A 144,179-nucleotide genomic window follows, 5' to 3' on the forward strand; every position below is an offset into this window, starting at 1 on the left:
ATAGGTCTCACTTCAGCCCTGTTTTGGAATATGCCTCATGCTTCTGCTGCTAAGTAAGCCTACTTGCTTAGGAACCTGGAATGTCAGGTCCATAAATCAAGGTAAATTGAAAGTGGTCAAACAGGAGGTGGCAGGACAGAAAGTCGACATTTTAGAAATCAGCAAACTAAAGTGGACTGGAATGGGTGAATTTACCTTAGATGACTATTATGTCTGCTACTGTGGGCAAGAATCCCTTGGAAGAAATGGAGTAGCCATTATATTAAACAAAAGAGTCCAAAATGCAGTACTTGGATGTAATCTCAAAAACGACAGAATTATCTCTGTTCATTTCCAAGGCAAGCCATTCAATATCATGGTAATTCAAGTCTATGATCTGACCAGGATCACTGAAGAAGCTGAAGTTGAATGGTTCTATGAAGATCTACAAGACCTTTCAGAAATAACACACAAAAAAGATGTCCTTTTCATTATAGGGGACTGGAATGCAAAAATAGGAAGTCAAGAAACACCTGGAGTAACAGGCAAATTTGGCCTCAGAGTACAGAATGAAGCAGGGCAAAGGTTAACAGAATTTTGCCAAGAGAGCACCCCGGTCATAGCAAACACCCTCTTCCAACACAAGAGAAGACTACACGTGGACATCACTAGATAGTTAATACTGAAATCAAATTGATTATATTCATTGCAGCCAAAGATGGAGAAGCTCTATACAGACAGCAAAAAACAAGACCAGAGGCTGATTGTGGCTCAGATCATAAATTCCTTATGGCCAAACCCATACTTAAATTGAAGAAAGTAAGGAAAACTCATGGGCCATTCAGGTATGACCTAAATCAAATCCTTTATAATTATACAGTGGAAGTGAGAAATAGAATCAAGGAATTAGATTTGATAGACAGAGTGCCTGATGAACTATGGATGGAGGTTCATGACATTGTACTGGAGACAGAGATCAAGACCATCCTCAGAAAAAGAAATGCTAAAAGGCAAAATGGCTGTCTGAGGAAGCCTTACAAATAGCTGCAAAAAGAAGAGAAGCAAAAAGCAAAGGAGAAAAGGAAAAATATAAGCACCTGAATGCAGAGTTCCAAAGAATAGCAAGGAGAGATAAGAATGCCTTCCTCAGTGATCAATGCAAAGAAATAGAGGCAAACAACAGAATGGGAAAGACTAGAGATCTCTTCAAGAAAATTAGAGATACCAAGGGAACATTTCATGCAAAGACGTGCTCAATAAAGAACAGAAATGGCAGGGACCTAACAGAAGCAGAAGATATTAAGAATATGTGGCAAGAATATACAGAAGAACTATACAAAAAGTTCATCACGACCCAGATAATCACTATGGTATGATCACTCACCTGGAGCCACACATCCTGGAATGTGATGTCAAGTGGACCTTAGGAAGCACCACTATGAACAAAGGTAGTGGAGGGTGATGGAATTCCAGTTGAGCTTTTCAAATCCTAAAAGATGATGCTGTGAAAGTGCTGCACTCAATATGTCAGCAAATTTGGAAAACTCAGCAGTGGCCACAGGACTGGAAAAGGTCAGTTTTCATTCCAATCCCTAAGAACAGCAATGCTCAAACTGCCACACAATTGCACTCATCTCACATGCTAACAAAGTAATGCTCAAAATTCTCCAAGCTAGGCTTCAACAGTACATGCACTGTGAACTTCCAGATGTTCCAGCTGGTTTTAGAAAAGTTAGAGTAACCAGAGATCAAATTGCCAAAATCCATCGGATTATCAAAAAAGCAAGACAGTTACAGAATAAAATCTATTTCTGTTTTATCAACTATGCCAAGACTTTGACTCTGTGGATCATCACAAACTGTGGACAATTCTGAAAGAGATGGGAATACCAGATCACCTGACCTGCCTCTTGGGAAATCTGCATGCAGGTCAGGAAGCAAGAGTTAGAACTAGACTTGGAACAACAGACTGGTTCCAAATCGGGAAAGGAGTATATCAAGGCTGTATATTGTCACCCTGCTTATTTAACTTATATGCAGACTACATCATGAGAAATGCTAGGCTGAATGAAGCACAAGCTGGAATCAAGATTGCCAGGAGAAATATCAGTAATTTCAGATATGCAGAAAACACCACCCGTATAGCAGAAATAGACGAAGAACTGAAGAACCTCTTGATGAATGTGAAGAGGAGAGTGAAAATGTTGGCTTAAAACTCAACATTCAGAATACTATGCTCATGACATCTGGTCCCATCACTTCATGGCAAATAGTTGGGGAAACAGTGGAAGCAGCAACAGACTTTATTTTGGGGGGGCTTCAAAATCACTGCAGATGGTGACTGAAGCCATGAAATTAAAAGACACTTGCTCCTTAGCAGAAAAGTTATGACCAGCCTAGACAGCATATTAAAAAGCAGAGACATTACTTTGCCAACAAAGGTCTGTCTAGTCAAAGCTATTGTTTTCCTGGTAGTCATGTATGAATGTGAGTTGGACTATAAAAAAGCTGAGCATGGAAGAATTGATAGTTTTGAACTGTGGTGTTGGAGAAAACTCTTGAGAGTCCCTTGGGCTGCAAGGAAATCCAACCAGTCCATCCTAAAGGAAATCAGTCCTATATATTCATTGGAAAGACTGATGATGAAGCTGAAACTCCAATACTTTGGCCACCTGATATGAAGAATTGACTCATTGAAAAAGACCCTGGTGCTGGGAATGATTGAAGGCAGGAGTAGAAGGGGACAACAGAGGATGAGATGGCTGGATGGCATCACCGACTCAATGGACTTGAGTTTGAGTAAACTCTGGGAGTTGCTGATGGACAGGGAGGCCTGGCGTGCTGCAGTACATGGCGTCACAGAGTCGGACATGACTGAACGACTGAATTGAGTGAACTGAAGCCTACTTTCTTGAGTGATCATTAACTACAGGGGTCTCTGAAAATTCCCTCTTTTTGATCCCAAGTGGGAATTTTAAACTAGCTATTTGATTATCCTGCTCTGTCCTTATCACAGAGACTCCAAATTTTGGGCAATGGATACTTGAGCATTAGCAACTGTTGGCCTCATGTAATGCTTTACCTTATAATGACAAGCTATGAGTGACGTAGACAAGAAGAAGCCGAAGACATTGCTGCAATAGATTACAGGTGATTGCAAGTGCATAGCCAAGTCTAAAAGACCAGAAGGTATCCTCAGAAAACCAAGATTTAATGAAAACTAACGTAAATTTTTCACTCTACAATTGAAAAGACAACTGTTTGAAAACTGCTATTTTACCTCTGAAGAAAACCTTCTGAGAAATGGGATTCCAGTTATCTAAATATTTTGAGATTACCCTTCCCAAACAGGGACTGTAACTGATTTCATGTTTAAAATCATCATATGCCCTTATAACTAATTTGACCAATCTGACCAAAAGCAACACATAATATCTAAAGCCATTATAAAAAAAAATAAAAGTGAGATGCCAAAACTTGTTTTTTAAAACTGAATTGGACTAAAAACAGCTCAGACATTTCTAGAATGAGTGAAATGCCTATTTTTAATTAGTATTTTCATGCTTCCCACTTTATCAGGAGTCTAAAATTGCCTCTCTGCAAAATAAGATTTTAAGATTAACTGAGTCAGATAAATAATTTTAAAAACAAAAAGTGATTTCCAAAGCCTCAGGCTCTTCTCTCTTCACTTCTTGTCTCAGGATCTGCCTCCTGTGTCATTATTTCTCTCTCCCTTGGATCCTTATGGCCAAGTCCCTCTCCTGGTGCCATCATTCTCCTCTCCTTCTATATGTCTTATGCTTCTTTTATACCCTCTGCTGCTGCTGCTGCTAAGTCGCTTCAGTCGTGTCCAACTCTGTGCGACCACATAGACGGCAGCCCACCAGGCTCCCCTGTCCCTGGGATTCTCCAGGCAAGAACACTGGAGTGGGTTGCCATTTCCTTCTCCAATACATAAAAGTGAAACGGAAGTTGCTCAGTCGTGTCCGACTCTTAGCGACCCCATGGACCGCAGCCTACCAGGCTCCTCCGTCCATGGGATTTTCGAGGCAAGAGTACTGGAGTGGGGTGCCATTGCCTTCTCCACTTTTATACCCTCAATCCCCTCATACTAATTACTTCACTGAATTTAACTTTTCTCTGAAATTGTTGTCACCCTTTTTCCTCTGAACTTGTCAGAAATGGCCCTCCTCAAAATTAAGCCTTCTGAGGACCAAGAAGTTAAACCCTTAAATATTTGTCAAAGATTTCCCAAAGTAACTGAAGATCTTCACAGATTTGCTGATAAATTTAATATGGTCACTCAAATTGATCAACCTAGATTCTCTGACTTAAATCAACTAGTCCGTATGCTCGTCGGTAAAGGACGTGCCTGATACTTCTGTTGTTGTTCAGTTACCCTGTTGTGTCTGACTATTTATGACACCATGGACTGCAGCATGCCAGGCTTCCCTGTCCTTCACTATTTCATGGAGTTTAATCAAATTCATGTTCATTGAATTGGTGATGCTGAGGGAGGAAAGGAACAGTCTGAGCTGACTCCATCTTGAAAAAGAAGGAAATTCCATCTTGAACTTTCAGTGAGCTTTGGACTATGTGCCTGGTAGCCCTGGGGATAACATACCTGTGGCAGAACTGGCCTCCCAGACTGATAAACACCAGATTCCATACCAAGATTTCCCATCTCCAAAAAGAATGTAATAATCCCCTATGTAGTCAATCACCTCTTTAATCTTTGTGGCACCCGTTGGTGTAGGCTATAATGTACAACCAGCGGACCCTTCTGATTATGAATCATGGCTGTAACCTGATTGTATCTCTCTTTAACTCTTTCCAGGCTAGGTTTAAGGAATTTTGGGATGTGAGCTTGAGCAGTACACTTAAGGTTTATAAGGTTTTCACAAAAGTCATTTGGGTCCCTGGTTAAACAGGAAACTGCTTCAGACCCACCAGTGTAATAAACTGCACTCCACTGTCCACACTGTCCTTCTGAGTGAGTTTGTTTCCCAGAGCATTTGGCTATAACAATTCTATCCAGTCATCTCATTCTCTGTCATCCCCTTCTCCTCCTGCCCTAAACTGAGTGCCACTAAAACTAGGTTCCTCTGCTGAGTTCATGATTAACATCTCTATCCAAAACATTAATCCCTTCCATGTCCAAAACCTATTCTCCTCAAGACTGAGGAGTATCAAAGAAGTGAGGGAGGAATTGAAACCCTGTGTCCATGTCTCTTGAGGTAAAACTCAGACTGATGCTGAAACTGAAGTTCCAATACTTTGGCCACCTGATGTGAAAAACTGACTCATTGGAAAAGACCCTGATGCTGGGAAAGATTGAAGGCAGGAGGAGAAGGGAAGACAGAGGATGAGATGGTTGATGGCATCACTGATTCAATGTGTATGAGTTTGAGCAAGCTCTGGGAGATGGTGAAGGACAGGGAAGCCTGGCATGCTGCAGTCCATGGGGTCTCAAAGAGTTCGACATAGCTGATTGTCTGAACAACAACAACAAGCTGAATGACTGAAGCATCTGGGCCCAATTGGAAACAATGCTCAGTTATGGAAGTGTCTGGTGGTAAAAGGAAAGTCTGATGCTATAAAGAATACTGTTGCATAAGAACCTGGAATGTTAGGTCCATGAATCAATATAAATTGGACACGGTCAATCAGAAGATGAAATGAGTGAATATTAACATCTTAGAAATCATTGAACTAAAATGAACAGGAATGGAAGAATTTAATTCAGATGGCCATTATGTCCATTACTGTGGGCAAGAAGCCTTTAGAAGAAATAGAGTACCCCTCACACTTAACAAAACATTCTGAAACATAATACTTTGGTGCAATCTCAAATATGACAGAATAATCTCAGTTCATTTCCAAAGCAAACCATTCAACATCAATAACCCAAGTCTATGCCTCAACCATTGATTCTGAAAAAGCTTAAGTTGACCACTTCTATGAAGACCTACAAGATCTTCTAGAACTGACACCACAAAAAGGTGTCTTCTTTAACATAGGGGTTTTGAATACAAAAGTGGGAAGTCAAGAGACACCTGGAATAATGGGCAAGTTTGGACTTGGAGTACAAAATGAAGCAGGACAAAGACTAACAGAGTTTTGCCAAGAGAACACAGTGATCATAGCAAACATGTCTTCCTGATAACACAAGAAATGTCTCTACACATAGACATCACCAGATGGTTAATACCGAAAACAGATTGATTATATTCTTTTCAGCCAAAGATGGAGAAGCTCTATATAGTCAGTGAAAAATAAGAGCTGGAGATGACTGTGGCTCAGATCACCAGCTCCTTATTGTAAAATTCAGGCATACATTGAATAAAGTAGGGAAAACCAATAGCCATTCAGATATGACCTAAATCAAATCCTTTTTGATTATACAGTGAAGGTGATGAAGAGATTCAAAGGAATAGATCTGCTAGACAGAGTTCCTGAAGAACTGTGGAAGGAGGTTTGTAAAATTATAAAGGAGGCAGCGATCAAAACCATCCTAAAGAAAAAGAAATGAATAAAGGCAAAGTGGTTTTCTGAGGAGGCTTTACAAATAACTGAGGGAAAAAGAGAAGTGAAAGGCAAGGGAAAAAGGGAAAGATACACTTAACTGAATGCAGAGTTCCAGAGAACAGCAAGAAGAGATAAAAAGGCATTCTTAAAGGAGCAATATAAAGAAATAGAGAAAACAACAGAATGGAACAGACTAGAGATCCCTTCAAGAAAACTGGAGATATCAAGGGACTATTTCATGCAAGGATGGGCATGATAAAGGGCAGAAATGGCAAGGACTCAACAGAAGCAGAAGATATTAAGAAGAGGTGGCAAGAATACACAGAAGAACTGTACAAAATAGGAAAGTTCTTAATGACCCAGATAACCACGATAGTGTGGTCATTCACGTATAGCCAGACACCCTGAAGTGTGAAGTCAAGGGGCCCTTAGGAAATATTACTGTGAACAAATCTAGTAGAAATAATGAAATTCCATCTGAGCTATTTAATATCCTGAAAGATGATGTAGTTAAAGTGCTGCACTTCAAACATGCCAGCAAATTTGTAAAACTTAGCAGTGGCCACAGGAATGGAAAAGGTCAGTTTTCATTCCAATCCCAAAGAAGGGCAATTCCAAAGAATGTCCAAACTACCATTTAGTTGTATTCATTTTGCATTTTGCAAGTTTATGCTCAAAATCCTTCAAGCTAGGCTTCTGCTGTATGTGAGTCAAGAACTTTCAGATGTATAAGTTGGATTTAGAAAAAGCAGAGGAACCAGAAATCAAATTGGCAATATTCATTGGTTCATGGAGAAAACAAGGGAATTCCAGAAAAAAAACATCTACTTCTACATCATTGACTAGGCTAAAGAGTTTGACTGTGTGGATCATAATAAGTGGGAAAAATTCTTAAAGAGATAAGAATACCATATCATGTTACTACACAGAGGTCAAGAAGCAACATTTAGAATCCAACATAGAAAAGCTAATTGATTCAAAATTGGTATTGGAATATGGCAAGGCTTTATATAGTCACTCTGCTTATTTAACTTATATGCAGATTATATCATGTGAAATTCTGAGTTAGATAAATCACAAGGTACAATCAAGATTTCTGGGAAAAATATTATAAACCATAGACATGCAGATGATACCACCATAATGGCAGTAAGTGAAGAGGAACTAAAGTGTTTCTTGATGATGGTGAACAAGGGCAGTGAAAAAGCTGACTTGAAACTCAGCATTCAAAAAACTAAGATCATGGCATTTGGGCCCATCACTTAATGGCAAATAGTAGGGGAAATATTGAAAGCAATGACAGATTTTACATTCTTGGACTCCAAAATCACTGTGGACAGTGACTACAGCCACAAAACTAAAAAATGCTTGATCCTTAGACAAAAGACTATGGCAAACCTAGACAGTGTATTGAAGAACAGAGACATCTCTCTGTTGACAAAGGTCTGTATATTTGTTTTCCAGTAGTTGTGTATATAAGTAAGAATTGGACCACAAGAAAGGCTGAGTGGTGAAGAATTGACACATTTGAATTGTGTGTGATGGGACACTTGAGAGTCCCTTGAATGGAAAGGAGACCAAACAGTTCAATCCTAAATGAGAACAATCCTGAATGTTCTTTGGAAGGACTGTTGCTGAAGCTGAAGCTCCAATACTTTGGTCACTTAATGTGAAGAGCCCATACATTGGAAAAGATCCTGATGTTGGGAAAGATTGAAGGCAAAAGGAGAAGAGGGTGGTGGAGGATAAGATGGTTAGATAGCATCACTGACTCAATGGATATGAGTTTGAGGAAAGTCCAGGAGATAGTGAACAAAGGAGTCTGATGTGCTATACAGTCCTTGAGGTCACAAAGAGTCTAACATGATTTGTTGATTAAAAAACAACAACAAGAAAACTTTCACTTTGGCCTCTCAAGACTCTCCTGAGTCTCAGAAAACTGGTTCAAGAGCTAATGATCAGGAAATGTGAAAACAGAGAAATACAGAATACTCATTGTGTTGGGAAACTGGTAATAACTTAGATTATTGTCTAGCGCCTAACAAGACTCCAGACTCCTAGTTTGCTGAAAGATATGACGGTCTGACACACATTTTTTTTAAAATTTAAATTTACTTATTTTAATTGCAGGCTAATTACTTTACAATATTGTATTGGTTTTTCCATACATCAACATGAATCCACCACAGGTGTACACATGTTCCCCATCCTGAACCTCCCCCCCACCTCCCTCCCTGTACCACCCCTCTGCGTCGTCCCAGTCCACCAGCCCCAAGCATCCTGTATCCTGCATCGAACCTAGACTGGCGATTTGTTTCTTATATGATATACATATTTCAATGCCATTCTCCCAAATCATCCCACCCTCTTCCTCTCCCACAAAGTCCAAAAGACTGTTCTATACATCTGTGTCTCTTTTGCTGTCTCGCATACAGGGTTATCGTTACCATCTTTCTAAATTCCATATATATGCGTTAGTATACTCTGTTGGTGTTTTTCTTTCTGGCTTACTTCACTCTGTATAATAGGCTCCAGTTTCATCCACCTCATTAGAACTGATTCAAATGTATTCTTTTCACTGGCTGAGTAATACTCCATTGTGTATATGTACCACAGCGTTCTTATTCATTCATCTGCTGATGGACATCTAGGTTGATTGCATGTCCTGGCTATTATAAACGGTGCTGCAATGAACATTGGGGTACACGTGTCTCTTTCAATTCTGGTTTCCTCAGTGTGTATGCCCAGCAGTGGGATTGCTGGGTATAAGGCAGTTCTATTTCCAGTTTTTTAAGAAATCTCCACACTGTTCTCCATAGTGGCTGTGCTAGTTTGCATTCCCACCAACAGTGTAAGACATACATTCTGATTTGTGGGCTGGAATGGAAACTATGTTCTGTATTTACTTCATCTGGTAGAGAAACTCTCTCACACTCAGAACAATCACTTCCAAGGAAGACCACCCAAATTCTTAATCTTTGCTCCAGCAAATCATGGCTCCTTAAGAAATACAAAATTCTTCCTGGCTTAGTACTATTGCAAAGAGCTAGGACATTGGAAAAGTCACTGCTACAAATTTAAGCACTCAGGTTCCTTTGGCTCTCTATCCAGCCTTTCCAATATTCTATCAGTCCTTAAGATGTTGCTCTGAAGAACTACAGAAGTTCTTCCCAACATTCCCTTTATATAGTCCTAGATAAATATTTCTTCAGATTGAGGGCAAATATCTTCCAGTTCTAACCGACAATAGAGCCACATGCTCATTATTCAACCCCACTCATAAAACAACTCCTGCCCCAGAGTACTATTCAAATTGTGAGATCACTAATGAACCTCAAAAGGTTTCTGTCTCCGAAATTTTTTCTCTATTGTTTAGGATTTTTGAGATACACATTCTTTTCTCCTTACTTCCTCTACCCCTGCCCATTTACTATGTCAAACTTCTTAGATATATATCATGGAAAATTTTCTTCCTCCCAAAAGGGAAAAATAATGACAGAAATTGACAGTAGTCATCAAAGTAACCAACCAGCTGAATAAAATAACACTTTGACATCTATCATTTTTTCCATTTCTGATGCCACTAGAACTAATTCTAGAAACTTGATAATTTGTCCATATTGTATAATGTACCCCTTTCTTGGAGACAGAAATCTCCAGCTGATGTTACAACATTCACAGCAGACCTCTCATCAATATTCAAACAGACCTCTTAAAACTTCTCAGAATTAATCAATATTCTTAAGTAAAGGAACCCTTCAAGACATAAAGCCAATAATAGAAGATTACAAGGCTTAAGCTCTCATTCTCCCTTGTCTTAGGTCCCTGTAGCACTCTCAGTTTTAGTGGTGAGAAAATCTAAGGGCCAAGCAGGGAAGTATTTTCAGTGTCTCCTCTGAGCAATAAACAGCACTGCTATCCCTTGACACCTCATGTTCTGTGTTCCTAACTTTCATAATTTACTAGCATCCACTCCCAGTGGAAGCAAATTATTTACAATAATAGATTTATGTAGTGTATTCTTTAGTATTCCAGTTGATAAAGCTAGCCAGTACTTTTTGGCCTTCACATAGGAAGAGAAATAATTTACCTAGACAGCAATGCTTTAGGATTTTATTGAGATTCTTCATTTCTCACAAATCATGAAGGCTGATCAGAATGCTTTAAAGTTCCTTAGAGGGTCTACTTTGTTGCAATATATGGATGATTTGCTTCTTTGCTCTCCTTCTCAGACCTCATATAGGAAGACATTATCCACTTGCTAAAGCTTTTAGTGTTCAAAGGACATAAATTTATCAACAAAAAATTGCAATTTCCCAAGTCCAGTTTTGATATTTAGAGCATCTGCTATTAGAACAAGGGCTAAACTGAGATCCAGGTAGACTTTGTGGTGCCCTAAGTTTCCTGACAACCAAAACTAAGCAGTCATACGTTTTCTAGCACTAATTGATTATTGCCAGAAATGAATTCCAAATTTCTCTTTTATGGATGTTATCTATATTTTTATTCAGCAATAACCACCCCAATCAAATTTTATGGGAAAAAGCAAAAGAGTACTTAGTTTTCAAAGTCTTAAAGGAGAGTTTGATAAACCTTTTTACCCTTGGACATCTAAAGTATCTGATTCATAGGACCTGAGATAAGTAAAAGATATTAAAAAGAGGTGGCAAGAATACATAGGAGAACTATACAAAAAAAGGTCTTAAATACCTGGATAACCATGATGGAGGAGAAGGCAATGGCACCCCACTCCAGTACTCTTGCCTGGAAAATCCTATGGATGGAGAAGCCTGGTAGGCTGCAGTCCATGTAGTGGCTGAGAGTTGGACAGGACTGAGCAACTTCACTTTCACTTTTCAATTTCATGCATTGGAAAAGGAAATGGCAACCCACTCCAGTGTTCTTGCCTGGAGAATCCCAGGGACAGAGAAGCCCGGTGGGCTGCCGTCTATGGGGTCTCACAGAGTCGGACATGACTGAAGTTACTTAACAGCAGCATCAGCAACAGTGATGGTATGGTCACTCACCTAGAATCAGACATCCTGGAGTGTGAAGTAAAGTGGGCCTTAGGAAATATTACTAGGAACAAATTCCAGCTAGCTAAGCTGGAATTTCATATCCTAAATCCTCTTCAGTTCAGTTCAGTTCAGTCGCTTAGTCATGTCCGACTCTTTGCAACACCATGAATTGCAGCATGCCAGGTGTCCCTATCTATCACCATCTCCCAGAGTTCACTCAAACTCACATCCATCGAATTGGTGATGCCATCCAGCTATCTCATCCTGTCGTCCCATTCTCCTGCCCTCAATCTTTCCCAGCATCAAGGTCTTTTCAAATGAGTCAACTCTTCCCATGAGGTGGCCAAAGTATTGGAGTTTCATCTTCAACATCAGTCCTTCCAATGAACATCTAGGACTGATCTCCTTTAGGATGGACTGGTTGGATCTCCTTACAGTCCAAGGGACTCTCAAGAGTCTTCTCCAACATCACAGTTCAAAAGCATCAATTCTTCAGTGCTCAGCTTTCTTCACAGTCCAACTCTCGCATCCATACATGACCACTAGAAAAACCATAGCCTTGACTAGATGGACCTTTGTTGGCATAATAATGTCTCTGCTTTTCAATATGCTATCTATGTTGGTAATAACTTTTCTTCCAAGGAGTAAGCCTCTTTTAATTTCATGGCTGCAATCACCATTTGCAGTGATTTTGGAGCCCCCCAAAATAAAGTCTGACACTGTTTCCACTGTTTTCCCATCTATTTCCCATGAAGTGATGGGACCAGATGCCATGATCTTCGTTTTCTGAATGTTGAGCTTTAAGCCAACTTTTTCACTCTCCTCTTTCACTTTCATCAAGAGGCTCTTTTGTTCCTCTTCACTTTCTGCCACAAGGGTGGTGTCATCTGCATATCTGAGGTTATTCATATTTCTCCCGGCAATCTTGATTCCAGCTTGTGCTTCATCCAGCCCAGCATTTCTCATGATGTACTCTGCATATAAGTTAAATAAGCAGGGTGACAATATACAGCCTTGATGTACTCCTTTACCTATTTGGAAGCAGTCTGTTGTTTCATGTCCAGTTCTAACTGTTGCTTCCTGACCTGCATACAGGTTTCTCAAGAGGCAGGTCGGGTGGTCTGGCATTCCCATCTCCTTCAGAATTTTCTGCAGTTTATTGTGATTCACATAGTCAAAGGCTTTTGCCTAGTCAATAAAGCAGAAATAGACGTTTTTTTTGGGAACTCTCTTGCTTTTTCAATGATCCAGAGGATGTTGGCAATTTGATCTCTGGTTCCTCTGCCTTTTCTAAAACCAGCTTGAACATCTGGAAGTTTGCGGTTCATGTATTGCTGAAGCTTGGCTTGGAGAATTTTGAGGATTACTTTACTAGTGTGGTAGATTACATGTGTATATGGTGTATATATATATACCCTTTCCTGGTGGCTCAGATTGTCAAGAGTCTGCCTATAATTCAAGAAACCTGGGTTCAGTCCCTGGGTCAGGAAGTCAGGAAGATCCCCTGAAGAAGGAAATGGCAATCTGCTCCAGTATTCTTGCCTGGAAATCCCATCGATGAAGGAGTCTAGCAGGCTACAGGGTTCACAGAGAGTCGGAAATGACTGAGCAATTAACACACACACACACACACACACACACACACACAGAGGTGGCAAAAAGTCAGACACAACTGAGCAACTAATGTATGATCGTGCACACAGTCACACACACACATATATGTTGTTGTTCAGTCTCTCAGTCATGTCTGACTCCTTGTGACCCATAGACTGCAGCACGCCGCCTTTCCCTTTCCCTCACTGTCTTCCAGAATTTGCTCAAACTCATGTCCATTGAATCAGTGATGCTATCTAACCATCTCATCCTCTGCTGTCGCCTTTTCCTGCCCTCAGTCTTTCCCAGAAACAGGGTCTTTTCTAATGAGTCTGCTCTTCATTATCTTGTATCCAAAATATTGGAGCTTCAGCTTCAGCATCAGCCCTTGTAATGAATATTCAGGGTTGGTTTCCTTTAGGATTGACTGGTTTTATCTTCTTGCTATCCAAAGGACTCACAAGTGTTTTCTCATGCACCACAGTTTGAAAGCATTGATTCTTCAGTGCTCAGCCTTTATTATGATTCAACTCTCACATCAGTGTAGCTTTTAATATATGGACCTTTGTCAGTAAAGTGATGTCTCTGCTTAATATGCTGTCTATGTTTGTCATAGACTTTCTTCTAAGGAACAACTATCTTAATTTCATGGCTGCAGTCACCATCTGCAGTGATTTTGAGCTCAAGAAAATAAAATCTATCACTATTTCCTTTGTTTCCCCATCCATTTACCATGAGGTAATAGGGCCAGATGCCATGGTCTTCATTTTTTTGAATGTTGAGTTTTAAGCCAGTTTTTTCACTCTCCTCTTTCACCTTCATCAGGAGGCTCTTTAGTTCCTGTTCACTTTCTGCCAGTAGGGTGGTGTCATCTGGATATCTGAAGTTATTAATATTTCTCCCTGAAATCTTGATTCCAGCTTGTGAAATATCCAGTCCAGTTTCTTGCATGATGTGGTTTATCTATAAGTTAAATAAGCAGTAGTGAAGAAGGCTGATTGCTGAAGAATTGATGCTTTTGAACTGTGGTATTGGAGAAGACTCTTGAGAGTCCCTTGGAATGCAAGGAGATCCAACAAGCCCATTCTGAAGGAGATCAGCCCTGGGATTTCTTTGGAAGGAATGATGCTAAAGCTGAAACTCCAGTACTTTGGCCACCTCATGTGAAGAGCTGACTCATTGGAAAAGACTCTGATGCTGGGAGGGATTGGGGGCAGGAGAAGAAGGGGAGGACAGAGGATGAGATGACTGGATGGCATCATTGAATCGATGGACATGAATCTCAGTGAACTCCGGGAGTTGGTGATGGACAGGGAGGCCTGGTGTGCTGCGATTCATTGGGTCGCAAAGTGTCGGACACGACTGAGTGACTGAACTGAACTGAACTGAACTGAATGATCTTAAATTTGCAGCCCATCTCCCCTCCAGCCATGGTATAATCATTACAACTGCTTCATGTTGATGCATCACTTCCTGATTCCTTGTGATGATCTATAGGAAATGCCACTTGGTAACTGATTTCTCATAGTTCATTGATATTGTCAAACCCAAGTTCACATGCTTGATGCACAGAGAAGCCAGACAAACTGCAACATTGGAGTTTGTAACAGAGTTTTATTTAGGGCACCAAGCAAGGAGAATAGACAGCTCATGCTCAAAAGACCAGCACTGTCTAATAGTCTTTGAGAAACACTTTTTAAAGACAAATTTGGGGGGAAGAACTGCAAGGTTTATGACTTCCTTCTGATTGGTTGATGGTGAAGGTAACATGGTGATGTTTGAAGAATAACAATCAGCCTTCTGGAATCTAAATGCTTATACTGTCTAAAGTTTCTATCCTCCACCTGAATGAGGGTCTGTAGAAGAATTCAAACAGCTCTACCTGATTGATATGTATATGTTTTGTGAAGGAACTAGGACTCAGCTTTATTCCTGCACCATTTTTTCTTGACTTCTTTTCTTTTGTTTCTGCATTACCTCATTTTCCTAATTAGTAACTATTTGAATCTGCCCCTTGGAAGCCTTTTTCTACAAACAAAAAATGGGGGAGGCATTGCTGACCCTGTTGATGACGCCTGTTGTCCTGTTCTTCACACTGTTCACTGAACCCAGGCAAGGAGTGAACTAAGAGACTGGGAGAAGACTTGAGAAGCCATAGGAATTGCAGACACATTTATTTTCTCCTGGTTGACACAGCAGCTATAGCAGTATTCTCTCCTGGCTGGCACAGGAGCCATAGGAGCAGATACGCCATATTCTCTCCTCTTATGGCTGACTCAGTGGACATAGCTGTGATGCAGCAGTAATACGCATTGCTTTTTAGATGAAGCTCACATATCCGTACATGACAAAGTAGCCCATGACCAAGTGGGTACCTCATGACATACATGTGCAGTGCTACAAATGGTCTCAGCTGTTACATAGTCATTATTTACAAAACATGGCACGAGAGAGCTTGAACATGCCATCTTTTTAATTGGCTCTCTCCCCACAGGGGACTTGGAAAGGTTTTTGTAACTGTGAGTGCCCTTCAGGGTCCTGCTTGGTTTTAATGCTCCCATTCCTTTGATACCCCTCAATCTTGAGGGGAATAGGTGTGGGAAAAGAAAAGGAATAAAGTTTTGGATAGAGAAGTTAATCATAAAGTCAGCAGAAGAACTTAGCTTCAGGGGAACTTGGTTTCATTGATGATTCCTATTTAAAAAGGTGACAATGGAAAATGTTTTGTTCTTGTATACTCTTGCTATTTTATTTCTTTCAAAATTTTGTTTCACTGGAGTATAGCTGATCAACAATGTTATATTAGTTTCGGGTATTCAACAAAGTGATTCAGTTATACATATGCATATGTATAATTTTTTTTCAAATTCTTTTACAATTTAGGTTGTTACAGAATTTTGAGCAGAGTCTCTCAAAAGTGCTATACAGTAGGTTCTTGTTAGTTAACTATTTTAAATACACCAGTATGTACCTGTCAATCCCCAAATCCAAATTTATCCCTCTTCTTGGTAACCATAAGTTTGTTCTCTAGTTTGTGAGTCTGTTTCTGTTTTGCAAATAATTACATTTATATTCCACATATAAATAAGTAAGTGTTAGTTGCTCAAAAATGCCAGATTCTTTGAGACCCCATGGACTGCAGCCCAACAGGCTCCTCCATCCATGAGATTTTCCAGGCAAGGATACTAGAGTTGGTTGCCATTTCCTTTTCCAGGGGATCTTCCCAACCAAGGGATTAAACCCAGGTCTCCTGCACTTCAGGCAGATTCTTTACCAACTGAGCTACAAGGGAAGCCCATAAGCAATATCATTTGATAGCTGTTTTTGTTTGACTTACTCCACTTACTAATATAATCTCCAGGTCCATCCATGTTGTTACAAACAACATTATTTTATTATTTTTAGTAGTTGAGTAATATTCCATTGTGTTTTATGTACCATATCTTCTTTATCCACTCATGTGTCAATTAATATTTAGGTTGTTTACATGTCTCGGCTATTGTGAACATTGCTGCAATGAATAATGGAGTATCCTTTCAAACCATGTTTTTCTCTGTATATATGCCTAGCAGTGGGACTTCAGGATCATATGGTAGCTCTATTTTTAGTTTTTTAAGGAATCTTTAAACTGTTCTCCATAATGGCTGTACCAATTCATTCCCACTAACAGTATGGGAAGTCAGTATACTCTCTCTAGCATTTTGTTTATAGATTTTTTTGATGATGACCATTCTAACTAGTGTGAAATGATATTTCATTATAGTTTCACATTTCTCTAATTATTATATTGTAACTGCTTTGGATGTTTTCATACAAAATCTTTACTTATGACTACTTTAGCCCATTAGGCTGAATTGTTTGCTCCACGTGGATTTGTAATATAGCCAAGGATCAAACTGACAATTTTAATATTGATAGAAGATATGATTTCAGAGTAGCTTGTGATTTTGGAATTGTGTGGAAGCAGTGTGGCTTCCTAATTTACAGAAGAAATAAAATTTAAAGTGATTCCATGTTCAGGAATTATTAGACCTAATATTGTTCCTCCTGCTTTAGCTATTATTAAGAATCTAGGGTAATCTAAACTTGACTCTCTGGAAATCTCCTTGCTGATATTTCTTTAAGAAATGAAATCCTTAAGAAGACTAATGAAAGACACCTCTGTTATGGTCCAAAATATTTTTTCCTCAAAATCATAATTTTGAGAAACTGGTTAAAGAAGCTCAACAATTGATCTCAGCCAAGGAAAAACAAGATTGGAAATTCAGTTATTGTACATTTGATAAAGAGAAAACTCTGATTTGAACAAAATGACAACCCGGTCTTATTGGAGATCCTAAAATTCCCAGTCCTCACCACTATACAATCATTATGGTATTTCTCTACTGACAAAATGATAATATTCATGAATCAATATTCTGGGGGTCAGGGCGTGCAGACACACTAATAAGGCCTCAAAGTGTCTACTTCACTAGTCCCACTTGTCTGAAATACAAACTAGAGAAACTTGTTTGTACTGCTCCCAGACATTTAAAACTGCCTAATGGAACGTTGGAGGCCTGGCAGTTGGATTTCAACAACTTCCTTTATCTCAAGGGTATAAATGTTTTATTCATAGTCAGTGTGTTTTCACACTGCACTGAAGCCTTCCTTCTCAGACCAACCACTGCCTTTTCTGTGCATAAAGTCCTTTTTCGGAAAAAAAAAAAAAAAAAAGATTTCTGCCTGAGGAACTCCTCTCAAACTTCAGTTTCCAGTATCTTGAAAATTTAAGTGAAAATAATCTTGATGTTTTAAATTAACACAAAAATATTTTTAATATAGCAAACAGTATTGAGCCAAAAAACATCTTTTGGGAAAGAAAGCTTGAGCCATTCTTTACCCTTTAATATTTTTGTGTAAGAAAACAAACAAAAAAGCATTGCACAAATTAGATTAAGATATGATTTTTCTGTTTGTACTTTAAATGTTCCAGGACTTTCCAAGCATGATTGCACATATGAAAACTAAGTATATATTTTATTGTACCAATTTTTAAAAACTTTTATGTATTTAACTAATTTAAAACATACTGTTAAAAAAGGAAAAGAGATGATAGGCATGAAAGTGAAAGTGAAAGTGAAGTGAAGTCGCTCAGTCGTGTTCCACTCTTTGCGACCTCATGGACTGTAGCCTATCAGGCTCCTCTGTCCATGGGATTTTCCAGGCAAGAGTGCTGGAGTGGATTGCCATTTTCTTCTCCAGGAGATCTTCCCGACCCAGGAATCAAACCCCGGTCTGCCTCATTGCAGGCAGACGCTTTACTGTCTAAGCCACGAGGGAGGAGTTATTTGCCCCCTCAACAGACAGGAATGTGTGTGTGTGTGTGTGTGTGTGTGTGTGTGTGTGTGTATCTCTGTGTATGTGTGTGTGTGTCTTAGTCCCTCAGTCGTGCCCAACTGTGTGTGACCCCATGGACTATAACCTGCCAGGATTCTCTGTCCATGGAATTCTCTAGGTAAGAATTATTGGGTTGGGGTCTCATTTCCTTCTCCAGGGGATCTTTTTAATCCAGGAATCAAACCTGGGTTTTTTGCATTGCAGGAAGATTCTTTACTGGCTGAGCCACCAGGGAAGCCAACAGAAAGCCAAGATTTAATTGTACTTTCAACTTCTAGGAAACTTCTAGTCACAGTTTTTAGTCTGTGACCTTTAAACAGACTATCTGAAATTTCCTAATTAGCACTAGTGAGGTAATTTGAAGATGCTTACTCCTTGGAAGAAAAGTTATGACCAACCTAGATAGCATATTGGAAAGCAGAGACATCACTTTACCAACAAAGGTCTGTCTAGTCAAGGCTATGGTTTTTCCAGTGGTCATGTGTAAATGTGAGAGTTAGACTGTGAAAAAAGCTGAGTGCTGAAGAATCAATGCTTTTGAACTGTGGTGTTGGAGAAGACTCTTGAGAGTCCCTTGGACTGCAAGGAAATCCAACCAGTCAATTCTGAAGGAGATCAGCCCTGGGATTTCTTTGGAGGGAACGATGCTGAAGCTGAAACTCCAGTACTTTGGCAACCTCACGTGAAGAGTTGACTCATTGGAAAAGACTCTGATGCTGGGAGGGATTGCCAGCAGGAGGAGAAGAGGACAACAGAGGATGAGATGGCTGGATGGCATCACTGACTCGATGGACACGAGTCTGAGTGAACTCTGGGAGTTGGTGATGGACAGGGAGGCCTGGCGTGCTGCGATTCATGGGGTCGCAAACAGTCGGACACGACCTAGGACTGAACTGAACTGAACTGAACTGCAGTAATTTGCATAATGCTACCCATGGCATTCCCTTCCCCCAAAAGAAAATGACCTGGCCTTTGAAAGATTCTATACTTTTTGCTAATAATTCCTTGTCCCACAATTCTGTCCATGAAAACCTTACATCTTGTACTAATTTTTTTGAATATCTAGCTGCTTATTAGATGAGTTGTTTCCCAATTCATGAATTGCTTAATATATTGAATTACATATGCAAAATGTACTACTGCTGAAATTTATTTTTTAATATATTAAAAAGTTCTGAAAAAAACTTGTAAAATACATTTGCATGAAGGTCAGTATATTTGCATATTTAAACAAAGAATGGACAAGAAACCCTGAAAGCAAAAGAATTGGAGAAGGTGTCTAGCTTTAACATAAATTATACTCTAAAGTTTAAAAAATTAGTATTGTCACATGTTCAGAACAAACAATGGCAGAGAGCAGAATATCTGGAAAGATATCTAATCACATATGCTGCTGCTGCTGCTGCTACATCGCTTCAGTCGTGTCCGACTCTGTGCGACCCCAGAGACGGCAGCCCACCAGGCTCCCCCGTCCCTGGGATTCTCCAGGCAAGAATACTGGAGTGGGTTTTCTCCAATGCATGAAAGTGAAAAGTGAAAGTGAAGTCGCTCAGTTGTGTCCGACTGTTTTCGACCCATGGACTGCAGCCTACCAGGCTCCTCTGTCCTGGGATTTTCGAGGCAAGAGTACTGGAGTGGGTTGCTATTGCCTTCTCCGAATTACATATGCAGATTTACTAAATTATAAAGATGCTATCTCAAGTTAGTAATGGAAAGAAACTTCTCACTAAACAAGCACATAATAAAATGATAAAAATTGTATCTGGTCAGTATATACTATATTACTATAAATTTCAAATTGATTAAACATTTAAATGTAACTAATATATAAGTATTTGTTATAAGAAACATGGAAGAATTCCTCTATAAACTAGAGTAAGGAAATTTTTCCTAACTCTAGGTAGCAAAAATCCAGGTGGCAAAAAAGTAAAATCATAGATAAATAAACTATAAAAATTAAAAAGAAAGTTTGGCATGGCATTATTATTATATCTATATAGTTATAGTTAACTGTAATTTTTAAAATATTATATATATCATATAATCAGAAATAACTGAGAAATTTATTTAAATTTCTATTATATTAGAGGTTTTATATTCCTTATATACAAAGAATATAAAAAAACAATGAATTTTTAAAAGAGATGTTAGAAATATGGACAGAAAAAATCGCATAAAATGAAATGCAAATAGCTATTAACCACATAATGAAATGATCACCCTTGCACATAATAAGAGAAATGTAAAGTAAAATTACAGGAGAATAACATTTTTCATCTATTAAATGGGCAAAAATTCAAAAATTTGACAATATACTTTATTGGCAAGGCTATGGGGAAATAGGCACTCTCATAATTGCTGGCAGAAATGCAAACTGGTACAACCTCTAGAAGGGGAATTTGGCAATACCCACTAAAATTACATATGCAATTACACTTTGATTAGTGATTTTACTTCTAAGAGCCCATTCCAATGACACTGGTTAAAAAATGAAATAGTTGTACCATTTTTAAAGTCAAAGACTGGAAGTAACCCAAACATCTATCAATAAAAGGCAGATTGAATAAGATATAACACAAGAAGTAAATGAATGTTACTCAACTATCAAAAGAATCAGGTATTTAGCCATATATTTTGATGGAATGATCTCTAAGATTTTATATTAAAAAAGTAAAGAAAAATCTTATGATATGCTATTATTTTTCTAAGAATAGGGAAATCTTTGTTTATATAATTCATTATACTTGTTTAAGTGGAAGTATAATTTATATAATTGTTAAAATGTTTACCTCTGGAGAGGGGGAGAAAGGAGAGTGGAACAGACAGAAAAAGAAGATAGGTAGTTTATGTAATTGTAATTACAAAACAAAATTATGCTGTGGAAAAAAAAAATGCCTAAATGTCAAAAGTCAAAGTAAAGGGAACAAAGTATGTCTCTTTTTAGAGAAAGGAGCAAAGAAGAACTATTTCAAGTCACTTTTAAAATAGCATTTTGTTTCCTTAATTTCTTTTTCTACTTTCTCATTATTCGTGTATAGGAATGCAAGGGATTTCTGTGTGTTGATTTTATATCCTGCAACTTTACTATATTCATTGATTAGCTCTAGTAATTTTCTGGTGGAGTCTTTAGGGTTTTCCATGTAGAGGATCATGTCATCTGCAAACAGTGAGAGTTTTACTTCTTCTTTTCCATTCACCATTGCAACGAAAAGAATAAAATACTTAGGAATATATCTACCTAAAGAAACTAAGGACCTATATATAGAAAACTATAAAACACTGATGAAAGAAATCAAAGAGGACACTAATAGATGGAGAAATATACCATGTTCATGGATCGGAAGAATCAATATAGTGAAAATGAGTATACTACCCAAAGCAATTTACAAATTCAATGCAATCCCTATCAAGCTACCAGCCACATTTTTCACAGAACTAGAACAAATAATTTCAAGATTTGTATGGAAATACAAAAAACCTCGAATAGCCAAAGCAATCTTGAGAAAGAAGAATGGAACTGGAGGAATCAACTTGCCTGACTTCAGGCTCTACTACAAAGCCACAGTCATCAAGACAGTATGGTACTGGCACAAAGGACAGACATATAGATCAATGGAACAAAATAGAAAGCCCAGAGATAAATCCACACACATATGGACACCTTATCTTTGACAAAGGAGGCAAGAATATACAATGGAGTAAAGACAATCTCTTTAACAAGTGGTGCTGGGAAAACTGGTCAACCACTTGTAAAAGAATGAAACTAGATCACTTTCTAACACCGTATACAAAAATAAACTCAAAATGGATTAAAGATCTAAATGTAAGATCAGAAACTATAAAACTCCTAGAGGAGAACATAGGCAAAACACTCTCAGACATAAATCACAGCAGGATCCTCTATGATCCACCTCCCAGAATTCTGGAAATAAAAGCAAAAATAAACAAATGGGATCTAATTAAAATTAAAAGCTTCTGTACAACAAAGGAAAATATAAGCAAGGTGAAAAGACAGCCTTCTGAATGGGAGAAAATAATAGCAAATGAAACAACTGACAAACAACTAATCTCAAAAATATACAAGCAACTTCTGCAGCTCAATTCCAGAAAAATAAATGACCCAATCAAAAAATGGGCCAAAGAACTAAATAGACATTTCTCCAAAGAAGACATACGGATGGCTAACAAACACATGAAAAGATGCTCAACATCACTCATTATTAGAGAAATGCAAATCAAAACCACGATGAGGTACCACTTCACACCAGTCAGAATGGCTGCGATCCAAAAATCTGCAAGCAATAAATGCTGGAGAGGGTGTGGAGAAAAGGGAACCCTCCTACACTGTTGGTGGGAATGCAAACTAGTACAGCCACTATGGAGAACAGTGTGGAGATTCCTTAAAAAATTGCAAATAGAACTACCTTATGACCCAGCAATCCCACTGTCTGGGCATACACACCGGAGGAAACCAGAATTGAAAGAGACACATCTACCCCAATGTTCATCGCAGCACTGTTTATAATAGCCAGGACATGGAAACAACCTAGATATCCATCAGCAGATGAATGGATAAGAAAGCTGTGGTACATATACACAATGGAGTATTACTCAGCCATTAAAAAGAATTCATTTGAATCAGTTCTGATGAGATGGGTGAAACTGGAGCCAATTATACAGAGTGAAGTAAGCCAGAAAGAAAAACACCAATACAGTATACTAACACATATATATGGAATTTAGGAAGATGGCAATGACGACCCTGTATGCAAGACAGGAAAAAAGACACAGATGTGTATACCAGACTTTTGGACTCAGAGGGAGAAGGAGAGGGTGGAATGATTTGGGAGAATGGGAATTCTAACATGTATACTGTCATGTAAGAATTGAATCGCCAGTCAATGTCTGACGTAGGGTGCAGCTTGCTTGGGGCTGGTGCATGGGGATGACCCAGAGAGATGCTGTGGGGAGGGAGGTGGGAGGGGGGTTCATGTTTGGGAACGCATGTAAGAATTAAAGATTTTAAAATTTAAAAAAAAATAAAAATTAAAAAAAAATAGCATTTTGAATATATGTTATTGCAGGATAATCCAAGGATTAAAAAAACAAAAGAAGAACTGTGAAAAGAAAATAAAACTGTATCCTGATTTATTGCTTTTGCTGTTTAGTTGAGTTTGTTACTCAAATGTAACGTGGTATATATTTGAATTGAAAATATCAGTATGAGCTCAAGATGTATTTTATCTGTAAACAAAATTATTCACCAAAGTTGTCCATTGAAAATGTCTAGAATAAATGGTACCTCTAATGTCAAATAGCATTTCCAACTAAAAGGTGAAACTATGGCCACTTGGAGAAACTGTGAACGCCCAGTCTAGGGCAATAAATGTACAAGATAAAACTGGAAAGTGTATCACTTTTTTCGCTTGTAAATTTGGAATGATAAAAATGCCTTTTTCTTAGGGTCATGAGAATTGAGTAAAGTAGTCCCAACATCTAAAACAAATACAATAGCCTCAGGTCTAGGGTACCACTATGATAAATTTCCCACATAAGTTCACAGAAAAAGAGCTGGAAGGCTATATATGATGTATTCTAGATGTTAAAATTATATTTAATATTAATTTTTCATGTTCATGTTTCTGTAAATTTACTTTAGTGATAAAGGTAATGGTGATGTTCACATAAAAATTGAGATAGACACTTTGCATAAGAATATATCAGTTGCATGTATTTTCAATATCTTTGAAACATAGAATTAGTGTGAAAGGATATGTGCTGTAAAGTCAAAATGGACTTCAATGTCAGTTCAAACTGTTATCTTGCAGAGTGGTGTTAAGGAGGTCGTATGCCTTCTTGGGAAGTCATAAATTTTTTTGAATGAATGAAGATTATTTTTTCTTTAAGTGGTACTATTATATCAACATCATAGAAATACAGTCAACAGTAAATGAGCTAAATAGCCTAGTGAGTTCAGAGCAAATAGTAAAACTTTAACAGAAAGCAACTATTTTAAAATTATTCTTTATAACTTTAAATTCACGTTTTGAATGTGATAAATTTTGCCAAATAAAATGACATATGATTTATTAAAATACTATTTAACATTTATATGCTTATACTTTTAACATAACTTTTCAAAGCACATCTAGCTTTTTTGTGTTGTTGTTTTTTCCCCTTGAGAAAAGAAACTTATGAAGCTAGAATGAAGGCCAGATTTTCTGCTATTACCTGTATTTTTACAATCATATGGCTTATAAAGAAAGCAATAGCAATAAAAGAAATACCACAGTGGGATTTCTCTTTTTACCCTTCACAAAAATAATCACTACTTAAATGCATGTTTTTTTAAAACAACTTTTCAAGTGAACTTTCCTTTAAATATTTGGCTTTAAAAAAAAAATCTATCCTCATCAGAAGTTCTTTCTCTATAGTACCTGCCATTTCAATGTGTTATTACTCATCAAGGGCTTATTTTGACCCAGTTGTGTGAGACTGCTAGTGTTCTGGAAATTCTGTTTAATGATGGCACAATGGAAAATTGAACTGGAAAGAATTCAGGGTCTTACATTTTCCTATTGAAAACGTATTTCCTTCTCTTTTTAAGAAATTTTCTAATACCTATCAGCTAATGCTCCTGTTCTTTCATCTAACAGAGGTGCTATTTATTAATAGCATAGTGGGGAAGAAATGACTGAGTGATTTAATTTCAAAGAAAAAAGAAATACATTTACTGGTGCCAGTAGATGACTCAAAATTGAGAAGGTAAAATCACACAGACATACTCACACACACAGACATAAATTTTGATGATACATGATTGCCTTCAGCATAGTTTCACATGAAAACTACTCATGAAGCAAAGGTTATCATATTGATCCCGAAATGAATGAACTATTTAAAGTTTAGAATGTCATGTTAAGACTGTTGTTCATTTTGTAGCTCATTAAATAAGTTGCAGACAGATTTTTTGGTTTCTTTATTTCATCCAGAGTTGATAATGAATACATGAGGAGATTAAGAGTAACCCTTGGAGAAAGGGCAGATTTTATAGTTCTGGGGTCGACAGACACTATATTTCACCTTGAAACAGAGATGTGAAGTCTAATGCAGATAGAAAACAAAGGAATGCTTCTCTCTATATTCTTGTCTTGTTTCCCTCTCCACCACTCTGTTGATTAATAAGCTTATCCTTGAACCAATAACACACTGTCTTATTTACTGTGGCTTCACAGTAAGTTTTGGATTAAGGGGACATAAATACTCAAATTTGTCTTTTCTTTTAAAAATTGTTTTGAAAACATAGGTTGCTTGTACTTTCACACAAATATTAGGGTTAATTTGTAAATTTTGATAGTGATTACACTGAAACTGTAGATCAATATGGGGAGAATTGTCATCTTAATGATATTGATTCTTTCAATCAATGAACATAGAACCTCTCTTCATTCATTTAGATCTTTAATTTTTCTCAGTAATACTTTGCAGTTTTTAGTGTTTAAGTTCTGTTCTTTGTTAAATTTATTGCTATGTATTTTATATTTTCATAGTATTTTAAATGGATTTTTTTCTTAATTTTATTTTCAAATTTTGTTGCTAATATTTTGAAACACAATTGAATCCTGCAACCTTGATAAATGAGTTTATTGGATCTAGTACAGTCTTTCCTTTTTTTTTTTTTTTTTTCTTTCTCTCTCTCTCTCTTTCTTTCATTTTGATTCCTTGGGATTTTCTACATATGGAACCATGTCAGCTAAGAATATAGGCAATATTGCTTCATCCAACGCAATATGGAAGTCGTGATTTAGTTTTCCCTGATTGCACTATCTGGAACCTCCAGTAAAATGGTGAAAAGAAATGGTAAGAGTGCATGTGTGTTAAGTTGCTTCAGTCGTGTTTCTTTGTGACTGAATAGAATGTAGCCGACCAGGCTCCTCTGTCTATGTGCATTCTCTAGGCAAGAATAATGGAATGGGTTGCCATGCTCTCCTCCAGGAGACCTTCCCAAACCAGAGATCTAACCATGTCTCTTTTTAGTCTCTTGCATGGCAAGCTGGTTCTTTAACTGCTAGTGTCACCTGGAAAGCCCAACAGGTTCAATATAGAGGTCATGATTTATTTTCTCTTCATTGCATTGTCTAGAACCTCTAGTATAATGTTGAAAATAAATTAAGAGTTGACATCCTCAAATTGCATCCCCTGCTCCCAATCCCTATTAGGCAAAGAACATAATGGGCAAGGCTGTCAGCTGAGTGTCCCATTTTCTCACTTCTGTAATGTCTTTTGTATCATTTGTTTGCATGACAATGATCCATTGGTTGGGTATAAATTTTGAACGCGAAGATTATATTCAAACATGTCTAAGAGTTTAAAGATACAAATGACACTGAAATATTAAACAGTTCAGTGAAAATCTGAAATCACTGAGACAGTGAAAGAAAGAGAAGAAGAGAAGATCGGGGAGGAGAGGGGAACAGGAACGGAGAGGGAAAGAGATCCTCAAATAAACAGCTAGTTTAGAACAAAAATTTATTCTCTTGTCATATAATTTGAGGAACTTAACTTTTCTCATCTTGAAATGGAGTAAATAAAAGCAATGGTCTCATAGGCAAGGTTAGAAGATTATTAATAAGATGCTTGGCCCAAAAATGGCAGCTGGTGTTTCCCTACATGATCTTTCAATTCAGTTCAGTTGCTCAGTCGTGTCTGACTCTCTGCGACCCCATAAATCGCAGCACGCCAGGCCTCCCTGTCCATCACCAACTCCCGGAGTTCACTCAGACTCACGTCCATCGAGTCAATGATGCCATCCAGCCATCTCATCCCCTGTCGTCCCCTTTTCTTCAGCCTCCAATCTCTTCTGGCATCAGAGTCTTTTCCAAAGAGTCAACTCTTCGCATGAGGTGGCCAAAGTACTGGAGTTTCAGCTTTAGCATCATTCCTTTCAAAGAAATCCCAGGGCTGATCTCCTTCAGAATGGACTGGTTGGATCTCCGTGCAGTCCAAGGGACTCTCAAGAGTCTTCTCCAACATCACAGTTCAAAAGCAGCGATACTTCAGCGCTCAGCCTTCTTCACAGTCCAACTCTCACATCCATAGATGATCACAGAAAAAACCATAGCCTTGACTAGACGGACCTTAGTCGGCAAAGTAATGTCTCTGCTTTTGAATATGCTATCTAGGTCAGTCATAACTTTTCTTCCAAGGAGTAAGCGTCTTTTAATTTCATGGCTGCAGTCACCATCTGCAGTGATTTTGGAGCTCCCAAAAATAAAGTCTGACACTGTTTCCACTATTTCCCCATCAATTTCCCATGAAGTGATGGGAACAGATGCTATGATCTTCGTTTTCTTAATGTTGAGCTTTAGGTCAACTTTTTCACTCTCCAGTTTCACTTTCATCAAGAGGCTTTTTAGTTCCTCTTCACTTATTGCCATAAGAGTGCTGTCATCTGCATATCTGAGGTTATTGATATTTCTCCCAGAAATCTTGATTCCAGCTTGTGCTTCTTCCAGTCCAGCATTTCTCATGATGTACTCTGCATATAAGTTAAATAAGCAGGGTGACAATATACAGCCTTGAGGTACTCCTTTTCCTATTTGGAAGCAGTCTGTTGCTCCAGGTCCAATTCTAACTGCTGCTTCCTGACCTGCATACAGATTTCTTAAGAGGCACATCAGGTGGTCTGGTATTCCCATCTCTCTCAGAATTTTCCACAGTTTATTCTGATTCACACAGTCAAAGGCTTTGGCATAGTCAATAAAGCAGAAATAGATGTTTTTTCTGTAACTCTCTTGCTTTTTCCATGATCCAATGGATGTTGGCAATTTGATCTCTGGTTCCTCTGCCTTTTCCAAAACCAGCTTGAACATCAGGAAGTTCATGGTTCATGTATTGCTGAAGCCTGGCTTGGAGAATTTTGAACATTACTTTACTAGCATGTGAGATGAGTGCAATCGTGCAGTAGTTTGAGCATTGTTTAGCTATGCCTTTCTTTGGGATTGAAATGAAAACTGACCTTTTCCAGTTCTGTGGCCACTGCTGTGTTTTCCAAATTTGCTGGCATATTTAGTGCAGCATTTTCACAGCATAATCTTTCATGATTTGAAAGAGCTCAACTAGAATTCCATCACCTCCACTAGCTTTGTTCGTAGTGATGCTTTCTAAGGCCCACTTGACTTCACATTCCAGGATGTCTGCCTCTAGATTAGTGATCACACCGTCATGATTATCTGGGAAATGAAGATCTTTTTTGTACAGTTCTTCTGTGTTCTTATAACCTCTTCTTAATATCTTCTGCTCCTGTTAGGTCAATACCATTTCTGTCCTTTATCGAGCCCATCTTTGCATGAAATGTTCCCTTGGTATCTCTCATTTTCTTGAAGTGATCCCTAGTCTTTCCCATTCTGTTCTTTTCCTCTATTTCTTTGCATCGATTGCTGAAGAAGGCTTTCTTATCTCTTCTTGCTATTTTTTGAAACTCTGCATTCAGATGCTTATATCTTTCCTTTTCTCCTTGGCGTTTCACCTCTCTTCTTTTCACAGCTATTTGTAAGGCCTCCTCAGCCAGCCATTTTGCTTTTTTGAATTTCTTTTCCATGTGGATGGTCTTGATCCCTGTCTCTTGTACAATGTCACGAACCTCATTCCATAGTTCGTCAGGCACTCTATCTATGATATCTAGGCTCTTAAATCTATTTCTCACTTCCACTGTATAATCATAAGGGATTTGATTTAGGTCATACCTGAATGGTCTAGTGATTTTCCCTACTTCCTTAAATTTGAGTCTGAATTTCATAATTTGGAGTTAATGATCAGAGCCACAGTCAGCTCCCAGTCTTGTTTTTGTTGACTGTATAGAGCTTCTCCATCTTTGGCTGCAAAGAATATAATCAATCTGATTTCGGTGTTGACCATTTGGCGATGTCCATGTGTAGAGTCTTCTCTTGTGTTGTTGGAAGAGAGTGTTTGCTATGACCAGTGCATTTTCTTGGCAAAACTCTATTAGTCTTTGCCCTGCTTCATTCCACATTCCAAGGCCAAATTTGCCTGTTACTCTAGGTGTTTCTTGACTTCCTACTTTTGCATTCCAGTCCCCTATAATGAAAAGGACATCTCTTTTGGGTGTTAGTTCTAGAAGGTCTTGTAGATCATCATAAAACCGTTCAACTTCAGCTTCTTCAGTGTTACTGGTTGGGGCATAGACTTGGATAACTGTGATATTGAATGGTTTGCCTTGGAGACGAACAGAGATCATTCTGTCGTTTTTGAGATTGCATCCAAGTATTGCATTTCGGACTCTTTTGTTGACTATGATGGCTACTCCATTTCTTCTGAGGGATTTCTGCCCGCAGTAGTAGATATAATGGTCATCTGAGTTAAATTCACCCATTCCAGTCCATTTTAGTTCGCTGATTTCTAGAATGTCGACGTTCACCCTTGCCATCTCTTGTTTGACCACTTCCAATTTACCTTGATTCATGGACCTGACATTCCAGGTTCCTATGCAATATCGCTCTTTACAGCATCGGACCTTGCTTCTATCAAGCCAACATGTTATCAATTCCTTTTCAAAAGGCAATGTTAGGTTGGGAAACATTAGGAAAAAACTCCCCATTAAATTTAAATTAAGCTTTCACTAATATTTACTTCAAATTTCTACGTGTCAGAGTAATTGCCATATATCAGTATGTTAGTTTCAAGTATATAATATGATTCAATATTTTTATATATTGAAAAATTGTCATGACAATCATTCAAATTAACATCCATCTTCATACATAGTTACACATTTTTTCATGATAAACTTAAAATTTCCTCTCACAAATTTTTAAATATATAACAATATTATTAATTATAGGCAACATGCTATACAGTACAATCCCATTACTTATTAATACATATAACTACGTTTACATGTTGTAAATCTCTTCACCCATTTTGTCCAACTCCCATGCTTTGCCTATGCCAATAACAAATATCTTCTCTGTACCTTTGAGATTTTCCTCCTTTTGTTGTTTTTGTTGTTTAGATTTAGTATTCGTATTTATCTGTCTGAATTATTTTATTAGCAAAATGCTCTCACATTTCATCAATGTTGTCTCAAATGGCAACATTTTATTATGTGTGTGGGAATTGTTGTATAGATGTTTGTTCTTCTGTTTAGTTGCTAAGTTGTCTCTGACTGTCTGGGACTCTATGGATTCCTCTGTCCATGGGAATTCCCAAGCAAGAATTCAGGAGTGGATTGTCATTTCCTTCCAACCCAGGGATAAAACCTGGGTCTCCTGCATTGGCAGGCAAATTCTTTACCATTTGAGCCTTAATGGAAGTCTGAAATAAACATGGAGAAAGTGAATACATTTGTTTTCTTCAGACAAATACCTAGAAATGGAATTGCTGAATTATATAATAGTTCTATTTTCAATGTTTAAAGCAACTACCATACTGTTTTCCATGGTGGTTGCATAAGTTGACATGGTCACCAAGAGGGAACAAAAATTCCCTTTATGCCACATCTTCAACAACAATTGTTATTTTTTGCCTTTTTAATAATAGCTATTCTAAGATAATCATGATGGTATGATCACTTATCTAGACCCAGACATTCTGGAATGCAAGGTCAATTGGGCCTTAGGAAGCATCACTACAAAGATAGTAGAGATGATGGAATTACAGCTGAACTATTTCAAATCCTAAAAGAGGATGCTATGAAAGTGCTGCACTGAATATGCCAGCAAATTTGGAAAACTCAGCAGTGGCCACAGGACTGGAAAATGTCCGTTTTAATACCAATTCCAAAGAAAGGCAATGCCAAAGAAAGATCAAACTACTGCACAATAGCACTCATCTCACACTCTAGTAAAGTAATGCTCAAAATTCTCCAAGCCAGGTTTCAACAGTACATGAACCGTGAACTTCCAGATGATCAAGCTGAGTTTAGAAAAGACAGAGGAACCAGAGATCAAATTGCCAACATCTGTCGGATCATCAAAAAAGCAAGAGAGTTCCAGAAAAACACCTACTTCTGCTTTGTTGACTTCACCAAAACTTTTGACTGTGAATCACAACAAACTGTGGAAAATTCTTAAAGATATGAGAATATCAGACCACCTGACCTGCTTCCTTAGAAATCTGTATGCAAGTCAGGAAGTAAGAGTTAAAACTGGACATGGAACAACAGACTGGTTCCAAATCAGGAAAAGAGTACCTCAAGGCTGTATATTGTCACACTGCTTATTTAATCTATATAAAGAGTAAATCGTGATAAATGCTGGGCTGAATGAAGTGCAAGCTAGAATCAAGATTACAAGGAGAAATATCAATAACCTCAGATAAGCAAAGCACACCATCCTTATGGCAGAAATCAAAGAAGAACTAAAGAGCTTCTTGAAGAAAGTGAAAGAGGAGAGTGAAAAAGTTGGCCTAAAACTCAACTTTCAGGAAACTAAGATCATGGCATCTGGTCCCATCACGTCATGGCAAATAAATGGGAAAAGAGTGGAAACCGTGACAGACTTTATTTCTTGGGGCTCCAGAGTCACAGCAGATGGTGACTGAAGCCATGAAATTAAAAGACACTTGCTCCTTGGAAGAAAAGTTATGACCAACATAGACAAAATATTAAAAGGCAGAGACATTACTTTGTCAGCAGTGGTTTCTCTAGTCAAGGCTATGTTTTTTGCCAGTGGTCATATATGGATGTGAAAGTTGGACTATAAAGAAAGCTGAGAGCCAAAGTATTGATGCTTTTGAACTGTGGTGTTGGAGAAGACTCTTGAGAGTCCCTTGGACAGCAAGGAGATCCAACCTGTTCATCCTAAAGGAAATCAGTCCTAAATATTCATTTGAAGGACTGATGTTGAAGCTGAAACTATGATACTATGGCCACCTGATGTGAGGAGCTGATTCATTTGAAAACACCCTGATGTTGGGAAAGACTGAAGGCAGGTGGAGAAGGAGATAATAGAGGAAGAGATGGTTGGATGGCATCACTGACTCAATGGACATGAGTTTGAGTAAACTCCGGGAGTTGGTGATGGACAGGAGGCCTGGCATGCTGCAGTCCATGGGGTCACAAGGAGTCAGACACAACTGAATGCCTGAACTAAACTGAAGAAACAGAAGGGCTTACCTGTTGGCTCAGACAGAATCCACCAGCAATGCAGGAGATGTAAGAGACGCAAGTTAGATTTTTGGTCTGGGAAGATCCCCTGGAGTAGGGAATGGCTACAGGCTCCAGTAACATTGCCTAGAGGATTCCATGGACAGAGGAACCTGGTGGGCTACAGTCCATGGGATCACAGAGTCAAACATGACTGAGCAACCAAGAATGCATGCAAGAAACAAAAGTGCTATCTGATCTGATGAAAAAATCACAGAACAAAATAAAACTTAGTCAAAGGATTATCTCTAAAATTCACTCATCTCTAATGGATTTTAGGGGAATTTACTTCAAAATTTATGGAGAATTTTCATTTGATATCAGCTGTTCTATTTGATATAATTTGATAGGCCTTACAAGTGGTAAGGCAGTCCCAGTCAGTCTTTCATAATGTAATAGCTTTTAGCAGCGATACCTAATAATGGTGTCCCTTCTCTAAACACATGTATCTCCCATAAGTAAACGATAATCTGGATTTAAATTACGTAACCAAATAACCAAATATTGCTACCCAGGGCCCAAGCTCTTTTATTTTCAGATTTTTATTAAATTAACACTAAGCTTTTCACAAAATTAACAAATATCTCCACAGAAGATCTATACTTTTGTCATTTGAATAAAGGAATTATAGTGAGCAAAATGTATAAACATGTTTGAGGATGAGAAGGCAACAGACTATTTTCAGTATTTCATAGGGTACATATAAATCTTAATACTGGAAATATAGCAAAGATAATCGTGTAGATAGATATTCTCTCATATTGGGAATGGAACCAACGAACTAGTAGAACAGGGGGATGCAAGTATCAGAGGACCAGAGAAATCAAATTGAAATTTTAGTATAAAATGTTTATAATTTTATTTATAATAAAATCAGTTGAACTATAAACAACAACGGACAAGTAGCTAGATTGGGAACTATTACTATAATTTCCAGGCCGCCTGCTTTTTAGAAATGAAAATTTTAAAAAGTCCAATGTCTGAAGCCAAAGGACTGAATCCTAAATGTATAATTTCAGGAAATGTGTCAAATAGTGGAGGAAATCCTCGCCTAGCAGAATTCTTTCCCAAGTGCCTCTCAAATAAGCCTATTTAGATGATTACCTAACCCTTGTGCATATAAGACTGCATTGCTTTGGCATTCACACTACAGAGTAAATTTTCTGACTCCTCATTTGGTTCTATTTATGACACATGAGGCCACTTTTGGTGTTTGTCATGACAAGTTGAGTAGTTTATGAGATAAACATGATTAACTATAAAGCCCATCTTTAATTGCTCAGGTGATAAAAGATAAATTAAAGACTGGTAGAGCAGCTGGAAAATACGGGAGACATAAAAAGGAACAGATCAGAAATTTTCTTAAATTCAGAGTTATTTCATCCGTTACCATATGAAAACACTTAACACAAATAGAAACTTGGTAGCTGTTGCTTTATCCTGTCAAGAAGTTTGTGTAAATAACATGCTGGGAGGAAGTCATTAATTATTTCCCGTCTTCCCATTTTATGAATATCTGTATTAATATGCTTTAGTAAGGCATTTTTCTTCCTTTCATTATGCATATGTAGACACACACAAAAATTATGCTCTAGTAATCACAATTTGCTTTTACATCTTATTATGCACTTTCCACAATCTAAATGCTTTGAAAAATGAATGTATAAATATTTTTATCTTCAGTGTGAAGCCATTAAGGTGTTAAAATATTTGAAAGTATAGTCCTCAGAAGGGCAGTTTGAATTTTTTATTGCTTTAGAAGTCAAAATAAAGCATAGAATTTCATTGAAAATGATCAAAATATAACATAAAACAGATTTTTTAAATGTCAGTGATTTGTATCTAGCACTCTATGTTCATTTTACCTAAAAAGGTAAAATTGACTCTCATTCAAAACAAAACAAAAACCAGTTTACTTGTTGCTTGTATTTAACTTAAGCTCTGGCTCTTTTAAACACAAATTCATAGTACCAACTAAAGTTAAGGTCACTTAAGTGTATGTTATATTATAAGACATTAAATATGAAAATAGATGATTATTAGAAAGTCTTTCTGTATTATTATGTATTTTTGAATTTTCTGTTATTAAATTAGAAGTATCCATTATTTATTAGATTCTACCATCTCTTCCAATCATTTTGTCTTCTGTATATTTTTATATTGCTATTGCTTAAAATTAATTCAATAGGGGTTGTAACAGGTAAAAATTCATCATTAGAAAATATTTTAAATTAACAAAATATTTATCACACTTTTTATAAAATCAAAAAGTTTAGAAGTCACAAATAAAATTATGCCTATTGCTTAAATCATGCCTTTTCCCACCAATTTGATATTCTTTGCCTCTATATAATGCTTCCTACAAGCATCTGAATGCAGAGTTTCAAAGAATAACAAGAAGAGATAAGAAAGCATTCTTCAGTGATCAATGCAACGAAATAGAAGAAAACAACAGAATGGGAAAGACTAGGGAACTCTTCAAGAAAATTAGAGACACCAAGGGAACATTTCATGCAAAGATGGGCTCGATAAAAGACAGAAATGTCATGGAACTAACAGAGGCAGAAGATATTAAGAAAAGGTGGCAATATACACAGAAGAACTGTACAAAAAAGATCTTCATGACCAAGATAATCACGATGGTGCAATCACTCACCTAGAGCCAGACATCCTGGAATGTGAAGTCAAGTGGGCTTTAGAAAGTATCACTACAAACAAAGCTAGTGGAGATGATGGAATTCCAGTTGAGCTCTTTCAAATCCTGAAAGATGATGCTGTGAAAGTGCTGCACTCAATATGCCAGCAAATTTGGAAAACTCAGCAGTGGCCACAGAAATGGAAAAGGTCAGTTTTCATTCCAATCCCAAAGAAAAGCAATGCCAAAGAATGCTCAAACTACCACACAACTGCACTCATCTCACACGCTAATAAAGTAATGCTCAAAATTCTCCAAGCCAGGCTTCAGCAATACATGAACCGTGAACTTCCAGATGTTCAAGCTGGTTTTAGAAAAGGCAGAGGAACCAGAGATCAAATTGCCAACATTTGCTGGATCATGGAAAAGGAACAGAGTTCCAGAAAAAAACATCTATTTCTGCTTTATTGACTATGCCAAAGCCTTTGACTGTGTGGATCACAATAAACTGTGGAAAATTCTGAGAGAGATGGGAATGTCAGACCACCTGACGTGCCTCTTGAGAAGCCTATATGCACGTTAGGAAGCAACAGTTAGAACTGGACCTGGAGCAACAGACTGGTTCCAAATAGGAAAAGGAGTATGCCAAGGCTGTATATTGTCACCCTGATTATTTCTCATGCAGAGTACATCATGAGAAATCCTGGGCTGGAAGAAGCACAAGCTGGAATCAAGATTTCTGGGAGAAATATCAATAACCTGAGATATGCAGATGACACCACCCTTATGGCAGAAAGTGAAGAGGACCTTAAAAGCCTCTTGATGAAAGTGAAAGTGGAGAGTGAAAAAGTTGTCTTAAAGCTCAATGTTTGGGAACGCATGTACACCCGTGGTGGATTCATGTCAATGTATGGCAAAACCAATACAGTATTGTAAAGTAAAATAAAGTAAAAAAAAAAGAAAAGAAAAAAGAAAAAAAGAAAACGAAGATCATGGCATCTGGTTCCATCACTTCATGGCAAATAAATGGGAAAATAGTGGAAACAGTGTCAGACTTTATTTTTGGGGGTTCCAAAATCACTGCAGATGGTGACTGCAGCCATGAAATTAAAAGATGGTTACTCCTTGGCAGAAAAGTTATGACCAACCTAGATAGCATATTCAAAAGCAGAGACATTACTTTGCCAACAAAGGTGCGTCTAGTCAAGGCTATGGTTTTTCCAGTGGTCATGCATGGATGTGAGAGTTGTACTGTGAAGAAGGCTGAGCACTGAAGAATTGATGCTTTTGAACTGTGGTGTTGGAGAAGACTCTTGAGGGTCCCTTGGACTGCAAGTAGATGCAACCAGTTCATTCTGAAGGAGATCAGCCCTGGGATTTCTTTGGAGGAAATGATGCTAAAGCTTAAACTCCAGTACTTTTGGCTACCTCATGCGAAGAGTTGACTCATTGGAAAAGACTCTGATTCTGGGAGGGATTGGGGGCAGGAGGAAAAGGGGACAACAGAGGATGAGATGGCTGGATGGCATCACTGAATCGATGGATGCGAGTCTGAGTGAACTTCGGGGGTTGGTAATGGACAGGGAGACCTGGCGTGCTGTGATTCATGGTGTCGCAAAGAGTCAGACAGGACTGAGCGACTGAACTGAACTGAACTGAACTGAACTGGACTACCAGAAAGGGGAAATTTTAAGATCAGGTGGATCTGAATTTTATTCATTTTTAACATCATGGGAACTGTTTTCCTTTTTGCAAAAAAGAAGATACCTGATTTTTCATTAATAACCTGTCACATAAGGATAATAATTTCTATTTTTAGCAACATGCATGATTAAATGAATGTTCTGCATCCAGAAACACTGAGAAATTGTACTTTTAAACATATATAGAAGAGTTCAACAATATCAATGAGAAAAGAATATATGTATATCTATGTGGGAGCTAATTTTCAGGATTAGAAAGAAAGAGAGACCTCAAAGTCACAATGGGAGTCTCTTTCTGAAATCCCTGTGGACAACAGGATGCCAAATACAAGTTCTCTGAACAGGAGCCAAGATATAATTCATCAACAGACAACTGAAACCCAAATAAGGTCAGATTCTGAAGTGGTCCTACAAAGCTCTCATAAAACTAGGAACAGAATTAAAATGTTTTAATCTTATAAAATACATCTATAAAATTATACAATTAATATCATACTTAATGACAAAAGGCTGGATATTTTCCCTAAGATTGGGACCATACCTCTCATCATTGCTTGTTCAGTAACATGCTATGTTTATAGCAATGACATAAAAATATATATAATGCACAAAGTTTGTAAAGGAAGAAATAAAGCTATATTTACAATAGAATATAGAAAAAACTCTAAAGTATCTCCAAGAACATTAGAATTAATATTTGTGTTTAGGGCTTGCCTGGTGGCTCACTTGATAAAGAATTCACTTATCAATGCAGGAGATTTGGGTTCAATCCTTGGGTTGGAAAGATCTCCTGGAGGAAGAAATGGCTATCCACTCCAGTATTCTTGCCTGGAGAATCCCAATGGACAGAGAAGCCTGGCTATAATCCCTAGGGTCACAAAAGAGTTGGACGCAACTGAGCAACTAAACACAAACATTTGTGTTTAGCAAAGTTGTATAATTTATACGCAAAATCCAAGTGGTCTCTATATGACAAACAAAAATCGGAAATGGAAATTTAAACAATAGTTCCATATAAAACAGCACATAAAATATAAATGCACATTAAATCTAGCAAATCTGTACAGTAAATAAACTAAATCAGTATCCTGAAGCCTACAAAACTCTTATGAAAGAAAAGATTATTTTGATCAATGAGAAGATAAGCCATGCTCATAGGTTTAAAAGATCAATATTATTAAGATGTCAATTCTCCCAACATTTATCTACTGATGTAACAGCTCCAATCAAAATCCAAGATTTTTTATAAAAATCATTAAGCTGATTCTAAAATTAGTGTGGAAAGTTAAAGGAATGAGAATAGTCTAAATGAATCTGAAAAATAAGTACAAAGATGGAAGAATTAAAAATAAAAAGAATCCAAATTATGAAAGAAGTAAAACTGTCACTGTTTGCAGATGACATGATACTGTGCATAGAAAATCCTAAAAAGGCCACCATGAAGCAACTAGAGCTAATCAATGATTTTGGTAAAGTTGCAGTATATAAAATAATTACACTGTAATCTTTTGCAGTCCCATAATGGTAACAATGAAAGATCATAAAGAGAAATCAGGAAACAATCCCATTTACCATCACAATAAAAAGAATAAAATACCTGGGTATAAACTACCTAAGGAGACAAAAGACCTATACTCAGAAAACTGGGATACTGATAAAATAAATCAGAGATGACACAAAGAGATAGAAAGAAATATCATGTTCTTTGATTGGAGGAATTACTGTTATGAATATGACTATAGTACTCAAAGCAATCTACAGATTCAATGCAATACCTATTAAATTGCCAATGGTATATTTCACAGAATTAGAACAAAAATTGTCACAATTTGTATGGAAATGAAAGAGACCTCAAATAGCAAAAGCAATCTTGAGAAAGAAAAACAGAGCAGGAGGAATCAGGCTTCCTAACTTCCAACTATACTATAAAGCTACAGTAATCAAGACAGTATGGTGCTGGCATAAAAACAGAATTATATATCAAAGGAACAGGCTAGAAAGCCCAAGAGATAAACTCATGCTCCTATGGTCACCTAATCCATGAGAAATTATATGGAGAACCATCATACACTGTTCGTGGGAATGTAAATGTAGAGTGGTGTAGCCACTGTGGACAACAGTATGGAAGGTCCTCAATAAAAGTAAAAATGTAACTACCACATGATCTAGGAATCCCACTCCTGGGTATATAATTGGAAAAAATCATAATTCAAAAATATGCATGCACACCAATTTTCATTGCAGCACTATATATAATAGCTAGAACATGGAAGCAACCTAAGTGTCCATTGACAGTGGAGTAGATAAAGAAGATGGTGGTATATATATATATATATATATATATATATATATATATGTGTGTGTGTGTGTGTGTGTGTGTGTGTGTGTATAATGAACTATTCCTCAGCCATAAAAAGGAATGAAAGAGTGCCATTTTCAGAGACATGGATAGAACTAAAAACTCATCGAGAGTGAAGTAAGTTAGACAAAAATATTGTATTATCACTGATATGTTTATATACATATAGACAAATGATACAGGTGAACATATTTGTAAAGCAGAAAGAGAGACACAGATTTAGAGCATAAATCCATGGATATCTATGGGGAAAAGGGAAGGGTAGGAAGAATCAGAAATTGAGATTGACATGCATAAACTACTATGTATTAAATAGGTCTTCCCTGATGGTTCAGGCTTCCCTGACAGCTCAGTTGATAAAATATCCATTTGCAATGCAGGAGACCCTTGTTCAATTCGTGGGTCAGGAAGATCTGCTGGAGAAGGGATAGGCTACCCACTCCAGTACTGTTGGACTTCCTTTGTGGCTCAGCTGGTAAAGAATCCGCCTGCAATGTGGGAGACCTGAGTTCAATCCCTGGGTTGGGAAGATCCCCTGGAGAAGGGAAAGGGTACTCAGTCCAATATTCTGGCCTAGGGAATTCCATGACTGTATAGTCCATTGGGTTGTAAAGAGTAGGACATGACTGAGTGACTTTTACTTTCACTTTCTGGTGTTTCAGAGGTAAAGAATCCACCTGCCAATGCAGGAAAGGTGGATTCAATCTCTAAATCAGGAAGATCCCATGAAGAAGGAAATAGCAACCCACTCCAGTATTCTTGCCTGGGAAATCCCATGAACAGTGGAGCTTGGCAGGCTGTACTCCATGGGGTTGCAAAAGAGTCAGATAAAACTCAGCCACTAAACAGCAAAGATGTGTAAAATAACTAATGAGAACCTACTGTATAGCATAGGGCACTCTACTCAATGCTCTGTGGTGACCTGAATGGGAAAGAAATCTAAAAAAGAAGGGATATATGCATTTGTATAACTGATTCACTTTGCTGTATAGCAGAAACTAACATGATATTGTAAAGCAAATATCCTCCAATAAAACTTTTTAAAAAAGAAAAAAATTTAAAAACTTTTTAAAAAAGAAAGATTGAAGACTTACAGTATTTAAATTTAAGATTTACTCTAAATACAATAAACAAGGCACTGAATATGGCTAAAGAACAGACACAGAAATCAATAAAACAAAAATCTAGAAATATACTCACTCATAAGTAGTTAATTGATTTTTCATACAGGTACAAAGAAATCCAATGAAGAATATAATAATCTTTTTAACAAACAGTGATGGAAAAGTTGAATATGTGTATGTGCGTGTGTGTGTGTGTGTGTGTGTGTGTGTATGTGTGTTATGTCCAACTCTTCACAACCCCATGGAATATATAGCCTGCCAGCCTCTGTCCATGCAATTTTCCTAACAAGCACACGATAGGGATTTCCTACTTCAGGGGATACTCAAATGAAAAACAAAAAAATTTAATGCCTCACCTCATACAAAAACAACTCAAAATGAATCATAGATTTAAAAAAATCCTAGTGTTATAAAACTTCTATAAGAAACATATGGGAAAATGTTTGCAACCTTCAAATAAATATTTTTTGTGTATCACAGCAAAAACACAATCCATAATGAAAAAAAATGAATTTTACTTCATCCAAACTTTTAAACTGTTGCTCTTGAAAAGATAACGCAGAGAAAATAAAGCAATAAGACATGACCTAGGAGAAAATTATTTTAATATTTATATATGACAAAGATTTTGTAGTTAGAAAATATTAAGAACTATAGTCTCAATAAAAATATTTAAATTGATAAAATGAAAGAATATTTGAAAAACAGTTCAGTGTAGCAGATATTCAGGTGGAAAATGAGCACATGAGAAAATGCTCAGTATCAGTTTATTATGCAGAGGAACAAGAATTTCCAATGATTTGTTGTGAATATCATATTTTACAGCCATTTTCTAAAGCACCATCTGAATTTCTTATAAAATTAAATGTGTACCTATTACCCTATTAGTTAGGCTTGGGATTTTAGTACCTTAATTTGGGTACATATTACTGGTCAATATAGACTTAGAGGAATATATGTTTTGCAAAGAAATACAAATGTGTAGACTCTGAGGAGCATAATTCATATCAGATATAGAATTAATCAAGAAGGGTGAATAAGTGAGAATTTTCCAAAAACCTAAGGGTAGTATAATAATAAATAAAAACTAATTGGAAATATATGAAATAGTTCAAAATGCTCAAATATAGGTGAATATACATAATCCATGGCTGAATTGTTATGCTGTATTGTCAAATGGAGAAACTATAACTGCAAAACCACTAGACAGTTTTAAAAATTAAAATAATAATAAGATAAATGAAAGGAAAAAATCTAATTATGAATATGATAAAAATAAATAGAAAGGATGATAGGCTTGAGAAAATCAGGACTATGATTTTTCTATAGTTAATGTGAAAGAAATCAGATTGAAAATCTTTATAAAAACCCAAATATCTTAGACAGTAAAAAATTCACATTTATTTTTGCAGACAGCAATAGTACAAACATAAGTTAAAATAGCATCAAATTTCTTAACAAAAACTTTAAGGAGAAAATAGACGTATTTTCAAAGTTTCGAGGGAAAGAAAGTGTATCCTATACTTTTACATCTGGTTCACTACTTTTGAAGTGAAAGATTAAAATAGAATATTTCAGAAAGCAAGAGAATAAGCAGAAGACAAGGAAGAAAAGGAATCTAATGGGAAGCTATGCAGCAGTCCCTCACCTTCGTCTCATACCCAGAAACAGAACAAAAGTCCATTTGCTATCAACACAGGCAAGGAAACCTGGAAGTGAAAGTGTGCTGAGAGAAGTTGGTTGTCTAGGGAAATATTACATATATTTAAAGATGGATTAGGGAAAAATAAATATAAATATGATTATTAAGGAAACATCAGATAGATATTTAAATGAATAATTTTCAGTCTAGCAGCTGAAATGCACTCTGTAACTGGAAGCAGAAAGAAGTAAAAAAAAAAGGGAAGGAAAAAATAAAATTTGCAAAATATAAATCATGAGTTAAAAAAGCAAATATATCCCAATATAATAATAATCATAAGAGGTTAAATTTAAAAATCAAAGTAGATATACTCTCAAGCTCAACAATCACATGAGATTCAATATTTTGAAATTTAAACAAACACGTTAAATAGATATGATTCAGAAAAATAAAAATAAAGGATTAGAATCATATTATGGGCAAAAGGAAAAGATGTTAAATAAATTTGATTTCAGAGAGAAACAAAATTTAAGATAAGAAATATAGAATAAAACTATGTCTTGATAAAAATGATGAAGACAGCATTGAAATTAGCCCATGAATATGCATCTAACTGACTTGCTTCAAAATACAGGAAAATATAACTCTCAAAGATGGAAAAATAGACAAATCATTATTTGTGAATGATTTTAAATCATTAGCAGAAAAAAATAATCAAGCAAAAACAGAAAAGGAAAGATTTGGTGTGTGTGCTTGTGTCTATGGTGTATGTATAAAAATAAGGTCTAATCAGTGGAGAAACAGAAAAATAGATGATGTTAAATAGCTAGATAGAGGACAGTTAGCTCTAACATGAGATATAGAGAAAGCACTATCTTTATTAAACATATAGATCATTTGTAGAAATCAGTTATATAAGTGGCCAAAATAAAGTCTCAGAAAGGTAGTAAATATGAGAATATACTCAGAATCACAAAAAAAGTGTTTTTTTTTTATTGTATTTTAAATGTATGGAAACAGCCACATTTGTTGAGAGTATTCTAAGAGCTACAGCTTACATATAATTTTTATAACATATTATCATAAATAATAAAACATGTATATTTTGAGGCTCAAAGACTTTAATAAATCCACTTTTAGATACCAGAGTAAGGGGATGTGGTTATCCATTTTAGAAGGGGCAATGGACCTGTTGTTGTTCAGTCATGTGTGACACTGCAACTCCATGGACTGTAGCATGCCAGATTGTCCTCCACTATCTCCCAGAGTTTGCTCAAACTCATATCCATTAAGTTGGTGATGCTATCTAACCATCTCATCCTCTGCCACCCCCTTCTCCTTTTGCCTTCACTCTTTCCCAGCATCAGAATCTTTCCAGTTGAGTTGGCTCTTCACATTAGGTGGCCAAAGTATTAGAGTTTCAGCCAATCCTTCCAATGAAAATTCAGGGTTGACTTCCTTTAATTGACTAAATTTATCTCCCTGCAGTCCAAGGGACTCTTAAAGTCTTTTCCAGCACTACAGTTCAAAAAAATCAATTCTTTTTCACTTAGCCTTCTTTATGGTCCAATTCTCACATCTGCACATGGCTACCGGAAAGTCCACAGCGTTGACTATAGGGACCTTAGTTGGCAAAGTAATGTTTCTGCTTTTTAGTAAACGAAAGTTTTGTCATAGCTTTCCTTCCAAGGAGCAAGTATCTTTTAGTTTTATGGCTGCAGTAACTGTCCACGGTGATTTTGGGACTCAAGAAAATCTGTCACTGCTTCCATATTTTCCCCTTCTATTTGCCATGGAGTGATGGGACCACAGCCTTGTATAACTCAATGAAACTAAGCCATGCCCGTGGGGCAACCCAAGATGGGAGGGTCATGGTGGAGAGGTCTGACAGAATGTGGTCCACTGGAGAAGGGAATGGCAAACCACTTCACTATTCTTGCCTTGAGAAACCCATGAACAGTATGAAAAGGCAAAATGATAGGATACTGAAAGAGGAACTTCCCAGGTCAGTAGGTGCCCATTATGCTAGTGGAGATCAGTGGAGAAATAACTCTAGAAATAATGAAGGGATGGAGCCAAAGCAAAAACAATACCCAGCTGTGGATGTGACTGGTGATAGAAGCAAAGTCCTATGCTGTAAAGAGCAATACTGCATAGGAACCTGGAATGTCAGGTCCATGAATCAAGGCAAATTGGAAGTGGTCAAACAAGAGATGGCAAGAGTGAACGTAGACATTCTAGGAATCAGCGAACTAAAAGGACTGGAATGGGTGAATTAAACTCAGATGACCATTATATCTACTACTGTGGGCAGGAATCCGTCAGAAGAAATGCAGTAGCCATCATGGTCAGCAAAAGAGTCCAAAATGCAGTACTTGGATGCAATCTCAAAAACGACAGAATGATCTCTGTTCGTTTCCAAGGCAAACCATTCAATATCACGGTAATCCAATCCAAGTTGACCACTTACTTCAAGATTGCAAGGAGAGTTTCTAGCTCCAGTGAGCTATGATGAAATTGCATAAATAACAAATCTAATTATAGGAGTGACATCTTATCACCTTGGCCATCTTCCATTGGTGAGACACTAGTCATGGGTCCTGCTCACACCAAGGAAAAATAATTTAATGAAGGAACTTCCAATGCAAGAGGTACAGATTTGATCCCTATCCAGTGAGCTAAGACCCCACATGCCTTTCAGCCCCCCAAAACAAAACATAAAACAGAAGAAATATTGTAGCAAATTAAACAGTTTTTAAAAATTGTCCACACTAAAAAAAAATCTTAAAAATAACTTAATGGTTTTTCCAGTAGTCATGTATGGATATGAGAGTTGGACTGTGAAGAAAGCTGAGCACTGAACAATTGATGCTTTTGAACTGTGGTGTTGGAGAAGACTCTTGAGAGTCCCTTGGACTGCAAGGAGATCCAACCAGTCCATTCTGAAGGAGATCAGCCCTGGGATTTCTTTGGAAGGAATGATGCTAAAACTGAAACTCCAATACTTTGGCCACCTCATTTGAAGAGTTGACTCATTGGAAAAGTCTTTGATGCTGGGAGGGATTGGGGCCAGGAGGAGAAGGGATGACAGAGGATGAGATGACTGGATGGCATCACTGATTCAATGAACGTGAATCTGAGTGAACTCCGGGAGTTGGTGATGGACAGGGAGACCTGGCGTGCTGTGATTCATGGGGTCACAAAGAGTCAGACACGACTGAGCGACTGAACTGAACTGAACTGAACTGAACTGAACTGAACTGAACTGATGGGACTGGATGCCATGATCTTCATTTATTTTTGTTATCATCTTAGATTTTGAATGTTGGGTTCCAAGCCAATTTTTTCACTCTCCTCTTTCACCTTCAACAAGAAGCTCATTCATTCTGCTCACCTTCTGCCATTAGGGTGGTATCATCTGCATATGTGAAGTTACTGATATTTCTCCCAGAAATCTCGATTCCCCCTTGTGATTTATCATCCAACCTGACATTTTGCATAATGTACTCTGCATAGAACTTAAATAAGCAGGGTGACATTATACAGCCTTGTCATACCCCTTACTTGATTTTTAACCAGTCCTTTGTTCCATGTCCAGTTCTAACTGCTGCTTCTTGACCAACATATAGGTTTCTCAGGAGGCAGGTAAGGTGGTCTATATTCCCATCTCTTTAAGAATTTTCCAGTTTGTTGTAATCCACATAATTAAAGGCTTTCAAGAGGTCAATGAAGTAAAAATTGATATTTTTCTGGAATTCCCTTGCTTTCTTCATGATCCAATGAATGTTGGCAACTTGATCTCTGGTTCCTTTTCCTCTTCAAAACCCAACTTGTTCTTCTGGAAGTTTTTGGTTCATATACTGTTGAAGCCATATCCTAAGTGGACCTGGCCATCTGATAATTCCCTAGTTGCCACGTGCAAAAGTGACAGAACTCTCTCTTTTTCCAGGTCTGAACAGCAGTGGTTCACTTCTGGCTTTTGCTGATTCAGGTTGGTCCTTAAGTGGCCTGGAAGGAAGTTGTGACCCAATCTGTCGTGGGAAGGGTCTGCACTCAGCAGCCCTGTCTCTACTTTTTTTTTTTTTTTCCTGTCACATTTAAGAGTGCTCATATCTGGCTCTGAGAGCCAGGAGAATAATGGGGTGGCCAGACTAGTCTGCAGGGACTTCAGCAAACAAGCAAAACAACTCATTCCAGGTCATGACAACACATGTTCTTTCCTTGCACTATTTCATACAGTGTAAATAGAACATAGATTACAGGACACCTTTTATAACAGTTTCTATATTTTGTTCTGCATAACAATTTTTTTTCCATTGTCACATATAATTTTCTGATATTATCAGTCACTTAGCTTGGGATTATTATACCATTAAGAATAAGTTCCCTTTGTTCAAGTGAACAGAACTATATTTGTGTTATAAAATAAAATATACAAAGAGAAAGAATATGGATATGTATAGTTCAAATGGATGTGAGTTTAGTCACTGCATGTAGAACTAGCAGAAAAAATAACTTACTTATTCATTTTTGTACTCAGTGAATTTTGTTACCTATCATAAAAGCAAAGGATCTAGAATTTAAAAGATTGTTTTTACCAATCAAAATGTGCTCTTCTGTTGCACTGAACTCACCTAAATTCTGGTAACAGTGGGTTTCTTCTTACAGCTTTGCCATTGAAACTAACATTTTTATGAAAATAAGGAGTAAGAAAGTGCAATTTGATAACCAATTTTAGAGTTTCATGTAACAGTATTTAGCATTTTGGACAGGCTTGATGGCCTTGCACTATATTTGGGAAGCAGAGCCAGTTGTACTCAAAGCAGTACCACTTGACTAGAGCTTCAGAGATTGTTTCTAAGATAAATCAAAGGCAGTGAAGAACCAGAGAGAATGTGACAGAAACTAGCATAGGGCAATACCGTTAAAGTACAATTAAGGGTATTTAATACTCTGTCAATGAGGACAACTCTGCCATTACCCATTCTCAATGGAGGACAGTTAAGTTTGAAACTTTATCAACCATATATTAATAGCAGAGGTTACAGAGTATTTCTTTCAAATTCTGGCTTATTAAGAGGAGAGCAAGCTTCATTTACACAAGTTGATATTTTTGTGGTTTCAGCTGGTGCTGATATTATGAGACACACTTTAGTTGGGTTTCTTTTGTTGTTCAAAAATCAGGAGACAGTGGCTTGTTTCCCAATAGTAAAGCAGTACAAATTTTGACTTGAAATTTTTTCATGGTTTTTTTTTTTTTTTCTTCTAACAAAGCAGTAGCCAAGGACAGTTTTGTCTATAGTTCAGAAGGATATTAAACAGTCTGCACAATCCACTCCAGGATTTACCAACCATATCTGAGTTTCTTTTAATTAGCTGTAATCACAGATTCACTGTCTTTATTTCAGTGATGGAGAACAACCTTTGTTTTCCAGTTTTAACAATTTTATTCTTACAGTTTTATCTCTGCAGCTTACAATGGAGCATTTTACTCTAAATTTCCAATCTTTCTCAGAAGTATATCAAGGGAAAAACGACCTTTCTTCTAGAATATATTTCCCCTGCTTGTCCCTCTGGATTGTCTTTTTTAAATTTTAGCTCAGATTTTGCCACTTTTATGAAGTTGTCCTGATCACTTACAGGCTGACTTAGTGTATCTTTCTCCAAAAACAAAATTATACTTTGAATATAGTTCCATTTTCAGAAAGTATTATTTACTCTGTCATCAGTTACATTTTGTCTTTAAACTGTATCATGAACAAGTTATAGAGAGAAGCTTACATCTACCCTGACCCCATCAAGGTCCCAAGTGCTTAAGATAGAAATAAAAAAAAATAATTTAAAACATATTTTCGAATGAATGAACCCAAACACATTAAATCAACATTTTTTTCTTCTCACATTACCAATAATCATGTGGAACTTTCTTCAACCCACTACAGGTTCTTTATACATCTACACACAGGAAAAAATGCAATCAAAGCCCTGAACTTAACCATGTAATCTCTAGGCTCAACCTGGAAAGCACTTTCTGCTGTTACAGTTGGAGGCTGAATTATTGATTTTATCACTGTTCTGAAAATATCTTTGTAATAATTGATACTGTGATCAAGGAATCTATAGTTACATATAATGGTAACATATACAGTGTGTATTCAAAACAAATCACCTAAAAGCAAAATTAAATTAAAAAACCTAAGGGAAATATATGCACTCAATATGTGATTAAATAAAAATTATTCTTTTTCTCAAATTAAACATAATCAGATTAACCATATAAATTGAGCTAGTTTAAAAATATTTTGTTTAGATTAAAACTAAGTCACCTGCATAAAATATGACAAATATTAAAAATATTGTATATAAAATTAAAAAAATAAAAACTTTATATTTTGTCCTTGAGAAGCAGAGTAAACAGAAGTATTCTAATAGCCACTGTGAAAAGTGAAAGTGAAAGTCGCTCAGTCATGTTAGACTCTTGGTGACCCCATGGATTGTATAGTCCATGGAATTATCCAGGTCAGAATACTAGAGTGGGTAGCCTTTCCCTTCTCCAGGGGATCTTCCCAACTCAGGGATCAAACTGAGGTCTCCTGCATTGCAGGCGGATTCTTTACCACCTGACCAACAAGGGAAGCCCAAGAGTACTGGAGTGGGTAGCCTATCCCTTCTCCAGTGGATATTCCTGACCCAGGAATCAAACCAGGGTCTTCTGCATTGCAGGCAGATTCTTTGCCAACTAAGCTATCAGGGAAGCCACTGTAAAATGGCAAAAAATAAAAGTTGAATCTCAAATTCTTATTCCTAACAATTAACATAATCCAATAAGACTGAAATTTAACTCAAGCTTATGTTACTAAAAATAAAGCCTTATTTTCTATAAAAGATGTTATTAATTTCATTCACCTATATCTCAAGTGGAAGCAGGATAGGAGATTATGAGGTATGTGTATAAACTCATCTCTCAAGGATAAATCAGTGATCATTGGTTTAAATATCTTTTTTGTTCAAAGTTTTTCCCTTTTTGGTAAATATTGCATCAATATAAATCAAACTCTCAAAAAGAATTCTCCCTTCTTCCCTCTGTTCTTTCACAATATGGTGCCTGAATGTAGTGAACAAGAGTCTTCACAGTAACTATTGGCAGGAGGGAGAAATTACATATGCTGTGTTTCTCTAGGGCCTCCAACTGAGCTATTGTAGCTCACTTATATCTAGAGAGCAGCCTCTTCCCACACCTACCCGACTTGTGATATGCCTGGTGCTGCCTGACCTTTGGGGATGTGCTGGTGCCCAATGATGCTGGCAATTAACCAGATGGTTGTCAATCACTTGTCATCATCTCTTTTCACTGGGTTTTCCTCACATAGCTTCATATTCCCAACCAAAGGTCCTTAACATCCTTTCTATATTTCTGGGATCCTATGTGGGTAAAAGAGGAAAATCTCAGTGTCCTGCATACAGTGCATAAGACATGGAGTAGCAACAGCATTATCCCATGAGATCTATTTCACAAATCTCCTGCTGCCAAACATACTCTATTGCTCTGACACCGTTTGAAACAACATTAAAGTGAAACTTCTCCTAAGGATTGTATCCCACTCAAACTCTAGGGAATGCCCAGGACAATAGGCCACAGGCTCCAATATTTTCAAAGTCTCCAGATATATTTGGAGAGTTCCACTAGTTACAATTCTTCATTTCTTCTTCCTATGTCTCTGAAGCTAGCTAGAGATGTAGAACTTTGATCTTTTGCATTTTTCAGCAAATTCTTAAATGTACATCATCACTGCTATCTTCTCTTTCAACACCTATCTTCATTGTAGCAGGTCTCAATCTTTACTCTGCAAGAGAATTGCCTGGAGGGCTTCATGAATCTAGATTGCTAGACCTCTCTCCTAGGATTTCTTATTCAATAGTCCTGGGAAGGAGCATAGAATTTCCATTTATAGTAAGTTCTAGGATGATACTAATGTTCCTAGTCTAGGGGCAACACTTTGAGAAGCACTGACTTACAGAAAAATTATCATACAAGTACATGAGCACTGCTTTTTAAAAAATAACTTTACTAAGGTATAACTGATGTAAAAAAATTGCATATATGTAATGTATAGAATTTGATGAGCTTGAATATAAAATATATACATCTGTAAAACTATCACAAAACCAAGGTAACAGACATAACCATTACCTCTAAAAGTTCCCTTGTGCCCCTTCACTTTTGTTTTTGTCTTTTTTTTTTTTCTAACACGAACACTTAAGATCTACCCTCTTTTATTGGTTTATAACTTGCATATAATAGTATGTTAGTTTCAGGTGTACGTCACAGAGATTCAATATTTATGTGCATTTTAAAATAGTCACCACAATAAGTCTAATTACCATCTGTCACCACAAAAATTTATTATAACATTATTAACTGTATTCTGTATGCTGCCCATTAACACATTTTAAGCACACGATACAGTGATATTAATTTTAGATTCTATACTGTACAGCAGCTCTCTAGACTCCATTCATTTTACATAACTGAAACTTTATACTCATTGAAAATTCTGATTCCGGCCCCCCACCCCAACCTCTGGCCACCACCATTCCAATCTCTGCTTTTCTGAGTCTATTCTAGATTCCTCAGATTAGTGGAAGCATTCAGGATATAAGCACAGCTGTTGCTAACTTCAGAGAAGGCAATGGCAACCCATGATAACATAATGGTAGCTCAAGAAATGTGTAAAACTTTCTATTTTATTTTTTAAGCTAGACTTCGATTTCAAAATTATTGTTTGCAAAGAGTAAAGAAGAAATAACAAAGTTGAGAAATGATTTTATCTCCCTAGCTGGTAATTTATCTTTCCCTTGCAGCACTGAAACACATTGATTCAATAGGAGGGAAGCCAGAGGGCAAGAGGATTTTAAGGACAAAAGATATTTCAAAAAATATATCCTTCCTAGAAAATGAACAAAAAATAAGATGGAAACTAGGAAACAATACCCATATTACTGAAACGAAAAGAAAGGTCACAGTGTTATGTCATAATTTTTTTTAAAAAAGTGGTGAACAGGGAGAGAAAGAGAAAAATATAGCAATAACAAAGTCTTAGTTTCTACCTCAGCCTTCCCAGAAGCAGTACTGGGAAGCCAGTGAGATACAATCTCACAAATGCTTCATATTCAGAGAAAAAGAGATAATTAGGCAGTCAGTAGGAATGACTTGAACACTCCTGGAAAAGAAGTCATCAACAATTACTGCAAAGTTATCAGGAGGGTGGGGGCCTTCACAAACTTTGCAATTTTTTTTTTTCATTCTGTGAGGAAAAAGGGAAATAGACCAATCAATATTATTCTGATATTCCAGAGATAATTATTTCTGCCCAAAACAAGACTGATCCTAAAGAGAAACTAAGCAAGGTGTGCACTATTGTGGAACTGGGCAGCCTGCAGGGAAGAGGGACATAGGAGTCCACTAGGAACAGTGTGGTCCACATTATCAGATTCTCCTTGTCTTTTTCCTTTACAGGCTGCTGCCAGAGAAGAGTGAAAAGTGTAACAGGAGTTGAAAACCAGAGGAAAATAGTGTGCTAATTTTGTATTGATGTATAATAAAATGATCTCACAGAGAAGGCAATGGCACCCCACTCCAGTACTCTTGCCTAGAAAATCCCATGGACGGAGGAGCCTGGTGGGCTGCAGTCCATGGGGTTGCTGGGAGTCAGACACGACTGAGCGATTTCACTTTCACTCTTCACTTTCATGCATTGGAGAAGGAAATGACAACCCACTCCAATGTTCTTGCCTGGAGAATCCCAGGGATGGGGGAGCCTGGTGGGCTGCCGTCTATGGGGTCACACAGAGTCAGACACGACTGAAGCGACATAGGAGCACAGCAGAAGTAGCAGAATGGTCTCAAACCTGCAGTTTAAAAAAAAAATTGGAAATATTATCTCAAAGGTTCAGTAAATCAGGAGTTTAACATGGCTTTCCTGGGTCTTTTAATCAGGATTGTTCTCATGGTCCACAAGGCAGATATTGGCTGGATCATATTCTTATCTTGAGGCTCAGGTGAGGAAAAACCTACTTCTAAGTTCTTTCATTTTGTGGGAAGAATAGATCTCTTTGTTGCTATATGACCATGATCTCTAGTTTTTTCCTGGTTGTAGTTTACCTTCAGGCTGCCCAAATTTCCTTGTGTCAAGTTAAAAAAAAATTCACAAAGTTGTGAGTCAACTTTCATTTGGGGCAAAATGAGAACTACAGTCCAATAGATAGCATCTCAGATAGCTCTGAGAAACTGCTCTAATAAGGCAAGGGGAAAGGTCAGTATTTATTGTTTAGTCACTAAGTCATGCCTGACTCTTTGTGACTTCCCTGGACTATAATCTACCAGGCTCCTCTCTCCATGAGATTTCCCAGGCAAGATGAAGTCAGTATACATGTAATTCTAGTTAAGGGAGAGTACATATAATCAAGAACATATATTTTTTACAGAAGGTTTCTGCTAGTCACAAGGAGCAGTCATCACCATGAAGGATTATAGTGCTTTTCTAGATCTGAGGAGATACAAAAATTGGGCTCGTAAAATCAGCTCCAGAAAATATTTAACTCTCTGAAGACCTGTTCTGCTAGTTTTTCCCAGAACACAAACTTCCTTATTTCTGCTCTTCACCCTGAAGTCCTTTCAGGGAGTGTTGCAATTCAGCAGCTGCAGTAGCACATGATTTAATCTTTGTAGATGTAGATGGCAAGTGTCAATTTGTAGCTGACACTTATGACATGGACTATCCCAAATGGCCACTTACTTCAAGATTGCAAGGAGAGTTTCTAGCTCCAGTGAGCTATGATAAAATTGTATAAATAACAAATCTAATTATAGGAGTGACATCTTATCACCTTGGCCATCTTCCATTGGTGAGAGACTAGTCATGGGTCCTGCTCATACCAAGGAAAAATAATTTAATGAAGGGACTTCCAATGTAAGAGGTACAGTTTGATCCCTATCCAGTGAGCTAAGAACCCACATGCCTTTCAGCCACCCCCCCCCCACCAAAACAAAACATAAAACAGAAGAAATACTGTAGCAAATTCAATAGTTTTTTAAAATGGTCCACATTAAAAAAAAAATCTTAAAACTAACTTAATGAAGATTTGAACACCAGAAGGTAGAAATCTTTGGGAGTCACCTTAGCATATGCCCATGGCAATTAATCATTAAAAATGATTCCAGGACCCTATACTGAGTCAATAATATTGAGCTTAAGCATAACATCTCCCATTCCTTAAAAAATAAGATATTCTACATTTTCATCCCTAGCAAAAGACATTTAAAGAAATCACAAAAATCACACAGATCAATCATGACTGACCAAAGATCTAGTTGATCTTTCCCTTAAGTGCCCACTCCCTTTTCATACCCTGTAAATGTGGATATATATATATATATATATATATATATATATACTTTAAACTGGAGCTCCTAGAACAATAGAAAACATGTTCTTAGCAATGTGGAAAGGGAATAAGATTCAGACACACTATATTGAAGCCAAAGGAAGGTCTAGAAAACTCAAGGATCCATCCTACAAGAAAATACTTAAGAAACAAAATAAATAATTTTCTCAGTGAGGGTCTTGTCTTATGGAAGATTTTGCAAGGAACGTTTTTACAGAAGGAACCTCCCTGATGGCTCAGTGGTAAAGAATCTGCTTGTGATATATGAGAAATTGATTCGATCTCTGGGTTGGAAAGATCCCCTGGAGAAAGGAACAACAACCCACTCCAGTATTCTTGCCTGGAGAAGTCCACGGACAGGGAAGCCTGTGGGCTACTGTCCGTGGAATCTCACAGAGTCGGACATGACTGAGCGACTAACACACTTTTTATGGTAAAAGGAAAAAAGAATGAAGTAGAGAGGCAAAGATTCTGCATTGCTTCTCAAACTCAAACTCGAGGCATCCAAAATCACCAAGGGGACTTGTTAAAACAGATTGCTGCATTTAGTAGGTCTAGGGAGGGACTCAATAGTATTCATTTCTGCTAATTTCCTTTGTCATGCTTATTCTACTGATCCAGGACCTCATTTGGAGAACCATCACAACAGAGGAAGCTTATATTTTTCAGAATTGACTATTATAACAAGATAAATATAGTATTTCTTTTCTATGTTCTATATGAGCCTGATTTTGTAGACTGTTATATGAAATACTATGCTTACTGTGTATTTTGTTCTTGGTCATTTTTAAATGTGTGTGTGTGTTCTAATCATAGTTTTCTAAATAATATATTGAATATAATAAAAATACCAGATTTACTGGGACAAGATGAAATGAGAACATACATAAATGTTCTCAGTACCATACCTAGCATTCAAAGGTACTCAACGAATTGTTTTATTTTCTTCTTACTTGGGTGGAAGAATAATAAAAAATTATTCTGTTGATCTGACAGCAGTTATTATAACCCTGGACTGTCTATAATTGTATCAGTATCTGAAATTGGGATATCAGAGTTTCCTAAAAATTATGTTAAAATATATTTTCTCTAATACTGTCTAGCTTTCCGTTCAAACACAGTTTGATGCTATGCTTTTTTTTTTTTTTTTCTTTCTGGTTAAATATGTGCAACAGAAGTCCAATTTACATTATGTGTCAGAGAATGTGTCAAAGTGAGTAAATGAAATGACTTAATGACAAAATTATCCATTAGCAACTTTAGGGTTAGGTTTTATTTCTGCTTATCCTGGCCACTCCATTCTAATTTAATTTCTGATATCTTCTCACTGTCAGTAATTCCCTCTACTGGTTCTCACACTAAAGTCACAAGAGAGTCAGCACTACCACCAAGAGCTGATTTATTTTAAAATAACAAACTATAGTTCAGATATAAGTGTATAAGTGATAATACAACAAACTAATGATGATTTTTCCATTACCTGCATTGTACCACTGTCTTTCTCTGCTCTTACTTGAGATAATTCGTTGAGACTGAAGGCAGCGCTGATAAGGAAAGAAGTTTAATGGGCTTAAAACTACTAGGAGTGTACAAAAATGGGAACAATGATGTCTTCCCTACCTGCATTCCAGGTTTTTCTAGGAGAATCAAACAAATAATGCATGTAAAATTTCTTCAAGCAAAGAAAATATCTGATTAAAAAAAATGACTCTACAGATAAACAGGAGATTCTTAACATAATTCAGGATGGACTAAAGGTTCACAAATAGTTTCTTCATTTATATGAGTAGAGACTAACATGATACTTAGAGTTAAAAACAGGAAAGTGGAGGTTTAGAATGAAAGGAGATACAGCTACAGAGGATAAATAAGACAATAAATAGATAAAAAGTAAACACAAGTAGATAAAGTAGAATGATTTAATTTAGTCCAAATACATATAACCAAGGTAAATTGTAAAAAGACTAAAACCTATCTTAAAAAAATACACTTTGCAAAGTAAAATTCATGAGTTCTAAAAAAGAGTTCTCTTATAATGTGAGAAAAGCCTAGAGTGGATCAGCAAAGACAAGCTATGCAAACTATAGAGAAAAAGAGAACTTCAGAATTATCACATCATCCACCATATTATCAAAAGAGAGGCAAATTCTAGATCTCATGCATCAAAAAGGAATGAACAATTTTGCATCTGAGAACTATGATGCATCTGTGTTACTGTCCCATTACTGCTGTAAGACATTAACACAAACTTAGTGTTTTCAGTTCAGATCAGTTCAGTCACTCAGTTGTGTCCATCTCTTTGTGATCCCATGAAATACAGCATGCCAGGCCTCCCTGTCCGTCACCAACATCTGGAGTCTACCCAAACTCATGTCCATTGAGTTGGTGATGCCATCCAATATCTCATCCTCTGTCTTCCCCTTCTCTTTCCACCATCAATCTTTCCCAGCATCAAGGCCTTTTCAAATGAGTCAGCCCTTCACACCAGGTGGCCAAAGTATTGGCGTTTAGACTTCAACATCAGTCTTTCCAATGAACACTCAGGACTGATTTCCTTTTAGATTGACTGGTTGAATCTTGCAGTACAAGGAACTCTCAAGAGTCTTCTCCAACACCACAGTTCAAAAGCATCAATTCTTCGGCACTCGGTTTCTTTATACTCCTACTCTCAAATCCATATATGACTACTGGAAAAACCATAGCCTTGACTAAATGGACTTTTGTTGGCAAAGTAATGTCTCTGCTTTTTAATATGCTGTCTAGGTTGGTCATAATTTTCCTTCCAAGGAGTAAGTGTCTTTTAATTTCATGGCTGCAATCACCATCTCCAGTGATTTTGGAGCCCCTCCAAAGTAAAGTCAGCCACTGTTTCCACTGTTTCCCCATCTATTTCCCATGAAGTGATGGGACCGGATGCCATGATCTTCATTTTCTGAATGTTGAGCTTTAGGCCAACTTTTTCAATCTCCACTTTCACTTTCATCAAGAGGCTTTTTAGTTCCTCTTCACTTTCTGCCATAAGGGTGGTGTCATCTGCATATCTGAGGTCACTGATATTTCTCCCAGTAATCTTGATTCCAGCTTGTGTTTCTTCCAGTCCAGCATTTCTCATGATGTTCTCTGCATGTAAATTAAATAAGCAGGATGACAATATACAACCTTGACATACTCCTTTTCCTATTTAGAACAAGTCTGTTGTTCCATGTCTAGTTCTAACTGTTGCTTCCTGACCTGAATACAGATTTCTCAAGAGGCAGGTCAGGTGGTCTGGTATTCCCATCTCTTTCAAAGTCAAAGGCTTTGGCATAGTCAATAAAGCAGAAATAGATGTTTTTCTGGAACTTTCTTCCTTTTTTGATGATCCAGCATATGTTGGCAGTTAGTGTCTCAAAGCAACCCAATTTCTAACTGTCCAGTTCTGGTGGTCATCAGTCTGAAAATGAGTTTCATATATAGAGCCAAAATTAGCAGGTCAGCATGGCTATGTTTTTTTTTTTTTTTGGAAGTTCTGAAAGAGGATCTGCCTGTTGCCTTTTCCAGCCTTTAAAAGTCTCCAGCCTCCTGCATTCCCTTCTTGTGGCTCTTTTTTTCTATTTTCAAACAGCAGAGAAGCATTATCCAATCTCCTTCTCTGATCTCTGTGTCTGTTGTCATGTTTCCCTTTGCCCCCCAAAATTCTTCTTTTTAAGAATTCATGTGATTATCTAGAACTCATCTGGATAATCTGGGTATATGTCTCCATTACAACACTCTTGCATTTCATCACTTCCCTGTAATACCTTTTGCCATCCTGGGAATCAAGGTGTAGGCATCTTTAGTGAAACTTATTTAAGCATGCCATAGATATAGATGCTTTCAGAATGATCCTCTCAGTTTCTGCCCATGTTCTGAACATTCTGTTCCACATAGACAGGGAAAGTCAGGCGTTTTTATGTCTTCATAATCCTATCAATGGGAATTTGTTACCACCCTGGGTAAAGGGTTCAGTCCAAACATAAAAATATTTGCTAGAAATCTTTTAATATCAAATGATATTAACTTTTAATTTATTTATAAAAATCAAATGATTGAAATATAAAAAGTGATTGATAAAGAGGCCAGAAATATTTCTTAATTCCTGGTTCTTCCTACTGTGAATGAAAGGAAAACATTAAATAATCAAATATTAATATAAGGCATATAAGATTGTGTACTATGATAGCAATACACAATGTAGGGGAAAGAGTTGCAGGTAAGGGTAGGGAAAAGTTGACAGTACTACCATGGATCGATTACTAAGATACAGTTTTTCCCTGGAGGCAACATTTGATAAAGGACCTAAAAATATGTTAGAGAAGAAGTCATGTAAACACATGAGTGTCATGAGGCAAGCATTTTCTAGATATAATAAACAATATGAACAAAAGACATCATGGGGAAATATCTTGTTTTATCTAAAAAACAGGTAGCCCTGAGTAGCTAATACAGTGAGCAAGGAATCAATGGTAGGAAAGGTTATGAGCAAATTTATAATCTATTAATTAATTAATTAATTTACTTTCTGTTAAAGGAATCCACAAACTAGAATTGAGTCTATCAGTTTCAAAGGAGAAAATTGACAAAGGCCCATAAGCACAAGGTTTTATAAAAATATTATAGTGTGAGAGTAACTCTAAAAAACTGTTCTGGGTGGGTATGTAGCTAAAGATATTATAGAATAGCTAAGGAAAAGTCAGTTTCTTTGACAATTTGCTACAGTTAAAATGTCGGGAAATTTTATGTTGAGTTAGTTACAGGAGAGGATATTAGGAGCAGCAAGACTGGGGTTCTGATTTAGCAGCCATGGTTGGACAATCTGGGTTATTTAGAAGGATGGAGAGGGATGACTGGGAGCTAAAGGAGGACTACTGTAGAAAACCTTTAGTCTTTCAGAATCTTTCACAGGAGAGAGCTCATTTATTTTATATTTCAGGAAGATCTATCTTTCTCTTATGTATACTTGACTGGAAGAGATAGCAGAGTGGCTGAGGGAGACCAATAAAGAGGTCATTTTAATGAGTCAGGCAAGAAGTAGAGGCGGCTGGTCTGGATAGCATGATGCAATGGGTGCCGTGAGACAGCTGTCTGACCAAGTTTCTGTTAATTTGTCTTTCTTTTACAAATTAAAACAATAAGAGCAATAATATATGACAATGTGAAAACATGGCTAGAGCCCTTTCAGGGCGTTGACAGGGCTGGATGAAAGCAAGGGGCCCAGTGTAACTGAACACAGGCTTAGCTGCTCACCACTCAACAGCCAATACATTGAGGGGCAAGCTTTGGCAGGGAAGAAAGTTACTTTGTTCAAAAAAGCCAGCAATCTGGGGAGAGGGTGAACTTATGTCTAAAAATCAACTTGGAAGATCAAAGGGAAATGGGGGAAAGAATCTCAGGTGTTAAGGCAGGAAATCAGATTCTTCGCCATTTTTCCATTGCATATAGGACTGCTGACTTCGAGTCTTTCTTGGGAAGCAGTCTAGTTCACATGATCTGCCTGCATTTGAATGCTCTCTTGCCCATCTGATCTACTGCACCTGAGGGGATGCACCAGCATATTTACTAAAGGAAGCTAGGGGTAACAGTCAGTCACTTACTTCTAGGGGTAACGGTCAGAAGTACTTACTTCTTCATTTTCACTCCTTTTAATCTAGGAAAGGAATCAACATGTTAGGTAAGGTGTTGTGTATATTTAGCAAAGCAGAAATCCGGAGCTAAGCTAACTGTTGCCTAATGAGCTCATCTTTGTGATTAAAGTCTAAAGAAAATAGGGATGAGCAAAGAGAAAAGGGGCAATGGAGCTGCTTACACTGACACATAATTTATTGATTTACAACATACTTATGTCTGTTGAGAATGGCTTTGTAATGTAGTGGGAATGAAAGCTTGATTAGGCTGAGAAGAAAATACAAGAGAGGAAGAGGAGACAGTAAGCTTAAATTTTATCTCTTTCAAAGACTTTCCTTTAAAAAGGAGCAAATTAGTGGATTGGTGGTTAACTGAATGGGTACATAAGAGAATGCAATTTTAAAAAAAGATATAATGGCATGTTTATGTGTCTCTGGAAATGACACAGTAGAGAAGAATTTGATGATATGGTAGAAAAAAATATATATTACAGGTACCAAACCTTTAAATAGAGCAAATGAACAAATTGCCTTTAAAGAGGAGCAGGGATGCACAGTAATTCCTTATGAGAGAAGGCAGAGTGTGTGCGCAGGAAGTTGGGAGATTGCCGGGTGGCAACATGAAGTTTTCTTCTAAAATTTATCAACTACTCAAATTCAAGATCATCCTGTGAGAAGTCTGAGAACCAAAAGTTATGAAATTGCAGTCTGGGAAACTGAAAGAATGAATCGATGAGGAAAAGAGAATTTTGAAAGTTCTGAGGATGTATTTGATATTCATGGATATAAATGGAAAGTGAAATCTGTCATCCTGCTTTTAACATTTCTCTAGATAGATTCAGCTGCTTGTGTATGATACCTGAATTAATAGAAAGAAGATTTTAACAATGGTTTGGATTTTACCATGTAAGGACACTGGATGGAAAAGTATGCAGAGGGAATTGGGAATGTAAGGATAAAATTAGAGAAATGAAAGATGCAATCTAAATAGGGCAAAGAGGTAAATGACTGTTCAGGCAGCTGATGAACAATGAAAAACAACCAATCAGTGGCTTGAAGGCAATGGAAGTCACTTTTGGTTATGGCTTATGAAAAATGATAGCTATAGAAGAGTGATAGCTATCAGTGTGTGTGTCAGACTTTGCACCTGACAAAAATCATATACAATTTTTCCACATTTATGGAGCATTAAAATTAATCATGCATCAGTCAAAAAGAAAATATCAATAAATTATAAAATTAAAGAACTAAATGGTGCAGCTTATTTGGGGAGGAACATTTAAATAAATGTTAAAATACAAGGATTCAACTCCATTAAGTTTGTGAATTTGTTATTCAACACTGTCTAAATTCTTTTTCAATTTTCCCACCATGTTGAGGCTTATCCTTCCTGGATCCTTACTGTGGAATATAATTAACTCAGTGGGAGAGTGAATGAATGAATGGATGAATGAATGAAACGTCTGCGTTTCCAGTTTCATTTGCAATCGGAATACATACCTGTGATTTAGGCTGTGCCAATCTGATATACTCATAGAACTCATTTACTTTGATGTGGAAAAAGTCATGTGGACAAAATCAGGCAGAGCACAATATCTGTTTCATGGTTATTTCCTGCAATCAGTGGCAGTAATAGAATTTCTGCTTGGGAAAGATAGAGTACCTCTGGAGCCTGAAGCAGTGGTAGCAATATCTTAAAATGTCCTAGTTATAGGAAGCAGCAGTCCTTCAGCAGACAAGTTCTTATGCTAAACCTTAAAGAACTATTCATGTAGAAGTTCAGTTTAGCTATTTCTTCATCTCTCCCAATATTTCTATATCCTTATTCATATCTTTCTTCTACCATTAGCTAAAGTAGATTCTAGTGTTTATAACTAAAAATTCTAGCCAATACACCTCTCTTGGAAATTGATACACTTAGAAACAACCACTCCTATAGTTCAAAAAAAATGAGAGTGAAAAATGGCACTGAATATGAAGAAAATATGAATAGTGAGCATACAGTATGTCTTCATGAGAAAGTGGGGATATTTCTTTTTCAGTGGTAGATGCATAATTTTAGATACACTAATTCTTAAAAAGAATGTAAATCAATATAATGTTGCTCATTAGGGTAACTGTTTTCTAAATGATAAGTTGACGATTAAGATGAAATAATGCATGCAAATGACCTTATGCATTGCCAGAAAACTAAGAGATCCTCCATAAGTGATGGCTATGACTATTAGAAATGGAGGAACTAATAAAATGGTTATCATAAAAACAGAATTGAAATTGTGAAAATTATTTTTATTTTCTTTCTCAATTAATGGGAAGTGAAACTAACAAAAAATATTTATAAACATAGATAGGCAAAAAATAAACATGCAGATAAAGTGTGGAAACTCTACAGAGAAATTTAAATATTTTTACCTATTGTGGGATTTTAGGGTCATTTTCCACTTTAATTTTTAATCAATTTTATTTAAGTATAATTAACTACTATAAGAGGCACAGATTTTAACAATACAATTTAGTGAGTTTTATAAAATGTATATAGCCATGAAACTATGTGAATTGAGATATAAGTTGTATTCATGAAATATATGTTCATGTTTCACTCATCTTAAGCTATAATTTTTTGTTACTGGGTTATAGAGATTATGTATTTTAAGCATAAAGACTTTGTTAGATATATTTATTATAAATATTTCCTGTAGTCTATACTGTGTTTGTTTTCTATCTTGCTTAAAGCTACCTTTAGAACTGTAGAAGATTTTAATTGTGATGAGATCCAATTCATTATGCTTTCTTTTATACCTAACAAGAAATCTTTATCCATCTCACAGTAGCTAAGATATTTTCTAGTGTTTTGTTCTGGAGTCTTTATAGCTTTAGCTTTTATTTTTATGATCCATCCTCCATTAATATTTTCATGGGATCAGTATTACACATTTACAACCTCAGACACCTGGATGTTGCATCACTTATTTTTTGAAAAGACAATTCCTTTCCCTATGCATTCTTTCGGCTCATCTGTTAAAAATCAACTGATTATGAGCATTGATTTTTTTCAGCTTCCTTTATTCTATACATTTGATGTATTTATTATTGTTCTCATCAATATCTTCAGCTTCACATTGTTTAAAAATCAAGTAGTGCAAATCCTTCCTTAAATTTTGTTTTCAAAATTGTTATGACCTTTCTAAATGCTGTTTTTTCCAATAAATTTGATTCATTTTGTCAATTTCTAAGAAGCCAAAAACAAACAAACAAACAAAAACACAAAAAAAACCTCGGGGTTTTTATTAGAATTTAACTTATAAATCAATTTGAGGAGAATTGTTATTGTAACAAGGTTGAGTATTTTAATTCATAAACATGGTCTATTTCTTCATTCACTTAATAGTCCCTTAATATCTCACTCTAATGTTTATATATTTCTAGTATAGACTTTACACATCTTTTGTGAAATTAAATACCATTTTATGCTAGATACAAATTTAAATGATAATTTGAAATTTTCCTTTTCAACTTGTTAATTGCTAGCATGTAGAAATGTGAATAATTTTTGTGTATTGGCCTTTTATCTGCCAGATTGATAAACTGACTTCACAATTTTAATAATTTTTATAATATATTTTTTAGGCTTTTCTGCTTAAGAGCTGGAGATAATTTGCTTTTCTTTTTCTTTTTTCCTCTCCAGCTGGGCTTCGAATACAAAGTTCAAGTGGAAGTTGGGAGAGTGTATATATTGACCTTTTTTGATCTTAAGAAGAAAGCACTCAGTCTTTTAAAATTAAGGGAGGTCCAGTACAAAATGAAATTTTGGGGCCTTGGGTTAAAAAATGACTAAGTATTTCAACACAATGGCAGCATTAAATCAAGTTCTTTAAGTTCTTATTTTGTGATATGATCATCCAATTTGGTTTTGTGGTAATGCTGTCCTCACAAAATGAATGGAGATGAGTTTCCTATATTTTCTGAAAAAAAGTTTATAAAATTATTGGCATAATTTACACATAAAAATTTAATAGAGTTCACCAGCGGAGCTCTCTGGGCCTGGAGATTTCTTTGTCAAGAACTTTCTCAAACTGTTATTGGTATGAATTTAATGTCTTTAACATGGCTATTCAAATTTTCTATGTTATTGTTTCAGTTTATAAATGGTGATTTTCAAGGAATTTGCACTATTCTTTCAAAGGGGCAACATTTATTTCTTTCTTTTTTTTCCTAACAAAAAGGTTTTGGCATTCCAAACCCAAAATTCTATGATCTCAGTTTTTTTTTTTAACTTGGTTACCAAACTTCCACTAAGCTGAGCTGTTGTTATCATTGATCTTATTAGAAGTTGAATTAGCTGGAGGTTTGGTTATAGCTTACATAACTCAATTCACTTTGGCTTCAGTTTTGAAGGAGAATTCAGCTCTGCTAGCTTCCCTATTCAGGTCAAACACAGCAAGGATTCTGGGTCCCAAAACAGCAGAATTCAAGTATGCTAGATCTTATACTGTCTGCTAAGTTACAGACTCTCCAAAACTGGTGTGCTGTGCTGTGCTTAGTCGCTCAGTCCTGCCTGACTCTTTTAGCACCATGAAGTGTAGCCCTCCAGGCTCCTCTCTCCATGGAGATTCACCAGGCAGAAATACTGGAGTGGGCTACCTATCCTTTCTCGAGGGGATCTTCCCAACCCAGGGTCTCCTGCATTGCAAGTGGCTTCTATACCAACTGAGCTACAAGGAAAGCCCTCAAAACTGGAATCATTTCTTTACTGTGCAGATTTTCCTCAGCCTCTGTTAACTCTGAAAAATTCTCCTGGAAAGTAATTAGTCATTCCTTGATGTCTTCAAGTGATCGGTTCTAGGATTATCTCTCTTCCAATAAAAAAAAAAAAAAAAATCCAAAGATGTTCAAGTCCCTTAAATAAAATGGTGGTATAGTATTTGTTTGAAATCTGTGCACATTCTCCTCTAAACTTTAAATCATCTATCTTAAAATTAATTATAAAACAATATAATGTGCACGTTATGTCAAAAATTGCTGGTGTGCAGCAGACTGAAGTTTTGTTTTTTGAAACTTTTTGAATTTTTTCAAATATTTTTCATCCATGTTAGTTGAATCTGAGAATGTGGAGCCCACAGATACAAAGTGTCTATACTTGGCAAAGGTTGTCTTCTTTTCAGTTCAGTTCAGATCAGTTGCTGAGTCTTGTCCGACTCTTTGCGACCCCATGAATCACAGCACACCAGGCCTCCCTGTCCATCACCAACTCCTGGAGTTAACTCAGATTCATGTCCATCGAGTCCGTGATGCCATCCAGCCATCTCATCCTCGGTCGTCCCCTTCTCCTCCTGCCCCCAATCCCTCCCAGCATCAGGGTCTTTTCCAATAAGTCAACTCTTCGCATGAGGTGGCCAAAACACTGGAGTTTCAGCTTTAGCATCATTCCTTCCAAAGAAATCCCAGGGCTGATCTCCTTCAGAATGGACTGGTTGGATCTCCTCACAGTCCAAGGGACTCTCAAGAGTCTTCTCCAACACCACAGTTCAAAAGCAGCAATTCAGCTCTCAGTCTTCTTCACAGTCCAACTCTCACATCCATACATGACCACTGGAAAAACCATAGCCTTGACTAGATGGACCTTCGTTGGCAAAGTAATGTCTCTGCTTTTCAATATGCTATCTAGGTTGGTCATAACTTTCCATCCAAGGAGTAAGCGTCTTTTAATTTCATGGCTGTAATCACCATCTGCAGTGATTTTGGAGCCCCCTAAAATAAAGTCTGACACTGTTTCCACTATTTCCCCATCTATTTCCCATGAAGTGATGGGACCAGATGCCATGATCTTCGTTTTCTGAATGTAGAGCTTTAAGCCAACTTTTTGACTCTCCTCTTTCACTTTCATCAAGCGGCTTTTTAGTTCCTCTTCACTTTCTGCTATAAGGGTGGTGTCATCTGCATGTCTGAGGTTATTGACATTTCTCCTGATAATCTTGATTCCAGCTTGTGCTTCTTCCAGCCCAGCGTTTCTCATGATGTACTCTGCATATAAGTTAAATAAGCAGGGTGACAATATACAGTCTTGATGTATTCCTTGTCCTATTTGGAACCAATCTGTTGTTCCACATCCAGTTCTAACTGTTGCTTCCTGACCTGCATACAGATTTCTCAAGAGGCAGGTCAGGTGGCCTGGTATTCCCACCTCTCTCAGAATTTTCCACCGTTTATTGTGATCCACACAGTCAAAGGCTTTGACATAGTCAATAAAGAAGAAATAGGAACTCTCTTGCTTTTTCCATGATCCAGTGGATGTTGGCAATTTGATCTCTGGTTCCTCTGCCTTTTCTAAAACCAGCTTAAACATCAGGAAGTTCACGTTTCACGTATTGCTGAAACCTAGCTTGGAGAATTTTGAGCATTACTTTACCAGCGTGTGAGATGAGTGCAATTGTGCGGTAGTTTGAGCATTGTTTGGCAATGCCTTTCTTTGGGATTGGAATGAAAACTGACTTTTTCCAGTCCTATAGCCACTGCTGTGTTCTCCAAATTTGCTGGCATATTGAGTGCAGCACTTTCGCCTGCTAAATAATTTTGAAAAGCTTCCTTATTGTGAATTTACTAAATTTAAAGAGAGTGGCAAGACCTATAGTCAACTGTGGAGCAAATAGTTTTAAATATTATAAAAGTATCCTACTTAGTAAAGTCATATTTGTCACGTGTTGGTATATTTCCTCTTACTTTAATATTTGATATCACTATATTTGTGTTTCAAAATCATTTTAGAATAATCTATAATACTAATCCTATGTTCCATCTGTTGTAGTAAAATACATATCACCAACTTTTAATACATAATTATAGTAGTTGGTACTTTCTAAATATTCATAATATATACATTTAAATTCATCTCACTTTCATATTCTTTATTCTGTATTTTTCCATTATTTTGATAGCAGTAATTTACATAATGATATGCATTTCTATTTTATTAGAATGGTTTATGTGATACTGAAACTAGAGTTTTCTGTTTTAAAGTCTTTACTAAATTTGTATAATTCTTCACAATGCAATGATTTTATTATGTATCTGGAATAAAGAGAAAGAAGAATGCTTAAGTTTTACTGTCTTCCCACTTGCCTTCCTGCTCTATTGTATGGATGTTTTGTAAATCAACAGAGAATGGAATAATTAGGCTTCCTGGACAGCTGCAATACTAAACTTTCCATAAACTGTTAGTGGAAAGATCGCTTCAAAAGACTTCCTTTATTTTACCTATAATTTCACCTTACAACTTTCTATAACTCCCTCTGTAAATCGCATGGATTCTACAATTCTGTAGCACTAGCTTTTTTCCCCCATTGTTTAGTAAAACTGCCAACTATAGTGTTTCTCAAAATGTGGTGAATAGTGGAAACAGTCCCTTGTATGAATACCAAACAGTCTGGATTCTCAGCACTCCCAGTGACCAGGTAAATCTAAAGAAACTCTGATAGATTTTCACACAGAGTGGGGCCCTTGCTGTCATTGTGTGAGGGAAAAACAAACAGATGGTCCATTTAGTCAAAACTCCATGTGTTAGGGTTGTCAGAAACTTCACAACCAGGTGATGTAAATTACCACAGTTGGAAATAACCTTGAGCATTTTATTATATGGAGACACTTTATATATAACTGTAGTATTTATTCTATCATAAAAGACTTAAGTTGATATTTTGAAAGTTGGGTTACTATAAACTTTTGACTTCAAAGACATCTGCATTTTATAATAAGGCTGAGAAGTAGAAGAAAAGTTGTTTTCAAAGTCCAGTATATTTTTTCACTGGAATAGTAGGATATTATGTTATATAGAGACTAGTAGTCTGCAAAGAGATAAGTGGTTTAATCACACGATAGAGTAGGAAAAATATTTTATAATTGAGTTCTAGAATATTTACATTTTGTTTCCACACTGGTATTTGTAGCTTCTGCTATTAGCCCTAGTCTTAGGAGAAATCTAAGGTAAATAATGCACTGTGCCTGCTTTGCTACATATGTGAGGTACACTTTTCTCATCTTCTTTAATATCTAGAAACACTTAGAGTAGTTACTGATAACAGTGCTTCAAATAATGAGGTAAGGAGGAGCAACCTAACAAGAATTCCATTTATAATTGATATTTGCTACCTCTAAAATAGTGATTTAGATTCCTGAGATGGTTATTAATCATATGCCAGTTTGACTGGGCTGTGCAGTACTCATATAATGGTTAAACATATTTCTGGGTGTTTCTGGGTGATAATATTTGAATGAATAGATTGAGTAAAGCAGATTATCTCCCCTGTGTGGATGGGCATCATCCAACTTGGTGAAGGTCTGAGTAAAAGAAAATGGCAGAAGGAGAATTGCTCACACAGTGTGACTGTTTTCTAGCTGGAACATCAGAACATCTCTTACCTTTGGCTTCAGACTCAGACGGGGACTTAACTCAATATCTATCTATACATTGTTGTTCAGTCACTAAGTCCTGACTGACTCCTTGTGACCCCATGCACTGAAGTACACTAGGATACCCTGTCCTTCACTATCTCCCAAAGCTTGCTCAAACTCATGTCCATTGAGTCGGTGATGTCATCCAACCCAAACATCTTCTGTTGCCTCAATCTCCTCCTGCCCTCAATCTCCTAGCATTAGGGTCTTTCCCAATAAGCTGGCTCTTCACATCAAGCGGCCAAAGTATTGGAGCTTCAGCTTCATCACCAGTAATTCCAATCCATAATCAGGGTTGATTTCCTTTAGGATTGACTGGTTTGATCTCCTTGTGGTCCAAGGGACTCTCAAGAGTCTTCACCAGCACCACAATTCAAAAGCATCAATTCTTTGGCACTCAGTCTTCTTCATGATTCAACTCTCACAGTCATGCATGACTACTGGAAAAAGCTCTGACTATATGGACCTCTGTCTGCAAAGTGATATCTTTGTGTATATACATATATTTATCCCATTGAATATATATACTTCAATTCAGTTCTGTTCAGTCACTCAGTCATGCCCAACTCTTTGCAACCCCAGGAATCACAGCACACCAGGCCTCCCTGTCCATCACCAACTCCTGGAGTTCACTCAGACTCACATCCACTGAGTCAGTGATGCAATCCAGCCATCTCATCCTCTGTTGTCCCCTTCTCCTCCTGCCCCTAATCCCTCCAAGCATCAGGGTCTTTTCCAATGAGCTAACACTTTTCATGAGGTGGCCATAGTATTAGAGTTTCAGCCTCAGCATCAGTCCTTCCAATGAATATCCAGGACTGGTCTCCTTTGGATATTCAAAATTGATTTCCTTTGGGATGGACTGGTCAGCTCTCTTTGCAGTCCAGTGGACTTTCAAGAGTCATCTCCAACACCATGTTTCAAAAGTATCTATTCTGCAGCTCTCAGCTTCCTTTATAATACAACTCTCACATCCATACATGACTACTGGGAAAACCATAGCCTTGACTGGACAAACTTATGTTGGCAAAGTAATGTCTCTGCTTTTTAATATGCTGTTTAGTTTGGTCATAACTTTTCTTCCCTGGAGAAGCATCTTTTAATTTCATCGCTGCAGTCATTATCTGCAGTGATTTTGGAGCCCAAGAATATACAGTCTGTCACTGTGAACCATCTATTTGCCACGGAATGATAGGACCAGGTACCGTAATTTTACTTTCTTGAATGTTGAGTTTTAAGCAAGCTTTTTCACTCTCCTCTTTCACTTTCATCAAGAGGCTGTTTAGTTCTTCTTTGCTTTTTGCCATAAGGGTGGTGTCATCTGCATATCTGAGGTTATTGATATTTCTCCCAGGAATCTTGATTCCAGTTTGTGCTTCATCCAGCCCAGCGTTTCTCATGATGTACTCTGCGTATAAGTTAATAAGCAGGGTAACAATGCACAGCCTTGATGTACTCCTTTCCCTATTTGTTCCATGTTCATTCTAACTATTGCCTCGTGACTTGCATACTGATTTCTCAGAAGGCAGTTCAGATGGTCTGCTATTCCCATCCCTTTAAGAATTTTTCACAGTTTGTGGTGATCCACAAAGTCAAAAATTTGGCATGGTCAATAAAGCAGAAACAGATTTTTTTTTTCCTGGAATTCCCTTGCTTTTTTGATAATCCAACAGATGTTGGCAACCTGATCTCTGGTTCCTCTGCCTTTTCTAAAACCAGCTTGAACATCTGGAATTTCACAGTGCACACACTGTTGAAGCCTGGCTTGGAGAATTTTGAGCATTACTTTACTAGCGTCTGAGATGAGTGCAGTTGTGCAGCGGGTTGAGCATTCTTTGGCATTGCCTTTCTTTGGGATTGTAATGAAAACTGACCTTTTCCAGTCCTGTGGCCACTGCTGAGTTTTCCACATTTGCTGGCATATTGAGTGCAGCACTTTCACAGCATCATCTTTTAGCATTTGAAATAGCTCAACTGGAATTCCATTGCCTCCACTAGCTTTGTTTGTAGTGATGCTTCCTAGAGCACACTTGACTTGGCATTCCAGGGTGCCTGGCTTTAGTTGAGTGATCATACCATCGTGATTATCTGGGTCATGAAGATCTTTTTTGTATAGTTCTTCTGTGTATTCTTGCCACCTTTTCTTAGTATCTTCTGATTCTGTAAGGTCCGTAACATTTCTGTTCTTTACTGTACTCATTTTGCATGAAATGTTCTCTTGGTATCTCTAATTTTCTTGAGAAGTTCTCTAGTCTTTCCTATTCTGTTGCTTTCCTCTATTTCTTTGCACTGATCACTAAGGAAGGCTTTCTTATCTCTCCTTGCTATTCTTTGGATCCTGTATTCAGGTGCATATATCTTTCCTTTTCTCCTTTGCTTTTCACTTCTTTTCACAGCTATTTGTGAGGCCTCCTCAGACAGCCGTTTGGTTTTTTGTATTTCTTCTTCTTGGGGATGGTCTTGATCTCTGTCTCCTGTACCATGTCACAAACCTCCTTCCATAGTTCACCAGGCACTCTATCAGATATAATTCCTTGAGTCTATTTCTCACCTCCACTCTATAATGGTAAAGTGAAAAATGTGAAAGTGAAGTTGCTCAGTCATATCCTACTCTTTGCAACCCCATGGCCTGTAGCCTACCAGGCTCCTCAGTCCATGGAATTTTCCAGTCAAGAGTAATGAAGTGGGTTGCCATTTCCTTCTCCAGAGGATCTTCCTGACCCAGGGATTGAACCTGGGTCTTCCACATTTTAGGCAGAGGCTTTACAGTCTGAGCCATCAGGGAAGCCTAGTATAATCATAAAGGATTTGATTTAGGTCATACCTGAGTTGTCTAGTAGTTTTCCCTTATTTTCTTCAATTTAAGTCTGAATTTGGCAGTAAGCTACAGATATAGCTGTATCTATACCTATCATCTCTCTATATCTTATTGTTTTTGTTTCTCTTGAAAACCCTGACTTAAATAAGACTTCAGAAAATAACTTGCTCAAAAAACTATTTCTTAGTTTTGGTCATCTAATACTAATACTAAGCTCCCAGAAGATAATCAGGTCCCAACCCCTGGAACATTCAAACACTGCCATATAGCACATAAAATGTCATTAAATTTTTGCATTGGAAAGATTATCCTGGATTGTATGAGTGGGCCATATATCCTTATAAGAGGGACATTTGACAGGAAGAGGAGAGAAAAATGTGACCACACAGACAGATATTTGAGTGATGTGATTACAAGTTAAGGAATGCTTGGCAGCCACTACATGATGAAAGAGGAAATGAACAGTTTCTCCCCTAGAACCTCCTGAGGAACTAAACCTCAGCTAAAACTTTATTTTATCCTCAATAAAACTGAATTTGGTTTTTGGCCTGAAGAACTGTGAGAGAATAAATTTTTATTGTTTTAAGCCACAAAGCTTGTCATAATTTCTTATGGCAGTCATGGAAAACTGCTACAACTCTTACTATTAAGATAAATTTTTCCTTATGCATGTTTTTTAGCTTTTCTGTATAGTCCCTTATAGACAGAAAGTGTGAAAAAGAAGAAAGATATTACTATTTATTTTTCCTCCAAGCTTTGTGCAATGCAACACATTCAGAGAATATTGTCTCATTCATTCTTTTTCCTAAAGTGTCTTGCGAAAACGACAAAGCAGTGGTTATAGAGATTTATACCTCTTCAGATCGTCATGTTGGCAATTTGATCTCTGGTTCCTCTGCCTTTTCTAAAGTCAGCTTGAACATCTGGAAGTTCATAGTTCATGTATTGCTGAAGCCTGGCTTGGAGAATTTTGAGCATTACTTTACTCACGTGTGAGATGAGTGCAATTGTGCAGTAGTTTGAAAAAAGCAAGAGAGTTCCAGAAAAACATCTATTTCCACTTTATTGACATGCCAAAGCCTTTGATTGTGTGGATCACAATAAACTGTGGAAAATTCTCAAAGAGATGGGAATACCAAACCACCTAACCTGCCTCTTGAGAAACCTATATGCAGGTCAGGAAGCAACAGTTAGAACTGGACATGGAAAAACAGACTGGTTTCAAATAGGGAAAGGAATACGTCAAGCCTGTATATTGTCACTCTGCTTATTTAACATATATGCAGAGTACATCATGAGAAACACTGGGCTGGAAGAAGCACAAACTGGAATCAAGATTGCTGGGAGAATAACCTCAATAACCTCAGATATGCAGATGACACCACCCTTATGGCAGAAAGAGAAGAGGAACTAAAAAGCTTCTTGATGAAAGTGAAAGTAGAGAGTGAAAAAGTTGGCTTAAAGCTCAACATTCAGAAAATGAAGATCATGGCATCTGGTCCCATAACTTCATGGAAAATAGATGGGGAAACAGTGGAAACAGTGTCAGATTTTATTGTAGGGGGCTTCAAAATCACTGCAGATGGTCACTGCAGCCATGAAATTAAAAGACGCTTACCCCTTGGAAGAAAAGTCATGACCAACCTAGATAGCATATTCAAAAGCAGAGACGTTACTTTGCCAACAAAGGTCCGTTTAGTCAAGGCTACGGTTTTTCCAGTGGTCATGTATGGATGTGAGAGTTGGACTGTGAAGAAGGCTGAGCACCAAAGAATTGATGCTTTTGAACTGTGGTGTTGGAGAAGACTCTTGAGAGTCCCTTGGACTGCAAGGAGATCCAACCAGTCCATTCTAAAGGAGATCAGCCCTGGGATTTCTTTGGAAGGAATGATGCTGAAGCTGAAACTCCAGTAAACTTCCCTCATGCAAAGAGTTGACTCATTGGAAAAGACTCTGATGCTGGGAGGGATTGGGAGCAGGAGGAGAAGGGGATGACCGAGGATTAGATGGCTGGATGGCATCACTGACTCGATGAATGTGAGTCTGAGTGAACTCTGGGAGATGGTGATGGACAGGGAGGCCTGGTGTGCTGCAATTGAAGGGGTCGCAAAGAGACGGACACGACTGAGTGACTGAACTGAACTGAACTGAGATTGTAATGACATCACTGATGTACTTCAATGGCAATCTAAAGACCCATTCAGGGAATAAAATCTGCTGGCCTTTGAGTAAATCTGGTCCTAGGCATATTTTGTCGGCTGGTTCAGTGTTTTCTAAATCTCTTGTATTTGGATAATTTTTAGGAAGAAGTGACCTGTAGTTCAGAGTCCCCCATACTCAGTACTAATTATTGCTGCCAACTTCACAGAATCAGATTTTCACTCTGGTCTCCGACAGCACTTAAGTGTACAACTCTGGCCTGAATAATACAACCCAAACTACATACTATATCATACTATCTCTTTCATAATTTTCCAGATTTATCAATAATCCTTAAGGGTTTTTTTTTTTTTATTTTTCTCTATTTTATATTTTTTCTAGGTTTATTGAGGTATAATTGACTAATAAAAATAGTATATGTATATATTGTACAGGGTGATGTTTTGACATATGTATACATTGTAGCATACTTATCAGAATCAAATTAGTTAATATATCATCACTATACACAGTTACCTTTTTGGGGTGGTGGCAAGAAAACATGATTCTTTCTTTTAGCAAATTTTAGGTATACAATACATTATTATTAACTATAGTCACTGTGCTATATACATTAGCATCAAGGTTAAAAGTAAATGTTTGTACACTTTGATCAAAATTTCCACAAGTCCTCAGCCCTCATTCCCTGGTAACTACCATTCTACTCTTTTTTTCTATAAATTCAACTTTTTTTAGATGTCTCATATACGTGATATCATACAGTATTTTTCTCTAGCTAATTTCACTAAGATAATGTCATCCAGGTTCATTCATGTTATAGCAAACATCAATTTTTCTCGTTTTTATGGCTGAATAATATTCTACTGTATACATAGATCACATTTTATTTACTCTTTTATCTTTGATGGACACTTAGTTTTTTTCCATATCTTGGTCATTGTAACTAACAGTGCAGTGAAAATGGAGTATGGAGAGGTAAGTGGCAACGCACAAAGTGAAGAGGAGCTAAAAAGCCTCTTGATGAAAGTGAAAGAGGAGAGTGAAAATGTTGGCTTAAAGCTCAACATTCAGAAAATGAAGATCATGGCATCTGGTCCCATAACTTCATGGGAAATAAATGCAGAAACAGTGGAAATCGTGTCAGACTTTATTTTTGGGGGCTCCAAAATCACTGCAGATGGTGATTGCAGCCATGAAATTAACAGATGCTTACTTCTTGGAAGAAAAGTTATGACCAACCTAGATAGCATATTAAAAAGCAGAGACATTACTTTGCAGACTAAAGTCCGTCTAGTCAAAGCTATGGTTTTTCCAGTGGTCATGTATGGATGGAAGAGTTGGACTGTGAAGAAAGCTGAGTGCCAAAGAATTGCTACTTTTGAACTGTGGTGTTGGAGAAGACTCTTGAGAGTCCCTTTGGCTGCAAGGAGATCCAACTAGTCCATTCTAAAGGAGATCAGCCCTGGGATTTCTTTGGAAGGAATGATGTTTAAGCTGAAACTCCAGTACTTTGGCCACCTCATGCGAAGAGCTGACTCATTGGAAAAAACTCTGATGCTGGGAGGGATTGGGGGCAGGAGGAGAAGGGGAAGACAGAGGATGAGGTGGCTGGATGACATCACTGACTTGATGGACGTAAGTCTGAGTGAACTCCGGAAGTTGGTGATGGACAGGGAGGCCTGGCAAGCTGCGATTCATGGGGTCACAAAAAGTTGGACACGACTGAAAGCCTGAACTGAACTGATGATTACTGATTTTTAAGCATATTTTCTTTTTGCTTTTTATTGTTCCCTGGTGGCTCAGATGGTAAAGCATCTGCCTGCAATGCGGGAGACCCCGGTTGGATTCCTGGGTTGGGAAGATCCCCTGGAGAAGGAAATGGCAATCCACTTCAGCACTCTTGTCTGGAAAATCCCATGGACAGAGGAGCCTGATAGGCTACAGTCCATGGGGTTGCTTTCTATTAAAAGATATCTATTCAGGTCCTTTCCCAATTCTTTTAGGTTAACTTTTTTCTTGTTTTAATTTAATTTTTAAAATTAATTTTTGATTGCACTGGGTCTTCATTGCTGCACTCAGGCTTTCTCTAGTTGTGGCCACGGGAGGCAACTCTTTGTTGAGGTGCACAGGTTTCTCACTGCGGTGATTTCTTTTGTTGTGGAGCACAGGTTCTAGGCACACAGGCTTCAGTAGTTGTGATGTGCAGGTTCTAGAGGAGGCAGACTTCTTTTATTATGGCATATGAGCTTAGCTGCTCTGCAGCATGTGAAATCTCCCTGAACCAGGTATCAAACCTTTATCCTCTGCATTGGCAGGCAGATTCTTATCCACTGTACCACCAGGAAAGTCCCTTGTTCCCGATTTTTGTAAGTGCTCCTTATGTATTTTTTATATTAACCCCTTATCAGATATATGGTATGGAAATATTTTCTCCTATCCATAAGCTGCCTTTTCATCTTTGTGATTATTTCTTTTGCTGCGCATAAATGGTCAGAATGATCTCTGTTCGTTTCCAAGGCAAACCATTCAATACCACCGTAATCCAAGTCTATGCCCCAATCAGTAATGCTGAAGAAGCTGAAGTTGAACAGTTCTATGAAGCCCTACAAGACCTTGTAGAACTAACACCCAAAAATGATGTCCTTTTCATTATAGGGGACTGGAATGCAAAAGTAGGAAGTCAATAAACACCTGGAGTAAAAGGCAAATTTGGCCTTAGAATGCAGAATGAGGCAGGGCAAAGACTAATAGAGTTTTGCCAAGAAAATGCACTGGTCAGAGAAAACACCCTCTTCCAACAACACAAGAGAAGACTCTACAAATGGACATCACCAGATGATCAACACTGAAATCACATTGATTATATTCTTTGCAGCCAAAGATGGAGAAGCTCTATACAGTCAGCAAAAAGAAGACCAGGAGCTGACTGTGGCTCAGATGATGAACTCCTTATTGCCAAATTCAGGCTTAAACTGAAGAAAGTAGGGAAAACCGCTAGACCATTTAGGTATGACCTAAATTAAATCCCTTATGATTATACAGTGGAAGTGAGAATAAGATTTAAGGGCCTGGATATGATAGATAGAGTGCCTGATGAACTATGGAATGAGGTTCGTGACCTTGTGCAAGAGACAGGGATAAAGACCATCCCCCTGGAAAAGAAATTCAAAAAAACAAAATGGCTGTCTGGGGAGGCCTTACAAATAGCTGTGAAAAGAAGAGAAATGAAAAGCAGAGGAGAAAAGGAAAGATATAAGCATCTGAATGCAGAGTTCCAAAAAATAGCAAGAAGAGATAAGAAACCCTTCTTCAGCAATCAATGCAAAGAAATAGAGGAAAACAACAGAATGGGAAAGACTAGAGATCACTTCAAGAAAATTAGAGATACCAAGGGAATATTTCATGCAAATATGGGCTCGATAAAGGACAGAAATGGTATGGACCTAACAGAAGCAAAAGATATTAAGAAGAGGTGGCAAGAATACACAGAAGAACTGTGCAAAAAAGATACTCACGACCCGGATAATCATGATGTTGTGATCACTCATCTAGAGCCAGACATTCTGGAATGTGAAGTCAAGTGGGCCTTAGAAAGCATCACTATGAACAAAGCTAGTGGAGGTGATGGAATTCCAGTGGAGCTGTTTCAAATCCTGAAAGATGATGCTGTGAATGTGCTGCACTCAATATGCCAGCAAATTTGGAAATTTGGAAAAGACTCTGATGCTGGGAGGGATTGGAAGCAGGAGGAGAAAGGGACGACCCAGGATGAGATGGCTGGATGGCATCATGGACTCGATGGACGTGAGTCTGAGTGAACTCCGGGAGTTGGTGATGGACAGGGAGGCCTGGCGTGCTGCGATTCTTGGGGTCGCAAAGAGTTGGACATGACTGAGCGACTGAACTGAACTGAACTGAACTGTACTGAACCATAATCTGACGTTAACCACCTGACTGCAGATCATGGAGCATCTGATTTTTATCCAAAGGTAGATTACTTAAACTTCAGAAGCAAATTCAAAATGTCTTTTTAATAATTCAGTTAGGCCTTACAACAACATAACATAAAAATGTCTCATTCACCTTGAGAAATGAGATCTAGAGAAAACAGACCTCAGTAAACAGAATTCTATTTTGATATCCATTGCAATATCTCTTTTTCTCTAAAATTACTCTCATTTTTATCAAAGATAGCCAAATCAAAGCTACTTTGTCTGCAAACTAAGTTTGATTAATCGATAAAAGTCTTTCCAATGCCGGGAAAGCCATGCCAAGGACTTGTCAGGTTTTGCCTTATAGATTCAGGAAACTTCCTCCCTTTTTGAGGTCTACAAAATACCTTCAGATTCTTGCACCTTTCAGCAGTTAGACTTCCTAATTTAACTGATAAAGTTTTTGGGAACCTGGGAGTCTCCAGTCTCTGGAGGGACCATGTAGAGAGAAAAGTGAAGTGTAGCAATCTGCTTGTGTTGTGCTGTGCTTTATCACTCAGTGGTGTCCAACTCTTTGCAACCCCACAGACTGTGTAGCCTGACAAGCTCCTCTGTCCATGGGGATTCTCCAGGCAAGAATACTGGACTGAATTGCCATGCCCTCCTGCAGGGGATCGTCTCAACCCAGAGAATCGTCTCAACCCAGAGATCAAACCCAGGTCTCCTATATTCATTACTGTCCGAGCCACCAGGGAAGCTCATGAATACTGGATTGGGTAGCCTATCCCTTTTCAAGGGGATCCTCCCTACCAAGGAATTGAATACACTTCTCCTGCATTGTAGGTGGACTCTTTACCAGCTGAGCTACCAGAGAAGCCCAAATTCTCCTTGCAAAGGTATAAGTTACCAAATTGGTGTGTCATAATTAATTTGTGGATAAATGTTTCTTTACCTCTGGAAAACATAGATTAAAAGCTAATAATGCTTCAGATAGAAACCATAAAAATTATAATCATGTAATTTCACTCTGTAAATAACACTCTTGATTAACTTTTTATGAACCCATTAAGTTTTCCCCAAATATTTTTTTTTTAAATTAACCCAGTTCCCCAGTATAATCTGAGATTTATCAGAATACAACAATAAATGTCTGTAAATCACAGAAACACAAAAAAGTCATTACTAAATTTGCTCACAATGTAATTGACAAGACAAACTTTGTTACTGCTGTGATATGTAACATTTTAAAGTAACTAAAATTATGTATGGTAACATTTTGCCAGGACAAACTAGACTTTCAAGAATTCTATGTGATTTCTAGAATATCCATATTAATAACATTTATCCATACAGTATATATTTAAAAGGCTTATCACTATGGTAATAATACTCTCCATGTAATTTAAAATACTAATTATATATTTCTGTCTGAGATGCCACATGGGCCTTCTAAAGCATCTCAAAGTTAGCTGAAGTTCAAAAGAATTGCAATGAATATTTGATTTAGGAAGTTTTGTCAAAAAATATCAAAAGATTTGAGAAGACTCAGTTGGATAAGATCATGGGTCACTGTGATGCAATAGTTAATCACTTAGCCAAAGTGGTGATAAAACGTTTCAAAGGCAAATATAGAACAGATCACTTAAAAGAGAAAGAACTTAAAATCTGTTACCAGAAGCAGTTTAACACTTTAAGAAAATTGTCGTTTTAACAAAGAGAAAAGCCAAATTCAGGTTTTATACCAACTTACTTTCAAGATTCATTTCCTCAGTGAACTACAGTCTAAACCTAGTCAGCCCTGACCATCCACAAAACTTCCATCCTTTCCTGTTCTCCATTCTCTTCTCTATCCAGAAACAACCCAGCTGTTGCTGTTCAGTCTCTAAGTTGTGTGCAACTCTTTGTGACCCCATGGACTGCAGCATGCCAAGCTTCCCTGTCCTTCACTATCACCTGGAGTTTGCTCAAATTCATGTCCAGTGAGTCAGTGATGCCACCGAACCATCTCATCCTCTGTCCTTCTCTTACTGCCCTCAATCTTTCCCTGTATCGGGGTCTTTTCCAATGAGTTGGCTCTTCCAATCAGGTGGCTAAAGTATTGAAACTTCAGTTTCAGTCCTTCCAGTGAATACTCAGGGTCAATTTCCTTTAGTATTGACTAGTTTGATCTCCTTGCTGTCCAAGAGACTCTCAAGAGTCTTCTCCAACACCACAATTCAAAAGCATCAATTCTTTAATACTAGGACTTCTTTATGATACAACTCTCATATCCATACATGGCTACTGGAAAAACCATAGCTTTGACTACATGGACCTTTGTTGGCAAAGTGATGTCTCTGCTTTTTAATATCCTGTCTAGGTTTGTCACAGATTTTTTTTTTTTCTTTTCTTTTCTTTTTTTACAAGAATTGAGCATCTTTTAATTTCATAGCTGCAGTCACCATCTGCAGTGATTTTTTAAACCAAGACAATCTGCCACTCTTAACATTTTTTCTTCTCTATTTGCCACGAAGTGATGGGACCAGGTACTGTAATTTTAGTTTCCTGAATGTTGAGTTTTAAGCCAACTTTTTCACTTTACTTGTTCACTTTCATCAAAAGACTCTTTAATTGCCCATCACTTTCTTCCTTTAGGATAATATTATATGCATATCTGAGGTTGTTAATATTTCCCCTAACAATCTTCAGCCCAGCTTATAATTCACCCACCCTGGCATTTCTCAGGATGTACTCTGCATATAAGTTAAATAAGACAATATACAGCCTTGATGTACTCCATTCTCAATTTTGAGCCAGTCCATTGTTTCATGTCCAGTTCTGTTACTTCTTGACATGCATACGGGTTTCTCAAGTGGCAGCTAAGGTGGTCTGATATTCCTATCTCTTTATAAAAATTTTCCACAGTTTGTTGTGATCCACACAGACAAGGCTTTAGTATAATCTTTGCAGCAGAATAATATATTTTCCTGAAATTCTTTTGCTTTTTCTGTGATCCAGCAGATGTTGGCAATTTGATCTCTGGTTCCTCTGTACTTTCTAAAGTCCAGCTTGTATGTCTGGAAGGGAAAATATATCAATAAAGAAGTCTATTGTTTCTAACCTGGTTGGAATGACATGACAATCATCCATGTCAAGGGAGATCAGGGTCAAAAAGGTCCCACTTACATTCTAAGTCTGGTTCATCAGTGGGCAAGCTGGTCCCTGACTACACGAAACTCTCAGGATGTCAGTCATTGTGGAGAAGAAACCCCACCTGAATTGGCATTCATTGTAGGAAGGGGGATCCCTTCCAGGGCCTGAGAGTGAGAACTTTTCTAACATTCAGGAATGAACTGTCTGAGGAGAAAATGTGCTGAAAAAGCAAGATACTTCACCAGGAAGGGGTGTCTAAGCAGAGAGAAGCTGGGTAAAGAATCTGGAAGAACTGCTCTGTCATGTGGCTCACAGTCTGTTTTCATGGTAATGGGGTTGGTTTCTGGATTGTCTCTGGACAACGATTTTGACTCAGGGTCCTTCCTGGTCATGCACACATCACTCAGCCAAGATGAACTCCAGTGAGAAGGATGTGGGGAGGTTCAGTTCAGTTTAGTGGTAAGACAAATACACTGATCTCTCCTCTTTCCTTTTGACCTTTCCCAAATTCTTCTTCTTGGTGGTATAGTGTTAGTTTCTTCTTACCAGGATTTCCTCTTGTAAGGTAGCTCATGTAAGTGATTACGATCAGGCCTAGCCAGGGGGAAAGTTTTCTCTCAGTGGTTCCCCCAACAATTTCATTGTCAGTGTAAAGAAATACCATTGACTGCTGTATGTTAATTCTGTATTTTGAAACTTTGTTGATTATTAGTTTTAATATTTTTTTAATTTAACTCTTTAGGATTTCCTTCTTGAAGATCATATCATCTGTAATTAGGAAATATTTTACTTCTTTGATTTGACTGACTTTTTTTTTTTTTTCTTTTTCTTGTCTAGTTGATCTGGCTAGGACTTCTAGTATGTTGAATAGGAATGGTAAGACTGAAAACCCCTGACTTGTTCTTAATCTTAGAGGAAAAATTTTCAGCTATTCAACATAAAGTATGTTAATTGTTGTCTTGTAACATAAGAAATTTATCATTATGAGCCATATTCTTTCTGCACCTCATTTATTGAGGATTTTTATTATGAAAGGGCTTCCCTAATGGCTCAGTGGGTAAAGAATCTGCCTGCAATGCAGAAGACACAGAAGACATAGTTTCTGCTGAACTAGATTCCCTCAAAACTACTCTAGCCCATGAATGGTTGTCAAATTTGATGTTATCTGTGAGAAAAAAGCTGAAAACTCCTAATCTGTCATCTGCTCCCTTATTTCACTTCCAGCTGTATATTTATTTTCTCAGCTATACCAGAAAACTATATTTTTCACTCTTCTCTACATGCTGCTCCAATGACATTGAATATATCTTCCTTGTTCCTGATTACAATTCATCGTAGGGCTGTTTAATTTTATCTTTGCTATAAAACCTTGCTCTGCTAGCTTCCACCTGAATCATGTGTCTCTTCTATATGGTCTCATATCGTATATCACTCTATTATAACAAAGTATTTTCTATCATTTATAGTAACTGTTTTGTATGCACTAACAGATAGGAAACAATCTAAAACAGGAATTATATCTTATTTGTATTCCTAACAGTTAGCCTAGTGCCTACAGAATGGAATCTATTCAAATTTGCTGAATAATTTTAGTCTACATAATAACCCCTTTGAGGTGAATATGATGTTCACTTTATAGTGTGAAAGGTCCTATTTGCAACATGTCAGTGCATTAAGTTCAGTAAATCTTGCTATTTATATTCTCTTTGGAATTAATTTTTGGTGGTTGATTATGTATTTTATGCGGAAACATATCTAAGCAGAAATTATGAAAATTCATGCCATTCCAGATTTCTGCCATTTCCTACTGTTCTTGGGTTCTTGCAGCAAGAATACTGGAGTGATTTCCCATTCTATCCTCCAGTGGACCATGCTTTGTCAGAACTCTTCACTATGATCTGTATGACTTGGGTGGCTCTGCACAGTATGGCTCATAGCTTCATTGAGTTACATAAGCCCTTTCACCATAACAAGGCTGTGATCCATGAAAGAGATTCCTCAAGTAGTTGATTCCAAAACTCTAAATGTGAGAAGGAAAACAGTACTCTGAAAATTTTTATAATCATGATTTAGACAAAAGAGAAAAGTATGTAATAGTACTGAGGTCCTAAGGAAAGTTGGCTAGTAGTGGTTTGGATTATAGGAGATTTTAGTTTCTCTATGAGACCCCCAGATGCAAAAAAAACTAGAACTAATGTCCTAACTTTTGGTAAAGATTGGCTGTCACCTAATGTATTGTTAAAACCATGCAGGTTAAATAAAAATGGCAAATGTGTAAAACTTATGTGATATGACTGCACAGTCAGTGTTATCTCCAGTTTTTAATCTAGTTCTTTGTATCTGATGCTGAATTTTACTAGCAGTGTTAATGACTAGCTTGATCCCTTCCAATATATTAATTCTACTTCCAGAAAAATTAAAAGGAGACAATTTCCTTTTTGTTGTACTGCTTTCCATGTAGTGTCTAAATGCTATTTTTAATTATTCCCTGAATATAGGGACTCTTAAAATTTTTACTATTATAACAACTTTTAAAAAATATTGTTACAGTATTCTTCATAATAAAATGTTTATGACCTGCAAAAATTAATTATTTAGTTTAAGAAATATCCTACAGGACTAAATATATGTACATAAAATAAGAGAATAGGTAAATGGACTGGGCTAGAAAATAGATACTGTTGATGTTCAGTCACTAAGTCATATCTGACTCTTTGTGACCCCAGAGCTGCAGCTTAACAGGTTCCCCCATCCTCCACTATCTCTCAGAGTTTGCTCAAATTCATGACCATTTGGTCAGCAATGCTATCTAACCATCTCATCCTCTGACAACCCCTTTTCCTTTTGCCTTCCATCTTTCCCAGCATCTTGATTTTTTCCAATGAATGAGTCAGCTCTTCAGATCACATGGCCAAAATGTTGGAACTTCAGTATCAGTCTTCCTAGTAAATATACAGGCTTGATTTTCATTAGATTTGACTGACTTGACCACCTTGAAGTCAAATGGACTCTCAAGAGTCTTCTCTAGCAATATAATTAGAAAGCATCAGTTTTTCAGTGCTCAGCCTTCCTTATGGTCCAACTCTTGTATGCATATATGACTAGAGGAAAAGTCATAGCTTTGATTATATATACCTTTGTTGGCAAAGTGATGCCTCTGCTTGTTAACATGCTATCTAGGTTTGTCATTGGAGAAGGAAATGGCAATCCACTCCAGTACTATTGTCTGGAAAATCCCATGGACAGAGGAGGCTGGTAGGCTACAGTCCATGGGGTAGCAAAGTTGGACACGACTTCACTTTCACTTTCACTTTAGGTTTGTCATAGATTTCCTTCGGAGGGGCAAGTATCCCTTAATTTCATGGCTGCACTCACAATATGCTGTGATTTCTGAGCCCAAGAAAATAAAATATGTCACCACTTCCACTTTTTCTCCTTTTATTTTACATGAAGTAATGGGACCACACGCCATGATCTTAGTTTTTTGAATATTGAGTTTCAAGCCAGCTTTTTCACTCTACTCTTTCAGCCTCATCAAGAGACTCTTTAGCTCCTTTTCACTTTTTGCCATTAGAGTAGTATCATTCTGCAGAGACATAACTTTGCCAACAAAGGTCCATCTAGTTAAAGCTATGGTTTTTCCAGTGGTCATGTGTGGATGTGAGAGTTGAACTATAAAGAAAGCTGAGCACCAAAGAATTAATGCTTTTGAACTGTGGTGTTGGAGATGACTTTTGAGAGTCCCTTGGACTGCAAGCAGATCCAAGCAGTCCATCCTAAAGGAGATCAGTCCTGGGTGTGCATTGGAGGGACTGACGTTGAAGCTGAAACTCCAATACTTTGGCCACCTCATGTGAAGAGTTGACTCATTTGAAAAGACCCTGATGCTGGGAGGGATTGGGGGCAGGAGGAGAAGGTGAAAACAGAGGATGAGATGATTGGATGGCACCACTGACACAGTGGTCATGGGTTTGGGTGGACTCCACGAGTTGGTGATGGACAGGGAGGCCTGGCGTGCTGTGATTCATGGGTCGCAAAGAGTCAGACGTGACTGAGCGACTGAACTGAACTGAACTGAATTCTGCATATTTGAGGCTGTTGATATTCCTTCCAGCAAACTTGGCATTTTTGCACCCAGCCTGGCATTTTGCATGATGTAATCTGCATAGAAGTTAAATAAACAGGGTGACAATCTACTTCTTTCCCAATTTTGAACCAGTCAGTTGTTCCATGTCTGATTCTAAATGCAGCTTTTTGACCTGCATACAAGTTTCTCAGGAGACAGGTAAGATGGTCTGGTACTCCTATCTCTTTAAGTATTTATTATGTTATTTATGATTCCACAGTTATTTATGATCCCCAGAGTCAAAGGCTTTAGCATAGTCAATGAAGCAGAAGTAGATATTTTTCTGGAACTCTCTTGATTTCTTCAAGATTTGACAAATATTAGCAGTGTGATCTCTGATTTCTCTGCTTCTTTGAAGCCCAGTTTGTACATCTGGAAGTTCTCAGTTCATGTCCTGCTAAAGCCTAGCTTGAAGGATTTTGAGCATAAATTTGGTAGCAAGTGAAATGAGCACAATTGTACAGTAGTTTGAATATTCTTTGGCACTTCCCTTCTTTGAGATTGGAATAGAAAATAAATGTGTTAATTTTTAGTGTAAAAAAAAACAACATGATTTTTAAGATGATGAAGGTGGAGCTGGTTGAAGGATATATGGGCAGTCCAAAAATCAATGGATATAAAGAGAATAGAGGGATATTTTATTAAAAATGCAAAAAATATCATAAAACTCAGGATGGCAGAAATTCACATGACTGGGCAGACTATGCTTGGATGCAAGGTATTTTCTCAAAGTCCCAACTTGCTGCTGATGCTGAGCTGGGTAAACTTGAAGGCACAGCTGTCACTGAGTTCCAGGGGGAATTATTATACCATTTAAAGAAGGATGTTTGTGTAATTAAGTTTCTACTGTACTACTTACTCTTTCAATAACCCATTCCAATACATAGGTCAAATAGATGCATATTTAAGATTATACATCCACTGTATATTCAAGATTGTAAATCATGTATATTCAAGATTATACTTCCATGTGCTTAGTCCCTCAGTCATGTCCAACTCTTTGTGACCCCAATGGACTGTAGCACACCAAGCTCCTCTGTCCATGGGGATTCTCCAGGAAAGAATATTGGAGTGGGCTTCCATGCCCTCCTCCAGAGGATCTTTCCAACCCAGGGATTGAACCCAAATATCCCACATTGCAGGTGGATTCTTTATATTCTGAGCCCCCAGAGAAGCCCATATTCAAGATTAGAAGTTGGCAATCATTTTACGTAAAGACCAGAGTAGTGATTGTTTTCAACTTGTTAAACCATGCAGCCTAGACTATTGCAAGCACTCAACTCTGCTGTTCTAGTGCAAGAGTAGCCATAGACAGTACATGAATAAATGGAGATACCTGTGTTACAGTAAAATTGTATTTATAAAAACAGATATTAGACAGTTTTGGGATACACATGCACCATACTTTGCCAATTCATGATTTAGGTAAATGAAATAACAGAAAAGATCAACTTTTTTCTGTTTCTCTTTTTCTGAGACTAAATGTTTTAAACACAGACCTGCAATATCTATAAATTCAAACTATCTTATATCTAAATTTGGACAAAAAGTAAAAAACATATTTTTTAAAGGTATAAGTACAAAACTAAGCAAAACTTTACTTTCAGAACAGGTAGCTATCAAATAGAAAGGACTGCTGTAGGAAATTAAAATAAATGTTAACCAGTTAAATAATGATATCAAAAGAAACAAGAAAAAATATATTCTATCTATTCTAAACAAATTTGATTAGAAGAATGCCACAATCGGATATCATAATCAAATTTCTCAAGTTTATAGAAAATGGAACAGAAAAATAATCTTTAATCATATAATCAGAAAATAAAAGATCAAGTTACCTACAGGAGCAAAAATATTACATTATTTTCTGAAATTTTCTATGAAATTTTGTCATAAAATGATAAAAATAATTTCAAGATTTTTAAGGAAACAAACTCATAAATGGATTAAAAAATATGAGGCTAGTACATAATTTTATAAAGCTAAACAGGAGGAGATTCTGACCTGCAAGTACTTCATATATCTTCAAGTGCTTCTTGATGTGAGAAAAATAAACAAGACTGTGAGTAAGATGAGTTATAAAAATGTATGGCAAAACCAATACAGTGTTGTAAAGTAAAATAAAGTAAAAATAAAAATTTTAAAAATAAATAAATAAATAAAAATAAAAAGACCTTTCCTCAGCAAAAAAAAAAAAAAAAAAAAGGAAGGGTGGTGAACAGAAAAATCAGAAACATTGTCTGAATAACCTGTGTTAATAAGTGTATGATCAGGCCACTTGAAATGGCTGTTGTCTTGATCTCCATACATCCCCTGGTCAACCAACCAATGCCTTCTTCAACTGCAATCTACAATCTAAATTTCTTAGGCCAAAGCTAGAGAGTGCTCTTATCAATCAGGCAGTGATGAGTCTGCCCCTCTGCTGGTTTTTCAGACTGCCACTATGGCCTCCTTTAGCTGCACACATGGTGGAATTTAGGTGGTCATCAAGGACTCCAGGACCTTGTGTGTAAGTACCAGGTGTGTAAGTATCCCCATACATTAAGTCACTGATGTCTCTGTTGATGACTCAATAATAAGATTATAAAAATAATAAAAATATCAAGTATTTTTTGGGAAAAATGTGTATTTTATAACAATTTAGACTAAAAAATTTAGTTCATCAAGTATATGAAAATTGGATAAGGAAAAGGATAAATAAACCTGAGAAATATATTTCCATAAAGAATGATATAATATGATAATCAGTGTTAGGATTTTGATAAAGAACATGAATTTCGGTTTAATTTTGAAAACTAAAAAGAATAGAAAAATGAAAACAAAATTTGCAGTTTCTGAATCATTTGAGAAAAAATGGATTTATCTAAATTATATGGCAAAAATATTCTTTCAAATTGTCTTTCAAAGAAATAAAATTTGCACATAAAGAATACAAAATATGAATACTAGATATCTAAAATTATTGCATGAGCTACAGCTAAAATAGTAGGAGCAAGGTAATTTATAAAAATAAGATTTGTTAATATTCACCCCAAGAACCAACTCATTGGAAAAGACCCTGATGTTGGGAAAGATTGAAGGCAAACAGAGAAGGAGTCTGCAGACTTTAGGTAGCAACTAAACTCAATAGACACCAACTCAATAGATGTGAATTTGAGTAAACTTCAGGATATAGTGGAAGACAAAATAGACTGGCATGTTCCAGTCCACGAAATAACAACAGATTGGACCCAACCTAGCAACTGAACAACAACAACAACACCAAGATCATAGTAAAATGAAGAACAATGATCCAATAAAACTATGATGAAACATTTAATAAAAATAAATGCCAATAGGAAAAATGTAGAAAAGTAAATATGAGATTTGGTTCTCTTATTCATAACATAATTATAGAAATGTCTCAAAAGACTATGTGGACAAATGAGATAACAATAAATCTTTGAGCACAATATATGGGACTTTATTTCCCCTTCCACTGTCTTATTCTCATAGTATCAGCTGCAAAGATGCTTCCTTTATTCTTATCCCCTTTCTATGTAATATAAAAGAATAAAGTATATTTCCCTGACAAATTGAAATGAAAGGCCCCTAGAGTATAAAATATCCCTAAATTGGATTACAAATAGTAGAAAGTGACTGATACGTGTTTTCCCAACTGTTAAGTTACTAGTTTAAATACATTACATGATTAATGGTTTCATCTTCATATGTTTGCCCAATTCTCTATTGGGTTTTTAGCTTTAAAAAAGAAAAACAGGTCCGAGTAACTCAGCAGATGAATGGATAAGAAGGCTATGTTACATATACACAATGGAGTATTACTCAGCCATTAAAAAGAATACATTTGAATCAGTTCTAATGACGTGGATGAAACTGGAGTCGATTATACAGAGTGAAGTAAGCCAGAAAGAAAAACACCAATACTAACATATTAACTAACATACTAACACATATATATGGAATTTAGAAAGATGGTAATGATAACCCTGTATGCGAGACAGCAAAAGAGACACAGATGTATAGGACAGTCTTTTGGACTCTGTGGGAGAGGGAGAGGGTGGGATGATTTGGGAGAATGGCATTGAAACATGTATAATATCATGTAAGAAACAAATCGCCAGTCCAGGTTCGATGCAGGATACAGGATGCTTGGGGCTGATGCACTGGGATGACCCAGAGACATGGTATGGGGAGGGCGGTGGGAGGGGGGTTCAGGATTGGGAACATGTGTACACCCGTGGCAGATTCATGTTGATGTATGGCAAAACCAATACAGTGTTGTAAAAAAAAAATAAAGTAAAATAAATAAAAAAAGAAAGAAAAAAGAAAAACAACTTTGATCTGTAAAAGTAATATATATTTAATATATTGATTCTTTGTCATTTATTTATAACAGATATCTTGTCCCAGGTGAGAATTCTTCATTTATATTTTTATGATATGCAAATTTTACTTATTTAAAAAATACTACATATGTATATAAATATATATCTATATATCTATATGTATCAGTTTTTTCCTTAATGAATTTTGCTGCACTTCCCTACACAAAGAAAAAAGAATTCACTTATTGACTTTAAATATTCAGTTTTGTTTTTCATATTTATATAATTATGCAACAAAGCACGCCATTGTGAAATATTGTCAGAAAAACAATAAAAAGAAGGCTTAAATATCAGATAAAACTATAAACAAATGTTACCTAAAGAAAACTGTACTCTAAACATCATCAGACTCTCAACATCAATTTATGATGAAAAATGACAATGGAGCAATGTTTCAAGAATACTAGGAAAAATAATTTTCAATTAATTTTTTTCTTATGCAAACTCTCAAATATGAAAGTTAGTATAAAGAAATTTATAGATATGCAAGCAGTAAAGGCTGTACCTGCCATATACTTTTCCTTACAATATTGCTGGAGAATGTGCTTTAGCAGGATGAAAGATTGAAAGAAGACAATGGAAGATATGAGGTTCAAGGCACATGTTATCCAGTGCAAAGTAGTGCTGAGAAGTTCCAGAATGATCACCATCTACTGGTCCTAGAATGCAAACAGTCCTGATTAGAGAAGGTAAGAGGATGGCTGTAAAAATAATAATAATAATAATTCTATAAAAATTCAAAAAAAAGGAGCTTGTATATTATATCTTAACATTTAGAGAAAAATATCCCCAAAACTTTTTAGATAGGTTGAAATCTTTGGATGCAATTAAAACTAGATACTTAGAAAGCTAGACAAATTTCCTTCTAAGGAGTAGAATTTATAAGCTACAAAAATAATTTAAAGGCATAGAAAACACCATAATCACTGGTTTAAGAAATAATGTTCAGTCATAGAAACATAACCTATAGAAGAGGTATGTGATTATGTGTAGGTACACATATATATTTCATGGACGTGGCTTATACCCTAGTGAAGGCTGGTAAGATAAGTTCAAAATCTGTTGGGCCGGCCATCAGGAAGGGCAGGTTGAAACTTTTGGATATTAGCTAAAGTTTCTATTCATAGAAGATTGTTTTGACTCAGGCACTCCGACATCATCTAGAAAAATCTCCTTTACTTAAAGTCACTGATTGCAGACTTTAATCAAAACTACAAAATACCCTTTTAGGTAATAGCAAGATTCGTATTTGATTAAATAACTGAGGACTGTAGCCTAGGCAAACTGACCTCTGAAACCTATCATCACAGGAGAATAAATGTCTAACTGAAGTAGGAACTCACTAAATAATAATGGTAATGGTTATTTAAGAAACACTGGAATAAGCAAATGCAATACCATCTTAGTAAAGTCTCAGGAAAAAAATTGCCATTCAAAATTCAGTTGTATTCCTAAACACTAATAATGAACTACTAGAAAGAGATATGAAAATGATTTTACTTAAAATTGCATCAAAAAGAATAAAACATCTGGGAATAAATTAAACCAATGAGATGAAAAACCTATACAGTGAATAGTATTTTTACTAAAAGCTCAGTCTGTGTACACCAGTACTGAATCCAATCTTGGAGATGAGTTTTGGATGGGGTAGAAAGTAAAGTTGCTCAGTCGTGTCCGACTCTTTGTGACCGCATGAGCTGTAGCCTAGCAAGGTCCTCTGTTCATGGGATTTTCCAGGCAAGAGTACTGGAGTGGGGTGCCATTTCCTTCTGCAGGGATTGAACCCTGGTCTCCAGCATTGCAGAAAGACGCTTTACCGTCTGAGCCACCAGGGAAGCCCACGTGAAGTAGAAAAGGATAGCTTTATTGCTTTGCCAGGCAAAGGGAAACTCATTAAGCCTCTGCCTTGTAAACTATGTGTCCTAATCCCATAGAATTTAATGAAGGTTTAATAGTGGTTCAAAGATGGGGCCTCTGATAAGATTAGGATGTGGGTAGAGCCTGTACTCTTTTAGTCTTCTCTCAGGTGACTTGATCTTTGTGTTCCTGTTTTTTCAAACTAATAATTTTGTGTTGATAGAACTGGTGGAGAAGGAAATGGCAACCCACTCCAGTATTCTTGCCTAGAGAATCCCAGGGACAGAGGAGCCTGGTGGGCTGCCATCTATGGGGTCGCACAGAGTCGGACACGACTGAAGCGACGTAGCATGCATGCATAGCATGCATAGATGATTAACAATATTGTAATAGTTATAAGTGAAAAGCAAGGGACTCAGCCATATGTATACATATATCCATTCTTGTCCAAATTCACCTCCCATCCAGGCTGCCACATAATACTGAGTAGAGTTCCATGTGCTATACAATAGCTCCTTGTTGGTTTGTTGTTGTTCAGTAGCCAAGTCCTGTCTGACTCTACAACCCCATGGACTGCAGCATGACAGGCTTCCCTGTACTTCACTATCTCCAGGGGTTTGCTCAAATTTTTGTCCACTGAGTTGGTGATACTATCTAACCATCACATCCTCTGCCATCCTATTCTCCATTTGCTTTCAATCTTTCCTTAACTAACATACAAAATATTTGAGTTAAATATTTCTATCTGAGATGCTTAGGGGCCCTCTGAAGCATCTAAAAGTAAGTTGGAGGTCTAAAGAATATTTAGAAACTGTCAAACAACATTGTTGTTACGTTTTAAGTCATATCTGACTCTTTGTGATCCCACAGAGTGCACCACACTAGGCTCCCCTGCCCTTCACTGTCTCCCGCACTTTGCTCAAACTAATGTCCATTGAGTCAGTGATATCATCCAATCATCTCATCCTCTACCCCTTCTGCCTCTAACCTTTCTCAGCATCAGGGTCTTTTCAAATGAGTCAGCTCTTCACATCAGATGACCAAATTATTGGAGCTTCAGCTTCATCATCAGTTCTTCCAATGAACATTCAGTGTTGATTTCCTTGAGGATTGGCTTGTCTGATCTCTTTGTTGTCCAAGGGACTCTGAAGAGTCTTCTGTAGCACCACATTCCAAAAGCATCAATTCTTGGGTGCTCAGCCTTTTTTACGGTCCAACTCTCACATCTGTACATGACTACTGGAAAAAACAAACAAACAATCAAATACAGCTTTGACTATGTTGTTGGCAAACAACATAGTTGTTTGATTATGTTGTTGACCTTTGTTGGCAAAGTGATGTCTCTGCTTTATAAAATGCTGTCTAGGATTACTGATTTTCTTCCAAGAAGCATCTTTTAATTTCATGGCTGTGGTCACCATCTGTAGTGATTTTGGCAACCAAGAAAATAAAGTCTGTTACTGTTTCCATTTTTTCCCCATCTATTTGTCATAAAGTGATGGGCCTGGATGCCATGATCTTTGTTTATTGAATGTTGAGTTTTAAGCCAGCTTTTTCACTCTCTTCTTTTACTTTCATCAAAAGGCTCTTCAGTTCCTCTTCAATTTCTGCCATTAGGGTGATATCTGCATATCTGAGACTGTTGATAATTTTAATGGCAATCTTGATTCCAACATGTGATTCATCCAACCTGGCTTTCACATGATGTATTATGGCAAGCTACTCCACTATTCTTGCCTGGGAAATCCCATGGATAGAGGAGCCTGGCATGCTACAGTCCATGGGGTCACAAAGAGTCAGACACTATTAAAGTGACAAAGCAAACATGAAAGCCTTCTGCATATAAGTTAAATAAGGAGGGTGACAATATACAGTCTTGATGTACTCTTTCTCCAATTTTGAACCAATCCATTGGTTCATGTTTGGATCTAACTGTTGCTTCTTGATTTGCATAGAGGTTTCTTAGGAGGCAGGTAAGATGGTCTGGTATTCTCATCTCTTAAGAATTTTCCACAGTTTTTGGTTATCCACACATTCAAAGGCTTCAGTATAGTTCATGAAGCAGAAGTAGATGTTTGTTTGTTTGTTTGTTTGTTTTTTCTGAAATTCTCTTGCTTTTTCTATGATTCACGGGATGTTGGCAATTTGATCTCTGATTCCTCTGTCTTTTCTAAATCTAGCTTGTGCTTCTGGAAGTTCTTGGTGAACATACCGTTGAAGCCTAGCTTGGAGAATTTTGAGCACTAACTTGCTAGCTTGTGAGATGAGTGCAATTGCACAGTAGCTTAAACATTCTTTGGAACTGCACTTCTTTGTGATTGGAATGAAAACTGACCTTTTCCAGTCCTGTGGCCACTGCTGAGTTTTCCAAATTTGCTGGCACGTTGAGTTCAGCAGTTTAACAACATCGTCTTTTAGCATTTGAAATAGTTCAGCTGGAATCCTCTCACCTCCACTGGATTATTTTTTCTTTTCTTTTCTTTTCTTTCTTTTTTTTTTTTTTTTTTGTAGTAATCCTTTCTAAGGCCCACTTGACTTCACACTCCAGGTTGTCTGGCTCTAGGTGAGTGATCACACCATCATGGTCATTTAGAACATTTTTGTACAGCTCTTCTGTGTATTCTTGCCCCCTCTGAATCTCTTCTGCCTCTGGTAGGTTCTTACCATTTCTATCTTTTATTGTGCCCATCTTTACATGAAAAGTTTCCTTGGTATCTCCAATTTTCCTGAAGAGAATCTCTAGTCTTTTTTCCTCTATATCTTTGCATTGTTCTTAAGGCTTTCTTATCTCTCCTTGCTATTCTTTGGAACTCTACATTCAGTTGGATATACCTGTCCCTTTCTCCTTTGTTTTTTTGCTTCTTTTCTTTGCCCAGCTATTTTTAAGTCCTCCCTAGTCAACCATTTTGCCTTTTTGCACTTTTTTTCTTGAGGATGGTTTTGATACTTATTCACTTAACCAAAGTGAAAAGCTTTCAAAGGTGAAACTGGATTGCATATATGCATGTTCAGTCTCTCAGTTGTATCTGACTCTTTGTGACACCCTGGGACATGCCATTCACCAGGCTTCTCTGACCATGGGGCTCTCCAGGCAAGAATACAGGAGTGGATTGCTCTTTCCTCCTCCAAGGTATCTTTCAGATCCTGGGATGGAAGCAGTGACTCCTGTGTCTTCTGCAATGGCAGGCAGACTCTGTACCATTGAGACACCTACCTTGGAAGCAGGAATACAGATTACTTAAAGGCAAAGAAATTCACAAATTGTTATCAAAAGCAGTATTCCAAGAAAACTTTGAAGCAAGAAACCTAATCTGAAATTACCCTAGCCCATTCCCACCAAAATCTGTTCATCCAACTAGATTTAACCCAATCTTAGAAAATCTTGATCATGCACAACTCTAAAAACATGTGGATTGGTTTCAGGATAAGACGTTGATGAAAGAAATTGAAGATGATGCAAGTAAATGGAAATCTTTTCTGTGCTCAGGGATCAAATAATAATAATAATATTGCTAAAATGACCACACAGCCAAAAGCAATCTATAGGTTCAAGGCAATTCCTATCAAAAATCCAACGTCATTTTTCACAGGACTAGAACAAATAATTCTAAATATTGTTTTGAACCAAAGGAAAAGAAAAAGTCCTGGTAGTCAAAGCAATCTTGAGAAAAAGAACAAAGCTGGAGGCATCACATCTTCTTATTTTCAACCATATTACAAAGGTATTGTAATCAAAATCATATGGTGTTTCAGTTGCTAAGTTGTGTTTGACTCTTGTGACCCCCTGGATTATAGCTTGGCAGGCTCCTCTGTCCATGGGATTCTCCAGGCAAGAATACTGGAGTGGATTGAAATTTCCTCCTCCAAGGGATCTTCCTGACCCAGGAATCAAAGCCGGGTCTCCTGCATTTCAGGCAGATTCTTTACGGACTGGGCTTCAAGGGGAGCCCTCAAAAATCATATAGTATCATTATAAAAACAGACACAGGGATCAATGGAATAGAATAGCACAGAAACAAACCCATGTACATATAGTCAATTAATTTACAGTGATGGAGTCAAGAATATATATTGGAGAAAGGATAATGGTGTTGAGAAAACAAGAGAGCCACATACAAAGAATGAAAATCAACTCAAAATATATTAACAGTTGAACAGAAGATAGGCAACCATAAAACTTCTAAAGGAAAACATAAGAGGAGGTAAGCTTTTTGATGTTGGCAAAAGCCTTGGCAATGATTTTTTTAATTTAACATCAAAATTAAGTCAACAAAATCAATAATAAACAAGTATACTACATTAAGCTGAAAACATACAGCAAAGGAAATCCTTAAGAAAATGAAAAAGCAAACTATGGAATGAGAAGAAATACTTGCAAATCATACATCTGAAAAGGGTTAAAATGCAAGGTATATAAAGGATTCATACATTCTAATAGCAAAATATGACAACAATGTGGATGACACTTGAGGACTTACCTTAAGTGAAATAAAGCAGACAGAGAAAGGCAAATACTGTGTGATTTTATTTACATGCAGGGTGGAAAATAAAAGGTAACTCATAGATGAGATTTAAAAAAATGGTGGTCAGAGAAGATATAGGTGGTTGCTGGAGGTGGGAGTTGGGGGCTGGGCTAAAAGGTGAAGGTGATCCAAAGATACAAGCATCTAGCTTTAAGACAAATAGGCCCCTGGAATGCAATTTACACTGTGTTCATGATAGTTATCCATGTTTGTTTAGTTGCTAAGTGGTGTAGGGCTCTTTGGGACTCCATGGACTGTAGCCTGCCAGGCTCCTCTGTACATGGGATTTCCTCAACAAGAATATTAGAGTGGGTTGTCGTTTCCTTCTCCAGGGGATCTTCCTGACCCAGGGATTGAACCCAGGTCTCTTGCATTGGCAGGTGATTCTGTACTACTAAGCCACCAAGGAAGTCTTTTGTATATTTGAAAGCCACTAAGGGAGTATATGTTAAAAATTCTAGTCACAAGAAAAAAATTCATAACTATGTGAACTAATGAATGTTAACTGAACTATTATAATCATCTCACAAAATATACATGTATTAAATCATTATGCTGTATATCTAAACGGAATACATTTTCTATGTCAAATATATTTCAATAAAAAAAAGCAAAGAAATACCTGAATAAACAAATGCTATGCCCTTTCTGTTCAAAAACAATGGTCTTGGGTTATGTTAGGAAATCAAATTCACTACACATCAGTAGGTTTATTGGTTGTAAGGAATGATTTTGAATGGACAAAAACAGCGTATGGCAAACGAATGAAAGATGACTCTAACTTTAGGCATATTGGTCAACTAATGTCAAAGATAGTTCATATTTGGGAGGCGTGCAGTCATAGTAGACAGGGTAGAGCCAATGACTGTGAGATTCTATTAACATTTTTATTTGCTTTCTTTTTGACAAGGACCCATCCTAATTACTGAAACTAGATAAGCCAATCATGGGAAGACATATTAGTTAAAATTGAACAAATAATCTTAGATATGGTTAGTTTTGAATCTAGAATTGAAACTGTTTATCCCTGGAAATCATGATGTTTCATTTCTTCCTTAAAAAAAAAAAAAAAAAAAAAAAAAAAAGCTTTATTTAGATATGACTGATATACAAAAATAATTCACCCTTTAACGAAAGAATTAATACTTTGACACTAGTGAAATTATAACTACACTTAAGATAATTAACATATACACCACAATTCAAAGATTACTCATACCCCTTGGGAATCCCTGGATAACCACTGATATAATTTCTAACATTATAGATTAGCTTGAGTATTCTACAATTTTTTACATATGGAGTCCCTGAGACTGCATTTTTTGTTTGGTTCTCATTCAGCATAAATATTTTGGAATTCATCTGTGTTGTTACAGGTATCGGTACTCCTTTTTTAAAATATCACTGTTGCTGTTCAGTCGCTCAGTTGTGTCTGACTGTGAGACCCCAAGGACTACATCACGCCAGATTTCTCTGTTCTTCACCATCTCCTGGAGTTTGCTCAAACTCAGGTCCATTGAGTCGGTGATGCCATTCAACCCTTTCATCCTCTGTCATCCCCTTCTTCTGCCTTCAATCTTTCCCAGCGTCAGGGTCTTTTAAAATGAGTGGGCTCTTTGCATCATGTGGCCAAAGTATTGGAGCTTCACATTCATCAGTCCTTCCAATGAGTATTCAGGGTTGATTTCCTTTAGAATTGACTGATTTGATCTCCCTGCTGTCCAAGGGACTGTCAAGAATCTTATCCAGCACCACAGTTTAGGCATTAATTCTTTGGAGTTGAGCCTTGTTTTTTCTCCAGCTCTCACACCCATGCATAACTACTGGAAAAACCATAGCTTTGACTATATGGACCTTTGTAGGCAAAGTAATGTCTCTGCTTTTTAATATGCTGTCTAGGTTTGTTATTGCTTTTCTTCCAATGAATCTATTATGAGAATAGATCACATTACTTTGTCTATTCACTTATTAATGGTCATTTGGTTACTGGAGAATACATGGTTATTTTAAATAGAGCTGCTATGAGCATTTGAATACAGTTTTCTATATAGAATGTACTTTTATTTATTTGATAAAATGTATAATTATAGAAGGGGTGGGTCCTGTAGTAGGAGGAAGCAGCATATGGGACTTCTATTGATAGTTGACTTTCATCCCTGTCAACAGTTAATGAGGTCCATCTTTTTAATTTTAGGCATATTAATAGCTTCACCTGCAATGCAGGAAACCCATATTTGATTCCTGGATTAGAAAGATCCCCTGGATAAGGAAATGGTAATCCACTCTAGTATACTTCCCTAGGAAATCCCATACACAGAGAAGCCTGGTGGGCTACAGTTCAAGGGTTTGCAAGAGTTGGACATGATTTAGTAACTAAATCACCACAATAGTTAAGTGATAGAATCTTTGGTTCTAATTAACATTTCTTTAATGAAAAATCTTGTTAAATATCTTTTCATATGCTTATTTCTCATCTGTACATGTTCCTTGGTAAGGTTTCAATTTGGGGGCAATTTTAAAATGTTATTGTTTGTCTTCTTGTTTTATTATTGAGATTAGAAATTTATATATTCTGGATGTAGATATTTTATATCAAATATATGATTTGCAAATATTTTTTTCCAGTTTGTGACTTGCCATTTGACTGTGTTTTAAAGAACATTACTTCTTATTTTGATGAAACCCTATTTAACAGCTTATTAATTTATTAATTGTTTTGTGTACTATATCTAAGAAATCTTTACCTAACTCAAGTTTACAAATATTTTCTCCTATGTTATTCTTATTACATTTATAGTTTTAGGTTTTGTATTTACATCTATGATCCATTTAGAGGTTTTGTACATGGTATGAGGTAAGGATTGAAGGTCATTTTTTTTCCTATGAATATGTATCTTATTGTACATTTATTGAAAAGGTGGTCCATTCTCTACTGAACTGTCTTTAAATCTTTATTTAAAATTAATTTATCATCTTATGTATTTTTTCCAGTCTGCCAATCTTATTATAACTGGGATTTGATATCACAAGGTTTTGTTTAATGTAGGTTTTTTAATTAATCTTGAAATGAGGTATTATAAATCTTATAAACCTGCCCTTTTGTAAAATTGTTTTGGCTAGCCTACATTAAAAATATTTTTTTTTCCAGAATGAATGTTAGAATCAGTAATTTCTAAAAAATGTATTATCTTTTGCATAAAATTCATGGGTGAAATCTTAGGAGTATTAATGATTTTAAAAGGAAGCTTTGCATACTTTTATAATTCACATAACAAATCAAACAACATGGGAAAGAGCTGTCACTTTTACTGAGTGATATTAAAGAATAATGAATTTCTACTTTGCAATGTTAAGTGCAATTATTCTTCTAAGATATTTAACTCTGTGTCATATATATACTAATTAACTTCTTGGAAATAATAAAACATATGCATATGAGAAATTACATGTATTTCATTTTGCTTCAAGATACATGCTAAATGAAAATAAGGGTGTAGGCTCTGTTGACAGCCAACTTGTGTCTGAAACTTGAGGACATTTCTTAACTTCTTAGCCTAATTCTTAGTGACACAGCTCTAAAGATCCATTTATTAATATTCTTATTTTAAGTTAGAAAATTTTGAGAAAGATCTTTGTTTTGCACAGGAGTAAAAATTATATACTATACATTGCATGTGTGCATGCTCAGTCATGTCTGGACTCTTTGTGACCCCACAGACTGTATCTCACCAGGCTCCTCTGTTCATGTAATTTTCCAGGCAAGAATACTGGAGTGGATTGCCATTTCCTTCTTCATATTCATTAATATTCTTAAATGGATCTTTCTCAAGCTTAGCAGCAAGGCTCAAATACATTTTGTTATAGTAATGAAATATTATGCATGTGGGGATATTCACTATATCATTTCCCTGATATTTTTACCCCAATTGCAATCTTTTTGAAAATTTTGAAATTTTGCAACATGTAATCAGGCTCTATAAAGATGTAAGCTATAAAATGACGCACCTGATAACACTTTTTTAAAACCCTTTTCAGTGGTGAAAGGGGTCCTTATATGTATGATTCCTAAGGGAGGTTTTTATACTAAAAGTAAATGATCATTTAAAATGTTTACTTTGAAAAAGTTGCACTAGAGATAGACAAAATTTTCTGACTCAGGGAGAATCTCAATGCACAAATAATAAACCCTTACTTTCTCTCACTTGCATCATAGCAGAAACATAGAAGAGCAGGGAACAGGGTCATAGAATGAGAGCAGAGAAAAAGCTTTTCTGTCTTGTGGCTAGGGTCCTGATATTGAATATCATTTGAGTTTGTGTTACAACAGATTTTGCTCACCTCCTGTCTTTGGGTAACATTGTATCAGTAACTCAAACTCTTCCCTGGACCCTTTTATGTTTAAGAGAGAATATAGAAATTTTCAACTTTGATGCACATTTCCTATCCGGTAAGCTTAGCTTCTGTTTTTCAGTGGGCAATATTTATCAAGGACTACCCTTTTCTGGTCTTTCTGACTCTGCACTGCTGTTGATTATATGTTATCAATGCTATCTAGCCATCTTCTCTGCCATCCCCTTCTTTTCCTTCAATCTTTCCCACCATCAGGGTATTTTCCAATGAGTTGGCTCTTCACATTAAGTGGCCAATGTATTAGGGCTTCCAGTGAACAGTCAGGATTGACTTCCATTAGAATTGACTGGTCTGATGTCCTTACAGTCCAAGGGACTCTCAAAAGTTTTCTTCAGCACCACAATTTTAAAGCATTAATTCTTCAGTTTCAGCCTTCTTTGTGGTCCAATTCTCACATCCATTTATGAGTGGAAAAACTATAACTTTAACTAGATAGACCTTCATAGCCAAAGTGATGTCTCTGCTTTTTATTACACTGCTTAGATTTGTCATAGCTTTCCTTCCACAGAGCAAGCATCTTCTAATTTCATGGCTGCAGTCATCATCTACAGTGACTCTGGAGTCTGAGAAAATGAAACTTGTCACTGCTTCCAATTTTTCCCCATCTGTTTTCTGTGAAGTGATGGGAACAGATGCCATGATCTTAGTTTTTTTTAATGTTGTGTTCAAGACAGCTTTTCACTCTCTCCTTTCTCCCTTATCAAGAATCTCTTTAGTTCCTTTTCACTTTCTGCCATTACAGTGATATCATTTGCACATCTCAGGTTGTTATTATTCCTCCCTGGAATCAAGTATAATTTATGATTCATCCAATATAGTATTTTTTTTTTCTGGAATCCCCTTACTTTCTTCATGATCCAACTAATGTTGGTTTATTGATCTCCAGTACCTCTGCCTTTTTGAAACCCAGCTTGTGCATTTGGAAGTGCTCAGTTCACATACTGCTGAAGAGCTTGAAAGATTTTGATCATAATCTTCAGCATGTGAAATGAACACAATTGCATGGTAGTTTCAACCTCCTTTGTCATTGTCCTTCTATGGGATTGAAATGAAAACTAATATTTTCCAGTCCTGTGGCCACTTACAAAGTTAAACCTAAATAGTCTGCTTGGGTTGCTATAATGAATTACCATGCACTAGCTGGATTAAGCAATAGATATGTATTTCTCGTAGATGTGGAAGCCGAAAAGTCCAAGATCAAAGCGCCAGCTAATATGGTTCCTTGGCTTACAGGTGGCCACTTTCTCTGCATCCTCCCATGGTAGAGATAGCATTCTTTCTTCCTCTTCTTATAAAACCACTAACCCCATCATGAGAACCCCACCTTCATGACCCTGTCTTTTCCTAATTAACTTCCTAAGCTCATATCTCCAAATAATAACACATTGGGAGTTAGAACTTCAACAATTCAGTCAAGAAACACCTTTGGCATATGATTGTACTAATGAATGAATGCTGGATTTGCTATTTCCCCTTATACTTTTGACAGTGTCAGACAGGCTGTGTTTTTCAGTCTGTCCCAGACCTATCAGGCACATACTTTCTTTTATTTAAGGAGAAAAATACACTTGTTTTGTCACCTAGCATTCTGGTATATGATAGTGCACAAAAAGTAGATCTTGAGTGTCATTAAAGTGCATTTGAGATAGTATCAATATGTCCCAAGTGTCATATCACAAATAGTGAAACAAAAGAACATGCTAGAATTGGTAGCAACAAATTTCATCTCTTTAAAACTGCTGCTGCTGCTACTGCTGCTGCTGTTGCTAAGTCGCTTCAGTTGTGTCCAACTCTGTGCAACCCCATAGACGGCCTTCCACCAGGCTCCCCCGTCTCTGGGATTCTCCAGGCAAGAACAGTGGAGTGGGTTGCCATTTCCTTCTCCAATGCATGAAAGTGAAAAGTGAAAATGAAGTCGCTCAGTCGTGTCCAACTCTTAGCGACCTCATGGACTGCAGCCTACCAGCCTCCTCCGTCCGTGGGATTTTCCAGGCAAGAGTACTGGAGTGGGGTGCCATTGCCTTCTTCGCTCTTTAAAACTACTCACTAACAACTTATTAACAGTGCTAATTTTTCAGTTAATGTGTGCCATTACCTAACTGTATTGCAAAAGATGAAAATAAATTTTTCTAATAAAGGGTATCATGATAAATTTTCATCAATGTGTTCTTTGTTAGTATTTTACTCCTAAGATTGAGAATAAATTATGATACAAATAATTGACACATTTTTATTAGGATTATAAAATTTATCTTGGCCTCAAACGTCATGAATTATATAGATTCTCTTAGAAATGTATCTATGACAACATGGGGATCCTCCTGTTTTTCATTTTTACTGGACTTTGTCATTCCACATATTCTTCAAATTTCTATACTTCTGTCTTTAAGGTTGAACTTTTCCCCTGCATATATGCTAAGAGTCCTTGCTTCTCTCTGACCTACTTTATTGTTTCCCCTTATTTAGACAAAATAGCATTGTAGTTGTGAGAACTTACTCAGGATGCCCGAGTGTGAATCCAGCCTTTACCACTTAACTAGTGCCTAGTTTCCTTTTCTGTTGAAATTGAATATTAAAAAGTTTCTTATGAGACTTGTGAAGACTAAATAAACTATTACATGTAAAGTGCAAAAAAGAGTTCCTGGCATGGAGTGAACAATTCACCAAGCAGTAATTATTATTATTACTAATAATAGTACTTTTTGACTTCCTATAGATTTGAGAAATCCTTTCATTACACCTGAGCTAGTATATCATACTGCTGGAACTTTTCCTGTAGAAGCAGACCTAAGAATTCACCCCAAGAACTGTCTTTAAAATATTGTGAGTGTAGGTGTTGCCTGTGTCTTTGGAGAATTTTACAAGTAGGGTCAAAAGTAAAAGTATTTCAGTCCCTAGCATTGCTGGGGAAGAGTGAGCTGAACTCTCAGTCATAAGCTTGGTATTTCATAAGCATTAACTCATGTAACCCTCAGAATGGTAATATCTTTGGATTAATATCATTGTACCTATTTTACAGATGAGTAAACTGAGATGACCTCTAGGTGATGAGACTAGTGTGAAACTCAATAATCAAAGCTATTTTTTTCTAAATTATTCTACCATAAAAATTTTATAATAAAGTTACAGATTACACAAACATAAATGATTATTTGATTAGTAATCAAATGTATCTTATGTTGAGAGATAATATGATTTATACTCTATTTCAAATAACATATTTACAAGGTTAGAATTTAATTATTTTCTACCTTTACTGAGATATAACTGACATATTTATTATTGTTTTATTCTCTTCAACACTACAATTTTAAGAAATTTATTTTCAACAATGCCTTAACATTTAGTTTGGAAGAGGGTTGAAACTGAATAAAGTATAATTTTCACTTTTAAGGAATGTAAAATATTCTGTAAAATTAAGTGTATCAAATGATAGAAAAGACTGATCTCATAAGAAAGGCATAATCATGGTAAAATCAGCTAGAATTTATTTAGGGCCTAGTTTATGGCAGCAACTGTGTTAAGAATTTAAAATTTTCTTCTTTAAACCTCAACCTAAAATATGATATACATATTATTGTATCCAGTTATTGAGGAACTATTGAAAAATAGTGATTAAAGCAGGTACTTCAAAAACAGAGCCAGAATTCAAACACATTCTTAAAGAGATGGGAATATCAGATCACCTTACCCACCTCCTGAGAAATCTGTATGCAGGCCAAGAAGCAATGATTAGAACTGAATATGGACAACAGACTGATTCAAAACTTGGAAAGGAATGTGTCAAGGCTGTATATTGCTACCCTGCTTCTTTAATTTATATGCAGAGTATAACATGAGAAATGCCAAGCTGCGTGAAACAAAAGCTGGAATCAAAATTGCCAGGAGAAATATCAATCACCTCAGATATTCAGATGATACTACTTTTATGGTAGAGTGTGAAGAGGAACTAAGCAGCCTCATGGTGAAAGTAAAAGAGGAGAGTGAAAAACGAAGATCATGGTATCCAGTCGCATCACTTCATGGCAAATAGATGGGAAAACAATGGAAACACTGACAGGCTTTATTTTCTTGGACTCCAACATCACTGCAGATGGTAACTGCAGCCATGAAATGAAAAGATGCTTACTTCTTGGAAGAAAATCTATGACAAACCTAGACAGCATATTAAAATGCAGAGACATTATTTTGCTGATGGGATTCCCTGGTAGCTCAGCTAGTAAAGAATCCACCTGCAATGCAGGAGACCCTGGTTTGATTCCTGGGCCAGAAAGTTCTGCTAGAGAAGGGATAGGCTACACACTCCAGTATTCTTGGGATTCACTAGTGTCTCAGCTTGTAAAAAATCTGCCTACAATACAGGAGACCTGAGTTTGAATCCACAGTTGGGAATATCCCCTGGAGAAGGTAAAGTATTCTCCAGTATTCTGGCTTAGAGAATTCCATGGACTGTATAGTCCACTGGGTCTCAAAGAGTCAAACACAACTGAACAAATTCAATTTTCACTTTTTTTTCCTTTTATTTTGCTGACAAAGGTCCATATAATCAAAGATATGGTTTTTCCAGTAGTTATGTATGGATGTGAGAGTTGGACAATAAAGAAAGCCGAGCACTGAAGAATTGAAGCTTTTGAACTGTGGTGCTGGAGGACTCTTGACAGTCCCTTGAACTGCTGGAGATCAAACCAGTCCATCTTCAAGAAATCAGTCCTGAATGTTCATTAGAAGGACTGATGCTGAAGCTGAAACTCCAATACTTTGGCCACCTGATGCAAATAACTGATTCATTGGAAAAGACCCTGATGCTGGAAAAGATTGAAGGCAGAAGGAGAAGGTGTCGACAGAAGATGAGATGATTGGATGGCATCATGGACTCCATGGATATGATTTTGAGCAAGAACTGTGTGTTCCCCATGAGGGAGTCTGGCGTGCTTCAGTTCATGGAGGCTCAAAATGATGGCCATGATTGAATGACTGAAGCGACAGACTTCATGGTTATCTTCCTGTTTACTGTGTGTAACATGGAAAGGAGATATCATAAATGTGAAATATTTATTAAATGCAGAATTGAGTGAAACAGTTATGATGACTGTAGTTCCCGTTGCTGATTAGGAAGTTAATGCTTTAAAAATAAATGCATTAGCAGCCACTATTGATGAAATTATGATATTTTATTGTGCTGTGATAGAGTGCCTGATGAACTATGAATGGAGGTTCGTGACATTATACAGGAGACAGGGATCAAGGAAAAAGAAATGCAAAAAAGCAAAATGGCTCTCTGAGGAGGCCTTACAAATAGCTGTGAAAAGAAGAGAAGCAAAAAGCAAAGGAGAAAAGGAAAGATATACACATTTGAATGCATAATTTCAAAGAAAAACAAGGAGAGACAAGAAAGCCTTTCTAGCAATCAATGCAAAGAAAGAGAGGAAAACAATAGAATGGGAAAGACTAGAGATCTCTTCAAGAAAATTAGAGGTACCAAGGGAACATTTCCTGCCAAGATGGGCTCAATAAAGGACAGAAATGGTATGGACCTAACAGAAGCAGAAGATACTATGAAGAGGTGGCAAGAATACTGAGAAGTGTACAGAAAAATTCTTCATGACCCAGATAAACACGATGGTGTGATCACTCACCTAGAGCCAGACATCCTGGAATGTGAAGTCAAGTGGGTCTTAAGAAGCATCACTACAAACAAGGCTATTGGAGGTGTTGGAATTCCAGTTGAGCTATTTCAAATCATAAAAGATGATGCTGTGGAAGTGCTGCACTCAATATGCCAACAAATTTGGAAAACAGCGTGGCCACAGGACTGGGAAAGGTCCTTTTTCATTCCAATCTCAAAGAAAGGCAATGCCAAAGAATGCTCAAACTACAGCATAATTGCACTCATCTCATATGCTAGTAAAGTAATGCTCAAATTTCTCCAAGCCAGGCTTCAACAGTGCGTGAACTGTGAACTTCCAGATGCTCAAGCTGGTTTTAGAAAAGGCAGAGGAACCAGAGATCAAATTGCCAACATCTGCTGAATCATCTAAAAAGCAAGAGAGTTCCAGAAAAACATCTATTTCTGTTTTATTGAGTATGCCAAAACCTTTGACTGTGTGGATCACAATAAACTGTGGAAAATTCTGAAGGAGATGGGAATACCAGACCACCTGACCTGCCTCTTGAGAATCCTGTATGGAGGTCAGGAAACAACAGTTAGAACTGGACATGGAAAACAGACTGGTTCCAAATAGGAAAAGGAGTATATCAAGGTTGTATATAGTCACCTGCTTATTTAACTTATATGCAGAATACATCATGAGAAACGCTGGGCTGGAAGAAGCATAAGCTGGAATCAAGATTGCCAGGAGAAATATCAATAACTTCAGATATGCAGATGACACCACCCTTATGGCGGAATGTGAAGAAGAACTAAAGAACCTCTTATGAAAGTGAAAAAGGAGAGTTACAAAGTTGGCTTAAAGCTCAACATTCAGAAAACTAAGATCACGGCATCTGGTCCCATCACATCATGGGAAATAGATGGGAAAACAGCGGAAACAGTGAGAGACTTTATTTTGGGGGGCTCCAAAATCACTGCAGATGGTGATTGCAGCCATGAAATTAAAAGATGCTTACTCTTTGGAATGAAAGTTATGACCAACCTAGACAACATATTAAAAAGCAGAGACCTTACTTTGCCAACAAAGGTCTGTCTAATCAAGGCTATGGTTTTTCCAGTGGTCACATATGGATGTGAGAGTTGGACTATAAACAAAGCTGAGCTCCGAATAATTGATGCTTTTGAACTGTGGTGTTGGAGAAGATTCTTCAGAGTCCCTGGGACTGCAAGGAGATACAAGCAGTCCATCCTAAAGAAGATTAGTCCTGAGTGTTCATTGGAAGATCTGATGTTAAATCTGAAACTCCAATATTTTGGCCACCTGATGCAAAGAGCTGACTCATTTGCACTTGCAAAAGCCCCTGATGCTGGGAAAGATTGAAGGCAGGAGGAGAAGGGGATGACAGAGGATGAGATTGTTGAATAGCATCACCAACTCAATGGATTTGAGTTTGGGTAGGCTCCGGGCGTTGGTTTTGGACAGGGAGGCCTGGTGTGCTGGAGCTCATGGGGTCACAACGAGTCAGACACTACTAAGCAACTGAAATTAACTGAACTAAACAAGCATGATGGCTTATTTACCCTTTTCAATGCTTAAATATTTGAATACACAAGTTTACATTTATTAGACAATTTACAGAGAGCTAAAAATGAATCAACAGCAGGACACATAGTGTTAGCTATACAAAAGAGCTATTACATGTGGTTTTTTTAAGGAACTGAGTAACTCACGGGAAAGACAGGACTTCAAATCACGTACACACACACAAAAAGCCTTGTTTAATGGCCACCCACTTACACAAAGGAAAATGGCTGCTTATAAACCAGAAAAAAAAAGCCCTTACCATACACTAAATCTTCTGACCGTTTGATCTTGAGTGTTCTACTGTTTCACTAATGCTGGAGAAGCTGAAGTTGAATGGCTCTAAGAAGACCTACAATACCTTGTTGAACAAACACCCAAAAAAGATGTTCTTTTCATTATAGGGGACTGGAATGCAAAAGTAGGAAGTCAAGGGATAACCTGAAATAACAGGCAAATTTGGTCTTGGAGTTCAAAATACAGCATGGCAAAGGCTAATAGAGTTTTGCTAAGAGAACACACTGGTCATAGCAAACTCCCTCTTCCAACAACATAAGACTCTACACAGGGATATCACCAGATGGTCAATTATGAAATCAGATTGATTATATTATTTGCAGCCAAAGATGGAGAAGCTCTATACAGTCAGCAAAAACAAGACTGGAATCTGACTGTGACTTAGATCATAAACTCCATATTGCAAAATTCAGAATTAAATTGAAGAAAGTAGGGAAAACCACTAGACCATTCAAGTATGACCTAAATCAAATCCCTTATGATTATACAGCAGAAGTGACAAATAGGTGCAAGGGATTTGATCTGATAGACAGAGTGCCTGAGTAACTATGGACAGAGGTTTGTGACATTGTACAGGAGGCAGTGGTCAAGACTGATCCCAAGAATTAGAAATGAAAAAAGGCAAAATGGTTGTCTGAGGAGGCCTTACAAATAACTGAGAAAAGAAGAGAATCTAAAGGCAAAGGAGAAAAGGAAAGACAAACCCATTTGAATGCAGAGTTCCAAAGAATAGCAAGGAGAAATAAGAAAGCCTTCCACTGTGACCAATGCAAACAAATAGAGGAAAAAAAAAAAAAAAAAGAATAGGAAAGACTAGAGATCTCTTCAACAAAATAGAGATACCAAGGGGAGGATACTTCATTCAAAGATGAGCAGAGGACAGAAAAAGGACAGAAATGGTATGGGGCTAACAGAAGTAGAAGATATTAAGAAGAGGTGGCAAGAATATACAGAACTATATAAAAAAGACCTTCAAGATCCAGTTAACCATAATGGTGTGATCACTTACTTAGAGCCAGAAATCCTGGAATGCAAAGTCAAGTGGGCCTTAGGAAGCATCATGACCAACAGAGCTAGTGGAGGTGATGGAATACCTGAGCTATTTCAAATCCTAAAAGAAGATACTGTGAAAGTGATATATGCCAGCAAATTTGAAAACTCAGCATTGGCCACAGGATTGGAAAAGACCAATTTTCATTCCAATCCCCAAGAAAGTCAGTGCCAAAGAATATTCAAACTACCACACAATTGCACTCATCTCACACACTAGAAAATTAATGCTCAAAATTCTCCAAGCCAAGTTTCAACAGTACTTGAACGGTGAACTTCCATATGTTCAAGCTGGATTTAGAAAAGGCAGAGGAGGATCAAATTGCGAACATCTACTGGATCATAGGAAAAGCAGGAGAGTTCCAGAAAACCATCTACTTCTGCTTTATTAATTATGCCAAAGACTTTGACTGTGTAGATCACAACAAACTATGGAAAATTCTTAAATAGATGGGAATATCAGACCACCTTTTCTGCCTCCTGAGAAATCCATATCCTGGTCAAGAAGCAATAGTTAGAACTGGAGGTGGAACAGCAGATTGGCCCCAAATCGGAAAAGGAGTTCATCAAGGCTTTATATTGTCACCCAGCGTATTTAACTTATATGCAGAGTACATCATGTGAAATGCCTGGCTGGATGAGGCACAAGCTGGAACCAAGATTGCTGGGAAAAAATATCAATAACCTCAGATATGCAGGTGACACCATTCTTACGGCAGAAAGCGAAGAAATAAAGAGCCTCTTGTGAGAGTGAAAGAGAGTGAAAAAGCTGGCGTAAAACTCAACATTCCAAAAAATAAGATCATGGCATCTGATTCCATCAGTCTAAGGCAAATAGAAGTGGGAACAATGGAAACAGTGAGAAACTTTACTTTTTGGCCTCCAAAATCACTGCAGCCAGTGACTGCAGCCATGAAGTTAAAAGATGCTTGCTCCTTGGAAGAAAAGCTATGACCAACCTAGACAGCATATTAAAAAGCAGAGACATTAATTTGCCAGCAAAGGTCCATCCAGTCAAAGCTATGCTTTTTCCAGTAGACACATTAGGATGTGAGAGTTGGACTATAAAGAAATCTAAGCACCTAAGAATGGATGCTTTTGAACTGTGGTGTTGGAAAAGACTCTTGAGAATCCCTTGGACAGCAAGGTGATCCAACCAGTTAATCCTAAAAGAAATTGAACCTGAATATTCACTGGAAGGACTGATGCTGAAGCTGCAACTCCAATACTTTGGCCACCTGGTGTGAAGAACTGACACATTAGAAAAGACCCTGATGCTGGGAAAGACTGAAGGCAGGAGGAGAAGTGGACAACAGAGGATGTGATGGCTGGATGGTGTCACCAACTCAATGTACATGAGTTTGAGCAAGGTCTGGAAGTTGGTGAAAGACAGGGAAACCTGGCATGCTACAGTCCATGGGGTCACAAAGAGACAAAACTGAGTGACTGAACTGAAATGAACTGAACCTTCAGAACAATGAGAAATAAGTTTGTTTTTTATAAGCCAAAAAAAAAATCACTCATTTATATGAATCTTTTTGACATTATTATCATTGCTTACAAAAAATTATATCTGTGGAGTTGAGATCAAAGTGTTTTACAGATATAAATATATCTGCAAAATTTACCAGGAAATTTTCCTAAGATAAGTTTACTTCTACTTACAGTTCCAACAGATATATATTAGAGTTTCTCTCCATAAGTATCCCCTATTAGAAGCACAAGCTGGAATCAAGATTGCTGGGAGAAATATCAGTAACCTCAGATATGCAGATGACACCACCCTCATGGCAGAAAGTGAAGAGGAACTAAAAAGCTTCTTGATGAAAGTGAAAGAGGAGAGTGAAAAAGTTGGCTTAAAGCTCCACTTCAGAAAACTAAGATCATGGCATCTGGTCCCATCACTTCATGGGGAATAGATGGGGAAACAGTGGAAACAGTGTCAGACTTTATTTTTTGGGGGGGCTCCAAAATCACTGCAGATGGTGACTGCAGCCATGAAATTAAAAGATGCTTACTCCTTGGAAGAAAAGTTATGACCAACCTAGATAGCATATTCAAAAGCAGAGACATTACTTTGCCAACAAATGTCCGTCTAGTCAAGACTATGGTTTTTCCAGTAGTTATGTATGGATGCAAGAGTTGGACTGTGAAGAAGGCTGAGTGCCAAAGAATTGATGCTTTCAAATTGTGGTGTTGGAGAAGACTCTTGAGACTCCCTTGGACTGCAAGGAGATCCAACCAGTTCTTTCTAAAGGAGATCAGCCCTGAGTGTTCTTTAGAAGCAATGATGCTGAAGCTGAAACTCCAGTACTTTGTCCACCTCATGCGAAGAGTTGACTCATTGGAAAAGACCCTGATGCTGGGAGGGATTGGGGGCAGGAGGAGAAGGGGACGACAGAGGATGAGATGGCTGGATGGCATCACTGACGCGATGGACTTGAGTTTGAGTGAATTCCGGGAGTTGGTGATGGGCAGGGAGGCCTGGCGTGCTGTGTTTCACGGGGTTGCAAAGAGTCATAGATGACTGAGCGACTGAACTGAACTGAATTCATTCTTTATATATAAAATGTACTTATGTTTATTTCATTAATTGCATCTACTGTCATATATAAAGTTTAATGAACTTGGTGCCATAGAGCAGAGCACTAACCAGAGAAACTAGGGCACCTAAACACATCATAGAGGAGATGGATTTGTGGTGGATGGTTCTGAGAAGTAACTAAGGAATAGTAGATCAGATTTAATCAGATGCTGTCAAGAATGGGGACCATTTAATGACAGAATTTCTTAATTCACTAATCGAGAGATGCGAGCATTTATATTCCATTGGAGTTTTCATTTTTAATAAAACATCAACGAGTCATATTAGTCAGGAGAGCAATTTTGGACATTCTTTTGTTTTTGTGATGTGGCCTTGTTCTTCCTTGTCTTAAACATGGTCATGGTATGGTTTTTCAGCATTTTGGGGGAATAGTATGGTTTGACTGTCAGCAAGCCTATTTTTCACGTTTCTTTAGTAGGTTAGAGTCATTTGCTGATTGCCTTATCTGGGTAACTAAAATCAAACCTAATAATATTTAATAATACAAAAACTGAACAGTAAGAAAAGAGTGGAAAGAGGAAATACTCTAAATGCACTAATACTATACTTACTAATTTAATTGTGTAGAAGAATAGATATTGTTGCAATAACTAGAAAACTAAGGGTTTTATATAAACTTGTGAATATAACCTCTCAGCATAAGCCTTCCTAATTATCAGAATAATTAAATACAAATAAAGAGACAATATATGAAACTTAAAAAACTGACAGAAAATAGGAATTAAAATATAAGTAATAACTGTGTGTGGGCTCAGATGTGTCTGACACTTTGTGACCCCTATGAACTGTCACCTGCCAGGCTTCTCTGTCCATGAGATTTTCCAGGCAAGAATACCAAAAGTGTAAGTGAATGGGTTGCCATTCCCTTCTCCACGGAATATTCCTGACCCAGAGATCGAACCTGAGTCTCCTGCATCTCCTGCATTGACAGGCAGAGTCTTTTACCTCTGAGTCACCAAGGAAGTAATAATATTAATATTAAAATACAGCTATTACAGTAGCATATGCCATTAAGATTTTTCCTGTATTAAAAAGAGTAGATTTTCATATTATATAATGGTATCCAACACCAGTCAGTCAGTTAATTCATTCGCTCAGTCCTGTCTGACTCTTTGTGACCCCATTAACCGCAGTACACCAGGCCTCCCTGCCCATCACCGGCTGCCGGAGTCTACCTAAACTCATGTCCATTGAGTCGGTGATGCCATCCAACCATCTCATCCTCTATGTCATCCCCTTCTCCTGCCCATAATGTTTCCCAGAAGCAGGGGCTTTTCAAACGAGTCAGCTCTTCACATCAGGTGGCCAAAGTATTGGAGTTTCAGCTTCAACATCAGTCCTTCCAATGAACACGCAGGACTGATCTCCTTTAGGATGGACTGCTTGGATCTCCTTGCAGTCCAAGGGATTCTCAAGAGTCTTCTCCAGCACCACAGTTCAAAAGCATCGATTCTTTTGTGCTCAGCTTTATTTATAGTCCAACTCTCACATCCATATATGACCACTGGAAAAACCATAGCCTTGACTAGACGGACCTTTGTCAACAAAGTAATGTTTCTGCTTTTTAATATTCTGTCTAGATTGGTCATAACTTTCCTTCCATGGAGTAAGTGTCTTTTAATTTCATGGCTGCACTCACCATCTGCAGTGATTTTGGAGCCCCCCCAAAATTAAGTCAGCCATTATTTCCTCTGTTTCCCCATTTATTTGCCATGAAGTGATGGGACTAGATGCTATGATCTTAGTTTTCAGAATGTTGAGCTTTAAGCCAACTTTTCCACTCTCCTCTTTCACTTTCATCAAGAGGCTCTTTAGTTATTCTTCACTTTCTGCCATAAGGGTGGTATCATCTGCATATCTAAAGTTATTGGTATTTCTCCTGTCAATCTTGATTCCAGCTTGTGCTTCCTCCAATCCAGCATTTCTCTTGATATAGTCTGCGTATAAGTTAAATAAGCAAGATGACAATATACAGCCTTGATGTACTTCTTTTCCTATTTGGAACCAATCTGTTGTTCCATGTCCAGTTCTAACTGTTGTTTCCTAAACTGCATACAGGTTTCTCAAGAGTCATGTTAGGTGGTCTAGTTAGTGTTCCCATCTCTTTCAGAATTTTCCACAGTTTATTGTGATCCACACAGTCAAAGGCTTTGGCATAGTCAATAAAGCAGAAATAAATGTTTTTCTAGAACTCTCTTGCTTTTTTGATGATCCAGCAGATGTTGGCAATTTGATCTCTGGTTTTTCTAAAACCAACCTGAACATCTGGAAGTTCACAGTTCACGTATTGCTGAACCCTGGATTGGAGAATTTTGAGCATTACTTTACTAGCGTGTGAGACGAGTGCAATTATGTGGTAGTTTGAGCATTCTTTGGCATTGCCTTTCTTTGGGATTGGAATGAAAACTGATCTTTTCCAGTCCTGTGGCCACTGCTGAGTATCCAACATAGTATGATATGAAGAATTATCTAAAATATACCATATTTATTGAAAATAAAAAGATGAGCAAAGACATATTGACACGTGTATATAATAAAGGTACAGACACAGTGGTCAGATCTAAATATTAAACAAAGGAATTCAGCTCAAAGTTTTAAATAAAGGATTTTTCTAACACTAAAATGTATTATTTACAATGAACATGTCAGTGATGATCTTTTTGTTCACTTTATTATAAAATAATAAGAGCATTCATAAAAGATGGAGGAAACCACACTTACAGGAAACATAAATCTAAATCTTTGAAGAGGAAAATTTAGAGAAGACTGTATTGCTAAAATGAGTGCACTAACCAAACTATCTATAGATTCATTGCAATCTCTATCACAATGCCAATGGCATTTTTTTACAGAAATAAAAAAAAAAATCCTAAAATTATTATGGAATTAGAAAAACTCCAAGTAGTCCAAATAATCTTCAGAAAGAATCACAAAGCTGGAGGTATCACACTTAACTTCAAAATATGTCAACATTACAAAGCTGCAGTAGTTAAAGCTGTAGTGTTCTTGCTCAAAGACATACAGTCCAATACAATAGAGAACCCAGAAATAAACCCATGCCTATAAGGACTTCCTGTACTTATGATGAGGTCATCTCCTGGCAAACTCATTGTTAAGTTGAAGATATTCTAAATTAAACATGCAATTATGCAGCTAACCTATCAGTCAGGATGAGCATAACTTAGGTTACCTTAAACATGCTCAGAATACTTAGATTATAGTTGGGCAAAGTCATCTAACACGAAGATTATTTTATAATAAAGTATCTAATGTCTTGTAAATAATTCATTAAAGCTGTACTGATAGTGACAAATAATGATAATATGGGTACAGAACAGTTGTAAGTGTTTTGGTTATTTCCCCTTGCAACTGCTTAACTTCCTAGTTGTTGTGGCTTGCTGCCACTATACCAAATATCTCTACCCTTGGAAAAAATCAAAATTCAAAGTAGATTTTCTACTGAGTGTATATTACTTTCCTTTCATTCCTAAGTTGAAGAATTGTAAGTTGAACCACTGCAACTCAGTGGTTGTCTGTAGAGACCAGTGATCCTTACCAAGGGTGCCAGAAGTATATAGTGGGGAAAGAAATCTGTTCAATAAAGTGTTGGGAAACTTTATTTTCATACAGGCAGAAAGTGAAGAGGAACTAAAAAGCCTCTTGATGAAAGTGAAAGAGGAGAGTGAAAAAGTTGGCTTAAAGCTCAACATTCAGAAAACAAAGATCATGGCATCCGGTCCCATCACTTCATGGGAAATAGATGGGGAAACAGTGGAAACAGTGTCAGACTTTATTTTGGGGCGGGGGCTCCAAAATCACTGCACATGGTGACTGCAGCCATGAAAGTAAAACACGCTTACTCCTTGGAAGAAAAGTTATGACCAACCTAGATAGCATATTCAAAAGCAGAGACATTGCTTTGCCAACTAAGGTCCCTCTAGTCAAGGTTATTGTTTTTCCAGTAGTCATGTATGGATGTGAGATTTGGACTGTGAAGAAGGCTGAGTGCCAAAGAATTGATGCTTTTGAACTGTGGTGTTGGAGAAGACTGTTGAGAGTCCCTTGGACTTCAAGGAGATCCAACCAGTACATTCTGAAGATTGGCCCTGGAATTTCTTTGGAAGAAATGATGCTTAAGCTGAAACTCCAGTACTTTGGCCACCTCATGTGAAGAGTTGACACATTGGAAAAGACTTTGATGCTGGGAGGCATTGGGGGCAGGAGGAGAAGGGGACGACAGAGGATGAGATGGCTGGATGGCATCACGGACTCGATGGACGTGAGTCTGAGTGAACTCCGGGAGTTGGTGATGGACAGGGAGGCCTGGCGTGCTGTGATTCATGGGGTCGCAAAGAGTTGGACACGACTGAACGACTGAACTGAACTGAACACAAAGAATAAAATTTTATCTTTTGATTACATCATTCAAAAAAGTAAAAATCGATTGGGTGATGGCCTGAGCCTGGCGCTCAATTTAAACACTGAAAACCTGGCTGCTGGTGGACTCCGGAAATGAAACAACATTCGCCTGGCAGGCCATGCTGCTTGCAGCGCCTCGGTTCCCTGAATCGACCCTTTTGCCTCCATTTGCCAACCTCCTCTCGCTGAGCCTGCGCTTGGAGGGCTGAGGCCCACCGCTGAGAGACAGAGGAGCGGCGTGGCGGGCGGAGCGGAAGGCGGGGACTGGACTCCTGCCTGGTAGCACGTGTTCCTGCTCCTGGAATATTTAAAGGATGAGTCAAAGAAGATGAAAAGTGGGCTTGTGTCTATAAAACTGGCTAACCCACGTTCAGGGGAAGGAGCCATTTACTTGTTGAATATGTGTCTACCGCAGCTGTTTGAAATAAGAATTTTCAAGGAAAAGAAAATCTTGGTTTATAAATGATTCAGTTCAAGCAGGAGGTTTTCTTCACTTTGCCACATCTATGGACTCTCTACTTCTCCACTACCTTATAATGGCCAATAAAGAGGGAAAGTTTCAGCCCCTGGATCAAGTTGTGATTGATGACATATTCCTGGATTGCAACTTGTTGGTGAAACTTCCTGAATTTGAGAAGTTACTTGGACACGTGACAGAGGAGAAAGAAATACTACAAGAAGACAAAGAAGACAAGAAGAAATACTACAAGTACAGCAAAGAGAAGACATTAAAATGATTTGGAAAAGAAAAAGAAAAAGGTTAATGAGACTATGGCAGCATTAAAAACCAATAAGATAAACGTCAGTGCCAGGGTACAGTCTATTACGTTTTTCTCTAGTGGCCAGGTTTCCAGTGACAAGGACAAGTATTATGTCCATTATGCCCATGGTCTGATATCTGATACATCCCTAAACAATTAAGTGATAACTTATCTAAATATTTAAAGCTTCCAGAAGCTCCAGCTTCAGTGCCAAACCCTCCATAGAAGAAGGCAAAGTTATCAGATAAGCCTGTAGAAGCAAAACAATATTACACTGTTTAACTGTAAAGATTTCAATACTGTGAAGAAAAATAGTAAAATGACCACAACTCAGAAGGCTTTCGGAGAAGGAAATGGCAACCCACTCCAGTGTTCTTGCCTGGAGAATCCCAGGGACAGAGGAACCTAGTGGGCTGCGGTCTATGGGGTTGCACAGAGTTGGACACAACTGAAGCAACTTAGCCGCAGCTGCAGCAGAAGGCTTTGACTAAAGTTGACAAAAGTGGAATGAAAAGTGTTGATTCCTTTTTTGGTGCAAAACATGTTAAAAAAAAATTGGAATGATTTGGACCTTTGAAAGTGAAATTGAGCGAAAATATCTGCTTTCTTCATGTTCTAGTTTCATCCTTCCTCCTTGCCACCATACTTCCGAACCCTTAGTTACCACTTTTTGAAAAAAGGTAGGATGAGAGCGATTTTCAGATTCACTGGAACATTTCTTTGGATTTGAATTTTGTGTTTCCTGAAAAAAAATATGGGAAAGTAATTGTGAAACATCATGGCTTACAGCCTTTGGAGTTTTATTTGACATCATGAAAAATAATCAAGTGAATAGAATTAACCAATAGCATCACAAATTCCTCAATAAACTGACGTGACCAAAAAAAGAAAAAAAAAGTAAAAATCAACAGGGGATTAAAAACATCAGCTTAAGGTTTGAAGCTATAAAATTCAGAGAAGAGAACTGCAGACAACTTCAGGACATTGATCTTGGCAATATTTATTTTTGGATTTGACATTCAAAGCACAGGCAACAAAAGCAAAAACAGATAAGTAAAATTCCATCAAATTAAAAAGCTTTTTCACACACAGCAAAAGAAAATTAATAGAGTAAAATGTGAATCTATGGAATGGAAAGAAATATTTGCAAGCATGGAGAGTTGGACATGACTTGGCAATGAAACAACAACAACATATCCATAAAGTGTTAATGTTCAAAATGTATAAGGAATTCCTACTGTTCAAGAAGCAAAAATCTGAAGAACTCAACTGAAAAAAAAAAAAAAAAGACTAAGGATTTGAATAGACTTTCTCTAAAGAAAATGTATAATTAACCAATAGCTATATGAAAAATTCTCAACATCATTAATCAACAGGGAAAAGCAAATCAAAATAATGAGCTATTACTTCACAGCTGTTAGCATTAGTTGCTCAGTCATGTCTGACTTGTGATCTCATGGACAGTAGCCCACCAGGCTCCTCTGTCCATGGAATTTTCCAGGCAAGAATACTGGAGTGGGTTGCCATGCCCATCTACAGAGGATCTTCCTGACCCAGTTAGGATGTATGGAAATATCATTAACACTTCATCAAAAGAAAGATTACAAGTGTAGGAGAAGATGCAGAGAAAGTGGAATCATCAATATTGATGAGAATGTAAAATGGGGCAGCTGCTGTGAAAAACTGGAGATTTCTCCAGAAATTAAAAATATAACTGCTATAAGACTTAACAATCCTGCTAAGTATTTATCCAATGGGATCAAAATTAGGATCTTGAAGAGCTATTTACACTCCCATGCTCATTGGAGCACTATCCACAGTAACCAAGGGGTATGGAAGCAACTTAAATGTCCATTAACAGGTGAATGCATAAAGAAAATGTGTTATATACACACAAATATCACTGTCACAAAAAATGGAAATCCTGCTATAAGTACAACGCAGATGAACCTTGAGGACAGTATGCTAAGCCAATCACAGAAGAACAAATATTTACACTTAAATGAGGTATTTAAAATAATAAAACTCATCAAGGCATAGAGTAACATTTTGGTTTCCAGTGGCTGTAATGAGGGCAAAGTAAAAAGTTGCTATTCAAATCTAAAGTTTCAGCTGTGAAAGATGAGTAAGTTGTAGAGGTCTGCTGTACGACACTGTGTCTGTAATCAACAATACTACATTGTATATTAACAACATTGTATTTTATATTTAAAAGTTTATTAAGATTCTAGTGCTCAGTCATGTTCTACTGTGGCTCCGAGGACTGTAGCCCACCAGGTTTCTCAGTTCATGCAATTTTCCAAGCAAGAGTACTGGAGTGTGATGCCATTTCCTACTCCAGGGGATCTTCCAGACCCATGGATGAAATCTGTGACTTGCATCAACTGCATTGGCAGGCAGATGCTTTCCCACTTAGCCACCTGGGAAACCGAAGACTCTAGATCTCCTGTTAAACGTTTTAACTACAATACAAATAAAAAGAAAGCCAAGGAATGCTGGCAGCAACCAGTAATTAGAAGAAACAAGAGAAAGATTCCTGCACAGTCCTTCTGAAAGGAATTCAAGCTTGCCAACACCTTGATTTTGAACTTCTGACCTCTGGATCAGTGAGGGAATAAACAGCGAGGGAATACATTTTAGTGGTTTTATGTTACCTAGTCTGTGGTAATTGGTTATAACAGCCACACAAAACTAATACACTGTATAGTGAAAATAGAGAATATACTGTCTTGCTAATACACTAATGAACAAGTTGGTAACACACTAAAGAATGAATTTTAGTTGTTTTATGCCACCAGTTCTTGCGGTCATTGGTTTTAACAGCCATGGAAAACTGATACACAGTATAATGAAAATAGAGAATACCCTGGCTTTAGGGATGGAAGAACAGTCACATAATGTAACTGTTACATTTCTCTGAATCTTAAATTCTGTTATTTGGGAGAAGTATCACTATTTTGTGAGCTTTTAAAACAAAAGTCATACTACCAATTGCAATTGTGACACATCCTTGATTGATAAAAGCATACCAATTAAAAGATAATTTTGCCTTTTATCCTAATAGATGAAAGGATGAAGCTTTGCCAGATTCTTTTTCTATATCTTTTGAGAGAGCTATATGGTATTTCTTCTGAAGTGTGTTGCTATGGTGATTTTCATTTACTGAATTGAAGATCTTGAACTAACCTTGTGTTCCTAGGATAACCCCATTTGGCCATCATGCATAATGATCTTTATTTATTGCTATACTTGATTTACTAATATTTCATTAAGGATATCTGAAGCTATATTTCTGAGGATATTGATCTCTAGAAGCTTTCAGAATCACTTATAAAATCTTTAAATTTGTTTTTGTTATGGTAAAACTGATTTTAATTCTTAGTAAGTAAATTATGTCAGAGAAGGCAGTGGCACCCCACTCCAGTACTCTTGCCTGGAAAATCCCATGGACAGAGGAGCCTGGTAGGCTGCAGTCCATGGGGTCGCAAAGAGTTGGGCACGACTGAACGACTTCCTTTTCACTTTTCACATTCCGTGCATTGGAGAAGGAAATGACAACCCACTCCAGTATCTTGCCTGGAGAATCCCAGGGACAGAGGGGCCTAGTGGGCTGCTGTCTATGGGGTCACACAGAGTTGGACACGACTGAAGTGACTTAGCAGCAGCAGCAAGTAAATTAGGTAGTTTGTCTTCTATGGAATTTATTCATTTCACTCTAAGATATCAAATTTACTGGCAAAACTAGATAATTGATAATCATTAGTAGCCTTTAATGTCCTTAAAACCTACAGAAATATTCTTTTTCTCATTTATTGATGGCATTTATGGTATTATATACCTATTTATTTTAAAGATCTTTTCAGAGATCTATTATTATTGATCAAAGTAGAAATATTGAGTTTCACTGAAGTTTTTCTGTTGTTTTTTCTTCTCATGACCTTAGTGATTTCTGCTCTTATCTTTATTATTTTATTATTTCTTCCTGCATTTATTTTTCTTCTTTTTCTAGTTTTTAAGGTGAATTTTTTCACTTACTAATTCTGTCTTTTGTAAAAGCATTTAATATAACATTTTTCCCAAGTGCTGTTTTCTCTGTCTCACAAATATTAAGATTTTGTGTTTCCATTATTACTAAATCAGAATATTTAAAATTTTCCTTGTGCTGTGTGTATATGTGTAAAGTAATAAACACAGAGACAAAGGAGAGAAAAGAAATTGAGAATCCTTAATACTTGAAACTTGAATTATTAGCCTTTTGAGCTACATTTTTTCACATTAATCATGCATTTATTTCTCATAACAGAATTATGGTATAGATATTATTAATACTCTTGTATTGCAGATAAATAATTGCTTAATATTCCTATCTTGAAATTGGTAGATTATTACAGTAAGAAATGTGAATACTATGCCAGATCAGGGAGAAAAACTTTCTATTATATCTTAATTCTCTGTTCATCTGCTGGAAATTATAATAATAAAATTTTGATCTTCTAGATTTATTTCTAGATTTTTTATTATTATTTCTGTTTATTTTTATTGTTGTGCTAAATTCTGATAAAAATCCTTAAGTTGCTTTCTAACTATTTCGTCATATTCTCAGAAGAATTCATTTTCATTTTGAAAGTTTAAGAAAGAAAGAGGTAGGCTCTTGTATATGCTTTTATAAAATTAGGAGGGTAGATTATTGTAGCAACATAAAGAAGATCATGAGTAAAACAGTTATTTAAGAAATTATCTGAGTTGATCATTTGATTCCCATTGAAACATAAAAAGAAGGCCATACTAGGAATGTGGCAATACACAAGTCTATTAAATGAATGCAGTTGATGTCTGTGGGAAAGTGTTTGCCTGAATCAAGTGTGCTAGATTCATTCTTATTATTTAAATCTGATTTTTAATAATTGATTGCACATTATTTTTGTTCATCGATCTCTATGTTTTATCTCTTCTTTGTTCCTGTTTTTTTTCTTCACTGACATTTGCTCTTGTTTTGTTGATATATCCCCTTCTCTTTCATGTATCAAGTTTTTCAGGTACTTGAATGATTTTTTTGTTGTTGTTCAATCTATTCTTGTTCTAATTTCAGCAATTTTTATCTTTTTAAAAGCTGTATCTATTGTTATGTGTCCTCACAAGTTGAGGAAATAAAAGATATTTGTGCATTTTTTTTCCTAAAAAGATACATCTTCTTTTGAAAGACATAAAAGTAATTATAATTCTCTTGGTGAAGAATATAAATGAATCAAACATGATTTTGTGCTAGTCAGTAACACAGAGCCAAATGAAATGTTTTGAATCATCTTATTAGTGAAAATCCCCTTTTTTTCTGAGTAAGAAACCATATTTGTATCTTAACCTTTAAGATAGACTTAACCTTGAAGAAGACTCTGCCCTCTCCACACCATTTTGAGGGAAGATAGGAGTTTAAATATGTGCAATAACTCTGTGGAGGGCTAAAAATAATTTTGGAAACTAGAAAACTAACTTATTTGCATTTATTTAGCTTGCCATAAGCCCACACGTTCTTTTCTTTAAGAAATGAGAAGGTTTTATTAAACAGAGATTTTTACTTAAAATTAGAATATTTCTGACTTATTAATTAGTGCAGCTATTGTACTTTCTTCAGACCACTGTGCTGTGCTGTACTTAGTCACCTAGTTGTGTCAGACTCTTTGCAATCTCATGGACTCATAGTATATAGCAACAGTCATTATTATAACTATTTTGCTTATAAAATCTAGATCCTTGTCATATCTTTATATCAGTCTTTCAAAACAACCTAATCTATTCTATATAGATGATACATGTGTATGTATAAATTATTTATCATAATGTATTTCTCTATAGCAAACGTTTAGGGAAAATGGTATTTAAGTATTTTTTACAGTTGGAGATTACTTGATATATTGATCATAAAAGGAATAAGCATTTCATAGTCTATGTCTGATATTTGTTCCATATTCTGGTATTTGGTCTTAAAATTTCTAGTCAGATCAAGTGGTGTGGTATATGAACTAAGTTTTCACATATATCCAGACTCACTTTTGTTTTCTTTTGCTTCTCAAAGCCACTGAATCAAATTTTCATTTTTTTTCCTACTTCTTTAGTTGTTTGGACTTGATTTTATGCCCCATTTAAAATGGGACTTTTCTTTATTGTTAAATTAGAGCCACAGATAAATTAACCTCATTCTATTTGATATTGCTAGATTTGTCCTTGGGTTTTCCATTGATATTGATTTTTGAGGAGAGAAAAGAGATCCAGAATGAGGGATCTCCTTTTGTCCAGTGGCTTATCCTGACCTCTGAAATGAATGATTGTAATGGAGCTCTACCATAGTCTCTGCTATTGATTTCTTACAACCCAGAAACACTGTAATACAATTGGAGGCTGGGAGTCATTTTAATGTCTTCTTCCATTTGGCCTCATTGAATCTAAGACTAGAATAAACTGCTTAAAGCAGATCCAGTGTTTGGAATTTGGTTTCATTTTTAAAACTACTTTGAGAGTTTATTCATTGTAATGTATTCCTTTGTCTCTATCAGTCAGTACTTAGGAGGAGAGGATTTATATGCTTGCCCTCAAGTTGTCATTTTTCTTAGAAGTATAATTTATCTTGTTTTGACATCTCATCATCAAACACTAACATTTGTTATTTGGTTGTTTCACGTTAATACAGTGATAGTCCCAGGAGCTATCAGGGTTTATGGGACAATTTTATCTTCCTATAAATTGTCCCAGGGCAGTATGCATTTCCGGGCTCCTAGGCTGTCACTTCTCAATACTCTGTGTCTCCAGATACCAGTCAATTTCCTCCTACTATTTTCCTGACTCTAATATGCTGAGGGATTATATAATAGGTATTAAATTTGTCTTTCCTAGAATGAGTTTCACAAAGATGCTTCTAGGATAGGGAGAATTTTCTTCAATTATAAACTGTCAGGACTGTTTCTGGGGGCATTTAATAAGATTTTTTTTTCACTTTTTTTTCTTGGTTATTGTCACATGAACTTTTAACCAAAAATTCAGACCTCGTTTGGAGAACTATTATTCTACAATTCTTAACTGTACTCCATAATGACCAAACAGAAAAGGTCATCTGAATTCTGTCTGTGACAGATACTAAAATAGGGATGACAGAAATACTGAAAGATTTCATTCAATACCTGTTTCAACATAAATGTTCAGGCAAATAGAAATCAGCAAAGAATCCTTTATATATAAACAACTTTATTTCATAAAAATTCATAATTATTATTCATTGTCATCAGGCCGCTTTGATAGATAATGAATGGGGATGCTAAAATAAAAAGGATATTCATGTTTTATGTGCAGCCCAATTGTTTACTTTTTTAATTCATTTTTTTATTGAAGGATAATTGCTTTACAGAATTTTTTTGCTTTCTGTCAAACCTCCACATTAATCAGCCATTCTGCTGCTAAGTTGCTTCAGTCGTGTCCGACTCTGTGTGATCCCATAGACGGCAGTCCACCAGGCTCCGCTGTCCCTGGGATTCTCCAGGCAAGAATACTGGAGTGGGTTGCCATTTCCTTCTCCAATGCATGAAAGTGAAAAGTGAAAGTGAAGTCGCTTAGTCGTGTTCGACTCTTTGCGACCCCATGGACTGCAGCCTACCATGCTCCTCTGTCCATGGGATTTTCCAGGCAAGAGTACTGGAGCGGGGTGCCATATAGGTATATATATATCCCCTCCCTTTTGAACCTCCTTCCCATTTCCCTCTCCATCTCACCCCGCTAGGTTGATACAGAGCCCCGTTTTGAGTTTCCTGAGCCATACAGCAAATTCCCATTGGCCATCTATTTTACATATGGTAATATAAGTTTCCATGTTACTATTTCCATACATCTCACCCTCTCCTCCCCTCTCCCCATGTCCATAAGTCTATGTCTGTTTCTCCATTGCTGCCCTGTAAATAAATTCTTCAGTATCATTTTTCTAGATTCCATATATGTGCATTAGAATATAATATTTATCTTTCTCTTTCAGACTCACTTCACTCTGTATAATAGGTTCTAGGTTCATTCACCTCATCAGAACTGACTCATATGTGTTCCATTTTATGGCTGAATAATATTCCATTGTGTATATGTACCACAACTTCTTTATCCATTCCTCTATCAGTGGACATCTAGGTTGCTTCCATGTTCTAGCTATTGTAAACAGTGCTGCAATGAAAAATGGGATACATGTGTCTTTTTCAGTTTTGGTTACCTAAGAGTATATGCCTAGGACTGGGATTGCTGGGTCTTATGGTGGTTTTATTTCTAGTGTTTTACCATCTTCCATAGTTCATTTCAGTTCTGTCACTCAGTTATGTCTGACTCTTTGGGACCCCATGGACTGCAGCACGCTAGGCTTCCCTGTCCATTGCCAACTCCCAGAGTTCACTCCAACTCAGGTCCATTGAGTCAGTGATGCTATCCAACCATCTTTTCTTTTGTCATCCCCTTTTCCTCCTGCCTTCAATCTTTCCCAGCATCCGGGTCTTTTCAAATGAGTCAGCTCTTCATATCAGATGGCCAAGCTATTGGAGTTTCAGCTTCAGCATCAGGTCTTCCAATGAATATTCAGGACTGATTTCTTTTAGAATGGGCTGGTTGGATCTTCTTGTAGTCCAAGGGATTCTCAAGAGTCTTCACCGCAGTTTGAAAGCATCATTTCTTCGGCACTCAGCTTTCTTTATAGTCCAATTCTCACATCCATACATGACTAATGGCAAAACCATAGCTTTGACTAGATAGACCTTCATTGGCAAATTGATATAGGCACTATGGAAAGATCTGTCTTCCTTCCAAAGTGGCTGTATCAATTTACATCCCCACCAACACTGCAAGAGTGTTCCCTTTTCTCCACACCCTCTACATACCCTCTGTAGACTTTTTGATGATGACCATCCTGACCGATGTGAGGTGGTATCTCATTGTAGTTTTAATTTGTATTTCTCTAATAATGAGCAAGGAGATCCAACCAGTCCATTCTGAAGGAGATCAGCCCTGGAATTTCTTTGGAAGGAATGATGCTAAAGCTGAAACTCCAGTACTTTGGCCACCTCATGCAAAGAGTTGACTCATTGGAAAAGACTCTGATGCTGGGAGAGATTGGGGGCAGGATGAGAAGGGGACGACATAGGATGAGATGGCTGGATGGCATCACGGACTCGATGGATGTGAGTCTGGTTGAACTCCGGGAAATGGTGATGGACAGGGAGGCCTGGCGTGCTGTGATTCATGGGGTCGCAAAGAGTCGGACACGACTGAGCGACTGAACTGAACTGAACTGTACAGTATTTGAAAGCCTAAATGAGGGAGATGGCATCAGCAAGATGGTGAGTTGGGGGGTTCCAACACTTGTTTCCACAACAACAACAAAAATATACAAACAATAGGTGAACAGATACAAACAGACAAAAATAGCTCTGGGAAAGCACTAGACTACAATAATAAGGCACAGAATTGCCCCAGAACAGAAAAACAGAGGATGTCTGCAGATAAAAGCAAAGGAAGCATTTAACCCGGTCAACCCATCCCCCAATCCATCACTAGGAGTGATCCCCTCAGAGAAATTTTATCACAGGACAAAGGAGAGCAGAAGCCCAGCAAGATTCACTACCCAGGCGTTTTCAGCCTTTTCTGTGAGAACTCCCACAGACTTCACCATCATACTGAACCCAGCTGGCAGAGCGAGATTTTCTTCTGTGTTTCATTCCTGGGGCTAGAGCTTTAGCTGCTCCCCAGGAGCCCCTAGTTGCTGTTGTGACCTACTCTTCAGGATCCACATGCCACAGAGCATTGCCATCTATAGGACTGGAGCTGCTGCTGTTTGGAGGCTGCCCTTGGGTCCTGAGTCATGGCTATCACCTGACATAAACTGGGCTGAGCTGCCCCTGCCCTGCACATTGCCCCCTGGGTTTAGACACATGACTTCAACTGGCCATCACTATGGATATGAGGCTGCAGTTCTGCAACTTCACCTTGGGGTTAGAGTTGCAACTTTAGCTCCCCATCCTCAGTCTATGCTGCTACTGCACGTCTTGCCCTCTGCCCTCAAGCCACCACTGCATCCTGTTATGCCAAACCAGTGCTGCTGCTGTATTTTCCCCATGGCCCCTTCCCTGCCTGGTTATTGATAGGGCCCACATGGTGTCTCATTGATAAGATGGCTCATTATATCGACTTCGCAAACAAAGAATAAAATCACAGTGATCCGTGAGACTGACCAAATTGCCCAAATTGCATGCTGTTTTCTCACTGGCTCCTGTCTTCTCAAAGCTATGAGAATACCAGATTCCAGACCTCCAGCTAAGTGGCCATCCCTTCAAAGAAATTTTCATTGGTGGGGTATAAGAAGGACCCTATCAAAAAGGGAGGATGCTGGTTCTCCTTAAGAGCAAGTCACCTTCTCTTTTCCCTCTAATAAATTTCCATTTTCTTGCCTGGTTGACCAGCTCACTCTCTTTTTCTCTGAACTTGCCTTAAATTATTTTGCCAAGTCCCTGAGACCTAGACTGTGATCCCACAGGAGATCTGTGCATGGTTACACCTCAGCCACCAGCACCATTACCACAGTAATTGTACTTGCACCCTGGGACCCAGGTGCTATAGTAGTGCCTTATCCCAGGATCCATGCTCCACAGCCTCTCACTGCTTGTGTGCCAGGATTGGTGCCAAGAGGGATGCCCTTGTTTAAAATTTCCTCCTATGGACACCCCCCCCAAAAAAAAAAAAGAGAAGAAGGCCCAGCAGCTTCCACCTGTCAGGACTCCAGTAACCCTAGTCTCCATTGCCACACATAGGACATCCTTAGTTTTGGACACAGAAGCCACCTGCCATCTTTGATGAAATTACCCTTAGCTGATAGATCTGCAAAGAAACTATATTGTTATACCCTCCCAGGAATCAGAAATACTACACTTCACCCCACCAAACTGGAGCCCCCAGAGCCACCTGAAGTTGGAAGTCTTTCTCCATTGAAGCCAGTCTGAAGAGGTGTTTCCCCTTCAAATGCAAGTATTTTATTTTATTTATTTGATGCTATTGTGAGTAAAGTTGTTTTATTTCTTTTCAAATATTTTGTTGTTAATGTATAGAAACACTGCTGAATTTGCATGTTCATTTTGCATTCTGCAATCTTAACTTAATTAATTCATTACTTCTAACAGTTTTTTTGAAAAGAATTGTTAGGACTTTCTATATATAAGATCATGTCATGTGCAAAACAGAGGCAATTTTACATCTTCCTTTCCATTTTCTGTGCTTTTTATTTTTTCTTGCCAGATTGCTATATTTAGGACTTCCAGTACTATGATAAATAGAGTGGGCACCTTTGTCTTATTCTTGACCTTGGAGAAAAAGCTTTCAGCTTTAAACTATTGAGTATGATGTTATCTGGGGGCTTGCAGGAGATGACAAATGAAATTTTACTACTATAGGAGTCTACACTCTTAATGAAGTTGTGTAATATTACTTGAACGTAGACTTAATAAGTTAAATATGTAATTACTAAACCATAGCACTATTAAAATAACAAAACAAATTTATAGCTAGTATGCCAATAAAGGGGATAATTTGGAACTATAAAAAGATTCAATTAATATAAAGAAGAGACAGAAATAGTAATAAAAGTTAGGGGTCAAATTACAATGGGTCAAATAGAAAATAAAATCAAAATTATAGCCTTTAATTATTTTGAGAATCCTATTAAATTTAAACAAGGAATCAGAAAATCTTTTCTGTAAAAGACCAGATAGAAAATATTTTTCAAGCCTTATGTTAAGAGCTGAACTCTGCTGTTACAGTGCAAACACAGCTGTAGGTAATGGGTAACTGTATGAATGCTGGCTAGATTTGACCCATTAGTCAGATTTGCCCCACTAGTGATAGGGTTCTGATTCCAATCTAAACATCTCAGTTAAAAAGCAGAGATTGTCTGATTGAAGAAGCAACAAAAGCCACCATTTTCTGCCTACAAGAAATGTACTTTATATATAAAGACAAAAATGGATTAAAAATATAACAAAGGCAAAGGATAAAGTGTTCTAAAGCTAGGATGGCTAAATTCTATTAGTCATTTTCCAGGATGGCTCTAAAATGACACTTGAATTTTGTTATGCTGGAACAAGGGACTGGAAGTCTCTTGCTCTTTTGGAATCACTCTTGTCAACGGTAAGGTGTCTTGTAGGTAGTTGCAGGCAAACAGAGACACCATTTCTCCATGAAGGAAAAGCATTCCAAAGTGTGTATGGTGGTCTGGAAGACAAAACACTTTGCTCTTCCATATGGAGTTTTTCTTAAACATCTTAATAAATCTAGCTCCAATATATTAAGAAGCCTGGAATATATGAAAACATCAGGTCTAGTAGTGAAGGTTGTCCTTGGAGATGTGTTACGCTTTTCCATTAAATTAATTTTTGGAAAAAATCATCTCTTGAAATTGCAGCTTTACTTTTTTCTTGCTTTGTAAGTAATTATTTTCTGTTTGCCTTTACCATTTATTTTCTTTTATATTTATTATGTTCCTTTTGTTGTTCTGTTGTTCTTGCTTAAAAATATGATTTTGTATATTAAAATTAACTTATTTCATAATTAAACTACTCAAAATTTGCATTTCATAAATTTTGATGTTTTCTTTTCAGTTTTGTTGTTTTCCAAATAGTATGTAATTGAAAATAGATCTGTTAATGTTAACTATAACAACTAAAAAGCTGTTTTGTTTAGCTTCCAAATGTTTGTGCTGTGATTTCTGTAGGATTTATTTGGAGCTTTAATATTCTTTGTCAATTAGTTTTATGTAGTCACAGTCTATAATATACATCAAATTTAAGAATTAAATGAGGTTTAATTTGTTGTATGGTTTATGAAAAAAACTAAATTTCAAAGGCATTACAAAACTAAATGTAATTTTGGCAGAAAAAAAGTTGAATGAGTTAGTACCTAATCATGATAAGCATTCCATTATTTCTTAGTGATGTAGCAAAATGCCATTTAAATTCTCATTCTTTTAGTTATTGAAATCAATTTCAAAGATTAAAAATATGTCACTAATTGTAAATTGCATGCTATGTATATTTTACCACAACACAAAATGCAAATGAAAGATGTCTGTGTGCTCTTCCAATGTGTAAAAAATTGTGTTACATTTAAAATTGCAAATGTATGTGTGTTACAATTACCCATCATAATTTTTGCTGTTAATTGTTGTATATAGCTTTATTTTTTCTGTTGTTTTGCATATCTTGTTTCACGGTTATTGTATATTTTTTCATTTGCTATTCAATTTATATGTACTGAACATGTACTATGAACCAGGATTGTAGTGGAACACGAGAATAAATAGGTAATCAGGACAGGAAAATTTCTGTCCTCATAAAATATACTATCTAGTCTAAATAGAACCTAACATGCATACATTTTTATATATGTGCATATGTATCTGTATATATAGACATATCTATGTATATTGTATATGTATGTTATGTAATGTTATTTTATATGTATGTTATGTATGTTTGTCCATCTGTACATATTTATTCTAATACACATATGCATGGATATACATGGGCTTCCCAGGTGGAACTAATGGTTAAGAACCTGCTGCCAGTGCAGGACATGTAAGAGACTTGGGTTCAATCCCTAAGTCAAAAAGATGTCCTGGAGGAGGGCATTGCAACCCACTCCAGTATTCTTGCCTGGAGAATCCCATGGACAGGGGAGCCTGGTAGGCTACAGTCCATAGGGTCGCAAAGAGCTGAACACCACTGGAGCAACTTAGCATGTGCGCACACATGGATATATGTATATGTTATAGATAGTTATTTACTTATGAAATGTTGGTGGCACCTGTCAATATATTAATTCAGTTCAGTCGCTCAGTCGTGTCTGACTCTTTGCAACCCCATGAAACACAGCACGCCAGGCCTCCCTGTCCATCACCAACTCCCGGAGTTCACTCAGACTCACGTCCATCGAGTGTGTGATGCCCTCCAGCCATCTCATTCTCGGTCATCCCCTTCTCCTCCTGGCCCCAATCCCTCCCAGGATCAGAGTCTTTTCCAATGAGTTAACTCTTTGCATGAGGTGGCCAAAGTACTGGAGTTTTAGCTTTAGCATTATTCCTTCCAAAGAACACCCAGGGCTGATCTTCTTAGAATGGACTGATTGGATCTCCATGCAGTCCAAGGGACTCTCAAGAGTCTTCTCCAACACCACAGTTCAAAAGCATCAATTCTTCAGCACTCAGCTTTCTTCACAGTCCAACTCTCACATCCATACATGACCACTGGAAAAACCATAGCCTTGACCAGACGGACCTTTGTGGGGCAAAGTAATGTCTCTGCTTTTGAATATGCTATCTAGGTTAGTCATAACTTTCCTTCCAAGGAGTAAGCATCTTAATTTCATGACTGCAGTCACCATCTGCATTGATTTTGGAGCCCAAAAAGCTGTGTAGGAAAGAAGGTCAGTAATTCTCACATTCATTACAGTGGTAGGAAACAAAATTAGAGAGTAATATCATCAAATTAACATTTTTAGTTAATTCCAATGAGAGGAGTCGACTCACTGGAAAAGACCCTGATGCTGGGAAAGACTGAAGGCAGGAGGAGAAGGGGAGAACAGACATTGAGTTGGTTGAATGGCATCACTGACTCAATGGACATGAGTTTGAGCAAACTCTGAAAGATGGTGAAGGACAGGGAAGGCTGGCATGCTGCAGTCCATGGGATCACAAGGACTCAGATAGGACTGAGAGACTGAACAACAACAAAAGCAACATTTTAATTAAATCATTGTGGTCATAATCAAAGCTGGAAGAAGAGTTTGAAAGCTATTGTGTTTGTTTGGTTAGGAGATATTTGTTTGGAATAGGCGGTGGCAGTTGAGGTGCTGAAGAGTGGTGAAATATTGCATGAATTTAAAAATAAAGCTGAAGGCTCTTATGGATTTATTGCTTATATAGCATAAGAGTAACAAAGCAATGAACAATTTTTGATTAAGCAACTGATGCAAAAGTGATATCATGTTTTGAAATGGGGAATAACAGAAGAGAAACATGTATTTGGGCAGAGTCAATATTTCTGTTTTGTTGTTGATGATGTTTAATTCCATCTGTTAAATTTGAATTGCACAGTATATATACCAACAGGAAATGTCAAAGAGGCATTGGATACATGAGGGGCACCCAGGGTCAGGAAGAGGTCAAGACTGGTCAAGTTTAGGAATCCACAAGGTGCAGATGAAATTAAAAGCATTAGGACCTGATGAGAACACCAAGGTAGAGAATGCAGTTGGAGAAAATAAGAGGTCCAAGAACAGGGATGGGCACCGTTTGGGTAGAAAGGAAGCAAGAGAAAAACTAGAAAGAAGCCAATGAGTTAGAAAAAAACCAGGAGAATATTTTGTGGGTCCAGTTTCAGAATTACTTCAATGAAGGAGGGAATTTGGTAAGTACTGTGGAGAGTTTGAGCAAGATGAAATTAAGAATTGAGTGTGATCTTTGACAAAATGGAGATCATTATGACCTCAGTATAAACAACTTCAGTAGAGTGGTAGGAAAGACCATCACAGTTTGAAGACATCAATTCTTCAGTGATCAGTCTTTTTTTTACTGTCCAGCTCTCACATCTGTATGTGATGACTGAAAAAACCATAGCTTTGACTATGTGGATCTTTGTAGGCAAAGTAATATATCTGCTTTTTAATATGCTGTCTAGGTTTGTTATTGCTTTTCTTCCAAGGAGCAAGTGTCTTTTAATTTCATGGCTGCGGTCACTGTTAGCATCTGTCAGCACTGTCAGCACTGTCAGCATAGTAAAAATCTATCTCTGTTTCCCTTGTTTCCCCATCTGTGTGCCATGAAGTGATGGGGTAGGATGCCAAGATCTTTGTTTTTTTAATGCTGAGTTTTAAGCGAGCTTTTTCACTGTCCTCTTTCACTTCATTCAAGAGGCTCTTTAGTTCGTCTTTGCTTTCTACCATAAGCGTGTTGTCATCTGCCTATCTGAGGTTATTGATATTTCTCCTGGCAATCTTGATTCCAGCTTGTGCTTCATCCAGCCTGACATTTCACATGATGTACTCTGCATAGAAGTTAAATAAGCAGGGTGACAATATATAACCTTGAAATACTCCTTTTCCAGTTTTGAACCAATTTGTTTTTCCATGTCCAGTTTAAACAGTTGCTTCCTGAGAGGCATACATGTTTCTCAGGAAGCAGGTAAGGTGGTTTGGTATTCCCACCTCTTTCAGAATGTTCCACAATTAGTTGTGATCCACACAGTCAAAGGCTTTAGCATTGTCAATGAAGCAAATGTTTTTCTGTAATTCTCTAGCTTTTTCTTTATCCAATGGATGTTGGCAGTTTGCTCTCTGGTTCCTCTGTCTTTTCTAAATCCAGCTTGTGCATATTAAAATTTTTGGTTCACATACTTCTGAAGATTATCTTGAAGGATTTTGAGCATTACTTTGCTAGCATGTGAAATGAGTGCAATTGTGCAGTAGTTTGAGCATTCTTTGGTATTGCCGTTCTTTGAGACTGGAATGAAAACGGACATTTTCCAGTCCTGTGGCCACCGCTGAGTTTTCCAAATTTGCTGGCATATTGAGTGCAGCACTTTCACAGCATCATCTTTCAGGATTTGAAATAGCTCAGCTGGAATTCCTTCACCACCACTAGCTTTGTTTTTGGTCATGCTTTCTAAGGTCCACTTGACTTCACACTCCAGGATGTCTGACTCCAGGTGAATGATCACACCATCGTGGTTATCTGAGTCAGTAAGATCTTTTTTTGTATAGTTCTTCTGTGTATTCTTGCCACCTGTTCTTAATATCTTCTGCTTCTGTTAGGTCCATACTATTTCTGTCCCTTATTGAGCCCATCTTTGCATGAAATGTTCCCTTGGTATCTCTAATTTTATTGAAGAGCTCTCTAGTCTTTCCCATTCTATTGTTTCCTCTATTTCTTTGCATTTTTCACTTAGGATGGCTTTCTTAGCTCTCCTTGCTATTCTTTGGAACTCTGCATTCAGATGGATATATCTTTCCTTTTCTCCTTTGTCTTTCATTCTCTTTTCTCAGCTATTTGTATGGCCTCCTCAGACAGCAAATTTGCCTTTTTCCATTTCTGTTTTCTTGGGAATGGTTTTGATCACTACCTCCAGTACAGTATTACCAACCTCTGTTTATATTTCTTCAGACATTCTTTATATCAGATCTAATCCCTAGAATTTATTTGTCACTTCCACTGAATAATCATAAGGGATTTGATTTAGGTCATACCTGAATGGCCTAGTGGTTTTCCCTACATGCTTCAATATAAGTCTGAATTTTTCAAAAGGAGTTCATGATATGAGACACAGTCATCTTCTGGTCTTGTTTTTGCTGACTGTACAGAGGTTCTCCATCTTTGGCTATACAGAATACAATCAATCTGATTTTGGATTTAACCGTCTGGTGAGGTCCATGTGTAGAGTCATCTCTTGTGTTGTTGGAAGAGGGTGTTTGCTATGACCAGTGTGTTCTCTTGGCAAAACTTTGTTAGCCTTTGTCTGGCTTCATTTTGTACTCCAAGGCTAAACTTGCCTGTTATTCCCTGTATCTTTTGACTTCCTGCTTTTCAATTCCAGTCACCTATGATGAAAAGTACATCTTTTGTTTTGGTGTTAGTTCTAAAAGGTCTTGTAGGTCTTCATAGAACTGTTCAACCTCAGCTTCTTCACCATCAGTCATTGGGGCATATACTTCAATTACTGTGATATTGATTGACCTGCCTTGGAAACCAACAGAGGTCATTCTGTCATTTTTGAGATTGCACTGAAGTATACTGCATTTCAGACTCTTTTGTTGACTATGACGGCTACTCCATTTCTTCTAAGGGATTCTTGCCCACAGTAGTAGATATAATTTGAATTAAATTTGCCTATTTTTTTCCATTTTAGTTCACTGATTCCTAAAATGTCAAGGCTCACTCTTGCCATCTCCTGTTTGACAACTTTCAATTTACCTTGATTCATGGATCTAACATTCCAGGTTCCTATGTAGTTTTGTTCTTACAGCATTGGACATTACTTTCACCACCAGACACATCCATAACTGGGAAAACCACTTCTATATTCTTTCCTTCAGAACCCCCATAACAGTATGAAAAGGCAAAAATATAGGACACTGAAAGAAGAACTCTCCAGGTCTGTTGGCATCCAATATGCTACTGGAGAAAAGTGGAGAAATAGCTTCAGAAGGAATGAAGAGGCTAAGCCAAGGCAGAAACAACCCCCAGTTGTGGATGTCTCTAGTCTGGTTTTAAGGGATGCTATCACACAACTCTTGAGGCATAGTTGATACCTCCAAATATAGTAGAAGTCTCTGGGAATACCCACCCCTATCCCACCCAAAACCACACAAATGAGCAAATAAATAACAAAGGTGACACAGCCTATGGTTGCCAAGAGTTAACGTCAATGAGCAAGGAGATAGAATTGGAATAAATGGCTAGGAAGTGGTACAAGAGCTCTTGGATAACAGGTAGGAGCAATGGGAGCCAGGCTGGCCATAGAGGTCATAGGATAGGTATGGGAGTGAGAGCAGCAGCAAGAAGCTATGTCAGAAGGAGTCAGAAGGAACCAGCCTGTGCCTGCAGACTCTGGTAAGGAAGGAGTTATCATGAAGACACCACAGTGAAGATAGGAGCCTAAAGGTGGTGGTGTTATGGGGCAGGTGAGCCTGGGCTTTGTACACCAAGCCAAAACAAGGAGGGAGGAAACCTGCACTGCATTGGGGAATATTGATAGAAGTCTAAGTGAACTCTCTGAAGGAATGCTTTCAAGAGTTGGCATGACTGATCCTTCACAGACAAATTCATTAAAAATGCTGCTAGATTTATCAATAGAAAAACTACCATATTAGAAAGAAAAAGGAAGCATACTTTTGGATATGTTGAGAATGAGATGACAATGTGGTATGGTCATAAAAAAGGTAGATCATATTTATACATATAAAATTTTATACACATGGGTACATTATATATATGTATGCATGTTTGTAGGTAGGTAGGTATGTGTACACTTGTATACACATAAATGTATAAAATCTCCAGGGAGAGTCTTCAGATTGAGGAAAGAATTGAGAGAGAGGAGGAAGAGGAGGGATAAAATGAGGTAAGGAGAAAGAGATGCTAGCAGGAGAGAAGGGAAGAGGTCACAGAATCATTGATGTTCACTATGGGAACAAACAACTTTGAGAGAAATGCTTTATGTATACTGCTACTTTTAACCTCCAGTTTAGTAAGGATCAATGTCTATATATTATCACAAACTTATGAACTTTGACTCATCTCTTACTTCTGATTTGAAGACAAATGTAAGTATTTGTTTGCAGTTTTACTTTTGAATAAATTAAGATCTATTATTAAACGGATTGATTCCAGGCTTTGGTCCCATATTGGCTATTTCAAAATTTTAATCACCCATTAAGTCATTATGGTGATTGCTTTGCCAGTGGGTGATGATGTAATTAATGATTTAAGTGGGTTTCATCAATCATATTCAGGAAGTCAATTCCTAACCCTCTCAAAACACAAATTGAATTCTCACATTTTTTTTTTATTCTGTCCTATCTTATGATAAAAAATAGTTCAGTATTCCCTTGAAGTGAATGAGGATACTTTAGCGGTTTGTTTTTGTTTTTGGTTTGTTTTTTTTTCCAAATCTGATAAGTGATATGAGCAAGTGCAGCTGTTATAAGTAGAATGTTTGTAGAACTGACTGAAGTTATATCAATGTTAGGATAATTGTTAGATTATTCAACAATGTGTTTCCTGAAGAATATCATATCATAATTTGTGCAGACTTGTAGCCAACTGACTGCAATGATTACTATACTGTATTTTGATATTTATTCACATGTTTTTCCTATGGCAGGCTAATACTTCAATATTTTTATAGAAATCAATGAGATGAAGCATAGGCAAAAGGTTTAGCACTCCATATTTATCTCTATATTCATTATTTTATAGATACCCATGATCACAGATATAGATCCATTTTTCAAAGACTCATAGTCTACATTCAAAATTGTTCATTTGACACACAGAGACACATTAAAGTACGGTTTTGGAACCTTTCTAAATTTTCCTTTCCTACTCCTCATGAAAACACAGAGTCCCCAGTTTTTAAAGCTGTGACATATCAGGCCCAAATCCTCTAGTTTAATAATAGATATGACACTTTTTCTTTTAAAAGAGCCTTTGTGATATCTTTTGCTGGCCTCTAAGGCTTTCTTTAGTTTGACCCTTTTCAAAATTGAGAATGTTTCACAGACTTTTTTTTATTCATTTTTAGTACGAAGACATTTGCTTCTAAAGAAGGATAAAATGAAAACCAACTGTTTACAGATAAAGGGGATTTGCAATGATAGAAAGTGGAATGAGATGCATAAGTTGTAAGAAGATGCCAAGAAAGAGGGAAATATAGGTAATAAATGTGGAACTTAGTCAACCTCTAGTGATTAGAGAAATAGAATAATCATACTAATACCTTTTAATTCTTTACTGAACCCTCTCTATGTGCCGGTCACTGCTCTAAGTGTTTTACATGAATTCATTCTTTTAAACCAGGATATTTTGAACAAGATAACTATTTGTTGTGGGTTTCCCTGTGCCTTATAGAATGTTAAGCAGTACCCTGAGATTCCACCTACCAGATACAGGTAACCACCTCCTTATTCTCAGATATAACAAATGTAAATATCTCCACACAATGCCCAAAGTCCCCTGGGGAACAAATTTTCTCCCTGTTTGAGACCCGTTGATTTAAACCCTTCAGTTCAGTTCATTTCAGTTCAGTCACTCAGTTGTGTCCGACACTCTGCAACCCCATGAACCGCAGCACACCAGGCCTCCGTATCCAACACTAGATGCCGGAGTCTATCCAAATTCATGTCTATTGAGTCAGTGATGCCATCCAACCATCTCATCCTCTGTTGTCCCCTTCTCCTCCTTCCCTCAATCTTTCCTAGCATCAGGGTCTTTTCAAATGAGTCAGCTCTTTGCATCAGGTAGCCAAAGAATTGGAGTTTCAGCTTCAACATCAGTCCTTCCAATGAACACCCAAGACTGATCTCCTTTAGGATGGGCTGGATGGATCTCCTTGCAGTCCAATGGTTTCTCAAGAGTCTTCTCCAACACTGCAGTCCAAAAGCATCAATCTATCCTTTGGCGCTCAGCTTTCTTTATAGTCCAACTCTCACATTCATACACCCTAAAACAATGTTATGAAATGTCTATTATTGCTTTTTACACATTTTTTTAATAAAATGGAGATAAAGAGAGTTTCTGTTTCTTGCCCCAAAATATCCAGCCAATAATTAGACACCTAGAGATTACATTCAAGCTTCTGATTGCCACAACCCATGTTCTTAAGTATGGTGCTTCACTGTCTCTTGTATTTATCTTCAAGAGAAGCAGGGTTTACTCAAGTGCAAAAGCAAAACAACAAAAGAGGGTTTTGATTAAATGCCAACTTATTTGTTTCCTATGCATGTCACACTAATTTTAAGAAGGGCGAAATTAGTCTGAGTATTGGCTGAGAAAGATTTGTAACATTCAGTTCAGTTCAGTAGCTCAGTCGTGTCCGACTCTTTGCGACCCCATGAATCGCAGCATGCCAGGCCTCCCTGTCCATCACCATCTCCCAGAGTTCACTCAGATTCATGTCCATAGAGTCCGTGATGCCATCCAGCCATCTCATCCTCGGTCGTACCCTTCTCCTCCTGCCCCCAATCCCTCCCAGCATCAGAGTCTTTTCCAATGAGTCAACTCTTCCCATGAGGTGGCCAAAGTACTGGAGCTTCAGCTTTAGCATCATTCCTTCCAAAGAAATCCCAGGGCTGATCTCCTTCAGAATGGACTGGTTGGATCTCCGTGCAGTCCAAGGGACTCTCAAGAGTCTTCTCCAATACCACAGCTCAAAAGCATCAATTCTTCGGTGCTCAGCCTTCTTCACAGTCCAACTCTCACATCCATACATGACCAGAGGAAAAACCATAGCCTTGACTAGACGGAACTGAGTCGGCAAAGTAATGTCTCTGCTTTTGAATATACTATCTAGGTTGGTCATAACTTTTATTCCAAAGAGTAAGCATCTTTTAATTTCATGACTGTAGTCATTACTTGAGCTGAACCTGGATGGGGAGACTGGGCTGAAACCCAAAAGGAGACACGGATTTAGATAACTACACATTGTTATACAGTAATCTTACATATAAATGGTAACTGTTCACTAGATACTTGTGAGTTACATGTGTTCTCCAATACTTTATATAGATGACAAAATAAAGCAAAAATAGCAACAATAAAACAATTGAAAAGTCCTAAGGTCAAAAGTAGTTTTCCCAGTCACATTTGCCTTACTACTCAAATTGCATCAATCAGTTTTCCTGTAAATCAGAGACCCAGACTATGCAGTCAGTATAAATTGTGGTATCAGTTGAACATGTTGATTTTATAGTAGTTCTTTTATTATTATTATTTTGGCTTCAAAAGCTTTCATATATGTTTGTTGATCATAATTTTTTCAGTCAGAGTAGTTATGAGCCCTGAGAGTATTCTAAATGTCTTGAAGCATTAGCTTTTAGTTTCTAACTGTTCTGCATGGAAAACATTAGTGGTATTTATAAGGGACTGTAACATATCTCCTACAAAATATTCTGGGAAGTCAATTAATGTTGAGCTACAATGTCAATCCACTTTGAGATGGGCTGCTGCCAATTCTTAGGTAATTTTTATTCTAAACATAAAAGGTTTCCTGCACTCACTTTCAATTTCAGGAATCTCTCTTACTCGCTATTAGTGCTGACAGATCTCTGTCTGTGGTACATATGAAATGAAATCAGCATCTAATGTTATTTCACTGAACTTCCTGTCCTTGACGATTATTCTTACAACTATGAGTGAAGTAATGATTACATACAAATGAAACTAAATGTCTGTCTACGTGTTCATACAGCAAAATACTTGGGCCCATTTTCTGAGTCTGGTAATCAAGAGATCCAGGTTCTAATCTCAGCTTCATATTTATTTACCTGGGTCATTCAAAGAACTGACTTGGCTTCTCAAATATTCAGTGTTTATTTTTGGATTTTAAATTGCAAAAATGTAATATTTTATGATAGGTCATTTTCTTCAATGAGAAACCCTTACTTTGCTATAGTAAACTACGTTTAGGTATAACTGTATTTGGAGGAAGATATGATAGCTGACAGTATGGTTGAAATTTCTTGAAACCAAAACACTGAGTCAACAGTCATTAATAATATTTAAGTTGCAATCTCAAGTGTCTTTTCATTTTAAGGACACTGAATTTTTGTGGATATTTTTTCTTAAATTTTAGAGTGGGGAATGGATTTTGCTACTATATTGCTCTATATTTTCATTAGCTAAAATCTGGGTCTAGGGAGATTAAGAACATTTCTAAGAAAAGATCAAAGTTTCTTATAAACAAAATTCCCTGAAGCCCTAGACCAAAGCAACATAGAATTAAATGTGGATTAAAACAAACAAACAAACTACTGAATATCAACCAGCACCTGCCTTTGGTATTGGATATTTTTCATTGGTTTTGAAGTCAACTTCAGAATTTATTTTAGTTCAGTTCAGTTCAGTCACTCAGTCGTGTCCGACTGTTTGCTACCCCATGAATCCCAGCATGCCAGGCCTCCCTGACCATCACCAACTCCCGGAGTTCACTCAGACTCACGTCCATCAAGTCAGTGATACCATCCAGTCATCTCATCCTCTGTCGTCCCCTTCTCCTCCTGCCCCAATCCCTCCCAGCATCAGAGTCTTTTCCAATGAGTCAACTCTTTGCGTGAGGTGGCCAAAGTTTCAGCTTTAGCATCATTCCTTCCAAAGAAATCCCAGGGTTGATCTCCTTTAGAATGGACTAATTGGATCTCCTCACAGTCCAAGGGACTCTCAAGAGTCTTCTCCAACACCCAGTTCAAAAGCATCAATTCTTCGCTGCTCAGCTTTCTTCACAGTCCAACTCTCACATCCATATATGACCAGAGGAAAAACCATAGCCATGACTAGACGTACCTTAGTCAGCAAAGTAATGTCTGCTTTTGAATATACTATCTAGGTTGGTCATAACTTTTCTTCCAAGGAGTAAGCGTCTTTTAATTTCATGGCTGCAATCACCATTCGCAGTGGTTTTGGAGCCCAAAAAGTAAAGAATTTATTTTAGGGAGACATAATTTACATAAGGTTAAAAGAAGGACTGATGCTGAAGCTGAAGCTCCAATACTTTGGTCACCTGATGTGAAGAGCTGACTCATTGGAAAATACCCTGATGCTAGGAAAGATTGAGGGAAGGAGGAGAAGGGAACAACAGAGGATGACCTGGTTGGATGGCATCACTGATTCAATGGACATGAGTTTGAGCAAACTCAGGGAGAGAGTGAAGAACAGAGAACACTGATGTGGGGCAATTCATGGGGTCAGAAAGAGTCAGACACAACTTAGTGACTATAAAACAACAAAAAGAAGAACACTGATCACTAATGAAGCTGTAGAACCTGTTGCAAGATATCCAGGGCTCGTAACGGGGATTATGAATCCAGAAGATAAAGCCATCTTGAATTCAGTATGTAGAAGAGGAGAGAGATTTGGAAAGTGTTTGAAGTAAACCCACAAGACACACTCTATTAGAGTTCGGTTCAGTTCAGTAACTCAGTCGTGTCTGACTCTTTGCAGCCCCATAGACTGCAACACATCAGGCCTCCCTGTCCATCACCAACTCCCAGAATTTACTCTAATACATGTCCATTGAGTCTGTGATGCCATCCAAGCACCTCATCTTCTGTCGTCCCCTTCTCCTCCTGCCTTCAATCTTTCCCAGCATTGAGGTCTTTTCAAATGAGTCAGCTCTTCACATTAGGGGGCCAAAGTATTAGAGTTTCAGCTTTAGCATCAGTCCTTCCAGTGAATATTCAAGACTGATTTCCTTTAGGATAGGCTAGTTGGATCTCCTTGCAGTCTAAGCACTCTCAATAGTTTTTTCCAACATCATAGTTCAAAGACATCATTTCTTTGGTGCTCAGCTTTCTTTATGGTCCAACTCTCACATCCATACATGACTACTAGAAAAATCATAGCTTTGACTAGATGGACCTTTGCTGGTGAAGTAATGTCTCTGCGTTTTAATATGTTATCTAGGTTGGTTATAAGTTTCCTTCCAAGGAGTAAGTGTCTTTTAATTTCATGGCTGCAATCAGCATCTGCAGTTATTTTGGAGCACCTCTCAAAAATAAAATCTATCACTGCTTCCATTGCTTTCCTACCTATTTGCCATGAAGAGATGGTACTAGATGCCATGATTTTAGTCTTCTGAATGTTGAGTTTTAAGCCAACTTTTTCAGTCTTCTCTTTCACTTTCATCAAGAGGCTCTTTAGTTCTTCTTTGCTTTCTGCCATAGGATGGTGTCATCTGCATGTCTGAAGTTGTTGATCATCCTCCTGGCAATTTTGACTCTAGCCTGTGTTTCATCCAGCCCAGCATTTCTCATGATGTACTCTGCATATGAGTTAAATAAGTGAAAGTGAAAAGCGAAAGTGAAAGTCACTCAGTTGTGTCCAGCTCTTTGTGACCCCGTAGACTACACAGTCTACAAAATTCTATAGGCCAGAATACCAGAGTGGTTAGTCTTTCCCTTCTCCAGGGGAACTTCCCAACCTAGGAGCTGAACCCAGGTCTCCTGCCTTGCATGCTGATTCTTTACCAGCTGAGCCACAAAGGAAGCCCATAAGTTAAATAAGCAGGGTGACAAAATACTACCTTTCCCAATTTGCAACCAGTCTGTTGTTCCATGTCCAGTTCTAACTGTTGCTCCTGACCTGCATACAAATTTCTCAAGAGGCAGTTCAGGTGGTCTGGCATTCCCCTCTCTTTAAGAATTTTCCACAGTTTGTGGTGATCCATGAAGTCAAAGGCTTTGGCATAGTCAATAAAGCAGAAATAGATATTTTTCTGGAACTCCTTTGCTTTCTTGATGATCCAACAGATGTTGGCAATTTGATCTCTGGTCCCTCTGTCTTTTCAAAATCCAGCTTGAACATCTAGAATATCACAGTTCATATACTGTTGAAGCTTGGCTTGGAGAATTTTGAGCATTAGTTTACTAGCATGTGAGATGAGTGCAATTGTGTGGTAGTTTGAGCATTCTTTGGCATTGCCTTTCCTTGGGATGGAATGAAAACTGACCTTTTCCAGTCCTGTGGCCATTGCTGAGTTTTCCAAATTTACTGACATATTGAGTGCAGCACTTTTACAGCATAATCTTTTAGGATTTGAAATAGCTCAACTGGAATTCCATCACCTCCACTAGCTTTGTTTGTAGTGATGCTTCCTGAGGTCTACTTGACTTCACATTCCAGGATGTCTGCCTCTAGGTGAGTGACCACACCATTATGATTATCCTGGTCATGAAGATCTTTTTTATATAGTTCTTCTGTGTGTTCTTGCCACCTCCTCTTCATATCTTCTGCTTCTGTTAGGTCCATATCATTTCTGTCCTTTATTGTGCCCATCTTTGCATGAAATGTTTTGTTGGTTTCTCTAAATTTTGAAGAGACATCTAGTCTTCCCTATTCTGTTGTTTTCCTCTATTTCTTTGCATTGATCCCTGAGGAAGGCTTTCTTATCTCTTCTTGCCGTTCTTTAGAACTCTGCATCCAGATGGATATATCTTTCCTTTTCTCCTTTGTCTTTTGTTCTTCTTTTCACAGCTATTCTATCAGAGAAACACAGTTAATTGTAATTATTTCAAAATATGTCCTTTTGCGTTACTGGAATATATCAAGGGTGCACAAATTACACTGGAGAATAATAAACACCCAAGAAATATCACTAGATTTAACTATCTTCCCCATATTTTTTTCAGACATTTTTAAAGAAATAACATTTACAAAGAGAAACATGTTTCTTTGAATTATTTTTGAAATCTCTCTTTTCTCCAGTGTTGTCATGGTACTTTCACATTTCACCATATTTACTGTCTCCCTTATTGCCCATAATTTCTCTACACTTTAGCCAGAACAAGTTGTGGTATATATTGGTATTGATTTATACGTTATTAACATGGACTTAAAGATATAACTTTGCAGTTTTTACAGTCACCCATGATTAGGTTTTTGAGATCTATCCTGGTTTTTATAGATAGTTCTAATTTCTTAATTGCATTTCTGTTCTGCTTTTCATTATTTAAATATACTACCATTTATTTATGCATTCAAATAGTGGTTTGTTTTGAGATTATCTCTAGTTCATTAGTTTAGCAGAGATTGTTCTGACTATCCTTGTGTAGCTTTTTATTCAAATGTGTAAATATTTTATATAAGGAACAAATACCAAAGTGGAATTTCTAGTCATAAAACACACACATTTTTAACTTTAGTTGATGTTTGCAAAGTACTTTCCAATGTGAGTGTGGCAATTCACACATCCTACAATAGAGTATTACAGTTCTTTCTCTCTTCTTGTCAATAATTGGTTTTGTTAATTTCTCCCAACCTGAAAATTATGAGATCTCATTTTGTTATTCATATTTTATCTCTATATTCTATATAATTTTGATATTTAATATCACCATTCACCTTAAACCCTATATAATTATTGTAAATTTTACTTCTGCACTTAGCTGAGATATTTTGGAAGCTTAAAAAAATTTTCTTTCAGCTGGAAGTGGTTGAGCAGGAGAACACAGCCCAAACCTCTGGAGCCCTTCCATAGCCTGGTCTGGCCACCAGGTGAGGTCCCCCAAGGTGACAATGTTTCTTCCTAGGGTACCTGAAGACAGGAGAACTCTGAATCCCATGACCCCATTCTGTGAGCCTAAGGGAGTGGCCATGGTCTTCATTTCACCAGATCCTGACTTTGGAATAAATATATACGTATATGACAGAACACCAGTCAGGGTCCGTCAACCTTTGGGCCATGTATAGATTTACTGTCTATTTATAGAAGGCTTGTGCATATAATCTGAAGAAAAAAATAAAGAAAGAAAAATGGCTCTCAACTTTAGAAAGAAAATTACTTTTTTGCCAAATGTCAGTCTCCTCTATGTAGAACTATTAAGAACATATGATATAGGAGAACTGAAAAAGTCACACATCTTATAAATGCCCTTTTCTTTAAAAAATCATAGGAAAGAAATACTTCTAGAAATCACTGTCAGTAATAGAACTGTTAAACCACTTATAAATGTTTCACCAGGACCTGGAGGACAGATGTTAGAAGAAAAGGAGCAGAAAGTGGTAAGGAGGAAGAAAATTAGGGTTCTTTGGTAGATTTCTTATATTTAAGACATTTTCATATCCTATTGTCATTATTATTCTGTGTGTCCTGCTTTTATTGGTACTGTATCTATAGTGACAATTTTATCTTTTATTATTTTTATTGGATTAAAATTGTTTTACAATGTTGTGTTAGTTTCTGCTGTACAGTTAAGTGAACTAGCTATGTATGTGTGCCTGTGTTTCATCACTCAGGCATATATGACTCTTTTAGAACCCCATAGACTGGAGTGAGTTGCCATTCCTACTCCAGAGGAGCTTCCTGACCCATGGGTCAAACTTGTGTCTCTTGTGTCTCCGGCATCAGCAGGCGGATTCTTTACCACTGTGCCACCAACAGGTGTAGTATATATATATATACTACCACCAACAGGTGTAGTATAGATATATATCACAGTCGTGTCCAACTCAGCCGTGTCCAAATCTTTGGGACCCCGTGGATCGTAGCCCACCAAGTTCTTCTGTCCAAGGATTTCTCCAGGCAAAAATATG

General features: G+C 37.2%; 1 pseudogene; it reads left to right on the forward strand.

Annotated features, from left to right (window-relative positions):
* Positions 4,161–115,552, forward strand: LOC102173476 (annotated as a pseudogene).

The sequence above is a fragment of the Capra hircus genome, chromosome 11, assembly GCF_001704415.2.
Source record: "Capra hircus breed San Clemente chromosome 11, ASM170441v1, whole genome shotgun sequence".
Classification (NCBI taxonomy): Eukaryota; Metazoa; Chordata; class Mammalia; order Artiodactyla; family Bovidae; genus Capra; species Capra hircus.